The sequence below is a fragment of the Saccostrea echinata genome, unplaced genomic scaffold (assembly GCF_033153115.1).
Source record: "Saccostrea echinata isolate AGI-Se365-2 ecotype Australia unplaced genomic scaffold, CSIRO_AGI_Sech_v1 ptg000015l, whole genome shotgun sequence".
NCBI classification, from domain to species: domain Eukaryota; kingdom Metazoa; phylum Mollusca; class Bivalvia; order Ostreida; family Ostreidae; genus Saccostrea; species Saccostrea echinata.
The window spans coordinates 573,443-717,621 of record NW_026889764.1 but is presented as its reverse complement, the minus strand read 5'-3'; the positions used below and the strand labels follow the sequence as shown (position 1 = coordinate 717,621).

General features: G+C 32.4%; 4 protein-coding genes and 1 long non-coding RNA gene across 5 annotated transcripts; 1 reads left to right on the top strand and 4 right to left on the bottom strand.

Moving 5' to 3' along the window:
* The first annotated feature begins 8,477 nt into the window (after positions 1–8,477).
* LOC133187692 (uncharacterized) lies at positions 8,478–10,459 on the top strand. The gene is made up of 3 exons (XM_061323096.1): positions 8,478–8,719; positions 9,369–9,602; positions 10,171–10,459. Exons 1-3 carry the CDS (start codon positions 8,497–8,499, stop codon positions 10,413–10,415), a joined length of 702 nt encoding a protein of 233 aa, XP_061179080.1. The 5' UTR covers positions 8,478–8,496; the 3' UTR covers positions 10,416–10,459.
* Positions 10,460–33,285: 22,826 nt separating this feature from the next.
* Positions 33,286–34,460, bottom strand: LOC133187691 (glycoprotein 3-alpha-L-fucosyltransferase A-like). Its single transcript, XM_061323095.1, has one exon. The coding sequence runs from the start codon at positions 34,364–34,366 to the stop codon at positions 33,362–33,364; it is 1,005 nt and encodes a 334-aa protein (XP_061179079.1). The 5' UTR covers positions 34,367–34,460; the 3' UTR covers positions 33,286–33,361.
* A 7,108-nt stretch (positions 34,461–41,568) lies between these two features.
* Positions 41,569–133,503, bottom strand: LOC133187690 (uncharacterized). Its single transcript, XR_009721230.1, has 3 exons — positions 133,404–133,503; positions 129,703–129,844; positions 41,569–42,466 (listed from the first exon to the last, which is right to left on the bottom strand). It is a non-coding gene; the product is annotated as an uncharacterized LOC133187690 (long non-coding RNA).
* Positions 69,398–70,970, bottom strand: LOC133187676 (alpha-(1,3)-fucosyltransferase C-like). Its single transcript, XM_061323091.1, has 2 exons — positions 70,218–70,970; positions 69,398–69,863 (listed from the first exon to the last, which is right to left on the bottom strand). Exons 1-2 carry the CDS (start codon positions 70,578–70,580, stop codon positions 69,417–69,419), a joined length of 810 nt encoding a protein of 269 aa, XP_061179075.1. The 5' UTR covers positions 70,581–70,970; the 3' UTR covers positions 69,398–69,416.
* LOC133187689 (glycoprotein 3-alpha-L-fucosyltransferase A-like) lies at positions 90,900–92,297 on the bottom strand. Its single transcript, XM_061323094.1, has 2 exons — positions 92,251–92,297; positions 90,900–92,031 (listed from the first exon to the last, which is right to left on the bottom strand). The coding sequence occupies exon 2, from the start codon at positions 92,028–92,030 to the stop codon at positions 90,927–90,929; it is 1,104 nt and encodes a 367-aa protein (XP_061179078.1). The 5' UTR covers position 92,031; positions 92,251–92,297; the 3' UTR covers positions 90,900–90,926.
* Positions 133,504–144,179: the final 10,676 nt, after the last annotated feature.

The following is a 144,179-nucleotide window of genomic DNA, read 5'->3' as shown; positions in this document are numbered from 1 at the left end:
TGACCCCCACCACCGTCACTCGAAAAAGACTCTTGCTTCTTTCAAATCCATAGCCATATAACATTCAAATATGGCACAACCACAAAGCAAAGTCATTTTCAATTCTCATATCTTTATGGCTTCTATATTAACTGAATGCATTTTTCTATTTGAAAAATAACAAGTGAAGTGTCGTGATGTATTGAACTAATATCAAACCCTTACCTCATAAATAGGATTACTGGAAATGTTATTTATGAAAGAAATGGACGATAATATGTTTTAAAAATAGAAAACTCATAATAAGTAATGTTACTTAATGCAGTAACCACAAAAAAAAAAAAAAAATAAGTTAATTAAATCACAATACAATTATAGAGTATTTAATTAACACGGTGGCTCCAATTATTATTTTATTACACAGATGTACGTGATTGTTTTAAATATCCTGTCACAATCGGACACTAAAATTATTTGTCAAACAGATGAATTTGAGGCAAACCATTGAGGAAATCAATACAGCAGGATTTTGCTTTATTTTCCCTAAGTATTGTGTCAAAAATCTTGCCACAATTATTTAACTTTTATTGTTTTTCCTTAAAAATAATGTTTAAGAAATTTTCCTCATACAAAATAGAATTGAAGAAATTTTCTAAAAGACAAGGAAGTTAAAAAAGAAAGTTTTATTAACGCCGACATATTTCCCACAAGAAAGTTCAATTTCGCTAGAATGCTGTAAGCTTCATTATGAATGATTTTTAGTTTGTAAAGCGATCTAAAACATTTTCCACACTAAGGAACAGTATTATCATGTGAATTCTGCATTTTCTCCATCCAAAAAATTCAAAATTTACAGCACGATAGTAAAGTAAATAAATTTCTGAAAACTCCAAAAAGAAAAACAAAATATATCACCAGATCAAAACTTGTAATTTAACATTCGTTAAATGGGTACCAATTGCGCCTCATTATTAGCAGACTTATTTTTGTGTTCATATGAAGCAGATGTAATTCATAAACTTATACATGAGAAGAAAAAAAAACCCACTTGCTGTGGCCTTCAACTCGACATTTAGATTTATCGACGACGTAGTATCAATTGACAATAGCTACTTCCATTCAAATGTTGACTCGATATATCCCAGTGAGATTGAGGTAAAAGATGCCATAGAGTCTGACACAACTGTTTCATATTTTGATATTTTACTAGAAAGAGGACGTTAATAATAACATAGCAACCAAGCTTTATAATAAAGGTGATGATTTAAATTTTTGTGTCGTCAACCTTCCTTACTTATGTAGTAATATGCCCTTATAATTGCATATGGGGTTTATGTCTCTCAGTTGATTCGATTCGCAATGCTCTACATACGAACAATTTCTTAAACGAGGAAAGCTATTGACAAACAAGTCGATGAAACAATAATATCAATCTCGTTTGAAGTCATCATTTCGCAAGTTCTATGGTCGACACAATAACTTTGTCAGCAGATACAATCTATCATTAAGTTAAATGCTGACGGACGTTTTTCACACTAATTCTTAGGCCATTATTTACAGCTGAATTAACTACGGATTACCCGCTTTACCAGATCATGACTAGGAGCACACGGAAGGTGTGACCGGTCGGCTGGGGATACTCACTCTCCATGGCACCTGAACCCACCACTGATGTTTTAGAGGTCTGTGTTTGCTTTGCTCCGGATTGGTATGGTTCGAATGGACTTTTAAGCTTAAATACTGTTCGTTATCTCCATATTTCATGTATGAAAAGCAACAATCGTTATTTCATGCTTAGTATAAAATGAAACTGCAGTATTTGTAGATTGGTTTTGGAAAACTTTAGTCATTATTTCCATTTTAAATTGATATCCGTGTTACATTTAATGCCTGTATGAAAGGAATAAAGTCTCTTCAATGAATGTCACGATGATTCGGTTTTCTTCGCGTATTTTCCCATAAATCGTAAAAAATAATTATTAATTGCATTAAAGAAAAGGATTCTGCTTGTCCTGATAGCTAGATGTGGTCGATATCAAATAACTGGTACATAAATCTTCTATATAAGTGCATGTTCACAATGTAATGTCAAATCATATGTTTGTGTACCCAGTATTCCTTGTATCAAATTCGATTCACAGTCAAAATGACGTCATTATGAACTTGTATACAAACATACTTAGATATTTAAGGGTGCATCTTTTAAGTGTTGAATTGTTCAACGTTTACTATTGGCCAATAACGCAGACTCGTACGTCACAACTGAGAACACATATCATACATGTATATTGTTGGAGATTTATGATCATGGTGGATTTATGATGTTGATAACTCTCTATTGATATACTGATCTACGTTGGCCTTTTTTCTGTATTGATTCTGCACTTTAGTAATGTCGTAATTGTCAAATTTACTGGGAACTTTGTTATTACTCCGTTTCATCCTTTATCTTATGTTAAAGGTATGGAATTTACATCAATATTTGTCAGACGAGAGAAACGGAACCCTAATCCATCTTTTATTTACAACATTGCGAAGTCCACTGATGATATAGATCCGATTATGAGAGTGGGGACCTTTTTTACCACGAAATTCACATTTTACCTTTCAGGATTTTCATAAATGGTTATTGGAAATATATTATATCTTCCCCTCTGTTACACGTCAAGATAATTTAGTAACCTTAAAGCAGTCCTTATTTTCTTAAAATTTAAAATGAAGCCGCGGTGTATGATTCACTTTTAGTTAAATTAATGTATCTGGCATGAGAGCACCACCTATTGTTAAAAATATTCATTATATATAAACTTTGTTATAAATGAGCCACAGATGGAACATTACTCTTTTTTGTTATCGATGTATGTCCCTCATACAGCATTATGCTCAATCATAAATTAAAAACTAATCTGAATATTAAATTTACATATCAAGAAAGAATTCTTATCATTTATGGTAAAATCAATCAGTGTTTCTCAAAAATCATTCCATATCTTTATCATATACCAAGAAAATCCACAAGGAATTTCAATTCTGATATCTATTAGCATTAAATCGTTTATGCACGTTTTTTTTAATTGAATTCAGTAGGGTAGATAGATCTGTTGATGTAGTATAATGTACCGCATTAACAGGGCTTAAAGTTATTTTCCAACCAGCATTTGAATTTCTTTTCTGTTATTTTAAATTTCTTACATAAAAATATGTCTGGTTAGAAACAAATTAAGTCAGTGTCAAACATAAGTAAATATTGTGTTAAAAGGTTTGCGAAACGCTAACAAGCCATTAAAGGATAAAACTTAGATAAAAGTCAATTTCCAGCGGATGGTAATGTATCACTTTCAATAAATCCCCAATTTGGGTTTCTTGTCAATCAACAAGTTGATCTTAAGATTAAGATCTGTTGTATATAATTGGTATCTTTTGGTAGCATTCCCAGCAAGGCTACATAAACAGGTATATGAAAACGAGGATTTTCCCATGCAATACCACCGCTACCCGGGACTAGCCCAGAAACGCTACTAATAGAGATATGTACACGTGTGTTAAATAGACTAACGTAATTTTTAAACAAACTTTCTCATTTCACTGTGAATTAGATTTTTTATCGTAAGGGTAGATATGGTAAAGCGTAAAGTCCATTGATAACGTTCTTTGTATTACCTCAAAGCGTCTAGAAGATTACCGCGAACTAAGAATGTTTGTTTTATAGCATTTGATCCTTTTACTAAATACATGAACCTGAAGCTAAGAGTATTAGGCAACCAAAGGTATAGATGACATATAAAGCATGCACTTTAGAATTTGAAAACGTGAGACAACCGGATTTAGGATCTTGTAATGCATTATTTAAAGATAAAAACGGAAGAAATAAAGAAAAAAAGTCCTTATTACTCTGAACATGATTTTTTTCTCTGATGAAATATATTATGAGTCACAAGAGTGAAATATGATTCGATTAATCTCAAAAATCAAAATGATATTGTACCAATGTAAAAGAATTATGAAACCAGAAAACAAACTACATGTACTAGTATTGATTTGCCTCAGTAATCTATATTTTCTTGTTATGTCTAAAAAATTTAATAACAGCAATTATAATTGATTAAATTATTTTACGTCTTATAAAACACACGTATCATGTATTTCACTGAATTGCATGATACTTAATTTCCTTTTGCTTAAAAAACCAACATTGCATTCCATAAGTGAGATAGAAGTTATTTCTAGCTTTATAGTGCTTTACAATGAGTTAACAAAACACTGATCTCAACTCATTTAAATCTGCCTAATACAAAATTACACGACATTGTAAATCAAATTGAATGAATGTTCCGAACAAGAATCTTTTATACACTAAAAGATTGTAACAGTTAAAATATACACAAATATGAATACATTTATCAGTAGTTAAATATTGGATATCACTCTGTAAGCGCTATTTTAAAATTGAATATCGTATAGTGTAATTCCCGTGGATTTATGATCCTATTAAATGATCTTTATATCTTATTCATGTTAAGTCTAAAGTGCCCACCTCCACAATCAAACTTTTAACAAAAGAAATTAGGTTCATGTCTATCAGTGTCAACAATGAAAGTCAATTTATTGACACCTTGATCTATTTACAATTTTGTTAACTTCATACATTTAGTGTTGTTTATAAAAGGACTCGCTTGTTTGGAATATTGAAAAATTAAATCATGTGACTGACCAGGCTATAAACTCTAATGGTTGAACGATGATACTCCGATTTTTTTCACCATAATACACACAATTCTGTAAACATTATCTGCCTGTTTTATAAGTTTATTTTGATTTCATATTAAGTTCAGAAATATGAGGGACAGTTGAGTGAATGGTCAAATATTTGATATAAAGGTCAAGATACCCTAAAGAGTGGGAGGACTCAACAATATCGTCACGTTTCTAGATTTACCTAGATACATCCAATTTTCAAAATCGTCGGAAGTTTACAAGTCTCACTGTCCTAAGATAGGAGGCATCAAATGATGATCTCTTTCATGAAAGGTGTACTGATTTACAACCGTTAATTTACTGATAAGTCTGTCTACACTGAGGAATATTTCTGGCTGTAAATTAAAGGGTGTTTATATATTTGGGTGGAAGTCACGTGAACGTTTCTTCCTTTCAAGGTTAAGATATAGGATACAAGCGTGGCAATAAGTAGTCATCAATTAGATATTAAAGACTAAAACCATTTAATAGAATTCCGATATGTTTATAAACATGAAATGTACAATTAATTTCTTTCCTTATATATTTTATAGTTTGAAAAAAGACTAATATATTAGATATATTTTTTTGTACATTCAATTTTGTTTTTTGAAAAAGTTCACGCCTTGTGGCATTTCATATGAAAATGTAAATTTTTTTTGATGTTCTAAAATCTTAAGTTTAACCTATTGTCAAGTACATGTAAATCTTATACAGTAACAATTTTGATGCACCAGATGCGCATTTCGACAAATTATGTCCCTTCAGTGATGCTCATGCCGAAACGTTGGAAATCCGAAATATTTGAATTAAAAACAAAAACTTTGAAGAGCTGAAAAAAGAGGTACCAAAGACTGGAGCCAAATACGTCGAAGGATCAGAGCAATGCATGAGGAAGATAATCCTTCATTTTGAAATAAATTTTCAAAATTTTACCACAGCAATTAAATAAAGATCCATATTTTTTTTTATTATTACAATGTAATTACAATATCATTACATGTAATTATCTTCTTCTTCATCATCTTTTACTTTTGGAAGTTATGGTCGTAATTTTGAATTTTTTTTACCATATCCTGTTAGTACAATCGAATGTGGTTAAAGTTCATTAAAATATTACTTCTCTACGCAAATTATTACCGATTTTGACTTGTATGTTAAAATACTTTCATTACATGGGTATGTCTTTAAACAATACTTTCATTACATGGGTATGTCTTTAAACAAAATATTTTAAATATTAGCTAGAGAAAGACCTAAAATCTCATCATATGCATGTGACAAAGTTTTGATGAATATGTTAAAGTTGCTGGTTGACTTAGCTTGAACGTCCTGTGAAATATATTGTTATGTGAAACATATTGTTATATTGCATATCTTATTAATACATTTTTTGCTCAGTCTCACACATTGTGCTGCTTCCACCATTCGGAGTACCCTAGAGGTAGGGAGTTTGCTTCGTGGATGGGAGGCCCGGATTCGTCCACCTCGAAACATCAAACATAAGACATTAACGAAGGTAGTGACTGTTGCTGCGCCCGGTATTAGTTAAAGTTTGGGGTCTTTCGAATGAGACCTGTCCCAGTAAGCGTTAAAGAACCATCATTACTAACTGGCCCTGAATGCCTAATATAGGTCTTAATTTGAAGCCATTTATTAGTATATGGTGATGTCTCTATATGAGTGAAAAGAATTCTCCTTTTGGACGTAAAATATCATAAGTCATACCATGTAACGGGTATTTTCTGCGGTTGTCCAATTTTTGCGGAATTTTGTGGATAAGACAAATTCCGCAAAAATTACCACGCAAAATTTTTCTTCAATATTAATTCAGATGTTTTATTCATACTTGCAAGTCTGATAAGTAGTACGTATGTCAGTAATACTGATTTAATGCTATTTCATAGCTTCGTAGTCTATATCAAAAAATTATGTTTACAGATGTATGAAATAAAAAGGATTTGAAATTAATTTACGAAGCCTAAATAAAAGATAGTAAAGCTTAGTATCAGTTCTTATGGACATTTGATCAACATCTTAAATCAATTTATAAAAGGTGAGCATGACAGAATTAGGTGTTCATATCATGTAAATAAATTTTTGCAGCATAATGCAATCGCAGAGATTGAAAACGCAGAAATTAATTTGCTATCTTTTAGGAATCAAATCGCAAAATTTCCAACATTAGAAAATACCAGTTATTTGGTAAATTTTCTGCTTGCAATGATTGTTAAATTTTTTCTAAGTCTTCAAACTGAATTTTCTTTTACAATGCTATTTCTATTATCGCATGAGAGGTGAGATTTATTTTTCAGTATTAAGAATTATCAATAATTTGGTAAGAAAATAATGTTCATCTGTTTGCCATGTATTTACTTCCAAAAAAAAATATCCGTAGTTCGAGCCAAATAGAAAAGAAATTGTTTAAGAACATGTTAAAATTTAGACCCATTGAAACTTGAATTTGTATGTATTCTACAATTATAATGTTAACTGTTTTTGTGGAAAAATGATCTTTTTGTACTATTGGCCTCCCCTTTGAAAATATAAATTCCTAAACCTTTTGCACATCTGCAGGACACCACCATGACCAATGAGATCCTCCAAAATTAAAAGAAATCCTTCTTTGACTCTTTATTGGCTCCCTGGGTGAAAACGAAAATCTAAAACTTTTTAGCACATCTATAGAACATCAAGGATACAATTTCAGAATTTAGTACATCACTAAATATTCAAAATGTAAAAGTAGTTTTGGATAAAGAGGTGTTTTTCCGCATAAAATCTTATTTTCAACCCTCAATTGTCACTTTGGGTGAAAAGGAAAATTCTTGAACTAAAGAGCACATCAAACGGACACAACCTATTATATTTCAAAAGATGAACTGGTTGCTTTGTAAAATGTATTATATTACACGTTTAAGGAAAAAGTGTGATACACAGACAGACGAACGAACTGACAAACTAGGAACACAACAATATAATTTTCACTAGAAAGTTCAGACATAATAAATGAATCAAATACAGAACAATAATACGAATTAAAAAAAATAAATTGATAATAGGGATTAAAAAAAAAAATAAATTGATTTATAAACTTACAAAGAAAACATTGCAGCTAGCAATTAGAATTTCTGTTTTCTAGTTTAAATGTATCGTCTTTTGTTTAGGTTAACTTGCAAAATTGGCAAGTAAATTAGATTTAACAAATTCAAAAAAAAGTACCTTCAAACATGCATTTATTTTTTAAACTTTTTCAAAAATTGTTTCACACCTATTATTTACGTTCGGCGATTAAAATGTTCTTGAAAAGACTGTTCAGTACTGTTAATGATAAATATAGACAATCACTTCATGTCTATCGTAAATTTGAAAAAAATGTTTTGTTTATATTTGTTATGATTGTCGTTCACAAAAAACACATTTAGCAGACTTTGACCTCGGGTGGACCAGAAAGCGTAGGATGACAACAGAAATATCTGTCGGATAAATACCATTCTTTGCCAATTAAATCAGCAATTAACACATTCTTGATCCCGGTTTATCAGGATTTATAACCAAACAATGTACAGGTGTATTTGGGGCGACTAGTCGTGTCCGGAAGATCCTTGACGGTGTTCGACAAAGCCAAATAAAGGCGTATTCGTCACAAACATGCGCGGTAGCTAAAGTTGGGCGAACATTTAGTATAAATAGCGATGATTAGAAAAGGCAGGTATCAGTTCCTCTTTTCTTAACGTTGCAATACGACTTAGCAAAGCATACTCTTAAAATTCATTGACCACAATGTTGGTTTTTGCGGGCGTTTTGGTTTTGTGCTTTGCCTCAGTACATTCTGTAGGTATTTGTGATGGATTATTCGGGGTTCAATGGAAAATGGACCCTGTAGACTGTTCCAAGTTTTACTGGTGCATGAATGGACGGGAATATGAATTTAAATGTCCAGAAAACTCTGTTGTAGACCGTGAGAGTCGATCCTGTGTACCAAAAGGCTCCACCTACGATACCTGTAAGATTCCTTTTAAGCATACTTATATTTTTTGTAACTGATTTTTCAATTACCGTGTGATTTTTTAATGCTTGGACACATGCTTTTAACACATCAGAGTATTTATAAATCTTTATGATGTCCAAAATTTTGATTTTTTTGTTTGATTTGAAAAAAAGGAAATATGGAAAAAATCTGTAAATCCAAAACATAATCATTAGTCTCAGTATTATATTATCAGAAGTTTAATATATAGATATGCATTTATTTGCAAATTCATACATTTTTCAACTCAAATTTAAAGTGCCCTTTATTCAATTGAGTCAGTGAATATTTATATCCAGTCTCATTTTGTGAACCAACACCCTAAAAATAAAGTCAGACAATGATGCTCTGTTTTCAACTTTACTCACACTTTTTAAAAGCTTGTATCAGTTCTTTTTTATTGTCAATCAAATATAACTCCATTTGAAACATGAGAAATAAGTGATGAGCGGAATATATTTTTCTGTTTCAAGAAGAATGTCTAAATTAGGTACGCAATGCAAAATGTCAATTATGATACCCTACTTAGCATTTACAGAAAAAAAATATAATTTTATTATTCATATAATTAAAATTCATACCACTGTTTAAGTAGAGAATTTTAAAGGAGATATAATTTTTGCAGGTACAACACAGACACCACAAAGGGTACCCTCAATCTGTGAATTGCAAGCTGAAACCCGCATAGCTCACCCCGACAGCTGTGCTAAATACTACGATTGTACTAACAAAAAAGCCAGTGGTGCCGACCCAGAAGTCAAAGAGTGCAAGTATCCTTTCCTGTTTGACGAGGAGACGATGAGATGCGAGCATTTCAGCACCACAAAGTGTGGAAGACGATTCGAGCCCAAAAGCCAATGTAAGCAGAGAAACTGTGAAAAATTAGAGGACACGTTTTAAAATGATTTATATTGTTCAAGTACAATATCTTTTACCTTTGAAAAGAAATTATACTGATTATTCAACCACATTCTATAAGAAGCTGCCAAAGATATTTACAGATGTATGGTAACTTCTTGTCATGATATTTGAATATTACCACCAGTTAAAAAATAATATTGTGGTTAAACATTTCACCTAATAAATTCTTAGTAACCTGAATGATTAAATATAGCTTTATGATTGCAATAACAAATTCTAATTAAAAGCTAAACCTTAATCAAATTAAATAGGGAATCTATATTTAGTTAAGTATGATTGTCAATTATGTAGCTCCTTTTCATGTTTTGACCAAATACTAATAAAAGCATATTTCATTCCACCATCAACTTGAAAACAAATTAGATTTTAAAAGATAATTAGAAATTAGTCATGATTAAAGATGAAAAGATATAGTAAGATTAACAATATATATATGTCAACATATATGTGTTCATCATGTTGATATTAGCTACAACTGCTTTAATTTCAACATTTTCAAATTTCAGGTGGCTATGAGGCAAATAAATGTAGATCTGCCCACTGCATTCCCTGCCACATTCGTTTTCCAAGCTGCGAAGGTTACGAAGATGGCATGAATCCCTGGAAAGGTCGCGAGGGATCGCCTCACTATGTCGTTTGCCAAAGTGAGCGTGTTGTATATCAAGGAGAATGCCCACGATACGCCGACACCCAGCACATATTTCACCCAGTTAAAAAACTTTGTGTAGACTTCAAAGAAATGGACATGTAATAGCTTAGTTCATAATAATCATTATGTTTTGAAAAATTGTTGGTTCTATTCTCGTCATTTCATTGCTACACTCATTAAGTGATTGCAATATCTTTATTGAGGGTGGGGTGGGGTTTTTTTCTTGATACAGTAATATTTATATAAATATTTCTGTTAGATTTCTTTCCACTGAATGATGAAATATCAAATAGGATTGATACAAATTTTGCCTATTCTTGAAATACTTTAGATTTCGTTTAAAAAGTTATGCTAAAACAGTCTCTGAATATTTCTTTTCTATGTAAAACTATTTTATTAACATTTCTTTTCACATATTATTTTTTCAAAGCATTACACAGTGCCATATATCCCAGTACTAACCCTTGAAACTTTAATAACTTATTGATCTGATTTAATTTTAGTAGTTTTATATGCAAGCAAATATCAAATGTACAATGCATAGATTCAATGTCCCTTGATAAAACAATCCCCAAAACACATTTCCTTTCGCTGTCACTGTCTCTCATTGAAATCCTTTAACACCATCATTTTCATATGTGTTCGTTCTTGTTTCGCATTTTCTTACCTTTGTAAATTAAATTTTACCTATTTATTAAAGTTTGGAATGATTATGGGCTGAGTCCCAGTATTTTGTTATCAAATAAATGACAATCATATATTACATGTTATGCTTGTTTCTTCAATTTTAAATAGATTTATGTTGGTGCTTACGAGAGGTCAGACACTGATGTATATCTCACTCTTACCTACATGACAGTTCAAAAAGTAATGATAAGATTCGAATTTTAAAACTGAATTCAATTTCAGCTTTACTGAAGATAAAAAAATGCGGGAATGAGTATAAATACAGAAATTATCTAATTTTGACTGTGTAAACCAACAATTTCTGTCTCAAATAAGAGAAGTAATTCTTCATCTATAATCAACCAAGGTCCTTGGGAGTGATATGCATTATATGATTGTTCTGATATAAATAAAAAGCTGTTATTTGTAAAATCTAAAAATCCGATGCATCACATATTTCATTATTGAAAAAGGTTAAGATAAGAATGATAAATAAAATATGGAGATAACGAACAGTATTCAAACAATACAAATCAGGAGCGGAGCAAACACGGACCTCTAAAACGCAGAGGTGGGATCAGGTGCCATGGAGGAATGAGCATTCCTAGCCGTGTGCTCCTAGTCATGATCGGGATAAAAGAAAAAATCCGTCGACAATTTAGTATGTATTGCTCTATATCTGAATGTATAGTTGAAAGCCACTGCACGTGTTTCCTTCTTCGCATGTAGAAGTTTTTGAATAATTTCTGCTTCATAGGAATATAAAAACGGGTTGGCTTATAAAGAAGCACAATTAGTGTCCATCGAAATCCAATGGCTTATTGGAAGAACTGGTCTCGCATTTATTATTACCAATATTTTATGACGTAAAGACAAATTGCATAATTGGATTGGACATCAGGCATTGCCTATATTAGCCCTCTCCGAGAAGGTCAAGGTTAAAAGGTGTAATGTTTGACAATGATAGAGTATATATTAATTATAATGTAACTAGAAAAGAAAGGTCTCCGAAAACTGGTCTCATATGATTGCATAAATGTTGTCAATGAAGATTTTTTTCTGAAGCCAGGAAAATATGTTACTTTCTTTCTGTCAAAACTATGCTGACAATAACATGAGACAATTTGAAACTTTGCATAAACACATGGATTACAGTGAAATTGGCCAAGATAAAGAACCGATATCGATATCAAATCCTATAAACAATTTAAATCTGTGAGCAGGGCATAAAACACACCCAGAAATTTGCAGAAGTGGGGTCAGGTGCCTAGGAGGAGTAAGCATCCCCTGTAGACCGGTAACACCTCATGAGCCTTATGTATTGATCAGGTAGAAAGAATAATCCGAAGTCAAAGAGAAATTTGCAGTATATGTATATTTTTGTCCCCAAAAAAGGTCATTTTTTGAATATTTCTTTAAATGTGCTTAATTGTATATATTGTATGAGATATCTAAATTAACTAGAATTTATATAGTTTTGAAGAAGGTTATTGGCAATTTATGATTATATGACGTCACAAACTATTTGATTTTTGTGTTCTTTTTCAGAAAGAGAAAGAAATGTACAAAATATGCTCAATTTTTACTATAAAAGTTATAGAGCGCAGACTTGCTCCAGAACAAGATTCACATATTCTATTCATATTATAATTCTACATATTATATCAAAAAATTGGATTGGAGCAGACCTGCGAGACTTTTACTCAAAATATCGACGAATAATACTCCTTTTTCTGTATGAATTATGGAAATTCTTAATTTACGTCTTTTTACTCACATCATATCTACATGTAACATATGATATGATGAGAATATTCAATGCTTTGAAGTTCAAATATCCCCCTGTTTTAAAACTGAATTATACATTTCTCTGTCAAAGTTTGATTTTGGGGGCATTACCGAATGTAATTCATTCTTTTGTTCGAGTTTCTTATTGACAAGATCTATGTGGTTTTTTGGAGACCAGGTCTTCCAACAATCTATTGGAATTCCCATGGATACCAATTGCGCCCCGTTATAAGCAGACCTATTTTTGTATTTATATGAAGCAGAATTTGTTCAAAATCTTATATGTGAAAAGAAGAAAACGCTTGCTGTGGCCTTCAACTCGAGATTTAGATATATCGACGACATATTGTCAATTAATAATGATTATTTCCATTCTTATGTCGATGCAATATATCCCAGCGAGCTTGATTTAAAAGATACCACAGAGTCTGACACATCTTTCTCATATTTGGATATTTTACTAGAAAGAGACATTAATGGTAATCTAACAACCAAGTTTTATGATAAACGTGATGACTAACTTTTCAATCGTCAACTTCCCTTACTTATCCAGCAATATACCTTCATCATCTGCATACGGGGTTCATATCTCTCAGTTGATTCGATACACATTAAGTCGAATGATGACTGACGTTTTTCATACTAATTGTTAGGCCATTATCTACACACTGCATTGTCGACAGATTTTTCCATTATTACCAGATTATGACAAGGAGCACAAAGCGGATGTGACCGGTCGACAGGGGATGCTCACTCCTCCATGGCACCTGATTCAACCTCTGATGATTTAGAGGTCTGTGTTTGCTCTGCTCCATAATTTGTTCTGTTTAATGGACTTTTGAGTTTGAATACTGTTCATTATCTTCAAACATTTCATTAGAATAAAAACAAAGGCATAACAATTGGTATAAATTGGTATGTATAATCAAAGAAAGATCCAACGACAGAATATATTTTATAACAAGGTCATCATAGAATTTACAAAATGCTGACTTTAAATGAGGATGTTGAAATCGCTGTAACATCAATTTATTTGACATTAGCCCGTCTCAGAATAAAAAAAATGATTTCACTAAAGGTATGCTTTTGAGCATCGAATAAAGTGGAGACATAAACATCATATGCAGGTAATAGTGGAATAAAGCTACATATAATGGAATGTTGACGATGGAAAAGCTGAAGTCGTCTTGTTTGTCATATAATTTAGTTGTAAGTTAACCCTAATGTTCTATAGTCAGTAAACCAAATATGAAGTTTCTCCTAAGCAACAGTTAATATTTTTTGTGAAAAAGGTGCTTGGTAGAACAGTTGCTGTTCCCAGCTATGTATATTTGTTTATAAGGATTTTTATGAAGTTTAGGAATCCAATATAATCAGGATAGATCGAATTCAGCTGCGTTGACTAGAATGTTAAATGTTTTGAAGATTGAAATGTGACTTAAAAGAATTTCATTTTTAGAAAGTGAAGTTTGAGCTTAAGTTAGATTTCCAAATGTAGAAATAAACATTTTTTTTCTAATATTAAGAAGTAAATTAAAAAAAAAAACAAAACAGTTTTCTGATCAGTATTACTCTCGTTGGGTAATATAAAAGAATTGAAAAGAAAGAATGGACAGGCAAATTTAAAAGTTTATAAAAAATATTGATGGATATGAATATTTATTTCAAACCTTTACAGCGATATTCATTTATTCAGAGAAGCTTTTGTTTCTTTAATTCTATAGATGAACAAATTTAGCGGCACCTTATTTTCGCGAGAAAGGTATTAGGTATATATAAGAGAGACAAAATTTTCACGCATTCTGGTTATTGGTGAATATAATCAATACTAATAAAAATATACTCGAAAATGAAAATTTGACGAGCGGACTGTGTATATGATACATTGTTTGTGTCCCTGAGGAGAATCCGAGGGGCACCAACCGTTCTGTCAGAGCCTATTCCCCTTACAGATTGACACCATTCTATACTGGGAACCGTGCTAGCCAGTATAGAATCATTTTTGTTTTACGATATTTTAAGTGGAATATAAACCGAGTAACAAATATCCTCGGGGACAGAGTGCCCACCAGCAGAGATATATCTTGGTGGTTGAAATGGAAAAAAGAGGATGGCACAATGTGCAGGGACCCAGGATGCTACAAGCAAGGTGCTGCTTTCTTAACAGGTCGAAAAACGTCATTAGTCGGTTGTGGCAAAGATTTCATGTACCAGTATCTGTGTTTGAATTGCCTCAGGGTGAAAGACTAAACACCCCGGCAAGATTGTCAACAAGAATTGCAAGCAGAGCGAAACTTTTTCTACCTAGTCGTTGCACATTAGGTGAAGATTTCAAATCAAGCTTGGAGGAGTACGCTTCATGAAAGAGACTTGAAAGCACGACGACCTGCCATACGACTGTTTTGGCTGCAGATAACATAATGAGAAGACTAGAGTTTGCAAGTGATTATGCAAACTGGAAATTCAGACCACTGAAACCTATACTCTTTACTGATCGGTCAAGAATCGTGTGTCGATTAAGGGTATCGAGTATGGAAACAGAAGAGTAAGTGTATTAGTGACTGCTGTGTGGCTCAGTTTTGATGGGTTTGTGGAGAGTTCTGTAATGGTCTGGGAAGGGTTTTCTTTTCAAGGTCCATGGATACAAGGCCACTGAGGGCAAACATAAAAAAAACAGTGCCTGGACGCAGAAACTGTATGGGCCTTAGAAGTCACCACACCTTAATTCGATCGTATATTATTGTTCTACAGAGGGAAAGTGATCTTGCTCCAAATACAAACGAACTTAAAATTGCATCTGTAAGATGAATGGGATCTGTTTCGCAGAGTACCGGTCGTTCATTTGTCCTCAGTTTCCCAAGGTAATGCAGAGATGATATTCAGGCAAGGGGATGTTATGCAAAGTATTGACATTGGTAAGATTAGTTTACATTAAAATAAGTTAGAAATTATATATTCAATGCATTTTGAAATAACATTGATTAAGGGTTTAGTAAATTGTTCTTTTTTGTTACTCTGTATAAGTGAATACTAACCATGCATCAGTTTTGAATGTAATGAACTGTTACATACGCGAAAAAATCTTTGAGATTAATATTGCTCAGATGTAAATCATATAGGGTACCTTTGATGCACCAGATGCGCATTTCGACAAATTATGTCTCTTCAGTGATGCTCAAGCCGAAAGGTTGGAAATCCAAAATAAAAAAAGACTTGGAAGAGCTGAAAAAATGTGCAGATATAGTTTATCGAAATAAAATTATAATCAAAGAATTTCTTAGATCTAAACTTTTTTTATGAATTAAAATATCAAGTTTTTGAAATTGTAAAATCCAAGTTTTTGAAATGCATGTAATAAAATCCAATCTACCATTACACTATCACTATTGTCAAAGATATCTTGTCATTATACATAAAAGTATATGATTTTCCATAAAATACGTCAGTTACAGAGTAAAAAATATAATATTGGGGAGGGTTTTAAATAAAAAAATTGGAACATCGCTACACCTTACTCAAATTGGTTTGACTATTATTCTTTTTTTCAGAAAATATCACTTTTTGTAAAACTCTAAAGTTGCGCCAGGTATGGATTTGAATTTTAGAGAAAATATTTGGATCCACAGGATTTTGAATATGCCCAAACATATGACTAATTGAAAATACAGGCTGATGATACATCAATTAAAATATTTTTGCCATTTTTATGATGACTTTTTTAAATTAAAAAAAGTTCACTTTTCCATCATAATATCAAGTATATGATATATAATATAATATCAAGTATATGATATATATAATTTTGTTGTTAGTTGGAGTCTGCAACATCTTTCCAGTTAGTATGATCAATAGCAATAACATTAATAATAAGAGCATATTTAAGGAATCACTGTCTAATTTTTTGGATTCATGATATGATCAATCGAGTGGCTTGCGTGATAATTTGCATAAACGCCGAAGGCGTTTATGCATAAAATTATCACGCAAGCCAATCGATTGATCATCGTCATGAATCCAAAAAATCTGACAGTTATTCCTTATATTTACATGCTCCTGATTCTGAAAATTCCCGTGCTAATAGCCCCGCTTCTGTCTCTATTTGTCCCGCCTCGCACGTGATTTTTTTTTAACCGCGCCTATCGATGATTTATGTAGAAATAAAGTATTTTTACAATTTGTAATTTTATCTCGGACAAGGACATTGGAAATGTAAATATATATAAATCAAGAAAACTGTAACTGATGAGCATGATGAGATCTGGGTAAAACAATATTGAACCCTTTGATGCACATTTAAGTTTGAAATACTTCTTGTAAGAATAACTGATATATTCTCTACTCTCAGTCATGGCGCTGGAGAATAAACTATTCTACTGTTGAATAAAAATCTCCTTTCCAAGATAAAAACTGCATATTTTAAGCAGAAAATATCACAATGTAGAAAAAATCTGATATCTACTATACTCAAATGCATACCTGGAAATGTCAATCTTGGTACATGTCTGTTTATTTAGTATATAAATTTGTTTTTATAAAAGTATAAATTAAGTCAAGATAATGCATTAAGTCATGATAATCTGTCTAATTGGAGGGAAAGCGAAAAAAGGAAACACTTTTAGCATTTTGTGGTGTTGGAGCTGTTTTTTGGTTGTTTGTCTGTTTAACGTCCCTCTCGAGAATATTTCACTTATATGGAGACGCCACCACTTGCCGGTGGAGAGCTGCAAATTTTTGACCTAAAATCGGCACTCAGGGCCATTGAGCAGTGAGGGACCATTTTCTTGCCAGCACCTTCTGCGACACGGGGTATCGGTTTATACGTTCTCATCCGAAGGACCGATCCCACTTTTTTTGTTTGTAAAAATGTCTAATATCCTTGGTCTTCTGGTATTCTTTTGTTTTTTTAAAATAAATTTTACTGAAACTTCGAAACTGGGAAAAATCTTCATTGAAAGAATATAAGTACTTTATAAATACTAAAAATCTTCATTGAAAAAATATAAATTACCTTATAGTAACATCAATAACACGGGCATATCTAAACACTCAACCTCCACAAACGAAGAAATCTAAAAATGCAAACTGGAGTTATCCCTCGTTGCTTGTAATAAATGGTTTCAAAGGTAGCATCTTTCATTGCATGTACCTGTACTTCTACACCTATGGGATAATCCTTACCCCACTCCAATGTACATACTCGATTAAAAAACCCTTTATATGTACATAAAACATTTTAATCTAACTACTGTTAATAAAGATAAAGAAATTAAGGTAATAAAAAATAAATGTTTTGTTAAAATTAGATCCAATAAAGAGAAACTCTATTTTATAGAGAACGAACAATTTATTCTATCTCATTCGGATGACTAAGTTAAGATAACTCTTCCTTTTCAGCCCGTCTCTCCCCTTTTCTGCATATCTTTCTCATTTTTACAAGATATGTGCAAAAAAATAAGTATTGATTTCAAGAACAAAAGGAAAAGGAGTTTCTGGCAAAAGGATGAAGCTTTAATTTAGTTAATCAAGTAATATTAACATCCACTAAACATTTTCTCTTTTATTTCTTGTGAAAGCCGATTGACCTATCATTGCATTAACAATAAACCTGTAGGATCCGGTTATTGAAAGCCATCTGTTTGAAAAATTTCTATGTGCAATATGGAGATAGCAAACAGTAATCAACCTGAAAAATCCATTGAAACAATTACGGAGCAGAGCAAATACGGAACTCTAAAAAACATCAAAGGTACTGTAACCGAGCAGCAAGGCAGATTATGTTTTCATTATTTATTTAAGAAGAAATAAGGCATTGACCTACAATAACAAAGTATATAATAAAAAAGTCAATATTACAAAAAATTATTTAACAAATATGAAAATAGTATATCAAGTAATTTACCTACAGTAAACGTTTTAGAAAAAATGAACTCTGGGATTTGCGGGCTACTATCGCCGTTTTATTCGACATTTCTCACAGATTACGGAACCTTTACTAGAAATAGCTAAAACTAATATAAAACATCCAAAGACAAAGTTTGGTAATAAGTGGACTAAAAGTTGTCAAGATTCGTTTGGCCAGCTAAAGATACAGTTATCCAGTGCTCCTCTACTCGGATATGCTGACTTTACGTTACCATTTCTCGTTGAAACGGATGCAAGTGTACACGGACTGGGAGCAGTTCTATCTCAAGTTCAAAATGGACGTACTGTCGTTATTGCATATGCCAGCAGAACTCTTCGACCAAATGAACGTTCCGCAAAGACCATGAGTAGCCTGAAGCTCGAGCTTTTAGTACTTAAATGGAGTGTGACAGAGAAATTTAGAGATTACCTACTCGGAAACAAGTTTGTGGTACTGACAGACAACAACCCTTTGAAATACCTTTCGTCAGCTAAACTGTTGGCAGACTGTTAGCTTTGATGAAATAAAAGAAAAGATTGTCTTCAGCGTAAACATTTCATATAAAGCCTCCTTACAGCAGAAGAACGGTTAACATTTAATAAGACACATTAACTCAATCATATGGTTGGTCACTGGGTACATATAGTAACTTTGTGACATTTGCAATTTGGAAAAAAAAAGCAATGACTGCACGTATTCAAATCATAAACCATGCTAACAATGGTTAGGTATCATTTAGGTATATGCTGGAAAGAATTATCCATAAATGTGCCCTTTGCTAGCTAACCTGTTTTCATAGTCTTATAAAGTATAATTTATTTAAAGATATTCTACATGAACGCATATTCCTCTGCTTTTGCCTTTAATTCATCGAAGGTAAATATTTCAATGATTGATCAAATAACAATACTCATTTTCATTTATATCTTGATTTAAGACATCTATACCACTGACAGTGGAATAAAAGATACCAGAGACTCTATAAAATTTAGTTCTCATATTTGGATATTTGACTAGTAACAAACATTGGTGACAAACTAACAACAAAACTTTATGACAAGGGAGATGTCTTCAATTTTTCTATTTAACATTCAATAATATACCATTATCAGCTACAAATGCTGTTTTAACTGACCCCCCAGTTGATTGCATTCACAAGAATATATTCTCACTACATTTAATTTATTAACCGAGGTAGACTACTTTAAAAAATGACATTCCATCAAAACTGTGAAGTGGTGGCAAATTTAACCTGTCTTTTGGTCGATATGTTGTTTGGCATTTTTCTAAATAAATAATCTTTTTTTCATACTGATTTGTCTATGTTTTTCTCTGTTTACCTAGTAACAAGAAAGGGCTGTGACCGGTCAACAAGGATGCCTTCTCCTAAATGGCACCTATGCCTATGGTGTTTCCGATGGTCTGTGTTTTCCTGCTCTAAATTTTGTATTGTTTTATAAGATTTTGAATTTGATCACTGTTCATTGTCTTCCGAATTTGATTATAGGCGATATTTAAACATAGTGATGATATATTTAGAATGATTTATTTAGATATGAATTGATGTTTCAAAGAAATTTATATGTTTACTTTTATACATTAATTATTTTATATTTTGCTTTGTTTCATTTGGGATTGTCTCACATCCTCTCCGAAGTAACTACTGACCTGGTATTATTAACCAATTTGTCTTCATGACTTTCCGTAACTGATACTTGCAAATGATATATTACTGAGAAAATAGTGTTCATCTATGACATATTCTAAAACATAAACGATAATTTAATCTATTTAACTAAGCGTATATTTCTCTTAAATTTTATATTTGCAAAAAGTATTCTTAAAACCTGTAATATGAAAGATAACACTGCTGAAGATAACAAGCAGTGATCGATCTCAAAATAATCTACAAACAATACAAATATACGAACAGTGCATAAAACATGGACCCCTGGATATTCCAGAATAGAGTTCAGGTGTCTAGGAGGAGTAGGCATCTCCTGTCGATCAGTCTAACCTGCCGTGGGCCCTATGTATAGATCAGGTACACGGAATATTCCGTAGTCCAATTAAGTTTTTAATTAGATTGATTTAGGCCTGCTATTTTTAAAAACAAAAACTCAGCAATAAGTAGAAACATGTCAGTCAGTAAACGACACAATATAGGTTATTTTGCTAACATGATCATTATAACGACCATAGGATTTACAAAATGCTAACTTTAAATGAGTTTGTTGAAATTTCTGAAACATAAACTTATCTGTTAGTAGTCTGCCTCAGTTTAAAAATTGATAGTACTCAGAGCATGCTCTTGAGTGTTGAATAAGCTGGGAGACGTGAACACTATATACACGTGATAACGGAATATTACTACATGAATAAGGAAAGTTGACGATAGGAAATCTGAAATCATACAATTTAGTTGTTCGCTGGCCCTTATTATGTATAGCCAGTAAAACATCCAAATACGAAACAGATGTGGCAGACACATTAGATATCCTTTATTTCGAGTTCACTGGAATATATATAGATGACGTATGACGTATGAATGGAAGTAACTATTGTCTTTTGATAAACTGTCGTCACTATATCTGAATGTCTAGTTGAAGGCCACAGCAAGTGTTTTTTCTCCTTACTTAGAGGTTTTTGAGAAAAATTTGCTTCATAGGAATATAAAAAAAGGTCAGTTGATAAAGTGTCCATCGGAGTTCCAACATTTTGTTTGAATATCTAATCTCCGTAGACTACATACTGTCCCTGAAACGTTGTATTTCTTCGGAGAGACTCCAGCACAAACAGCGTTTACAGTTTTATAACATTCTAAAGCGAAATATTCAAGAAAAACAATAATGAAACAGGGAAATAATTGCAATTAAAAAAAAAAAACACCCCTCAAAGGAAAGATGGGAAACCACGCATTTAACTGACCAGAATACTAAAATCCTAGTTCATGTAGAGGGGAGGGGGGGGGGGTAAATTTATCGATGTTTCCATGGGTTGGACAATTTTTTTTCTTTTCTGAAAAAAGAAGATTCAGGGATCCTATAAAAATTACGAAAGGGGGAATTTTCAATAAAAAATTCCATACTAAATGAAAAGCCCAAAAATTGTGGAAGCTGCGTATCCAACCCCAACCCCAACTCTGCCCTAGTATTTCTTCAGAAATAAGCAGAACTTTAACTAATTTAAAAAAAAATCCTTGCACCATGTGCATTCTGTGAGTTCTCTTTTTATGAAATTGCAAATTGACAGTACACGTGCATTACTAAATGGCAATCTGAATGCATGAACTAAATTGTGAATCATAGCTAATCTTTTCTTGTATCTTTGTAATATATGTAGATACCTTTAATTTCAGGGATTTATTAGTACCTTTCAGATGTCGAAATTCGGCCCCATTCCCAATGGGAAAAAAGGTTCTATCTCTCCCAGTTTGTTGCGGGGCGGGAAAATTCCAAAAATAAAATAGTGAACATGTATAAAAATATACATACACATACATGTATATGTATTTTTAATTAAATAACGTGAAGTTCAAGAAAGGCAAAATAGTCGCCAAAACTTCTCCAGCTTGTCAAGAAATAGAGAAAAAGAATGTAGGTTTTGTCAACTTACGCCTATTTATTTACTATAACAAAATAATAGTTTTTTTCCATCTAAATTAATTAGACAAAAAGGTTCATCAAACTTAAGGTTTACAAATTTATCATGAATGTAATAAACCCAGAACACAGAAAGTCATTTGATATGCTGCTTTTAATTTTTTTCTAGGTAGATCTGAAATGGAAATTACAAAATATATTCAAATGGTTTTTAAAAGTAGTTTAGACAGTTCCTTATGCTTTCAGCAGTTTCTTCAGGGTTTCTCATCATCCACATGTTTATATACTAAGTATGCCTTGGTTGAAGCTGTCTTGTCCTTTTTCTCTTGTAATACAATCAAAGATCTTGTTAACAGCCAAATAATGTCCGGCCGTTTCAAGTTTTTCCTCTATTTGGAATCTAGTTATTGCTCAACAAGATTCCTTGTTCATAATACTGAGATCGACCTAGCTAAATGCGAAAGCTAACCCCTTTTCAGATTAGAAAACAATATCAGCTTTCGTTTCCCATGGAAACTTGTTGGTCCAGGGAAAGAAATGAGGAATTCTAAAGACCTCGAATAGTTAAAGTTGAACTTGGAGTCAGGTGTGACCACAGGGGCTTGTCACGAAGTATTTCCTTCTGTAATAAAGTGACCCCTTCCATAAACATACTGAAAGGATAACAATATACAGTTAATTCTCGATAAACCGCCGCCTTTTGTAATTTACACAAGCAAAAACTTATTTTTACAAATCATGCCAAAATCACATAAAAATCATATCAAACTCACAAATTCATGATTTTGAACTATGATTTAGACATGATCCATTAAACGGATCATACAGAAATCATAGATGACAATTAAGGAAGTATGATCCTGATGTGGTTTGTTTCTTGGCTATGAGTCTGCTATGATTTTCTTGCGATTCTGGCATGTGCCATTAACTTAGAAAACAAAGGAACATGAGTTTGAATTGGTTCGTTAACTTTAACTGCTAAATGTTTGTGATTTTGATATGATTTCTTAACTTTGTTTTTAAACTCCATACGAGTTACACACGATTTGTTAACTTCTCTGTTAAGAGAGTTTTATATGATTTGTTAACTTTGTCAGAATTGGTTGTATGATCCTGATATGGTTTGTTAACTTTGTCATCTATGATAGGTGAAAATGCAACCTTTAAATTCACTCCAGCTTGGAGAATCAAAAAACATGCATATATATCAATAATAGCCATATTTAAAATAGAACAGGAAAATTAAGTTTTAATAATTAAAATGCATACAGGTAGGTACAAAGTTCACTGAAGACAAAAAATATTTTAAAAAAGTCGAACGAAATAACAAATAAATAAATACAGTAATTTATACATAAATTAGCACACTGTTTAAATAACGCAGCCTGCTTTTTTAAAAATCTTTGTATTCATATAATATTTGTGATCCACTCCCAATTTAACTCTAAGGCATTAGATTAGGATTGGCTCACTGGTCAGTTTCAGAGTCATAGTAACCTTGTTATGCAATTCTCCTGCTGGGCAGCACGTTGTAATGTATAGTGGTTTGCAGCTTATCTACGCCAAAATTTGAATTCTGATAAAAAAGATGTGCGCGTTTTCTTGTTTCCGATTTAAAAGAAGACTTGGCATCATATATGCAACAAAAATAAGCGCTGGACTATTATTTTAATAGAACAGATCAACAACACAGTATTGGCAGTCTTTGTGATGGCCTTAATAATAATAATATATGTTGAAATCAGATTTGACAAACACTATATCAATCCACTAAATTATTGTATTATGTAATATGTTATTAAACTAAAATGCGTGATCCACATCGACTTTGGTTAGTTATGATGTAAGATCAACACTCAATAAATTGATCAATCAGTCAATATTTCAAACAATCAATACTTCAATCAAACAACACAACAATCAACATATGAATCAACGTTTTCAATCAATGAATGTTTCAATCAGTCAACATGACAATCAATCAGTGTATCAATGTTTTCAATCACTCAATGTATTCCATCAATGTGTCAATTAAAATATAAAGCCCAATTATCGGCCACGGACCTGGAAGAAAACAGAATCCGGGGCAGGCTTAAGCAAAATTCGGCCATATGTCTTCATGTATGATAAATAAAATACGATACATGAAGACATCCGCCACAAGCGGGCAAAATTTTGCCCCAATGCCATGACAGGGAGACTGTTTTACTCGGAGGAAGGTTGGGGGGTAAATTTTGGCATTTCTGCGTACAATGCAGAGTAATCCCTGGCGAATGGTGTTCAAAAATATAACCTGAGCTGTAATGGACAAATGTGTACCATCATGATATAATTTTGATGTACATTGCTGCAGATCTGGGTATTTTAAATATGCACCGTTACGTGGCACTATGAATGGTGCTAAGGATTTGTTCATTCTTATACGGGCTTTTTCAGCTGCAATATTTGAAAGCATGTGTCTATAGTAATTTCTTGGGAGTATTTGGGACCATATGAAGCATGTGTTTGGCAGCAGGACTTGCAAGTTAATTATAGTCAATTTCATATACTTTTGAAGTCTACGCAATGGCATAGTGCCTATACTATTGCCTCCACAGTGTATCAATACAAAATCAGGGTGTCCCTTTTGGTCAACAAGATGATTAACTGTGGGCTCTACATCCTCCCAAACCATGCCACTCTTACCGGACCAAAATACTGTAATACTGTGCTGTTGGAGATCTAGATGAGCGTTTCCAAATTGCTTGTTAGCATAAAGGGCAGCGTAATGGACTATGGATGATCCAATAATCAAAACAGTAGTATGATCTGCAATCTCAGTATTCAGTTAGAATACGATAACGTTGCAGGTATAATTATTACCATTAAAACCTAATGTAAGAGTTGAATACGTTAGATTTCCATCTACCTTTAGATTTAATGTCCTCATCGGAAACTCCTTGCAAGTACAAATGAGTAGCCCCACTTATTCTGAATGAGTGTGATTTGAATATGGATGTATCTAAACCAATAAATTTGACAGCTTTGTGTAGCAGTGATGTGAATTGATATTTGGTGAGAGGTTTAGCATCGAGATGGCAGAAAAGGGGACCCTTGTATTTGAGGTAGAATTGACAAAAAATTGTGCATGTGTTTGAATAAAGAAACTGTATGTGATTGGTAACGTGGTACCCCTATGAAATTGGTCAGTTTTTGAACCTTTGATAAACAAGGATATTTTTTTCTTTGTCGATGGTGACATCTTGTAAGGATAGTACTGGTGTAAAGTTACTGGTGAAAATAAATTCGCTAATGCGCAGCAGTGCAAAAAATGCTAATTGAAAGGCAGTTGAAAACGCTGTGACTTCGTACGTGTTTGAGCACACTGTGGGTAGGATTGATATCATTTGATGAAGCATTTGTAGAGAGATTGGGGATCGAAGGTCTTTTGCCGGATTTAGCCTACGGAATCCTTCTAACATTTTCCAAATAGTTAAGAACTATAAAGGCTTTAGTGTTGTCCATACCCCCTTCTAACTGGATTTTGTAACTAATACCGCTTAAGTAACATCTTGCTGTTCAATATGATATTTGATTTGCACGGAGATATGCAATGTAGTTAATGATCTAGAGGACTGGTGGAGGCCAAAACAAGTCAAAATTGTATTTAGAACGGTAGGTTTCAAAGGAATTGATGCCCTTTTGGTAAGTTGATGCTGTGTTTTTTGATACTGCTGCTTCAAGCAAACTTTCTACATGTGGTTTAAGAGAGACAATAATGCCGGAGGTATACTGGCTGGAATCTTGTCTGCTTGAGGAGCCAAGGTTCTGAATCTTTCCCACTGAAATCGAGAAATTGAATCTGCGGTTGCATTTTGATAACCTGGAATATGAATAGTTTTAATCTGAATGTTGTGCCTAATGCATAACAATATTAATGGCCTTATTAATGTCATGACCCTCTGAGACTTACTGGTCTGGGAATTTAAAATATGACTTAAAGTGATGTTGTCAGTATTTATCAATAATTTTTGGGGGGTAAAGTAATCGGCCCAAACCCAAATAGCTAAGAGAATAGGCACCAGTTCCAAAAAAAGTGATATCCCTACGAATATCTGGACCCTATGATGCTGGCCAGGAAATCACTGCCCAGTGATTCTGAAAAATTGCACCTCCACCGTAGGAACCACAACTATCGGTGAAAAGGTTAAGGGACTCGTTACTTGACCAAGATAGTTCAGGGAATGGCGAATGCTCATTGTAGTCTTTGAGAAATGTAAGCCAAACCCTAATCCTCTTTAACAGCTTGTGTAACTTAACCAAGAAGTAATATTTCTAAATGCCAATTGTTGTATTGTAAAACGGGCGATTGAATGCTCTGCTACCTGGGATGGCTTTAGCAAAAAAGTTTAGGGATCCACAAAGTGATTCCATTTCTTTGAGGGTTACTTTTTTGGAAGAGACGAGCGATGTAAGTTTATACTGAAGTTCTATAACCTTGTTGTCAGGAATAAAGATTACCTGTTCCACTGTGTAAATCCCTAAAACTAGAAAACTTAATCTTGTACAGGGGCCTTCAGTTTTTTGGTCATTTATTGGGACGCCTAACTCGCTACAGGTTAACTGAAATTTTGGCGAGTTCGGAACATTGTGAAGTATTTTGTCTCCTGGCGAACAAGAAATCATCTAGGTAATGAATGATATTTTGATTTTGGGCCTTTTGTGCTACTAGTCAGTGCAGGAAAGATGAGAATTTTTCAAATGTTGAACAAGCTATGGAGCAACCAAAAGGCATGCACATGTCGAAATAATATTTGTCTTGAATACGCATACCCAATAAAGGAAAATCTGTAGGGTGAAGTGGCAAAAGTCTAAATGCACTAGACAAATCCATTTTACAGAGTAATGCCCCTTTGCCATTTTTTTGAATCATGGAAAGTGCCTGGTTAAATGCACTGTAGGAGACTGAACATAAAATTGGGTCAATATGCTCATTGATGCTATTGCCAATTGGTGCTGACAGGTTTGAAATCAACCTCCGTCAACCGTCCTTTTTAGGTAACACACCAACTGGGTTACACCTAAGGTTGGGAAATGGTGGGCTACGAAAAGGACCTGCCATGCGACATAATTTCTTTAGTAATTATTGCCAATAATTCGCGCACATGTTCCCTAGAAGACTTCATGTTTTTTGGTTCTCGATATTGGAGGGTTGGGATTAGATCTTGAATATTGAATTAACGTTGATTGGTAGGACCAACAGTGTATCCGTGGATGGGACTTGTTGCAGAGCATGCATGCATGCTGGTAGAAACACTGGGGTTTGGAGCATGAGCCTTTGAGATTGTAATCGAAACATTTAAGAGATGCTTTTGGCTGTTGAGTAGTGTGATTAGGTTGCGCCTGCATGTATATTAACCACAACTCTGTGTCAACTGATCCGAAAGAAATGGACGAATTTTTGGACATTTTAAGACGGAACTGTCTGTCATATTCAAGCCAGTTAGCATTTGTGTTTCGGCTGTAGCCTAGGCGTACCGTGTGCATATATTTTAATATGCCCTGAATATCTGAAGGGTGCCTAGCAAGATATATGCTTGAAAATATCAAAAAGGCATCTACCCAACTTTGAATTGTAATGATTATGTTGGTTTTAGTTTTGGGTTCAATGACCAATTGACCTTCAACAATGGAAAATTCATGGAGGTCATAATTGTCTATTTCTGAATAAAGGACTTTGGCTAAATCAATATATTGTTTGGACCATATTTTTTCCTTGATGGCCTGGGGGACATGAACCTCAAGCTCATCGGAAATGCTAATTAATGGAGTTTCACCTGAGTTTGATGGCATGGTGATTGGTAAGGATTGCTCTGGTGTTGTGACGTCTAGGTTACTGTCCATGGTCTGCAGAGGTAGTGGAGGATGACTAGCAGCTTGTTGAACATGGATTTCAGGTCATGGAGAGGGGGTTGCCTTATAGCATGTTGGACTTGAGGTGCCTGATCCCCTGTGGAAGGAGGACTGAGAGTTTCAACTGATGGGTGAGGAGCCTGGTTAGCCGATTGCCGGACATTTGCTGGCTGTGAAGTCTGAATCACCGTCGGAGTAGTTATGGCCCTTTCAGCTGGAGTCCTGATTGGCCTGGCATAGAGGGACTTTGATTTGCGTTTACTACACCGCAACATTCCCTAAGAAGTTGTAAGACTAATTATATTCGCTGTTTTGACAACTGCATGATAGCATACTGGCTAGCTAAGCGGACCTGAACGGCCCGGACGAAACTCTACGTTACGTAATAAAAGTACTAAATACAGACTCAACAGTATTGTATTTAAAAATTATTTCTAATGCAAATTCCATTTTTAAAGTTATTAGTTCATATTCGTAAACATAGATACCTCGGATTTTGAGAAAGAAACCATGCAACAATAATGGCGGCATGATTCCGAAAGGTTGATGGTGGAGCTGAAATCGGTTATCAAAATAATACATGATAGCGAACAAATCAAAATAAATGGAAGTAAATACGTACCGTAGCTTCTATGATTATATACTTTACCCAAAATTATTGGATGGCGGGAATGGATGAAGATCACTGGATTATGGTGGAAAGGTCGTTGAATTTTTTGTTGAGATGAAATTCCAGAAAGAATTTGCGATTGGCGCGTAATATATATGTGCATTAACAATGGATGGTATCAAAACTTGATAATTATAAAGGGTAGTATCAAAGGTGAGTAATGATAATGTTGTAAGAGTTATGCTTCTTTGACTATGTTACAAGAATATGACTTAACTCATTTCCATAATATGACTTAACTCATATTGAGTTAAGTCTGATTAACTTTCGGTGAGTATAATTCCTTTATCATAGATCTCTTTAAAAAAAAAAATAGAAGACTTTTTTAGCTTCTACCAGTACATGATTGAATTTTTCATTGTATATGTGTAGAAGAGACAAAGTGTTACATGGACTTGAATTGAAAACTTAATTTAAGCATCAAATTTACCTCCTTTATTCAAGTATTCGTTGTATATGTGTAATGTTAATCATTATATAAAATGTTTATTAAAAATGAAATTCTTTTGCAGCTAATTGTCAGTTTCATCTACACGATCAACATATTTGAATTTCATTCAAATAGCCACATTCGAAAGACCCACCTTTGGTGAAGGCAAAATTCGAGTACGTTAATAATATTACATTTCAACAATATTATTCTCATGGTGATTAATCTAATTCTTTTCATTAATGAAACAGGGAAAGTAATTGAAAATTTCATATTTTCATCATCTAAAGATAATTATGATATGTAGATCGATGAATAAACACCATTTTCTCTACGTTTCTTTTCAGGTTGTGCTATACAAAAACAAGAGCTTATATCCGAGGACAAACTACTTGGGAGCCTTTTCAGTGTTTGTGATTCTAAATAATAGATCCACCACTCTGTTGATCCTATAGTGAACATATGTTGTAATTACATGCTTTTTGCAGAATCATAAATAAGCAGTGATATCATGCAATAAATGCCGGATTATTCTTTCAGAAGAAAGGATTTCTGTGATTCTATTCTTTTAAAATTCAGTGAATAGATTCGATAATGTTTTTTAATTTTTTTTTTTAAATCTGATTAATGAAGATCCATTGTTCGGATTATATTTGCATGATGATATAGTTCATATGACATATATGTATAATATTTTTTTGTCATTTTTGGTAACGAAAATTGTCTATCAAATATTAAAGGGATGTCTGTTGCAAATTTTAAAGTGTTCAGTTAAATTGTTTAAGAATATATAATTGCCCTATGAGTTGTTAGATCAACAGATCATACCAGGACCATGGTTTTAATACGAGTTGTTAGCTACAACAGATCATACCAGGACCATGGTTTTAATATGTGTTGTTAGCTACAACAGACCATACAAGGACCATGGTTTTAATACGAGTTGTTAGCTACAACAGATCATACCAGGACCATGGTTTTCTTGCAAGTTGTTTAGTTTAACAGATCATCCAAGAATCATGATCCATTAGCTCATTTGCATGTGAAATTTTCCTATACCGAAATTATATTCAAGGTATCACATCGGTAATTGTTTTCACTATGTAATTCTATATAGAATAAAAAAATCATTAAAAAAATGAGGTATTCGAATTCATTAAAAAAATATTTAGCAGGAAGTGTTAAACGTTACTAGTCACATCAGCTGACACCAAAAAAAAGGGTACCTACACGGCATTTTCTGATTTTCTCCATCCACAAACAGGAATACCCTTAAAACCACGTGTATTCAATGTGTTTATAAACATCCTGTGTGCACCCCAGGAAGTGGCCTCCTATGCCCCGAAAGAAATAGTTCCTGTCAAAAACCTTTAATATTTTACAAAGTACATAAAATATCCTAAGCACAGATACCAAAAATGTAAAAATAGAATAAGAGAAATTAAAAAAAAATTCTCACAATAAAAAGTATTTCTTTATTATGTATGGAACTACAATTGACTATTAAGTTCATTTTGATTGGTCAATTACCGGTGTGATACCTTGAAACCATGATTTACACAAGAGTCATTAGCATGATCCCATAGGCTGTTTTTTCTGCTTGGGATATATTTATAGAAATCATGGCGGTATTACGAATTTGGCAATGAATTGCATTTCCCATCTTTGGGGAAACAAAATATAGAGTTACCGTTCTTGGAAATACAACATTTAGCGTTTCTTTTCTTACTATTATATAAAAACATACTTCTAAATTTGAAAATGCTTCAATTATTTTTTTTATGCACAATCTCTTTTTAAAACAAATACACAATTATGAAATAAAGACATGTACATGTACATGCACGTAAATCTGCTCGTCTGATATTTAAAAAAAACAAGCTGTGTCGATCGTCGATATATATTGCTGATAGTATGTAAAATGAATTCCTGTAAATACATTTGTTTATGGCATCGATTTTGCTAAAGCTTTCGCAACTATTACTGTGTCATTATTTTTCAAGAAAATTTTGCATTGTTTAAAGTAGAAAAATTTGGTGATTTGATTTTTTATAAAAGTTCTAAGGAGTTTTTTTTTTTTTTTAGAATCCACATCTTATTTTCAACACTTCTAGAATATGCTGTAGTACATTACGTGTGAGGTTTTTCCTGTGCAGCAATTAATATTTTGTGAGGAATTAAGGTAGGGGCTTGGAAGAGCCTTTGTCTTATTATACATTTTTATTAATGAGCTAAGAGATTGAAGAAATTAGAATAGAAATTGAAATGGTAATTATGTAAATTTCTCTAGTTTCACTGCAGTTTATAGTTATAATTCACCATATCAAGCAAAAGCACAACACTTTAAACATTGTATGTATACTGTCAAAGGTCTAATTAGATAATTGTTTACATGATAATTAAAATAAGATTATATAGAAAATCACTAGGCAAAACGTTAAAACACAATTCCATGTGCTTGAACAGAAGGACAATGGCTTTGGAGTTTTTCTTTCGTGTTTTAGATGTATGAAAAAAAAAATGTCAAAATGATTCGAGATAATTTGTATGAAAAAAATATTCCATGTTTAAGTGACCGTGATCATAGTACATCCCATTGCAACAAGGGAATTGCTTTTTAAATGACACTTGATTGTAAATATAGCTTTTTAAAATATCGTTCATTTACATAACTTTTCAAAGAGTATATTTAAATGCTTATCTTTATCGGCTATAGCTAGATCAAAGTAATGTGAGTAATTATTGGATTTCAATACACATAATGGCTTCTATGGGTACTTTATTTACCTTCAACCAAGCAAAGTATACTAATATGCGCTAGTTCAAAATTTTGACTTATTCCGTAAATCGTTTGATCAAAAAGAACCTTCAATGCAGCAAGACTGTTATTGTTTAAAGAAATTCAATTACAGCAATTTGCTTACCTTACATAAAACAGTTTTATAACAATAATTCAATAGTGGATAAAAGGACAATCTGTTATTTTCTGTAGTTTAACCTCTTTGAATTACTGACCAGTCATTGTGTAGTTCTGAAACAATATGCTTAAAAAATTTGTTAAAATAAATTAAGATATTGCGAAGAAACAAAGGTGTTATAGATCACTGATAACTAAAAATATCCGTCTTGAATAAAACAATTAGCAAAGGTGTCATATGTCTAGCCATAAGTGGGGAGTACATATTTAAATATGAAGCTGTACACCAGCAATAAGTGGCTTCCTATCACGAGTGAGATATTCTCGAAAAACCCAAAATATTTTCATTTTCGGAGGAGTACCAAAAGCAAGTTTTATCGTGCTTTAACAGGGAACACGGTAGGAAATGAGGATAATACTCCATCTCTGCATTTTCAAAAAATATTTTTCTGCTGTGTCAGTTAAAACATTCTTAGTTCAATTTCACTCTCCACTGATTAAGATAATAGGTCCTTGTTCATCGATCGAGATATACAGTGAAAGAAGGATCTAATTAGCAGAACTTTATCAACCATGACAAAGAGACAGATAAATAAAATCAAGCTATTGCATCAAATTTTATGGGAGCAAAGTCAACCTATACATTTTTTTCTTGTGTTGTAGAATGCTCGAAAAGACGTATTAAAACAAAATGTGAACTTTGGTTAATATCCAGCTACCAAATATTCAACAAAATATAAAATTTTCCATGCCATGATTTTTCTAGTTTTATAACAAGAATTGTTTTTGCTTTTAAACTTGCTTATTGGGAATTCTTTCCTCTTAGAGTTAAAATCAAAATATCAAATAGGAAATTTAATATGGAGTCGAGAAGGCTTTCTGATTCTGGCCTGCACGAAAGTGTTTATCAATGCATGTATAGATTTTAAGTGTGACATGAAAATAACCAGAAAAACGATGGTTAATTTAAAGATCAATATATATATATATATATATATATATATATATATATATATATATATATATATATATATATATATATATATATATATATATATATATATATATTATCAAAAGGAAGAATATAACTAATCTCTCTCTAACATTTTCTCTCTCTCGTTACTGTTGTGAAATGTATTCTCACAACAAAAGAATGGCGTTTCTGTATTTAATGAAAAGCATCAGTATTTCGGAACTGTACAAAATACTTTCGGGTCCAAAATTTTAAACCATGAATTGCTTTTTCTTGTCTTTTTCCCTTTTTCTATATCCACTAGATATTTACATAAGGTACATTGCGTAATTGGCACTATTTCGGCAACTGTTTGGACCGTGTACTTGTCTTTTTCCGTCAAATAACGAATATACTCTGCTTCATTAGAACCAATCCTTTTTAATTCTTTTGCCAGTGAACTAGCATTAGCAAAATCTTGACTATTAATATACGTTCCTTTCGGGATATATCGAGATGCATCGTTTGGTCCATTTATGACAGGAATTAGTGTAGCGCTGTGGAGGAAAAGATTACGTAATTTTTCCGTTGTATACTGTTTACAGATTGAATTTTCGAACGAAAAATAATATTTGTAATTTGCTTCAAACAAGGATTGACACTTGGGAAGTCTATCATATTGACCACCACATTTCTTAGTACCACATCCGCCATAAGTATCAACTGATAGGTATTTACTAAGGTCTTTGACCAAGTTTTCTCTCCTTGAAGGTGTCACACAGTGGCTTGAGACCCAGACTGCGTCTTTTGTTTTATTGATTAATATACCACTGTAATTTCTCTTGAGAACTGTTTGCCGTTTTTTAAATTCTCCATACATTGACTCCTGGATATCTGAATCGTCCATATAAGACATTGACAGATCAAAACGGTCCATCCATTCTTTGTTTGGTCTATGTGTGTGATATGGACTTTCAGCGGAATAAAAAACCCAAATTTGTCCTTCTCTTTTATTCAAAGTACTTTTAGGAATGTGTTGGTGGCTGAACACAACAATATCTGCATTGGAAATATTATCCGTCAAGATGCAATTCGGGACGCTGCATCTAGAGTTATTATTAAGCTTCAGATAGTTGGCAATGTAAGGCTCCATTTTAATCCAGTATGTGCGATATTGTCTAAGAGGTGGCGATTCTTTGTTTACATTTTGGATCATTAATCTGTATAAGTTCATTTCTGGGGTTAGCTCTGAATACAGAATTACTAAACTTAATATAACACCGCAAATTATAATCGCCTTCAAATTCTTCTGTGATAGAAGGAAAATCTTCATTCTGAAACGGATTCGTATTACTTAGATAAATATGATTAATTGAAATTGGAACATGAAAGAAAGCAAGATTTTGTTTCTTATTTTGATTTCCTGTTTGTTAAGAAAAAGAAAACCCATATTGATAAATAAACCCTTAATACTAATATACATCTGAATGTTGTAATTCATTTTAATACAATTTGTATTTTTAAATTAAAATATAAGTGAAAAATGTCAATCATACCTGATGTAGATTTCACATAAAAAAAGAATTAAAACCCAATTGTAAAGGACATCGCACTTATGTAATGCTCGGGAATGTATCGTCATGTATGTCGGTAATTGGTATTTTTTCGTCAATGGTTATGAGGGTATAGGGTATAAGGTAGATGGAGCGTGAAATATTAATGCAGTAGGAATTTATGTACAGTGTATTTGAAACAACATTTATATTTTGTTGCTAGAGAAAATAACTTAATTAGGCTATGTAGCAAGAGGGAAGATTTTATCCTACACTACCATAACAGTTAATACTGATTGCCAATGTTAAAGAGTTATTCTTAAATGATCATCAAAATACATGGATGCGTGTTTAGCTGCTTGAAGGAATGCAAGTAAATTAACCTGAGGGAATGCAAAAAAAAAAAAAATGCACTGAAAGTGTTTCTATAACATGTTATGGATGTGCCACTGAGAAACAGAGAGGGAGATGATGATTGAGGGAAGCTTAGTCATAGCAACAAATTTTAAATAAAAAGAATTACTATACAAACTGTTGAGAATACTTAATATATGCTTATTCGGGTGGGTTAAAAACCCTGTGTTTTTCTACAAAAACCTGGTTCTCTACATGCCTCTTACATTAATTTTAAGCAGTAGTCCATTCATATTTTTGCATTTGATTGAGTGTGTCTTGAAGATGTGCATGAGGTTTGGGAATTTACATTTTCATCTTGGGGTGAGTGGTTGGTTTAAAAATACTTCGTTTTTCCTAAACACCTGGTTTATTGAGTTCCCTATTACACTTTTCAAAGTAGCCCATTTGTATATTTTTGCAGTAGCCAAATCACCTTTTGGATGGTGATTGGTGTTGTCCTGTAGATATGCAATACGTTTTAAGGACTTTGATTTTCACCAAGGAGCCAAATGGGGGTCGTTTTTTTTAAAATCTAAAATCTGGTTCTCTGAACTCCTCTTACTCCTCTTATATTTTTCACAGTAGCCCAATCATATTTTGGAATAAATCTAGGAGTGTCCTATAAAAGTGAATTTAGGTTACGAAATTTCGATTTTCACCTTGGGGACACAAGATGAACCTCACTACTGGACGAAAAATGTGCTGAGAATCCCGAATTTTACTGATAATGTTTGATAATTACTGATACAGTGCTGTTCTTGCTGATAAATACTGATATTTACTGTTATTATTACTGTCGTTGCTGATAATTTTAGTTGTTTCTGATAAAAACTGATAATTACTGTGGTCTTTACTGTGGAGTCTGATAAATACTGATAAATACTGTTGATGTGCTGTCGTTGCTGAGATTTACTAATAATTACTGTGGTCTTTGTTCTTAAGCTGGGAAGGGTTAAAGAAGAACTGAGGGCTGTGAAAACCTTTAATTATTTCTTTCTTTTAATTATAAATTATCATTACGACATTTTCATATTTCTTTAAATGTTCTGATTAGTGACAAAAATTACGCTGATCTCATTTACTACAATACGGTTGTGAAAATGTTGACAATAAATAAATGAAACCTTCTGCGTATATTAAGCAAAAGTTTTCTACCAATCTATGAAAATAGTATAATTTATCTGTAAGCAAGATAAATGGAATTTTATTAATGTACTGTAAATAAAAAGAAAATAAGGCTATCTTTTAAAAAGATTCATCGCCGCCCTCTCCCGACTCTAAGATATTTGGGTAGGGAGGTCGGTGATGTTTTTTCAATAATCAGAAATAGTTCTTAATGGGTGGAAAAAAAATTCGGGATAAAAAATATTTCCTGCAGGTTAGAAAAGTTTGATTCGCACGGTTTCACTCAGTCAACTGGTCAAGAGAGGACGACATTTTCTTTTTAAAGATGACCTTTCATATAGCTATTTTTGTTTTTTCTTTCTCAAAGACATTTATTTTTTTTTTTCATTTTTAAATGTTCTGTTTTCTGGTGTCTGTGAAGATATTTGAAAATTTGCTCGAAAATTAGAAATTTTATGTATTTTTAAATTTAATAAAGAGATGAAAACAGAGGTGAATATGTTCAATCTGGAGGCACAGATTATTTATTTATTTATTCATTCATTCATTCATTTATTTGAACGTAATATAGACATTTTAGATTCTTCCAGAATATCTCTTCTACATCTACATGTACACGATACATACATGTGCAACCGGCAGATTGGGGGCTGATCAAAAATTAGTGCATGGTCAGAATCCCCAGTGTCAGAGCGAAGGTACACATGTCATGTGTTTATGTTATTTTGATGTTGATCTCTTAAAATTTCATGACACGAAATATTTTTATTTAATAAGTTTTAAAATCTCATTAATTTAATTTTATGGAGAAATGAGACCTAATATAATATGTTTACTTAGTAAAGTACATGTATATGATCAAATTGATTGAATTCAATCTTGTGTGGTCAAAAATTGCATGGAATAAACTGATGTACATTGATCAAAAATCGAAGATCAGTCTCTGATTTGGCTGTATTGTGTACAAGTCTTCCGCCCCGCGGTAGAATGGGGTACAACTTGTATATTCCATGTAAATTATGGTGGTCAGCGTAACAATGGGCACTAATTACCTTTTGTTCCTCGTCTGCGGTCACCGGTGTACATAATAAACAACAACCTACACTGTACATGTACTTTCTTCTTTGAGCAGGAAAATCTTTACGGTCGCACGAAAAAAAAAAATTATCCTGTAATATTCAATTTGTTGACGAATCAAATTGAAAATTGAAATAAAAAACTGTTTAGCAAAATAGGACATTGTAGTACAAAGGAAAAAAAAAGAAAAGAAATGAAGTTATATACATATACATTGTACAGACTTAATATTCAATAATTATTTTAATTCACATACATCTATCTTTGCTCAGTATTTAATTTTATTTGTTAGTTTTATGCACATTTCCTGACATGCTTGAGATAAATTTAAAAGTAAATCCCGGGGAGGGGACTACATGTATTTTCAATTCTGAATCTCGGTTAACGATGGTTTGGGGCCGTGAAACGGAGATGAGAAATTGATACGGAACATTTGACTTCATCTTATAATTAAAACATTATGCAAAATGTACATATAAATTTAAAGAAAAATAGATGGTTTAGTGAAAGCAATTATTGAAATTATATTAGCATTAACTGTTCACAATTCAGAAACAGGGAATTAAACTCCACATCGCTCAGAATCCGTGAAAAAAAAATCTTTTATGAATTTTGAATGACAGTAACATGACGTTGTTTATTGCACTCATGAATAAATGTTATAGTTCTGAATTTAGAATCGTTCATTGATTCTCTAAAATAATTTTATTCATGTATATAAAAAATATGTAATAAGTAATTATAACATGTATGACTTATTAAACATAAAACTAAAGAATCAACCTTGCGCGTATCAGTTTTAAGTTAACAGTATTTCACCCCCACCCCCTTTTTGTGCTACACTAAAGCATAATGAAGTCGGTAAGCGCCCAGCCTGTACTGTTCGTTTATACAAAGGTCTCCGACAAGGAGAAAATGGAATAAAAAAAAAACATTATAATCTCTGTACAAAACTATTTCTAATTTTACAAAATTCATGTCGCACGATACACAGAATGTACTGATAAATGACCCGATTCTCAAAACGAAAGTAGAAATTTTACACGTGGTTGACATACATGTGTGTTCCAGAACAGCAATTTAGCTAGACGGCATTAATGGACGAAAGTAACTTCAAGTTTTGTTTTATTTTATTTTGATTTGTTTTTTTTAACTGACTGACCGCGTATAACATGTATAAGCAGTTATTTATTGATCTCCCTGATACTGGCGTATGTCCATAGACCTAACGCAGACAACAAAGAATTAAAGAAAGATGTGTATTTCATTGATTGAAAATCACACTGCACAAGATTTATAGTGTACTGATGGCTTAACAATTAAAATAATAATAATAATAATAATAAAAACAACGAAAGATAGAAAGCGTCCACTGGGTGAAAAAAGCAGTTTCCCGTCATGGGAAACTATATGGAAACCACATGGAAACCTCAAGATTACATCATGTTTCCTAGTGGTTTCCGCAGCGGATGCCAGGTTATTCCGTCAAGTTTCCCTGCCACGGAAACTACTACGCTCCGATTCCATTAGGTATCCCGAACCACGGAAACCTCAGGAAACCTGAAGTTTCCCAAGCCTCCATGTAGTTTTCCGTAATGGGAAACCAGAAGATTCCACTGGTTTCCATGTTTCCATAATTAGGAAACTATGGGATTTTTAACCTTTAAAAATAAAAACTTGTTTTAAAAAGTACTTGGGGAGAAAAACCACTGCAATAACAACACAATTATTATTTTCCGCAGATATTGAAAACTTTGTGAAAGGAGAAATATAAAGGTAAAGAAAAACACAAACATTTATGATCTAATTTTAACATTATGGTGTAAAAATGATTATAATAAAATTAAAACATGAAATATGAAAACAAATAAAATGTTTTTTTTCCCTAGAATATTTTTTTGTTAGAATACTGTAATGAATTTGTTGATGAAATACTTTCTTTAAAACAAATAATCATTTCTTAGGCTATTTTAGTTCCTTCCCAGATTAAAAACAATGACCACAGTAATTATCAGTAAATCTCAGCATCGACAGCACATCAACAGTATTTATCAGTATTTATCAGACTCCACAGTAAAGACGACAGTAATCATCAGTATTTATCAGAAACAACTAAAATTATCAGCAACGACAGTAATAATAACAGTAAATATCAGTATTTATCAGCAAGAACAGCACTGTATCAGTAATTATCAAACATTATCAGTAAATTTGGGATTCTCAGCACTTTTTTCGTCCAGTAGTGCCTGCAACATTCAGTCAACTGAAAGGTCACTGAAAGGTTTGGAAAGGTCACTGAATGACAGGGCTCTCCCCTTTTTTCTGTTTCATATTTGGATATTTTACACGAAAAAGACGTTCATGATAATCTAACAACCATGTTTTATGATAAACATGATGACTTTAACTATTCAATCGTCAACTTCCCTTACTTATGCAGCAATATACCTTCATCACCTGCAAACGGAGTTTATATCTCTTAGTTGATTCGATACGCAATAGCATGCTCTACGTATGAACAATTTATTGACAAACAACTTGATGAAACAAGAATTTCAGCAGTCTCGTTTAAAGTCGTCATTTCGTAAGTACTATGGTCGATGCAATGACCTTGTCAGCAAATACAATTTATCATTAAGTCAAGTAATGACTGACGTTTTTTCATACTAATTGTTTGCCCATTATTTACACACTTTATTTTCGACGGATTTATTTTTCCCTTATTTCCTGATCATGACAAGGAGCACACTGCGGGTGTGACCTGCCTGCAGGGGATGCTCACTCCTCCATGGCACCTGATCCCACCTCTGAAGTTTTAGTTGTCCGTATTTGCTCTGCTCCAAAATTTAAATTGTTTGATGGACTTTTAAGCTTGAATACTGTTCGTTATCTCCATATATTTCACAAACTAGAGGCAATCACTTACGTGTTGGTTTTATTGTTTTATGATAGCAACTTGTTATTATATATATTAATTATTTTTTGCTTGTCAGTTATTTTGCTTGCCAATTATATCGTCCCTTTAAACAGATGCTTTGACGGAATATCTCAAAGCTAGGCCATTATCTCTCTCTCCAAAAAATGCTCGCCTTACCGCGGTATCTAAAGCTTTGCAAATAAGATGAAGTTATAGACATGCTGTTGAGCTCATAGTAAAAGAAACTAAAAAGTAGTACATTGAAACCGGCTGGTATTTATGTATATCATTCCGTTACAAATGCGGCTGCAATTTAATGTTCAGAATACCAAAGTAATTGTATGGAAACCTTATAGAAGAGCAAAATTAATATATTTCATTCATCCGCGTCATATTCCGAGGGAAAACGTCTCGCATTGACGTCTAAACTTTAATTCACTTCTCTTGGGATTTTCCAGCCACTTCAGAAAAAAGATTAAATATTCATAATTATAAGAGACAATTGGTTTTAACTGATTTCTTTTTTATTTTTACATTTTTAACCGTATATTTTTGAATTTCACTGAATGTTTTAGAAAAATAAACATTTTAAATAAATTAATGATTAGTTTTGATAAATAATTGCTTATTTATTAATCCTCCCTGTGACATCCGCCAAAAGTTGTTTACCACTTTATCTCTATTTCTGAATAGATTACCAAAATCGAATGTAGGCTTTTAGTTCAAGTCACATTAACTTCTGATCAGGTAAATTTCTATTATAGTTAACAGACGTCATCTCAGAAATGATGCAAAATTAATAGTGCAAGAAACAACTCTGTTGCAAGCCTTTCAGAACATATTGGCAAAAAGTATTCATTTACATGTATAAGGATGTTTAAAGTAGTAGATACAAAGGTAGTTTCATAATAGTCAAAGACTTATGGAAATATAGATAATACTTTACTGGAGTTGGATTAAGCAGCAATTTTAAGTTTTCCTCCTTTTATCAATACAAAGACCATATTATATAAATTACAAATTCAAGTTCTTGTGGTATCTGAGGGACGACCGAAACAATAAATGAATAATTAAATAAATAATTTTGCAAATTATGCCTTTTTTGTAATTAGAAGCTTTTTAACACCTTCATATAGTGCAGTGGCACATGTAGACAGTGATACTATGCACACTGTAAGACAAAGGTATACGTGTGTTGGTTTCGCGATAGCGTTTTTTCCTTTTCGAGATTGTGGTTCACGAGCACTTGCTTTAGCTACGTTTGCAAAGGAAAACTTTTTTACATTTATGTTACTAAGTAAATTATTTATTATAGTGACATGTGTATTATACAGTTATACAGTGTATTTTACAACAATATACTTAGTTTTTTACACTCGGCCCAAAGGACCTATATGTCACTGTTTATATGTTAACAATATACATATATACAGGCACATAAATGAAGATAAATTATATTAGAATGTTCTTTTTGTGAAATTCTGACGAGTTTTAAAAGCATCGAATATAAAGTTTGCAGAATGTCTGGGAAATTTACATAAAATATCTGAAAAGAATGTATCATCTAAAGACAAATTTGATAAATTTTTAAAACCTATTTTACGAAAGAAGTCTATCCCTTTAATTTCATATAATTTACAGTGTAGTAAAAAATGTTTTTCATTTTCAATTTCGTTATTTTCGCAAAACTGGCAAATTCTGTCTTGGGGTGTCTCAGATTTATAACGTCCAGTTTCAATTCGAAGTGGTAATACACCGCAACGAAACATTGCCATAACTGATCGGACAGGTTTCGGTAAATCCATACTGACGTACTACTCCAGTTCATATTGATTTTTAAAAAGACGGTAAGTTCTTAGTTTGGAAATTTTTTGTAAATCTTCAATCCATTGTCTTTTAATTTTCTGACAGAGGAGTCTTTCGGCAAGTTCTATGCTGCATGTTGATAAGTTTTTGTACGTATACGGCATATTCAGAGAATCAAATAATACTTTAGTTTTTGAGGCCCAATTTGTTCTGTTATTTTGATTCCGATCCCAAAGGAAAATCTTCTTCGTCAGACGGTCGTTTTCTAGTGTCACCAGACGATTCCAGAATCGCAAGACGTTAATCTGATGTCGATAGTAGCATGGCATCCAACCACATTCTCCTTGGATTGCAATCAATGGGGTGAATCGGTGTACTCCTAAAAAATACCGCAAGGCGCGGGACTGCACCATCTCTGCACAATAATAATTTGTGGTTCCTCAAACTCCACTGCAGTAATCTAGAATAGAAGTAACACAGTTGAGATATAGCTTTTCAAATGTTTCAAATCCAACCATTTTAAGGGAGTGAATTTTAAATATCATAGATCCAAGAGCTCGTCCTCCAAATTTTCCTAAATTTTCCGCATTTCTTCTAAAATCAATATTCTCATCAAAGATTACACCTAAATAATTGTAGAAAGGTTCATAAGCTAAATTTTCTCCTCCTAGATAAAATGTATGAGTACTTCTTTTTTTGCGTTTTTTCCGAAAATGAACTATTTTGGATTTATTTGGATTGATTCGAAGACGCCATTTTTTACACCACGAGTCCATAGCATTGAGCATGTCCTGCATGTTCTTTACGTTCGGAGAAATGATTGCGATATCGTCCGCATACAATAGAATGCTTAAATTAAAATTTTCTTCAATCTGCACTCCTTTATTTAATGCTTTGATGGCCGCATCGAGATCATTGATGAAAAGCGCAAATAACGTGGGCGACAAATTATCTCCCTGTCGAACTCCTGAAGAACACTCGAACCACCCTGTGTAGCGGTCTCCTATCCTGATACAAGATTCAGTGTTAAGATAGAGAGATTTTATTGCATGATAGAAGTTTCCATCGATACCATGCTTCAGCAGACTAAATTGTAGTAATTCTCTGTCGACCGTATCAAACGCTTTTTTCAAGTCTATGAACGTAACAAATGTTGATTCATTATTTTCAATTACACTGTTTAGAGTAAATATATGGTCAATACAGGATCTATCTTTTCGATACCCATTTTGTTCATCCACCAAGATATCATTTTCCTCCAAATAAACTAGGAACCTGTTGTCATGTACGGAACTGAATATTTTGGCTACTACAGATAAGAGACTGATTCTACGATAATTCAAGGGAATTCTAGGATCCGACTTGTTATCTTTAATAATTGGGCATAGTATTGCTTTACGCCAAGTATGTGGTACAATTCCAGTGTCAAAGCATAACTGAAACATTTTATGCAATGTTTTGACAACGTTTTCATTTTTTAGAACTTCGTATGGCAGTTCATCTACTCCGACTGACTTGCCGTGTTTTACTTTGTAGACGACTTTTCGAATTTCGAGTTACTAAATAAACTTTGGACCAACATAGGCAACGTAGGATCTCCAGAATAGCGGACATTCAAAATTGAGGACCTAAAACCTTCTATTAATAATTTGATCTGATGAGTAAATAAAAAAAAAATAATTGGGTCGAATTGGCCTAATTCTGTCAGAGCTGTGATGAATCTAAGGGAGAAAATCTGTCAAGATGAAATATTCTTTGCGAATGCACAAGAACAGTTTGAAGAAATCTTGAATTCTTCTAAACGAAGAACTAATTTGTCTGAATGGATATCAAATTCGCACGATTGAATATCTATTTCGTCCAAACGATTATCTCATTCGTCCAAACGAACTTGTCCAAATAAATATTTATTTCTCCCAGTCTAGTGATTCTTGCAGGGATAGACATGAACAAATAATTATAATTACTAGCCACAGCTGTCAATTTCTAAAAAGAAACAACTAGAGGTTTGAATCTATTTTATTGATCTCCTAAAAGCAAAACTCCATCCAGATCCATAAATGTTGAATTATCAAATCAATTTTGTCTCATAACATTATACAGAGTAGTGTAGAAAGTTAATTATCATTTGAACAGATGAAATTAGTTTTGTAATTTCTTAGTCTTATTTTTAGTTTTTCTGCTGTGCACAAGATGAAACACTTCCTTTAAGTTTGGCTTAATGGTGGCTTATAGGTCCTTAATGATGGTTTACAGGTTGTCTTTAAGTCACTATTAAGCACCTTTAACCTAACTTTAAGTAATGAATACACCACCATTAAGTTACCATTAACTCATCTCAAAGTCTTTAATGGGTGCTTAAAGGTAGCTTAATTGTGGCTTAATGGTGGCTTATAGGTGCTTAATGATAGCTTCTAGACAATCTTTAAGTCACCATTAAGCCAGACTTATAGGTGCTTAATGTCCAAACTCCATTAAGCCACCATTAAACCACCTTTAAGCCACCATTAAGTCACCATTACGCAGTCGATAAAACTGCTTTTATGGGTTAAATATTATTTTTGTAATGGTTTCTTCACAAAAATTATAAATGTCGAGTTTATACATGTGTTAATTCGGGAAAAATAATGTAAAAGAAAGAAAATAATAAAAAAAGAAATGAAAAAAGCATCCCCAACAGAATTCGATACCACGACCTTTAGATTGGAGGGCAAACGCTTTAACCAATGAGCTATCGGGGCTGCTGAAATTGGAGAGAAATATAAAACCTTTATTTTTAACAAAACTTGTTTGGACTGTTACTTGTACATGTATTTTTTCCTAATTTTTATATTTATTGATCAATAATACGAATAATTATATTTATATATATTTTTAGAAAAGAATTTTTTTTCATTAAGTTTTATATTACGTTTATGTTACGTTAATATTTCTTAATCGTGGACCGGAGTTCGGTGTGATGGTGTGAAACAACTTTTTGATTTTAAGTAACTGAATTCCTCGTTCTGTTATTCGCAGATTTATAAGGATGAAAAGATTGTAATTCAACAGATATAACGAAATTTTGTTATTAAAATGAATATATCTTCGAAAGAGAACGATGGAAAAAAAAGATTATAGTTCATATAAATATACTGAGGATATTTACGATTTTTTTGCAATTTAATTGACAGTCTTTGCGTAACATTTAAGTTATAAATTATTTTTTTAACATATCATCTTCAGTTTTAATTCTTCTTATATCATTATGGGTATCAAAATAATTGTCTTTTTGTCTACAATCATAAATTCTAATTTGTTATATGCTTGTGTAAATTTTAAGTTTTGTAAAAGTGATAGATCATCAAAATCTGTCACTGTACGTTCCCGTGTATAGTTTCCTGTTAGCTGACCGGGGACTGGTGGGGACACCTAATTAAGGTCTATTGTTTAACCAGTCGATATACTGTACACTGTTTATTTTACCCCGCTTCCAAATGTGTATAAATCTGGTCGGATGCCCTGTTTAATCTGATCGGCTGTTCTTCTGAAAATTGATTTTGAAATAACAATTATTGAAGACCGACTATATTAAGATGAATTCTTACTTCTGCATTATTTTAAATAAATTCTTACTTCTGCATTATTTTAAATAAATTCTTGCTTCTGCATTATTTTAAGTAAATTCTTCTGCAGTATTTTAAAAGAAAGAAAAAAAAATAATGGCACTTAACCAAGATTGAATTCAAAATATTCATTAATTAATTCAATGATTGGCAATATAATCTATACCTATATATATTTTTGCATATCCTTAACATTTCTCTACCCAAAGAAAAATTAAGAGACTTGGAGATATTCCAGAAGAAAATGACTCTAATTACAATATTTCCTATGGATTCGGCAGCGGAAGGTGGCTCTCCAAACACGAAAGAAAAATACTTGATTTAAAAAAAAATATTATACATTATGTATTTATGGATAAAAATAATTTTAAAACAAGTATTCAAACAAACCGATTTTAGGTAGCGAAAATTTTAAGGCATTTGGTGAAGCTGTTCTCAGTTCCCGAGTTTATACGCATTGACAAAGATGTTAGAAATAGCGAGAAAAAATTATAAATTGAATAAGATTTTGCGTAAATGATATCGAAACAACCGTAAACTTAACAAGTTAGTTTAAAGACTTGATATTGGATGCGTTAAGGTGGTTTAATTAAATTTGGACAATAAGCGACCATTAAGCTGTAGCTTAAAGGTGGCGTAATGGTAGTTTAATGATGTTTGGACATTAAGCACCTAGAAGCTGCAGCTTAATGGTGGCTTAATGGTGGCTTAAAGGAATTAACTTCTATAAGCCACCATTAAGCCACCATTAAGCGATTGCTTAAAGATGGTCTTTCGTCCTGTGGTGTGTGCATTTGTTTTATACTGAGTGACTATCAAATCAATGGTGATAAGTTAAGTTGGGTATAGAAAGGGTAAAAAAATAAATCAGAATTCTAATGCAATTAATGACTTTTAAATTGGTGATGATTAAATAGAAACATTCTTGTGAAGCGCAGTGGAAATTATCTACGTTTTTAGTCTGGTTTAAGTAAGAGCTGAAAGGACATTTTTAAGATTTTGAATATCCAATTTTCACTGTTAAGTCAAAATGATATAATCTAGAATATGTTTTCTGACTAGACATCTAGATTGCAATTTCATGCTGGCAAATAGTCAATTTTTGTCCAATTTCATTATTTATTTCAGTACTTAAACCAGAAAATGTGTGGTTATCTTTTTGTAAAAGATCATTACATATTTAGTTTTTAGAAAAAGATACATCATTTCATTTCATCATCTACATCAGTTCTAAAATTCAAGATCAATGTTGACTATATAATTCATTGTGCGTAAATGACTTAAATTTTCATGTCGCACTTAAATTGCAATATTTTTTAAATATAGATGCTGATCAGATAAAAACTGTTGTTTTTATCAAATAAAACAATTTCTTGGATTATCAAGAAATTTGTGGTAAAATCTGTCAAGAAATGTTGTCATGCCAGTGATTTTACAAAATGTTGTTTTCAATGAAATATATAGAGAAAAATTAAATTATCTTCACTTTTGGCACACATCTGTACCTTACTGGTATATCATACTTTAATCGATCTGCTAAATTACCGTCCTACTAAAAAAAATCTTCTGCCAGTCTGTCAAGCAAAATTAATGGTCTTTATGTACTGTTTTATTATTGTGCCAAAAATAATGTCTCAACCGAAATATACATTCAATAAAAAGTAATCAATAAAATTTTAATATTCAATATAATAATAATAATACAATATCTATTTATACTGTTGCATAAAAATTAATAGCAATTCTCTGTAACCACTTAAACTTCTTTGCCACGCATGGTCACCGATTTTGATGAAACTTTGCCCATGATTACAACTTGACACCAGAAACATATATCAAATAAAATTTCGTTGCTATGTGTCTTGGTTGCCATGGTAACAGCCAGAAAGGTTGGAAAAATTAAGATTTTCAGCTACTTTGAATCTTTATTAAGCCTTAATAAAGACTAAGAAAAACAAGCAAACCATTCTCACAAAAACATGACACCTTGTTGCCACTTATGCTATAAAGAAACTATAAAGAATTTATCTCTAAGTAAGTGGTAACCATGGGTATATTTGGGATACATTATAAATACTGAGAAATGCTGAAAAACGCTTAATATTCACTATTGATAGGTGTTACATGATCAAACTCAATCAACAACGTAAGAAAAACAATAAAAATATTTTACCTTAAGTAATTGGGTATTGGCAATACTATTCTAAAAATAACTTTTATGGTTGCCATGGTAACACAGTGTTACCATGCAAAATCTGTTGGTAATATTGGGTTAGTGCTACTATCTTGAGGAAAAACAATAAAATTCATGACTGGCACATATACATCCTTAGGACCTTGCAACACCGACAACATAAGACAAGTTGGGATTAATTGTTACTTTGCAGTGTAACCATGGAAACAACGTACCAGTTGCTTAAAGTTATATTTTTTCGCTGCCTTAGGAATTTACTTACCTTTTAATGAAGAAACATATTATTTGACTCACCTTGAATAGTACTTATATGATAGAACTAAAGTTGAATATCATATATTGATAAAGTTTGTTGAAAAATACAATACTGTTGCTATGGTTACCGAGAAGGGAAAATGTTCAATTTTGTTAATTTTATATCAATATTAAACCCTATGTGCCAGCTTTTTGCATCCAGTTAGAGATTGGGTGGTAGTCAAACTTGAAAGTCAGGTTAGTTGTTCATAAACATCAATCATAAAAGTTTTGGGAATCTACATACAAGGGTACGTATCCAAGGAAACAGTATATTTTTTCAATTTTTTATGCATATTTGTTCGGCTAATTTCCATAGCAACGCTCTATTTAAAGAATTGAATTTGAATTTTATGAAATGTGAAATTTAGGGCCACACCAATGCCTTTAAAAATTGATCATCAGTTATATAGAAATATGCTTTTTTAAAAAGATAGGATAAAATTAAAACACTAAGAGAGTAAATTTAAAATCCCTTCGTAGTATTAAAACCATAGCAACCATTGCCAACCTAGTAGAAATATCATATTTCGTCCTTGGTATATGTTACAAGGATCTTTTGTCTATTATTTGCTCGCATTACAGCCTATAATTGTGTTTATTCTTAAGTATATGACTTTATAAAATTAAATGAGCAAAATTATTACTTTTGAATACTTTGTTTCCATAGTAACATATGTAATGGTTGATTTACCAAACATGTTTATAATGCATTTAAGACATCAGGCCTTCAATCTTCAGAAACAGTCATTGCCACTTGTTTGCTGTGCTGCAAACGTAAACTGTTGGACTCTGAACATGTTGAAAAAAGCTATTTTTCAAACTTTAGGACATGTTGATATGGTAACCACGACACATAGCAACCAATTTTTGCCTGATTTGAGTTTACTGCATCAAAGACTTTTATCTTAGAGAGTTTGGAGAAATTCTGAGACTATGCGTGCCACAGCTCCAATATAAAAGTTCAAGTCATTACAGAGAATGGCTCTTAAATTTAGAAATATATTGTACTAATATGAAATAACAAACAACGCTAAAAAACGTCTATCATCCCTTGATGAAGTGTTTACCGACGTCTTAATGATATTACTTTTTAAAAATTTGAAAGATATTATGCATATATAATACTGGTGATATTACTTTTGAAGCAATTCAATTTTCAAGCTTTTTTAAAGCCAAGATACGATTTTCTGAACAAATACAGAAAGCAATGTATGATGTTAGCAAGCAAGTATCTCAGAAATAATAATCCGTTGTCAAGACCCAGTAATAGGTTGAATTTACTAACAAGGTCTTTATTACGGTCATAGAATTTAGGAAAAACATTTTACAGGAGAATCTTGAAATAACTGTCACATAAACTTAGTTGTCAGTAACCTGTCTCCGTATAAAATTGATCGTATTCAGAGCATGCTCTAAAGGAGCAAAAAAGTTTGGAGTCGTAATTACCACATGCAGGTGATAGTGGAAGTATTACTACATAAATTAGGAAAGTGGACAATGGAATATCTTCTTTGAAGTTTTTGAGAATCCACATTTGATTTACACCACGTCTCAAATATGTTCAGTATAGATCGATTTCAGCTTTGGAGACTTGAATATTGAAGATTGAAATGTGAATTTAAAGAATTTGAAGAATTTAATCTTTAGAAAGTGAACTGCAATGTGAGCATAAGTTGAATTTCATAATGTAGAAATAAAAACGAGTTCTTCTAATATTCAGTTGTAATAATGATCCTTAAAACAAAGACACAGTTTCCTGACCAGTATTCTTCTCGTTGAGTACTTGAATAGAGGCTATTAGTCGGATTGTATATTTTTTCCAAAATTCTAACTCTCATTGAAAAGATAGAATGGTCAGGCAAATTGAAATGTTTTTAAAGATGTTGATGGACCCTAATGTTTATTTCGAACCTATGCCCGGATATTCTCTTGTTCAGTGAAGACTTTGTTTCTTGATATAAATCAGTCCGCATGGAGTATACATTGAATTTAATAGACAATGTTTGAAGTTTACTGAATCAAATTGTCCCAGTCTCAGTAAAAATACTTTGTACAGTAAAGATGCTATTAAAAGAATTGCTAGTAGTAAAATACCGCAAGTTTTACACATTGTAGTAAAACTTTTGAAAATGGAACACATGAATCCAAACAGAAATAGTCAAAAATATCTCTGATTGAAACCTTTTAATCTTTTATTTTCGTAAAGGTTTAGTTTGTTTCATACCAGAACTGGTTATCTGCTGACTGTGTATATAATAAATTGTTAATGTCCCTAAGGAGAATCCGAGGGGCACCAACCGTTCTGTTAGAACCTGTTCCCCTTTGCAGGTAGGTTAATGCTTCCCGAAGAAATATCACAGTGCACTCTGTGCCTTCATATCTCTGAACTACCAAAATATGACGTCATAATGGAAAATGACGTCAAGTCACTGCAAACCTGAGGTGTTATGTCAGGGAGAGTGTCATGAACTTTACACTTTATTTCAAACTACATGTAAAATGCTAGATAGCTATTGCAAAATTCACATGTCCTTGAAGGTTTTTTTTTTAGGTCTTATATGTCCGATTATTTTAAAAATACACCGCTTACCTACCCTTGATTGAAATTCAGCATGTTCAAAATGCTTATGGAAAATATACTTTTGAAATGTACTCTGTTTTATACCCGTGGTTGGAGGTAGAATTTATTTTCTATGTATGAAAGAGTCCGGTGCAGGTGATTAATGAGGATTAATCTGAGAAATTTTGTGGAAATCTGTAAGAAGAGGTTGTTCTTTAACTGAATCTTGCTTCGGAAAAATGTGTGTTGGCTTTGTTTTAATACAGATTACGATATTGTGTGGAAAATACCCTCAGATTTGTAGGTAAGTTGAAATTCTCACGAAATATTTTGTACCCAAGAAATATTATGACTTTTCCCAAGCACATTTCGGATACAGAAGGATACGATAAGTTTATTTATATAACAAAATGTCAATAATTATTGTGTTAATCAGCTGCGCCGAAGTGATTTATATGAAACACTTCTAAAAATTATAAATGACCGTCACGTTATTAACAAAGTCATGTGATATCATAACAAATATGTTAATATATACCCGAGGAATCCCTCTATATAAATTGGAAGTATTAAAGTTCAATACTTATAAATTAAAACCAAAACCGACCTCGCAATGACATATTATGTTTTGAGCACATTTTAAAGCTTCGGGAAGCGTTAACATAGCTGCGTTATAGACAGATTAACACCATTCTCTACTGGGCACCGTGTTAGCAAGTATAGAATCCACACATAAGGTGTAGAGTTCAAATCAAGCTTGCAGGAACATGCTTCATGAAAAAACTTAAAAGCCCGACGGCCTGTCATCCGACTGTTTTAACTGCAGATAACAGAGTGAGAAGACTTGAGTTTGCAAGTGATTATGCAAAATGGAAATTCAGTTCACTGAGACCTTTACTCTTTACTAATGAGTCAAACATTGTACGTCGATTAAGGGTATCTAGATTGAAAAGAGAAAAGTAGGCGTATTAGTGACTGCTGTGTTGCTCAACATGGTGCGTTAAATGTCGAGAGCTCTGTAATAGTCTGGGTAGGGTTTTCTATTCAAGGTCCATGGATACAAGGCCACTGAGGGCAAACATAATAAACCAGTGCCTTGATGCAGAAACTGTATGGGCCTTACTTTAATTAAACATGATTTGGATGTTCTACAGAGGGTATCTCCAAATATAAACAAAGTTGCATCTATAAGATGAATGAGATTCTGTTTCGCAAAGTTCCAGCCGTTCATTTATCCTCTATTTCCCTTGGTAATGCAGAGACAATATCTAGGCAAGGAGATGTTACACAAAGTACTGTAGATTCCTAAATATACGCGAAGAATTAATTATCGCGTAATTACGCGAGAAGCACCGCTCGCGAAATTAAATTACTCGCTTTTATTTTTATGGTGCTTTAATGTATGTAAAATCTCTAGACAAATCACCCCTTCGCAAATTATTGTTCTCGCGATTTGACGCCACTTTGGCCATTTCGCGATATTAAGTACTCGCGTAAAATAAGGAATGTACAGTATTGACATTGGTAAGATTAGCTAACACTAAAACAAGTTAAAAGTTATACAATCAATGCAATTTGAAATTAAATTTGATTAAGGGTTTACTATAAATTGTTACTTTTGTTCCTCTGTTAAAGTATATATCTACCATATTTTTTTGATGAAATGAGCCGTGACATAAGCGGCGAATCTTTGAGATTAATTATGCTCATATATATAATTGTAAAATTCTTAAGTTGCGCCAGGTATAGATTTGGATTTTACAGAAAATATTTGGAACCACGGGACTTTGAAAATGCCCGAACATATGACCACTTACAAACTCAGGCTGATTATATGCCAAGTGAAATAAATTCGAATTTTTTATAATGACTTTTTATATAAAAAAATAGGTTCACTTTTCTACAGAAGCCCATTTAGGACCTATCAAAAATATTTTTTGAATTTGATATAACGAATTGTCGAATTTGTTATAACGAATTTAATTCGCTCTAACAAATTCTAAAACTTGTTATCAGGAATTAAATTCGTTAAAACGAACTCTTTCACTTGTAATAACGAATTAAATTCGTTAAAACGAATTCGACAAATTGTTATATCGAATTCCTATATATTTTTGTATAGGCCCTGATAGTTGAATTTGATTTAACAAATTTTAATACGTTATAACAAATTTTATAATTTGATTAAACGAATTTTATTTGTTATAGCAAATTTTTGAAATTGTTTAAACGAATTCAACAAATGTATTATAACAGATTAAATTCTTTATAATGAATTCAAAGAAATTGTTTTAATGAATTAAATTCGTTATAACGAATTCGTCGATTCGTTATATCGAATTCAAAAATATTTTTGATAGTCCTAAATGGGCTTCCGTACTTTTCCAATATAATATCAAGTAGATGATATGTATAATTTTGCCTTTAGTTGGAGTCTGCTACATCTTTCAAGTTAGTAAGACCAATTGTAATAAGAACTAGAAACTCGTTGCTAGCAACGAGAGGTGTTCCGTCCGAATAACCATCCTAATATTATCAAAAAATTTAAAAAATAAAAAAAAAAAAATGAAAAATTAGCTTTTTTAAGTCACTTCCCGTAGCAACCAGAAGTACTGACGATGCACGAAAAGGTAATTCTGTTTATTTATAAATCATGTATTATACTCTTCAACAAGTCTCCAGTTCTTATCATTAGCCGTTCTTTAGATCCTTTGCAGGCAAATTTTCATTTTAAAATCCGGAAATTGTCCATAACTTGGCACTGGAAGCGAATTTTCAAATTTCCTCCCAGATGTATCAAGCTCCTATAGATGCGCATTATTCCTAAAAATTCTTTGGCAAGCTCGACTCTCTCCTTTTCCTCCAACCTGCTCGTTGGGGATTACGAAGAGAGCCGCCATTTTGAACAACCGCTTCAAATCTAAAAATGCGAACATATAAAATAATTGATGTTTTTACTTCCTTTATTCTTTATGCATTTTATTAAAAATTCTATTCAATTCCAGACAGACATGTCCGTGTAATCTATTTCTGCACTTCTATACTACTGCATCAGTCCTTTTGTCTACTTTGAAAGGCGGGACACGATACATTATTTTGCGCCAAATATCATAAGTAAATCTTAGCGCCTTTTCTTTGGCAAGCTCGGCTGCCTTCGTTAACTCCGACCTGCTCTTAGAAGTTTATGAAGACAGCCGCCATTTTGGACCACCGCTTCAAATTTAGAAATGCGAATATCTAGAGTATGGATTTATCAATTTTCAAACAAATTATATATTAGGCATTTTTCAGTGAGTATCCATTAACCCTCTAAATATTATAAAAAATATTGAAAAACAAAAAAGTTGAAAAATTCATTTTTTTAATTTCGCTTCCGGTAGCGACTGGAAGTACTAACAACGCACGAAAAGGCTATTCCGCTAATGTAGAAGTTGGGTTCTATGCTATCTAATAAGTCTTCAGTTCATATCATAAGCCATTTTTGAAAAAAAGGACAAAATTTCATTTTAAAACCAGAAAACTGCCAAGAACTTGGAATCGGAAGCGAGTTTTCCTAATTTTCCTTGTGATGAACAAAGTCCATTTAATGACACATAATTCCTGAAAGTTTCACTTAAGATACGAGAATAGTTTTTGAGACATCGCCTGCACAACATTTTGTGGAAAAATAATAATATTAATAATAACTAGAGCAAAGCTCGTTGCAAAGCAACAAGTAGGTCTTCCGTACGATTTTCAGTATCACTGCCTGTAAGATAGGTAAACGAAGGTAAGCCATTCATTATAAAGAAGGATACGACAAAAAATAATGTCGATCTGTCTTTCGTATACTTTAATAATTTAAATCTACACTGATATGCGTGATTTTAAGGTCAAGATCTAGTAAATAACTTTAGACTAACTGTTTGTGCTAGATCCATTATGACGTCATAATCAATTTCAACTTTCTTTTTCCCGTACTTTACGGCTCTAATATAATTATGTAGAAAATAAAGTATTTTCATGGAATTCAATTTGAAATCATATGAAAAGTAATCCCGATACCTATATTCAATTTAATATTATTTTAAGGAAGAGGCCAAGGACATACAAATTACCAATTTCTAAGAGACTGTAGGCAATCTGGATACATTTCCTTTGTCTGATATGGAAAAAAAAACTCCCGTGTTGATGACTGCTTTTCTTAATTTTTCATTGAAAATGACAGTTTAAAACTTGATTTTTCGTCCTGTTTATTTACAAATTATGTCCCGAAACACCTTATTTGACTTAGCTAAAGTTATAAAGCATCATTAAAGGAATTTATTTCTGAAATTTGAGAAATCTGTGGGCACCTTCCATTTACTAGATCTTGACCTAAAGCAATTTATGACTACTTCCGATTTGAACGGAAGTGACACTTATGGACAAAAAATGAGGTTGGAAGTCTTGGGTGATGTTACTCATTTAATTTTATGTAAATATCTCAAAAAATAAGTCGTTTCTGGCTACTTCCCGTTTAACCGGAATTGGTTGAAAATAACAGTACTTGATAGGAAATACAGTCGGACGCCCTCTGTGAGATTCATTATACTATTCCATGCCAATATCTTTAAAACTAAGCAATTTTGACTACTTCCTACTTGGCCGGAAGTGACGTCATTTGACGTCTTTTGACGGTGTCACTAGCTGTTACTGTCATTTTAGAGAACTTTCCTTCTTTGATATGTTACAAATTCTCAATACGTTTTTAGTTATTAAGAAAAAAAAAATCGATTCTTCAAGACCCCATATTTTAGGGGCCAGCCCTATTTTCATGATATCGTGTGAAAGACCTTAGAATTCTGCACTACTTTTGTTCTACATGTTTAAACAAAATATTTACAGTTAAAGAGATATTGTAGAAAAAGTATTAGAAATTTTGAAATTCTCGATATGCCTTTATTCGGGCCATAGGGAGCGTCGGCGTCCAGCAATTCCGGTGAGAATGAAATACGTTTGTCACATTTACATATATTGTTTTATCATCGCTGAAAATCTCAAGTTTCTATCTTAAGCCGTTTTTTTTAGAAAACTCGCGGACAAACACCCTCTAAAATTCATTAAAATGCGGAAATATCGTAACCGGAATTGACGTCATCAAAACAAAATAAATAAATAAATAAATAAATAAATAAATTTCTAGATTTTTTTATGTTCTATCAGACTTGAAAGTTTCGTTAAAATCGAGCAAGCCGTTTCCGTGAACTCGCGTGCACAAAATAGGTGAGAAAAAATAATAAAAACTGTGGAAAAGAAACCTAAGAATACAAGAAGATCTTCCGCTGAAGACGGAAGACTTTAATGATAATAAAAGAATATATATATAATGAAGAAAACTGCAACTGATGAACATGATGAGATCTGTGTTAAAAAAATACTGAAACCTTGATACACGTTTTAGTTTGAAATACTTCGTGTAAAAATAATTGATACATTTTCTGTTACAATCATGGTGCTGAAGAATAAACCATTCTACTGTTGAATAAAAATCTCGTTATCAAGATAAAAAATGCACATTTTAAACAGAAAATAATAGAATGTAGGGAAAAAAAATCTGATATTTTACATACTAAAGTTCATACGTGGAATGTCAACCTGAGTACATATTTGTTTATTTAGCATATAAATTTGTCTTTATAAAAGTATAAATTAAGTCAAGAGAATGCAGTAACGATAATCTGGAGGGAAGCCTAAAAAAGGAGACCCCGAGAAAAAGATAGAAAAATTAACTACATTGTGATGTTTGAGCAGTTTTTTCTTCTTTTTTTTTTTTGCCTGTAAGAACGTACTAATATCCTTGGTCTTCTGGTATTCTTTTGTTTTGAAATGCATTTTAATGAAACTTCGAAATTTGTAAGAATCTTTATTGAAAGAAGCAAAATACAAGGAGGAGTAGACCTTCATATTATTTTGTAGTTTACATCAGTGTATCAGAGGACAATGACAGAGAAAAAAAAATGCATAATTATAAAACATTATAAAAAGTTGTACGACCTTTCTTTCAACTAAGATAATGTGTAAAAGGAAATAACTGGGACTTATAATTAATGTTAGTTAAGTGTGATATGTATTCTTAGTTCACATATGTACATACAACAGCAACACCATTTTCTGAGCGAAATAAATACTAAGTACAGGTAGCAAGTTTGTGACAATGCGATTTGGAAAAAAAATCTTAAAGCATGTTAACAATGGTTGGGTACCATCTTGCTCCTCAGAATTATCCATAAATGTGCCCTTTGCTAGCTAACCTGTTTTCATAGTCTTATAATGTATAATTCTTTTAAAAATATTCTATATGAAAACATTATTTCTATTGATTTGGCCTTTAATTCATCGAAGGTATATATTGTCAATGTTCAATGAAATAACAATACTCATTTTCATTTATATATTTATACCACTTACCCTGAAATGAAAGATTCCAAATACTCTGGAAAAATTAATTCTCTTATTTGGATATTTTACTAGTAACAGACATTGGTGGCAAATTAAAAACAAAACTTTATGACAAAGGAGATTTCATCGACTTTTCTATTTAACATTCAATATTGATGCAAAGTATACCATTATCAGCTACAAATGCTGTTTTCTATGGCCCCAACCGTTCACGGTAGCTCAGTCGGTAGAGCGCTCGCTTTGTGATCGGAAGGTCGTGAGTTCGAATCTCGGCCGCGACTGACGTAAGTCGATAAAAAAAAAATAGGTAGCAACTGTTCCTTCGCCATGCGCTCTGCACTTTGAAGTGAAAGTTGCGGGTCCTTCGGATGAGACCTTAAAAGCCAAGACCTCGTGTCACGGCAGGCGTTGCCACGATAAAGATCCCTCACTGCTCAAGGGCCCTGAGTGCCGAGTAAAGGTCAAAATTTGGAGCCCTTCACCAGTATATGGTGACGTCTCTATATGAGTGAAAAATTCTCGAATGGGACGTAAAACAACATACAATCAATCAATCAATCAATCAATCAATCAATCAATTAATCAATCAATCTATGGCCCCTCATTGATTGCATTCACAAGAGTATATCCTGACTACATTTATTTTATAAGCCGAGGCAGACTACTTCAAAATTGATATTACATCATATCTTTGACCTGGCTGGCATTTCCTGAATAAAAAAAAATCCATTTTTTATACTAATTTGTCAATGTTTTTTCTCTGTTTACCTGATAGCAACAAAGGGGTGTGACCGGTCGACAGGGATTCCTTCTCCCTAATACAACCTCTGGTGTTTCCAATGGTATGTGTTTTCTTGCTCTTAATTTTGTATTTATTTATAAGATTCTGAACTTGATGTCTCTTCATTATCTTCCCTTATTCCTTATAGACGCTATTTCAACAAGGTAATGATATTATATAAATATTGCATGTAGTTTAGTGTAACATTGAAAATTTTCATCTCAAGAAAACCAAGCCGAGGTTGACAATGGTTTTCGAGGAGTGAAAATTTTCAATGTTACACTCAACTACATGCAATATTTATTATATTATACTAAATGTTTCATACAAATACATATAACAGTATATCTTACGCGCATAAATTCTGCGTAGTCAATATTTTTTGGAATATCATCCGTCGTCAAGCAATGTTGACCGTTGCTACATGTACGCTGGAGGGCGTGGCTTCATTATTCAGCGGGTAATAGTGTTTTTTAACAAATGTTTCTCGACGAATCAGATTCAACTAATTAACATGAGAGTAAAAAAATATTAAGAATGATATACTTGTATTTAGATATAACTTGATGTTTCAAAGAGCGTTATATGTTATTTTTTATACATTTTAAAATAAGTTGAATAACGAATTAGTTTTTATTCTGCTGATAAGTTTCTTTTTTCGATGTCTACATCCTCTCCGAGATAGTTTCTGACCTGCTATTATTTAGCGATTTGCTTATCTGACTTTCCATAACTGATACTTGCAAATGATATATCAATGAAAAAAATCATTGTTTTTCTATGCAATATTCTTACATATAAATGGCAATTTATGCAATTTAAATAAACGTATATTTCTCTTAAATTCTAAATTTGCTACAAAGTATTCTTAAAAACATGTAATATGAAAATGGTGAAGATAACAAACAGTGATCGATCTAAAAAAAAAAAGAAAAATTAAAAACAATACGAATCCGTGATCGATCTAAAAAAAAAAAAGAAAAATTAAAAACAATACGAATCCGTGAACAGTGTAAAAAACACGGACTCTTGGAATTCCAGGATATTGTTCAGATGTGTAGGAGGAGTTGGCATCACCTGTCGACCAGTGACACCCACCGTGAGCCCTATGTATTGATCAGTACACGGAATATTTCGTAGTCAAATGAAATATTTTAGTAAAGGACTGTATTCGGTAATAATCAATATTTGCCCCCAAAATCAAACTTTGACGGAGAGATATATAATTATGTTCTAAAATAGGGGAATATTTGCAGACTTCAAAGCACTGAATATTTTCATAAGCCATGACGCCATATGTTAGATTTGACGTCAGAAAGATGACGTAAATTCAAAATTTCCATGATTTATACAGAAAAAGTGTATATTACGTCGATAATTGGAGTAAAAATCACCGAGCGCAGGTCTGTTCAAACTCAATATTTTGATATAATGAGTAGAATGATAATATCAATGAAATATGTAAATATTGTTCTTGAGCAGTCCTGCGCTCTATAAATTTTATAGTAAAAATTGAACAAATTTTGTCCATTTTCTCCTTTTTCTGAAAAATAACACAATATCCGAATAGTTTGTGACGTCATAGAAACAAAAGTTGCCAATAATCTACTTCGAAACTATAATATTTTTTGTTAATTTAGATTTCTCACATAATATATACAATTCAGCATATTTCAAGAAATTTTCAAAATATGACTTTTGTGGGGGCAAAAATGTGCATATACCGCATTTACTTCTTTATTTAGATTTGTTATTTATAAAAACAAAGACCCAGCAATAAGTATGAAACACATCAGCCAAAAATAGACATTTATATGTTGTTTTTGATGACAAGATCATTATAACAACCATAGAATTTACAAAATGCTGACTTTCAATGAGGTTGTTGAAATCCCTTTAACATCAACTTATCTGTCATTAGTCTGCCCCAGTTTAAAAAGTGATCGTACTTAGAGCATGCTCTTGAGTATTGAATAAGCTGGGAGAGGTAAACACAATATACATAATCCTCCATCGTGTTCATGTTCTTCTTCACCGTATAACTATAGTCCTGCTGGACACGTTATTACTGGTGACGTAAATATAGTTAATAATGAGGACCTTAGATCGCTAATTTTAAAAGGTCCTAAATATAGGGAACCCCAATCCTTCAACTGGCGTCGGAATTTCATAAATATTATGGATTCTGTAGAGGATTACGCCAAGTGATGGGCCAGACATGAAAAAGAAGACCTAGACACTTTGTCAGAATGGATTAAATGTATCAGATGTATCTTAAAATCGCGCATTAAAAGATTGAGGGGCAATATGAGAACAATCCATTTTTCTGTATTCAATAATCCGGAAGTGAAAAAAATTAGATAGATTACATGATCAGTATGTACTGATCCCTGCTGACAAAGCAGGTAACAACATTGTCTTATGACCTATTATATTAAATGTATTTTAGAGGAACTTGGATTTAATTCTACAAGTGGTAATCCAACTTATACTCATAGTTCTCTTTCTAAGAAAGAAATTCTTCAAAACCATATGTCAGTTTTGAATATTTTTAATATTCCAAACAACCAAACTGAATTTGAATTATCATATCTATATTGGATTCCGAAACTTCATAAAAATCCTTACAAACAAAGATACATAGCGGGTTCCAGTAAATGTTCAACCAAGCCTCTTTCTTTACTCCTCACTAAGATATTAACAGTAGTGAAGGGGAAACTTCAAGAGTACTGTGGAACAATATATTCGAGAAGAGGTGTAAATCAGGATACTTAATAAGTTCCAAGGAACTTTTGGAAAATTTGAAATCACAAGATTTTACCAAAATCAACAGCTTAAAAACTTACGACTTTTCAACTTTATACACAACCATTCCTCACGATAAATTAAAATCCAGGCTTTTGATATCATTGACAGCTGCTTTCTCAATAAAAATGGAACTCGTAGATTAACGCAGTACAGTTAAGGCAACATTTTCTATCAAAAGGCACCAGAAACGAGACACTTAAAGTTCAACCGTTTTATTTTTTAGCATGAAACTCTATTTGAAATATCTTAATGGCATTTTGAAGAGTATGTTCATCGCTTTTCATATCGCTATTTTTTGTCATCATGTGACCCTCTACAGTCACGTGGGATCCGATTTTGGGTCAAAATATGAAATGTCAAATTTAACCAAAAAGTGCAAGGGCAAGGCAAGCAAAAAATAAACTGCAAAATGTTTCAGTGTGTCCCTTGATATCTATCCTATCTCAAAACTGATGCTCATTCAGTTAGATTTCTGATATATTTAAGTTAATCATTAAAAACAAACTCCAGTATTCAAAAAATAGGGTATTTTCATAATTTCATCGGAAATTATAAATTACCTAATGAATTACAAAGAAATGAGCATCACTTTTTAAAAACTATACAGTAAAATAAAGAATTTAAAATAAAAACCTACCTCTTGGGTTGTCGCCTTGCCCTTGCACTTTTTGATTAAAAATTGAAGTCTTGACACATTCATTCTAAATATAGTTTTCAAACGCATCATTGACCCAGCATGGGAGATAACTCTCTAGTACTTAATAGAGTTTCTGTACCTCGCAAAGTTTAAACAAATAATACCTACGTAGTGTGCTGGGCTTCTTTTCGCTAAATCAAAACGGTATGCATAAAAAAATCCTTGACTTTACTTTGTTTTGTATGTCTTCGTTCTTTTATACGCTACACAAGACGTCTTTGACACCCTCCGCATTTCCTCCATCCACAGGCCTCTGAATTTCTATCAATAATCCGTTATATGATTGATCGGAGTAATATATATATATTTATATTCCCTCTATTATATATAAATACATATATATGTATTTATATATAGAGGGGGTATATATATATATCACTCTGATCAATCATATAACGGCTTATTGATAGAAATTCAGAGGCCTGTGCTCCGTGATATAACGTTCACAATAGGCCTAAAATTTGCCGCAACATCCATCATGTATGCCCATGGTTAAAAATATTGAAAGATTCAATCATTTCTAATAAACAATAGACAACTCCTATCAATTAATTAAATATTTATACCCCCTCCCCCAGTACACACACAAATAAAAAAAAATCTCCAACAGAACTAAGTTGTTGTTGTTGTTGTTTTTTTGTTTTTTTTTACATACATTCTATGTGATTCTCGTAATAGCTATCAAACCTTCTACTGTTCAGGGATTCTAGACTAAGTTTTGTAGAACCAGGAGGAAGGGATTGGAGTGCTTACACATGCAATATTAATAACATGTTTTCCTTTCTATAGATCTACACCCACCCCCACCCCCCCCCCCCCCCCCCTACCAGTTTGCTTTTGGCTCCTTTGATACCAAGTACCGTACTTGCGTGTTAAAAATAAATTATTATACCGTGTTTACATCAGGTTTTACTTCCTTAGGTACTTTTAAATTAGCACAATTCAGGGGTTGGAGGGGGGGGGATTAATCTCCTTTTTTGAGTTTCTATCAATCCATGCACAAACAAGATAATCATAGGGAAAACTTTGTAATCAAGAAACAGAAACTCTGTTAAAAAAACAAGTGAACACAATATACACGAACTTTAGATCTTTTTGGTATCTCAAACAATTAAATACATGCAAGTTAAGATTTTCAAATCTTAACACCCTTCAAACTTTCACACCACTGTACAGTTAAAAAGTCAAAGTAGTATTTTTCTAGAAAATAAATTTAATAAACACAGCTCTTCAAATTCAAAGGCAGGCTGTGAAGGGAATTCTGAGCAGGTGCATATTTCCGTTCATGTTCCTTTTGATGAAATCAATTCTGAAAACAAAATGAAATACCATTATGGAAAGTTCATTGGTGTTGAGAAACATAGAAAGCATATATATGTATATATTTTAATTCTACTGTTTTTATTATCAAAACTTTTCAAAAATCTTGCCAGGAATATGTATAATGGTTTATACATGTAGCTAATATGGAGCAGGGCTGTAGGATCAATTACAGTTGGGGGGGGGCATACATTTTTAGTTGGGGGGGGGGGCACTATCAACTACCAACAATTCTTTGACATGAAAATTTTTTTTAAAAAAGGTCATGATCATAGTTTATTATTTAGGGTGAACAAGTAATATATACCAGCTATGCTTTTTGTCTGCAAAATTATCCCCCCCCCCAGGTTCCTACGGCCATGAGGAGCATACCCTTTTACTTGATTGGTGAATACATGTGCTGCCTGAATGAATGAATTGTTCGGGAGAAGTAATACATAATAAGTTACATAATATATGTAATTAGTGAAATACATTATGACTACTGTTGTAGAATGAAATGACATTGCATTTTGTGCAAAACAAACCATGCTATACTATATTTTCTGAAATTCATAAAATAAATGGAAACAAACTTTTAATACATAACTTTTCTGGGAAATTATAACCTATAACATTGGCAAGAGCAGATTGGTAGCTATAGTTAAAGTAAAAAAAAATCAAATCAATATACTAGAGGTAACATTTAAGTCTTTCACCTAAACAAAACTGAAAAAAAAATTACACTGGCATACTATAAAATGAATGTGAAATGCTTTTTTCTAATTATTTAGACGTAGTGATCATACCCAGTGGATAAATTGATGCATCTATTTTGATAATTCTGGGTGATGTTATGCCAGTTTTATTTATTCTTTCAGCCTACAACACCTAGCAGCTACAATGGTAAGAAATTGTACATATAAACAATTTATGAATACATGTATATACATATAAGACTGACTTAATTTACGTGTAGTCAAACGAATGAAAATTCAAATATTTTATCTTCATTAATAACATATATAAATTCTACAAATTTACAGCCTAGTGATACAGAAAGAAAAAAAGTTGAAAAAAAAAAATAAAATATGAAGCACTGGTAAAAAACTGAAATCTTAAAATTTCATTTATTTTTGATTGGTATTTTTGATTGTCAGAGGTATAAATTAAAGTTAAAAGGGTCTTGATATCTTTTTTTTTTACAGTGCACATACATTGTGCACTGTATAGTTTGACTTTACATATATATATGCACTACAAGTGTGACTGCATCTAAATTTATATTTGATATCAATTCATGTTATGCTGTGCATTTTTTTATTATGTACGTAACATGTTTGTATGACAAGAATTCTGTATATTCAGTGCAAATTAAATTGTTAAAAGTGTGCAATTTTTATAATGTGTGGTTGGTGGTGGTGGTGGTGGGGGGGGGGGGGCATACACACAAGGCACTGCATTACAGTTTGTGACGGACTGTAATAATGCATCGTATCGTACATATACACGGTTATTTTACATTGATGTAAACAATAGTATGTCTAGGCCTACATGTTGATATACATATGCGCATACACACCTATAAATGAACAGATAGGGACCTGGGGAGGTGGTGCAGATCGTCCCAGTTTTCCTTGATTTCCCGAAATAACGTCATCATCTTCTTATCAAAGAGATAAACAAGACTTAGGTGTCTTATTTTATCCATATCCTCTTTAAAGATTGCCTGCTTGTTGCATTTATCCACCGCATATCTCAGCTCCTGTCGCCACGTTTTAGATGTAAACAACATTCCGTGTCACCGAGTGCAAGCGCTTGGCTGAAGCCGAATGCAGCCAAACGACACCAAAAAAAGAGAATTATTTCGAAGACTTTGTGTTTTTATATAAAAGAAAATCACTAATTTTTATTTATTTAAACATGAAAATACAGACATTCATTACAAATTCTCGCAATCATCATTAAATGACTTTTTTGAGCTCTATTTCCTTATATAGATCTATCAGGGCGGAGCAACTGTCATGACGTCAAACCTCATTATGACCTCATTACCATATTATCTTCATGTGTAGCCTTAACTGTACTGCGAACTTACCTTGTCATTGGTCATTTGCAAAATTATTTTGTTAAAAAACATCCTGATTGTACACACAAGTACTCTGAAGTTGACATTAAAAAAGATGCTTGAGTTTCTGATTGACAATATCTATGAGGTTTTTGGAGACCAGGTCTTCCAACAATCTATTGGAATTCCCATGGGTACCAATTGTGCCCCGTTATTAGCAGACCTTTTTTTTCATATGAAGCAGATTTTGTCCAAAATTTTATACGTGAAAAGAAGAAAACACTTGCTGTGGCCTTCAACTCAACATTTAGATGTATCGACGACGAATTGTCAATTAACAATTGTTATTTCCATTCTTATGTCGATACGATATATCCAGGTGAGCTTGAGATAAAAGATACTACAAAGTCTGACACATCTGTTTCACTTTTGGATATTTTACTTGAAAAAGACGTTAATGGTAATCTAACAACCAAGCTTTATGATAAACGTGATGACTTTAACTTTTCAATTGTCAACTTCCCTTACTAATGCAGCAATATACCTTCATCACCTGCATACGTTGTTTATATCTCTCAGTTGATTCGATACGCAAGAGTATGTTCTACGTATTAATTCTAAAACGAGGTAAATTATTGACAAACAAGTTGATGGAACAAGAATATCAGCAGTCTCGTTTAAAGTCATTATTTCGTAAGTTATATGGTCGATACAATAACCTTGTCAGCAAATACAATTTATCATTGAGTCAAATGCTGACTGACCTTTTTCATACTAATTGTTAGGCCATTATTTACACAATGAATTGTCGACGGATTTTCCGTTATTTCCCGATCATGACAAGGAGCACACGGCGGGTGTGACCTGTCGGCAAAGGATGCTCACTCTTCCATGGCACCTGATCCCACCTGATGTTTTGAAGGGCCGTGTTTGCTCTGCACCTATTTTGTAATGTTAAATGGACTTTTGAGCTTGAATGCTGTTCGTTATCTCCATATATTTCATGCAAATGATAAAAGTATATTACAACATAAATAAAGTTGACGATGGAAAAGATGAAGTTACACAATTTAGTTGTTAGCTGGCACTTATCATATATAGTCAGTAAAAGATTTAAATACAAAACAGATGTGCAGACACATTGGATATCCTTTATTTTGAGTTCACTAAAATACATCGCTTTGACATATGAATGGAAGTAACTATTGTTATTAGATAAACCGTCAATATATCTGAATGTCGGGGCCACAGCAAGTGTTTTCTTCCTCTCATGTAGATGTTTTCGAAAATAATCTGCTTCATAGGAATATAAAAACAGATCAGCTAATAAAAGAGGACAATTAGTGCCCATCGGAATTCCAAAATTTTGTTTGAAGACCTGGTCTCCGATCTTGTCGATGAGGAACTCCAACATCCTATTAAAATATCAAGTTTAAAATGTCAACTTCAGAGTACTTGTATGTAAAACCAAAGTGACTTTTAACAAAGTAATTTTGTTGTTTACCAATCATTGAAGAAACAGTTGTTCATAACATCAAAAGCCTAGTTCTTAATTTATCGCAAGAAATAGATGTACAGGTGTATAAAAGTAGTACGTTTTAATGTCACTGACTTTTGAAAATTTTGGTGATTTTGAATTTACTAAAAGCAAATTTTTGGAGTTGTTGGAAATCCACATCATAATCACAACACTTCTAGAATATGTTGTAGTACTGAAGAGTGTACGTCGAAGAATTTTCCTTTGCAGCAATTGATATTTTTGTGAGGGGTAAAGATAGGGGCTTAGTAGAGCATCTGCCTTTTTATACATTTTTAATAATGAGCTAATGCATTGATGAAATTTTAATAGAAGTTTGTATGTTAATTATGTAAAATAAGCTGGTGTTTCACTACAGTTTTTAGTAATAATCACCAGACCAAAACAAAAAGAACAGTACTTTTAACTTTGAAAGTATACTATTAAAAGGTCTTTTTAGATAATTGTTTAAATGATAATTAAAATTATTTTAAATGGAAAACCACTAGGCACAATTTCATGAGCGTTTACAGAAGGACTATGAGGTTTGAGATTTTCCTTCATGTTTTAGATGTACGAAAAAAAGGTCAAAATGATTCGAGGTTATTTGTATTAAAAAGAATTTTCATGTTAAAGTGACCGTGATCATTGAACACTCCATTGCAGAGAGGGAATTGCTTTTTATTGGACATTTGATTGCAAATATGACTTTTTAAAAATAACGTTCATTTACATAACTTTTCAAAGTGTATATCTAAATGCGTATCTTTATAGGGCTAGATCAAAGTAATGTGAGTAATTATTGGTTTTTAATACACATAATGGCTTCTTTGGGTTCTTGATTTTATTTACTCTCATCCAAGCAAGTGTATCACTGTGTATAAGTTCAAAGTTTTGACTTATTCCGTAAATTCTTTGATGAAAGAGAACCTTCAATGGAACACGACTGTTTTTAACAAGAAATTTACTTAGAGCAGTTTACTTAGCTTATATAAAACAGGTTTCAAGAAAATAATTCAATAATGAATAATAAGACAATCAATCTAATACTACGCATTTGCTGTAGTTTAACCTCAGTCATTGAGTAGTTATGAAAAAATATGTCTAAAAAGACATTTGCTAGAATAAATTAAGATAGTGTGAAGAAACAAAGGTTTGAAAGGCCAATGTAAACTAAATCAAGTTCTTCTTGGGAGTTGAAACAATAAAAGTTTGATCATGCAAAGGCCAAAGACCAAAAAAGGGCCAGAGAAGGCAGTCACGATGAAAAATTTACACCAGTTTCACAAGAGCAAACCAAAGATGCAATGACCCTAAAATGCACGTTGAAAAGTGAAACGCATGAAAACAAAAACTTTTCAAAATTTAGATGATCTTAGCTTTGATATTTACCCATTGTAAAAGTCAACGGTCAGGAACCCTATTTCAGGTCGTCATCAGGAGTCAAATTGCAGGAAGTCCAACGTTTTGTTGTTTTCAATTTGAACCACGAAAGCAAAATACTAATGTGTAAGTAACTCTGATGAAGGGTGTTTGGTACTTTCTTGCTGGATTACTGTAGATTCCTAAATATACGCGAAGAATTAATTATCGCGTAATTACGCGAGAAGCACCGCTCGCGAAATTAAATTACTCGCTTTTATTTTTATGGTGCTTTAATGTATGTAAAATCTCTAGATAAATCACCCCTTCGCAAATTATTGTTCTCGCGATTTGACGCCCTTTGGCCATTTCGCGATATTAAGTACTCGCGTAAAATAAGGACTTCATCTTAATTATTCAAAAATATCGATGCATGTTCTGTGTTTCGTAATTCAACGAATTCAAATGGAAGCAAAAAATGTGCAAGCGACAAGAACTTTCTAATGGCAAAGTAAACAGACACAGAGTCACTTGCTGAGATATTTGGTGGAAATTGTATTATGGAAATAAATTAATCCAATGATTTTCAAGTCAAAGTATCACGGAAAAATTATAAGTAAATTTACTGTTCAACAAAAGCAATGAGTGGTCTTTATTTCTCATTCAAAAGAATCAAAATGGCTTTAAAATTTGAACAAATAGAAATGTTGAGAAATGGTCAAATGACCATGCCCTTTATCCTTAAAATTTCAATTTCAAGGATAAGGTTGCCGTTCTTAACATGCATAAAAGTCTTAGGGTTTAACAGAGAATGGAAAAATATTCAGAAAGAAAATAAGGGTTGCCTGTTCCTTTCACATGCAGTATATAGAAGAATCTTTTTGAATAACTAAAAGCAGAGGTTTCATATATCTAGCCATAAGTGGCGAGTACATATTAAAATTTGCAGCCTTACACTGAAATGAGTGTTTTCCCATCACGAGTGAGAGATTCTTGAAGGGACTTCAATCAAAAATTAAGCAGTTTTCGGATGAGTAACAATAACAAGTTTAATTGTGCTTTATCAGAGATAGCTGTTAGAAATCCTTGCGTTTTTTTTTAAATTCTTTTCCTGCTGTATCAGTTTATACATTCATTGTTCAATTTCACTCTCCACAGATTGAGATGATAGGTCCTTGTTCATCTATCTAGAACGGACAGTGAAAGAAGGATCCAATCTGACCGAACTTTATCAACCATGACAAAGAGACAGATAAATAAAATCAAGCTACCGAATCAAGATTTATGGGGGTAAAGTTAAATTTATTTTTTTCTTGTACTGTTGAATGCTGCAACAGGAAGACACATTAATGCAAAATATGAATTTTGGTGAACATCCAAGTACCAAATATTCAACAAAATATGAAATTCTCCAATCCAAGATTTTTCTAGTTTTATAAAAATAATTATTTTGCTTTAACACATGCTTATTGGGAATTCTTTCCTCTTTGGAGAATAAGAATTTTGATTTCAAGTATCACTTAGGAAAATTAATATGAAGGTGAGAAGCAAGGTTTTCTGGTTTGGCCAGCGAAAAAGTGTTTATCAGTGTAAGGATATACAGATTTTAAAAGTGAAAATAACCGAAGAAAGATGGTTAATTTAGAGATCCTTGCATATAATATTAGGTAAAAAGAATTTAGAATATCAATACAAAGGGTATAACTCTACCCTTATTCTCCCTCTCTCTCTCTCCTTAGTTTTAGAATGGATTCTTAGAACAAAAGAATGGTGTATATGTTCTTAATACTTTATGAAAAATTTTTAGTATTTTGGAACTGTACAAAATACTTTCGGGTCCAAAATTTTAAACCATGAATTGTTTTTTCTTGTCTTTTTCCCCTTTTCTATATCCACTAGATATTTACATAAGGTACATTGTGCACTAGGTACTATTTTGTCGACTGTTTGGCATGTGTACTTGTCTTTTTCCGTCAAATAACGAATATACTCTGCTTCATTTGAACCGATCCTTTTTAATTCTGTTGCTAGTGAACTAGCATTAGCAAAATCCTGACTATTAATATACGTTCCTTTCGGGATATATCGAGATGCATCGTTTGGTCCATTGATGACAGGAATTAGTGTAGCGCTGTAGCTGAAAAGATTACGTAATTTTTCCGTTGTATACTGTTTACAGATTGAATTTTCGAAAGAAAAATAGAATTTGTACCGTATATACTCGCCTATAAGTCGGTATTTTGGGAGTTGAATTTTTGTTCAAAACTCTATGTCCGACTTATAGGCGAGTCATCAAAAGTGAGTATTTTCCTGGACCGCGAAATGTAGTATTTCTCAAACGTTTTCAACGGTTACTAATAATTTGTTAAAAAATAAAGGTTAACTAACGATGCCATATCCAAAAATATTATTTGAACGCAGGTAAATATATTAGAATATTAATATGAAATTGATTTGCTAAGAAAAAAATTAAATATCAGCATCATTTCTCAAAATATTATTTGAAACACTGGCTAAACATTAGAGCATTAATTTGAAATTGTCAACCGATTCAGGCTAAAAATTCTACCGACTTATAAGCGGGTCAATGGCAAATCCCTAAAAAATAACCTGAAAAAATCTAACCGACTTATAGGCGGACCGACTTATAGGCGAGTATATACGGTAATGTGTTTCAAACAAGGATTGACACTTGGGTAGTCTATCATATTGACCACCACATTTCTTAGTACCACATCCGCCATAAGTATCAACTGTTAAGTATTTACTAAGGTCTTTGACCAAGTTTTCTCTCCTTGAAGGGGTAACACATTGGCTTGAGACCCAGACTGCGTCTTTTGTTTTATTGATTAATATACCACTGTAGTTTCTCTTCAGAATTTTTTGTCGTTTTTGAAATTTTCCATACATTGGCACATGGATATCTGAATCGTCCATATAAGACATTGACAAATCAAAACGGTCCATCCATTCTTTGGTCTGTGTGTGTGATATGGACTTTCAGCGGAATAAAAAATCCAAATTTGACCTTTTGTTTTATTTAAAGTACTTCTTGGAATGTGTCGGTGGCTGAACACAACAATATCTGCATTGGAAATATTATTCGCCAAGATGCAATTCGGGACGCTGCATCTAGAGCTATTATAGAGCTTCAAATTGTTGGTAATGTAAGGCTCCATATCAACCCAGTATGTGTGATATTTCCTTAGAGGTGGTGATTCTCTGTTCACAGTTTGGATCACTAATCTGTACAAGTTCATTTCAGGGGTTAGCTCTGAATACAGAATTACTACACTTAATATAACGCCGCAAATTACAATCGCATTCAAATGATTTTGTGATAGAGGAAAATCTTCATTCTGAAAGGGATTCGTATTACTTAGATAAATATGATGAATTGAAATTTGAACATGAAAGAAAGCAAGATTTTATTTCTTATTTTGACTTCCTTTGTTAAGAAAAAGAAACCCCATATTGCTTAAAAATCCCTTAATTCTAATATACATCTGAATGTTGTAATTCATTTTAATACGATTTGTATTTTTAAATTAAAATATAATATAAATATATATATATAATTAAAATACATCATACCTGATGTAGATTTCACATCAAAATAGAATTAAAACCCAATCGTAAAGGACAACGCACTTATGTAAAGCTCGGGAATGTATCGTCATGTATGTCGGTAATTGGTATTTTTTCGTCAATGGTTATGAGGGTATTGGGTATAAGGTAGATGGAGCGTGAAATATTAATGCAGCAGGTATTTATGTATAGTGTATTTGAAACAACATTTATATTTTTTGCTGGAGAAAACAATCTAATTAGGCTATGTAGGAGGAGGGAAGATTTTATCCTTCACTACCATAACAGTAAATACTGATTGCCTATGTTAAAGACTTATTTTTAAATGATCATCAAAATACATGGATGCGTGTTTAGCTGCTTGAAGGAATGCAGGTAAATTAACCTGAGGGAATGCAAAAAAAAAAAATGCACTGAAAGTGTTTCTATAACATGTTATGGATGTGCCACTGAGAAACAGAGAGGGAGATGATGATTGAGAGAAGCTTAGTCATAGCAACAAATTTTAAATAAAAAGAATTACTATAAAAACTGTTGAGAATACTTAATATATGCATATTCGGGTGGGTTAAAAACCCTGTGTTTTTCTACAAAAACCTGATTCTCTACATGCTTCTTACATTTTTAGCGGTAGTCCATTCATATTTTTGCATATGATTGAGTGTGTCTTGAAGATGTGCATAAGGTTTGGGAATTTAGATTTTCATCTTGGGGTGAGTGGGTGGTTTAAAAAAAAGTTGTTTTTCCTAAACACCTGGTTCATTGAGTTCCCTATTACACTTTTCAAAGTAGCCCATTTGTATATTTTTGCAGTAGCCAAATCATCTTTTGGATGGTGATTGTTGTTGTCCTGTAGATATGCAATACGTTTTAAGGACTTTGATTTTCACCAAGAAGCCAAATGGGGGTCATTTTTTTTAAAATCTAAAATCTGATTCTCTGAACTCCTCTTACTCCTCTTATATTTTTCACAGTAGCCCAATCATATTTTGGAATAAATCTAGGAGTGTATTGTAAAAGTGAATTTAGGTTACGAAATTTCGATTTTTACCTTGGGGACAAAAGATGAACCTGCACCATTCAGTCAATTGAAAGGTCATTGAAAGGTTTGGAAAGGGCACTGAATGACAGAGCTTTCCCTTTTTCTGTTTCATATTTGGATATTTTACACGAAAAAGACGTTCATGATAATCTAACAACCATGTTTTATGATAAACATGATGACTTTAACTTTTCAAACCTCAACTTCCCTTACTTATGCAGCAATATACCTTCATCACCTGCAAACGGAGTTTATATCTCTTAGTTGATTCGATACGCAATAGCATGCTCTACGTATGAACAATTTATTGACAAACAACTTGATGAAACAAGAATTTCAGCAGTCTCGTTTAAAATCGTCATTTCGTAAGTACTATGGTCGATACAATGACCTTGTCAGCAAATACAATTTATCATTAAGTCAAATGCTGCCTGACGTTTTTCATACTAATTGTTAGCCCTTTATTGTCGACGGATTTATTTTTCCCTTATTTCCCGATCATGACAAGGAGCACACGGCGGGTGTGACCAGTGTGCAGGGGATGCTCACTCCTCCATGGCACCTGATCCCACCTCTGATGTTTAAGTTGTCCGTGTTTGCTCTGCTCCAAAATTTGAATTGTTTGATGGACTTTTAAGCTTGAATACTGTTCGTTATCTCCATATATTTCACACACTAGAGTCAATCACTTACGTGTTGGTTTTATTGTTTTATGATAGCAACTAGTTACTATAGATATTAATTATTTTTTGCTTGTCAGTTATTTTGCTTGCCAGTTATATCGTCCCTTTAAACAGATGCTTTGACGGAATATCTGAAAGCTAGGCCATTATCTCTCTCTCCAAAAAATGCTCGCCTTACCGTGGTATCTAAAGCTTTCCAAATAAGATGAAGTTATAGACATGCTGTTGAGCTTATAGTAAAAGAAACTAAAAAGTAGTACATTGAAACCGGCTGGTATTTATGTATATCATTCCGTTAGAAATCCGGCTACAATTTAATGTTCGGAATACCAAAGTAATTGTATGGAAACGTTATAGAAGAGCAAAATTAATATATTTCATTCATCCGCGTCATATTCCGAGGGAAAACGTCTATCATGGACGTGTAAATTTTATTTCACTTTTCTTGGGATTTTCCAGCCACTTCAGAAAATGGATTAAATATTTATTATTATAAGAGAAAATTGATGTTAACTGATTTCTTTTTACATTTTTTAACCGTATATTTTTGCATTTCACTGAATGTTTTAGAAAAATAAACATTTTAAATAAATTAATGATTCGTTTCGATAAACAATTGCTTATTTATTTATCCTCCCTGTGACATCCGCCAAAACTTGATATCCACTTTATCTCTATTTCTGAATAGATTACCAAAATCGAATGTAGGCTTTTAGTTCAATTCACATTCACTTCTGATGAGGTAAATGTCTATCATAATTAACAAACGTCATCTCATAAGTGATGCAAAATTAAAGGTGCAAGCAACAACTCTGTTGCAAGCCTTTCAGAAATCACTATTTGCAAAAAGTATTCATTTACATGTATAAGGATGTTTTAAGTAGTATATATACAAAGGTACTTTCATAATATTCAAAGACTTATGCAGATATAGATAATACTTTACTGGAGTTGGATTAAGCAGCAATTTTTATTTTTCCTCTTGCTATCACTACAACAGACCATATTATATAAATTACAAATTCAAGTGCTTGTGGTATATGAGGAACGAACGAAACAATAAATGAATAATTAAATAAATAATTTTGCAATGAAATGTACGGAGATAACGAACAGTATTCAAGCTCAAAAGTCCATTAAACAATACAAAATAGGAGCAGAGCAAACACGGACCTCTAAAGATCAGAGGTGGGATCAGGTGTCATGGAGGAGTGACCATCCCCTGCCAACCGGTCACACCCGCCGTGTGCTCCCTGTCATGATCGGGAAATAACGGAAAAATCCGTCGACAATTCAGTGTGTAAATATTGGCCTGACAATTAGTATGACAAACGTCAGTCAGCATTTGACTCAATGATGAACTGTATTTGCTGACAGGGTCATTGTCATGGACAAGGTCAAATTATGCCTTTTTTATAATTAGATTCTTTTTAACATCTTCATATAGTGCAGTGGTACATGTAGACAGTGATGCTATGCACACTGTAAGACAAAGGTATGTGTGTGATGGTTTTGAGATAGCCTTTTTTCCTTTTCGAGACTGTGCTTCTCGAGCACTTGCTTTAGCTACGTTTGCAAAGGAAAACTTTATTACATTTATGTTACTAAATGAACTTTGGACCAACATGGGCAACGTAGGATCTCCAAAATAGCGGACATTCAAAATTGAGGACCTAAAACCTTCTATTAATAATTTGGTCTGATGAGTAAATAAAAAAAGATAATTGGGTCGAATTGGCTTAAGTCTGTCAGAGCTGTAATGATTCTAAGGGAGTAAATCTGTCAAGATGAAATATTCTTTGCGAATACACAAGAACAGTTTGAACAAATCTTGAATTCTTCTAAACGAAGAACTAATTTGTCTGAATGGATATCAAATTCGCACGACTGAATATCTATTTCGTCCAAACGATTATCTAATTCGTCCAAACGAACTTGTCCAAATAAATATTTATTTCTCCCAGTCTAGTGATTCTTTCAGGAATATACATGAGCAAATAATTACTAGCCACAGCGGTCAATTTCTAAAAAGAAACAACTAGAGGTTTGAATCTATTTTATTGATCTCCTAAACGCAAAACCCCATCCAGATCTATAAATGTTGAATTATCAAATCAATTTTGTCTCCATAACATTATACAGAGTAGTATAGAGAGTTAAATATCATTTGAACAGATGAAATTAGTTTTGTAATTTTTTTTTATTGATTCTTATTTTGGCTGTGTGTGAATTTGTTTTATATTGAGTGACTTTCATATCAATGGTGATAAGTTAAGTTGGGTATAGAAAGGGTAAAAAAATAAATCAGAATAATTATTATGTAATGCAATTGATGACTTTTAAATTAGTGATGATTGAATAGAAACATTCTTGTAAAGCGCAGTGGAAAGTATCTACGGTTTAAGTCTGGTTTAAGTAAGAGTTGAAAGGACATTTTTAAGATTTTGAATATCCAATTTTCACTCTTAAGTCAAAATGATATAATTTAGAACATGTTTACTGGCTAGACATCTAGATTGCAATTTCATGCTTTTTGTGAATGTCAACTGTTAAATAAAGGATGGAAATTTTTATTCAAGGGGACAATGCTTCATCTAATACTTCTAGTAGGAACTAACTATGAACAGACCATGGCGTCCAATTTTAAAAGTGTATAATTTAAAGAATTTAATTTTTTTTTTTGTACAAGAAGGAAAAAAAGTCGAATAACACAATATTCAGGTACAGATCTGTGCCAAAAGTGAAGATAATTTTATTTTTTCTCTATATATTTTACTGAAAACCAGGTATAGTTAAATCGCTGGCAAATGGTTAATTTTTGTCCAATTTCATTATTTATTTCAGTACTTAAACCAGAAAATGTGTAGCTATCTTTTTGTAAAAGATCATTAAATATTTAGTTTTTAGAAAAAGATACATCATTTCATTTTATCATTTCATTTCATCATCTACATCAGTTCTAAAATTCAAGATCAATGTTGACTATATAATCCATTGTGCGTAAATGACTTAAATTTTCATGTCTCACTTAAGTTGCAATATTTTTTTAAATATAGATGCTGATCAGATAAAAACTGTTGTTTTTATCAAATAAAACAATTTCTTGGATTATCAAGAAATTTGTGGTAAAATCTGTCAAGAAATGTTGTCATGCCAGTGATTTTACAAAATGTTGTTTTCAATGAAATATATAGAGAAAAATTAAATTATCTTCACTTTTGGCACACATCTGTACATTACTGGTATATTATACTTTAATCGATCTGCTAAATTACCGTCCTACTAAAAAAAAAATCTTCTGCCAGTCTGTCAAGCAAAGTTAATTGTCTTTATGTTCTGTTTTATTATTGTGCCAAAAATAATGTCTCAACCGAAATATACATTCAATAAAAAGAAATCAATAAAATTTTAATATTCAATATAATAATACAATATCTATTTATACTGTTGCATAAAAATTAAATTTAGATAAATATTGTACTAATATGAAATATCAAACAACGCTAAAAAACGTCTATCACCCCTTGATGAAGTGTTTACCGACGTCTTAATGATATTACTTTTTAAAAATTTGAAAGATATTATGCATATATAATACTGGTGATATTACTTTTGAAGCAATTCAATTTTCAAGCTTTTTTAAAGCCAAGATACGATTTTCTGAACAAATACAGAGAGCAATGTATGATGTAAGCAAGCAAGTATCTCAGAAAGAATAATCTTTTGTCAAGACTCAGTAATAGGTTGAACTTACTAACAAGGTCTTTATTACGATCATAGAATTTAGGAAAAACATTTTACAGGAGAATCTTGAAATAACTGTCACATAAACTTATTTGTCAGTAACCTGTCTCCGTATAAAATTGATCGTATTCAGAGCATGCTCTAAAGCAACAAATAAGTTGGGAGACGTAATTACCACATGCAGGTGATAGTGGAAGTATTACTACATAAATTAGGAAAGTGGACAATGGAATATCTTCTTTGAAGTTTTTGAGAATCCACATTTGATTTACACCACGTCTCAAATATGTTCAGTGTAGATCGATTTGAGCTTTGGTGACTTGAATATTGAAGATTGAAATGTGAATTTGAAGAATTGGAAGAATTTAATCTTTAGAAAGTGAACTGTAATGTGAGCATCAGTTGGATTTCATAATGTAGAAATATAAACGAGTTCTTCTAATATTCAGTTGTAATAATGATCCTTAAAACAAAGAAACAGTTTCCTGACCAGTATTCTTCTTGTTGAGTACTTGAATAGGGGCTATTAGTCGGATTGTATATTTTTCCAAAAATCTAACCCTCATTGAAAAGATAGAATGGTCAGGCAAATTGAAATGTTTTTAAAGATGTTGATGGACCCTAATATTTATTTCAAACCTATGCCCGGATATTCTCTTGTTCAGTGAAGCCTTTGTTTATGAGTATAAATCAGTCTGCATGGAGTATACATTGAATTCAATAGACAATGTTTGAAGTTTACTGAATCAAATTGTCCCAGTCTCAGTAAAAATACTTTGTACATGGACAGTAAAGTTCTTTTAAAAAAATTGCTAGTAGTAAAATACCGCTAGTTTTACACATTGTAGTAAAACGTTTGGAAATGGAACACATGGGGTCCAAACAGAAATAGTCAAAAATATCTCTGATTGAAACCTTTTAATCTTTTATTTTCGTAAAGGTTTGGTTTGTTTTATACCAAAACTGGTTATCAGCTGACTGTGTATATAATACATTGTTAATGTCCCTAAGGAGAATCCTTACTTATGTAGCAATATACCTTCATCACCTGAATACGGAGGGGCACAAACCGTTCTGTCAGAACCTGTTCCCCTTACAGACATTACTGATTAACACCATGGTCACTCAGTATAAAATCCTTCATGTTTTATAATATTTTTAGTGGAATACAAACCGAGCGACAAATATCCTCGGGGACAGATTCCCCACCAGCAGAGATTCATACTCGATGTGCAGGAACCCAGGATGCTACAACCAGGGGGAAGGTTTGTATACAGATCGAAAAGCGTCATTAGTCGGTTGTGGCAAAGATTTCATGTACCAGTATCTGTGTATGAAATGCTTCAGAATGAGAGACTATACAGCCCAGCTAGATCGTAAACTAGAATTGCAAGCAGACCAAAACTTATTCTACCTAGTCGTTGCTGAAACAGAGACTTCGTGACACACATCAGGTGAAGAGTTCAAATTAAGCTTGCAGGAATATGCTTCATGAAAGAAACTGACTGTTTCAACTGCAGATAACAGAGTGAGAAGACTTGAGTTTGCAAGTGATTATGCAAAATGGAAATTCAGTTCACTGAGACCTTTACTCTTTACTAATGAGTCAAAAATTGTAAGTCGATTAAGGGTATCGAGTATGGAAACAGAAAAGTAGGCGTATTAGTGACTGCTGTGTCGCTCAGCATGGTGCGTTAAATGTCGAGAGCTCTGTAATAGTCTGGGTAGTGTTTTCTATTTTCTAAATTGTTTTAATGAATTAAATTCGTTATAACGAATTCGTCGATTCGTTATATCGAATTCAAAAATATTTTTGATAGTCCTAAACGGGCTTCCGTACTTTTCCAATGTAATATACAGTAGATGATATATATAATTTTGCCTTAAGTTGGAGTCTGCTACATCTTTCAATTTAGTAAGACCAATGGTAATAAGAACTAGAAACTCGTTGCTAGCAACGAGAAGTAATCCGACCGAATAACCATCCTAATATTATCAAAAAAAAAAAAAAAAAAAAAGAAAAAAAAAAAAAATAGAGAAATAAATAAAAAAAAATAAAAAAAATAAAAAAGGTTGAAAAATTCAACTTTATTAATTCTCTTCCGGTAGCGACCAGAAGTACTGACAATGCACGAAAAGGTAATTCTGTTTATTTTTAAATCATGTATTATACTCTTCAGCAAGTCTCCAGTTCTTATCATTAGGCGTTCTTTAGATCCTTTACAGGCAAATTTTCATTTTAAAATCAGGAAATTGTCCATAACTTGGCACCGGAAGCGAATTTTCAAATTTCCTCCCAGATGTATCAAGTTCCTATAGATGTGCATTATTCCTAAAAACTCTTTGGCAAGCTCGACTGTCTCCTTTAACTCCAACCTGCTCGTTGGGGTTTACGAAGATAGCCGCCATTTTGGACCACCGCTTCAAATCTAGAAATGCGAATATCTAAAACTATTGATGTTTTTACTTCTTTTCTTCTTTATGCATTTTTTATAATTCTATTCAATCCCAGACAGACATGTCCGTGTAATCCATTTCTGCACTTCTATACTATTGCATCAGTCCTTTTGTCTACTTTGAAAGGCGGGGCACGATACATTATTTTGCGCCAAATATCATAAGTAAATCTTAGCGCCTTTTCTTTGGCAAGCTCGACTGTCTCTGTAAACTCCGATCTGCTCTTTGGAGTTTATGAAGACAGCCGCCATTTGGATCACCGCTTCAAATTTAGAAATGCGAATATCTAGAGTATGGATTTATCAATTTTCAAACAAATTATATATTAGGCATTTTTCAGAGAGTATGCATTAACCCTCTAAATATTATAAAAAATATTGAAAAACAAAAAAGTTGAAAAATTCAATTTTTTAATTTCGCTTCCGGTAGCGACCGGAAGTACTAAAGACGCACGAAAAGGCTATTCCGCTAATGTAGAAGTCGTGTTCTATGCTATCTAATTGAAAAAAAAGGACAAAATGTCATTTTAAAACCAGAAAAATGTCAATAACTTGGAACCGGAAGCGAGTTTTCCTAATTCTCCTTGTGATGAACAAAGTCCATTTGATGACGCATAATTTCTGAAAGTTGCACTTAAAACACCTGAATAGTTTTTGAGAAATGGCCTGCGCAAAAGTTTGTGGAAAAATAATAATATTGATAATAACTAGAACAAAGCTCGTTGCAAAGCAACAATTAGGTCTTCCGTCCGATTTTCAGTATCACTGCCTGTAAGATCGGTAAAGGAAGGTAAGCCATTCATTATAAAGAAGGATACGACAAAAAATAATGTCGATCTGTCTTTCGTATATTTTAATGATATAAATCTACACTGATATGCGTGATTTTAAGCAATTTATGACTACTTCCGGTTTGAACGGAAGTGACACTTATGGACAAAAATGAGATTGGAAGTCTTGGGTGATGTTACTCATTTAATTTTATGTAAATATATCAAAAATAAGTCGTTTCTTGCTACTTCCCGTTTAACCGGAAGTTGTTGAAAATTACAGTACTTGATAGGAAATACAGTCGGACTTCCTCTGTGAGATTCATTATTCTATTCCTTGCCAATATCTTTAAAAATAAGAAATTTTGACTACTTCCTATTTGGCCGGAAGTGACGTCATTTGATGTCTTTTGACGGTGTCACTAGCTGTTACTGTCATTTTAAACAACTTTGCTTCTTTGATTTGTTACAAATTCTCAATACGTTTTTAGTTATTAAGAAAAAAAAGTCGGTCCCTCAAGACCTCATATTTTAGGGGCCAGCCCTATTTCCATGATATCGTGTGAAAGACCTTAGAATTCTGCACTACTTTTGTTCTACATGTTTAAACAAAATATTTACAGGTAAAGAGATATTGTAGAAAAAGTATTAGAAATTTTGAAATTCTCGATATGCCTTTATTCGGGCCAAAGCGAACGTCGGCGTCCAGCAATTCCGGTGAGAATGAAATACGTTTGTCACATTTACATATATTGTTTTATCATCGCTGAAAATCTCAAGTTTCTATCTTAAGCCGTTTTTGAGAAAACTTGCACACAAAAATCCCCAAAAACTCATAAAAATGCAGAAATATCGGAACCGGAATTGACGTCATCAAAACAAAAAATTAATGTCTAGATTTTTTTATGTTCTATCAGACCTGAAAGTTTCGTTAGAATCGAGCAAGCCGTTTCCGAGAACTCGAGTGCACAAAATAGGTGAGAAAAAATAATAAAAACTGTGGAAAAGAAACCTAAGAATAACAAGAAGGTCTTCCGCTGAAGACGAAAGACCTTAATGGTAATAACAGAATATATATAAATGAAGAAAACTGCAACTGATGAACATGATGGGATCTGTGTAAAAAAAAATACTGAAACCGTGATACATATTTTAGTTTGAAATACTTCGTGTAAAAATAATTGATACATTTTCTGTTACAATCATGGTGCTGAAGAATAAACCATTCTACTGTTGAATAAAAATCTCGTTATCAGGATAAAAAATGCACATTTTAAACAGAAAATATCAGAATGTAGGGAAAAAATCTGACATTTTACATACTAAAGTTCATACGTGGAATGCCAACCTGAGTACATATTTGTTTATTTAGCATATAAATTTGTCTTTATAAAAGTATAAATTAAGTCAAGAGAATGCCCTAACGATAATCTGGAGGGAAGCCCAAAAAAGGAGACCCCCGAGAAAAAAAGAGAAAAAATAATGATGTTTGAGCAGCTTTTTCTTCTTTTTTTTGCTTGAAGAAACAAAGATAATAAATCAAGCGTAATAAAAAGTTTCCCTTTTAAAACTTAATTCATTATTTTTTCACTCTAGGTACGTTTGATCTAAAATGTCACCTTTTGCTACCTTTTGGGGTAGCTTGACTTATCAGACAGATGGAGAGACAATTACAGTTAGGCCAACAGAGTTGATTATAGAACATGTTAAAACATCAGAGATGGGATCAGGTGTCATGGAGGAGTAAGCATCCCCTGTCAACCGGTCTTACCCACCGTGTGCTCATTGTCATGATCGAGCAAACAAAAATATCCGTCGACAATTCAGTGTTGATATAATGGCCTAACAGTTAATATGAAAAACGTCAGTCAGAATTCGACTTAATGACAGATTGTATTTTCTGACAGGGTCATTGTATCAACCATAGAACTTGGGAAATGATGACTTTAAATGAGACTAGTCATATCCCTGTTTCATGAACTTGTTCATCAATAGCTTGTCTCGTTTTAGAAATTGTTCGCACGTGAAGCTGAAGCATTAGGCTATTCTAGTATTGTAATGTACGGAAAAATAAAATTATATTTAACTTGCTTTCATCCACTTTATACGAATAATTTATACAGATATACGAGATATACTCGTAAATAAAATGTCTTTGTTTATTTTTATGCAGGGATAACGTTGCAATCATCAAAAAAAAAAAGTTTTAACCCAATAATGCGGGTTATCTTTTTCTGCAACTACAAATAATGCATTTTATTGTTTAAAATTACATTAGTATTTGAACATTAGCGTGCCTTTTGCATATAAAAGATTGACATACAAGGCCTAAGACACATTTTTGTATTCTTTTATTGTTACATGTATAAAGAAGAAATATTTTGAATAGTTATTGCAAAATAAGCGACCAGCAGAATGGCTATCATGAGTGATCGGAATTTTGCGATGTGAGTTAACTTTCTGCTTTTTAAAATCATTTTAATTCAATGTTAGTTAAATCAATTTATTATGATCAATAAAGAGTCGGTGCAATTGTGCGTTTTGTCTCTTATTTAAAAGATCAACGTAACTGGTGGGGACAACATCTTCATTTAGTGTACATTACAAATATGTTCTTTTAAGTCTGCGAAAAACTGGTATAGAATTATTTTAAAATTATTAAACAGATCATTCGATTTAAATTTAAAACGTTTGACCTGAATTTAGTGATTTTACTCTTGATGGAACTGTTACCTTTATTGAAATAATAAGAAAATGTTGTCGGAGTAAACATCTAATATAAAACATGCTAATACGTGTAGCAGAAGAACTGTTAACATTTAATAAGACACATTAACTAAGCAATATGGTTGGTAATTAAGTACAGGTAGCAAGTTTGTGACGATGCGATTTGGAAAAAAAATCTTAAAACATGTTAACTATGGTTGGGTACCATCCTGCTCCTCAGAATTATCCATAAATGTGCCCTTTGCTAGCTAACCTGTTTTCATAGTCTTATAATGTATAATTCTTTTAAAAATATCCTACATGAACACATTATTTCTATTGTTTTGGCCTTCAATTCATCGAAGGTATATATTGTCAATGTTCAATCAAATAACAATAGGCATTTTCATTTATATATTTATAGCACTTACCCTGGAATAAAAGATTCCAGATACTATGGAAAAATTAGTTCTCTGATTTGGATACATGACTGAAAACAGACATTGGTGGCAAATTAAAAACAGAACTTTATGACAAAGGAGATATCATCAACTTTTCTATTTAACATTCAATATTGATGCAAAATATACCATTATCATCTACAAATGCTGTTTTCTATGGCCCCCATCGTTCACGGAAGCTCGCTTTGTGATAGGAAGGTCGTGAGTTCGAATCTCGGCCACGACTGAAGTAAGTCGATTAAAAAAATAGGTAGCAACTGTTCCTTCGCCATGCGCTCTGCATTTTGAAGTGAAAGATGCAGGTCCCTCGGATGAGACCTTTAAAACCAAGGCCTCGTGTCACGGCAATCGTTGGCACGATAAAGATCCCTCACTGCTCAAGGTCCCTGAGTGTCGAGTAAAGGTCAAAATTTGGAGCCCTTCACCGGTATATGGTGACGTCTCTATATGAGTGAAAAATTCTCGAATGGGACGTAAAACAACATTCAATCAATCAATCAATCAATCTATTGCCCCTAATTGATTGCATACACAAGAGTATATCCTGACTACATTTAATTTATAAGCCGAGGCAGACTGCTTAAAATTAATATTACATCGTAACTTTGACCTGGCTGGCATTTCCTGAATAAAAAATCCATTTTTTTCATACTAATTTGACAAGGTAATGATATTATATAAATATTGCATGTAGTTGAGTGTAACATTGAACATTTTCACCCAAGAAAACAAAGCCTAGGTTGATAATGGTTTTCAAGGAGTGAAAATTTTCAATGTTACACTCAACTACATGCAATATTTATGATATTTTACTGAATGTTTTATACAAATATATATAACAGTATATAGTCAGTCAATATTTTTTGGAATATTACCCGTCGTCAAGCAATGTTGACCGTTGCTACGCTGGAGGGCGTGGCTTCATTATTCAGCGGGTAATAGTGTTTTTTAACAAATGCTTCTCGACGTATCAGATTCAACTAATTAACATGAAAGTATAAAATATTAAGAATGATATACTTGTATTTAGATATAACTCGATGTTTCAAAGAGCGTTATATGTAACTTTTATACATTTTAAAATAAGTTTAATAACGCCTTAGTTTTTATTTTGCTGATAAGTTTCTGTTGTCGATGTCTACATCCTCTCCGAAGTAATTACTGACCTGCTATTATTAACCGATTTGTTTATCTGACTTTCCATAACTGATACTTGCAAATGATATATCAATGAATAAAAATCAGTGTTAATCTATGCCATATTCTTGTATATAAATGGCAATTTATGCAATTTAAATAAACGTATATTTCTCTTAAATTCTAAATTTGCTACAAAGTATTCTTAAAACATGTCATATGAAAATGGTGAAGATAACAAACAGTGATCGGTCTAAAAAAAATTACAAACAATACGAATCCGTGAACAGTGTAAAAAACACGGACCCTGGAAATTCCAGAATAGAGTTCAGATGTGTAGGAGGAGTTAGCATAACCTGTCGACCAGTCACACCCGCCGTGAGCCCTATGTATTGATCAGTACACGGAATATTTCGTAGTCAAATTAAGTATTTTAGTAAATTTATTTAGATTTTTTTTTTTATAAAAACAAAGACCCATCAATAAGTATGAAACACGTCAGCCAAAAATAGACATAATATATGTTGTTTTTGCTAACAAGATCATCATAACAAGCATAGAATTTACAAATTGCTGACTTTCAATGAGGTTGTTGAAATCCCTTTAACATCAACTTATCTGTCATTAGTCTGCCCCAGTTTAAAAAGTGATCGTACTTAGAGCATGCTCTTGAGTATTGAATACGCTGGGAGAGGTAAACACCATATACATAATCCTCTATCGTGTTCATGTTCTTCTTCACCCTATAGCTATAGTCCTGCTGGACACGTTATTACTGGTGACGTAAATATAGTTAATAATGAGGACCTTAGATCACTAATTTTAAAAGGTCCTAAATATAGGGAACTCCAATCCTTCAACTGGCGTCGGAATTTCATAAATATTATGGATTCTGTAGAGGATTACGCCAAGCGATGGGCCAGACATGAAAAAGAAGACCTAGACACTTTGTCAGAATGGATTAAATGTATCAGATGTATCTTAAAATCGAAAATTAAAAGATTGAGGGGCAATATTAGAACCATCTATCCTTCTGTATTCAATAATCCAGAAGTGAAAAAAAGAATTAGATAGATTATATGATCAGTACGTACTGGTCCCTGCTGACAAAGCAGGTAACAACATTGTCTTTGTTTTTAAGGCTCATTATATTAAATGTATTTTAGAGGAACTTGGATTTAATTCTACAAGTGGTAATCCAACTTATACTCATAGTTCTCTTTCTAAGAAAGAAATTCTTCGAAATCATATGTCAGTTTCGAATATTTTTAATATTCCAAACAACCAAAATGAATTTGAATTATCAATTCTATATTGGATTCCGAAACTTCATAAAAATAATTGCAAACAAAGATACATAGCGGGTTCCAGTAAATGTTCAACCAAGCCTCTTTCTTTACTCCTCACTAAGATATTAACAGTAGTGAAGGCGAAACTTCAAGAGTACTGTGCAACAATATATTCGAGAAGAGGTGTAAATCAGATGTGGATACTTAGAAATTCCAAGGAACTTCTGGAAAATTTGAAATCACAAGATTTTACCAAAATCAACAGCTTAAAAACTTATGACGTTTCAACTTTATCCACAAACATTCCCCACGATAAATTAAAATTCAGGCTTTTGATATCATTGACAGCTGCTTTTTCAATAAAAATGGAACTCATAGATTAACTTACCTTGTCATTGGTCATTTGCAAAATTATTTTGTTAAAAAACATTCTGATTGTACACACAAGTACTCTGAAGTTGACATTAAAAAAGATGCTTCAGTTTCTGATTGACAATATCTATGAGGTTTTTGGAGACCAGGTCTTCCAACAATCTATTGGAATTCCCATGGGTACCAATGCCCCGTTATTAGTAGACTTTTTTGTTTTCATATGAAGCAGATTTTGTCCAAAATTTTATACGTGAAAAGAAGAAAATACTTGCTGTGGCGTTCAACTCGACATTTAGATATATCGACGACGTATTGTCAATTAACAATGGTTATTTCCATTCTTATGTCAAATAATCAAATGCTGACTGACGTTTTTCATACTAATTGTTAGGCCATTATTTACACACTGAATTGTCGATGGATTTTCCGTTATTTCCCGATCATGACAAGGAGCACACGGCGGGTGTGACCAGTCGGCAGGGGATGCTCACTCCTCCATGACACCTGATCCCACTTCTGATGTTTTGGAGGTCCGTGTTTGCATTGCACGTATTTTGTATTGTTTAATGGACTTCTGAGCTTGAATACTGTTCGTTATCTCCATACATTTCATGCAAATGATAAAGGAATATTACAACATAAATAAAGTTGACGATGGAAAGGATGAAGTTATACAATTTAGTTGTTAGCTGGCCCTTATCATATGTAGTCAGTAACACATTCAAATACGAAACAGATGTGCAGACACATTGGATACCCTTTATTTTGAGTTCACTAAAATATATCGCTTTGACACATGAATGGAAGTAACTATTGCTATAAGATCAACCGTCAATATATCTGAATGTCTGGGCCACAGCAAGTGTTTTCTTCTTCTCATGTAGATGTTTTCGAAAATAATCTGCTTCATAAGAATATAAAAACCGATCAGCTAATAAAGGAGGACAATTAGTGCCCATCGGAATTCCAAAGTTTTGTTTGAAGACCTGGTCTCCGATCTTGTCGATGAGGAACTCCAGCATCCTATTAAAATATCAACTTTAAAATATCAACTTCTGAGTACTTGTGTCTGAAACCAAAGTGACTTTTAACAAAGTAATTTTGTTGATAACCAATCATTGAAGAAACAGTTCTTTATAATATCAAAAGCCTAGTTCTTAATTTATCGCAATAAATAGATGTAAAGGTGTAGAAAAGTAGTACGTTTTAATGTTACTGACTTTTGAAAATTTTGGTGATTTTGATTTTACTAAAAGCAAATGTTTGGAGTTGTTTGAAATCCAAATCATATTCACAACACTTTTAGAATATGTTGTAGTACTGAACAGTGTACGTCGAAGAATTTTCCTTTGCAACAATTGATATTTTTGTGAGGGGTAAAAATAGGGGATTAGTAGAACATCTGCCTTTTTATACATTTTTAATAATGAGCTAATGCATTGATGAAATCTTAATAGAAGTGGGTATGTTAATTACGTAAATTAAGCTGGTGTTTCACTACAGTTTATAGTTTATAGTTATAATCACCAGACCAAAACAAAAAGAACAGTACTTTTAACGTTGAAAGTATATTATTAAAAGGTCTTTTGGGTGAATTAAAAAAAAATGACCACCAAACTGATTTTTTTTGGCAAAATTCAACTACTTATAACATATTTTTCACTGATATCATCATATTGCAAATGCATTCTAGTTCAAAATCCTGAAGTGGCAATAGAATAGAGAATTGGATTAAAAAGTTTCAGAATTTTTATTAGTAAAATTTCTTTTGAAAAAAGAAAATATCATTACACCTTAAAAGACTTTCTAAAATATATAGTCACAAGAAATTATAGTTTTTTATGCTTCAAAATGGTAAAAGGGGTATAAATGATTAAATCTAGACCTTGAATGAGTATCTTCTCTTGTACATGTGGCAAAAAATTGGCTTTTTGATTGTTATTTTACATTATTTTTTCAATTCTGGTTTGAAAAGTTTTAATATGAAAAAAATATGAAGCAATAAAATTCCCCAAAATTCACTTTTTTGTCCGTTCAAGTCAGTTCTTTAAATCTAAGCCAAGAAAGAATTGTTATATACGAGTCTCTTACAAAAAATACTAGATTTTGAAGTGACCCTATGTTACATTATTGTGTTGCACTCCTGACATCTGATATGTATTTTATTTAACATTGTTTTAAAAATTATAACACACAATAACCCATTCTTACTTTGTAAATCAATTTGTTGTGTTGATATTTTTCATCGATTACAGCAGGTTTTTCATATTTTGAAGACCTTAAAACATGATTATTTGCAAAGTGTAATATACATAAATTGTATTTAAAATATATGTGAAATGATGAAAACTATTCCCCAAATTGACTGTAATATTTCTGTAATTTGTTGATAGACATAGTGTTTTGAACATCAAATAGTATCAAGCATTTTTTTTCAACTTATGTTTTAGTAAGATAGTTAAAAAGCATTGGTAATTATGAAGCAGTTTTGTTGCACTCCTGACTGTAGTAAAGTTTAAAATTAAAACCAGAGAACACGAAAATTCATAAAGTGTTGGAAACATCAAGTGGTAATGAAACTGTGCAATGTTTATAGTTCAATACTTCATAATTAAAACAGATGAAAGTATTTAAAATTCGCATTTTATCTGGAATTATACCCCATTTTATGCCAAAAAACTAGCTTAAGTGTATATTTAGAGGATAAAATATATTTTAAAGCATATTTTCCCTTAGAAGACAAACACAGTAACCCACCAGAAAAATTCTACCCATCATTTTTTCTTTATTTTTATTCTTATTGGATGATTTATAATTCTAACATATTTGTTGCACTCCTGACCAAAAGCATTGGGGCCTTTAAAGTAGAATTGTGAAGCGAAAATTACACAAGAACTTGTTCTGTTTTTTCAGTGAAGTTGAGGAGGAATTACTTGAATTTTATTACAATGTTTAAGTGTGTTTATTTTTAACATTCATTAAAAAAATCACAAAAAAGATAAAAACACATCTGAATTGATAAAATTGTAAAAGGAAGGATTTTAATAATAAAACTGTCAATGATTTAGCATTAAATTATACAAAAAGATCATTATTAATTAATGAATACTTCTAAGCATGAATAGAAATCTTTTCGTCACACAACTTGAATGTTTAAAAAAATGTGTTGCACTCCTGACCATAGAAATATGGATCTGAAGCACAGACAGATCCTGTAATTGATAAATCTATTTGGTAAAAATGTTCTTTGTGTCTTTATTTTCCAAAATAAAAATCAGAAAATCATATAATGATAATAGTTTTTTCATGCTTGGGAGCAAAACATCAAATGTTGCACTCCTGACATTTTTGAGTATGCACATATACTTGACTCTCATTAATGCTGCTTGTGATTTATATAACATTTTTAAGTTTTAAAATGTATATCAGTTATTTTTTTACACTTCGAAAATTCTTTTTTGTCTTAATTTTCTATCAGAATTTTACAATTGATGTTTTTTTGGCAACACTACATTTTTTCTGTTGCACTCCTGACATGGTATAACATTTTTTTAAACATCAGCCATGACCACAACTTGATTAAACAAAAGTTATGACAGTCCACATTTAAAGCTCAATACTTTGAATATTATCAGGAAAGTCTTTATTTTCAACATGAAGCATTATTTTTTATTTCACAGATCTCCAAAAAATATTGAAATTTCAAAATGTCACAAAAAAGTGTTGCACTCCTGACAATTTTAGCATCATTTTTGGGCATAACTTTTTTGTTAATTGAGATATCAACGAGATATTTGGCAGGTATTTAGACACTATCTAAAGACATATGCTGAGACATAGAAATCTATTTTCATTGCCTGTATTTTTAGTGTGGGTTGATAAATATGCATTTGGTCATTTTTTTGGAATTCACCCTTTTCAGATAATTGTTTAAATGATAATTAAAATTATTTTAAATGGAAAACCACTAGGCACAATTTCATGAGCGTTAACAGAAGGATTATGAGCTTTGAGATTTTCCTTCATGTTTTAGATGTACGAGAAAAAAATGTCAAAATGATTCGAGGTTATTTGTATCAAAAAGAATTTTTATGTTAAAGTGACCGTGATCATTGAACACTCCATTGCAGAGAGGGAATTGCTTTTTATTGGACATTCGATTGCAAATATGACTTTTTAAAAATATCGTTCATTTACATAACTTTTCAAAGTGTATATCTAAATGCTTATCTTTATAGGGCTAGATCAAAGTAATGTGAGTAATTATTGGATTTTAATACACATAATGGCTTCTTTGGGTTCTTGCTTTTATTTACTGTCATCCAAGCAAGTGTATCACTGTGTATAAGTTCAAAGTTTTGACTTATTCCGTAAATTCTTTGATGAAAGAGAACCTTCAATGGAACACGACTGTTTTTAACAAGAAATTTACTTAGAGCAGTTGACTTAGCTTATATTAAACAGTTTCAAGAAAATAATTCAATAGTGAATGACAAAGAGACAGATCAATAGAATCAAGCTACCGAATCAAGTTTCATGGGGGTAAAGTTAGAATTATTTTTTTTCTTGTACTGTTGAATGCTGCAACAGGAAGACACATTAATGCAAAATATGAATTTTGGTGAATATCCAAGTACCAAATATTCAACAAAATATGAAATTCTCCAATCCAAGATTTTTGTAGTTTTATAAAAAATAATTATTTTGCTTTTACACATGCTTATTGGGAATTCTTTCCTCTTTGGAGTATTAGAATTTTGTTTCAAAGTATCAATTAGGAAAATTAATATGAAGGTGAGAAGCAGGGTTTTCTGGTTTGGCCAGCGCAAAAGTGTTTATCAATGTAAGGATATACAGATTTTAAAAGTGAAAATAACCGAAGAAAAGATGGTTAATTTAGAGATCCGTGCATATAATATTAGGTAAAAAGAATTTAGAATATCAATACAAAGGGTATAACTCAAACCTGTCTCTCTTATTCTCCCTCTCTCACTCCTTAGTTCTTAAATGGATTCTCAGAACAAAAGAATGGCGTATATGTTCTTAATACTTTATGAAAAAAAAATTAGTATTTTGGAACTGTACAAAATAATTTCGGGTCCAAAATTTTAAACCATGAATTGTTTTTTCTTGTCTTTTTCCCCTTTCCTATATCCACTAGATGTTTACATAAGGTACATTGTGCACTAGGTACTATTTTGTCAACTGTTTGGCATGTATACTTGTCTTTTTCCGTCAAATAACGAATATACTCTGCTTCATTTGAACCGATCCTTTTTAATTCTTTTGCTAGTGAACTAGCATTAGCGAAATCCTGACTATTAATATACGTTCCTTTCGGGATATATCGAGATGCATCGTTTGGTCCATTTATGACAGGAATTAGTGTAGCGCTGTGGGTGAAAAGATTACGTAATTTTTCCGTTGTATACTGTTTACAGATTGAATTTTCGAAGGAAAAATAGAATTTGTAATGTGTTTCAAACAAGGATTGACACTTGGGTAGTCTATCATATTGACGACCACATTTCTTATTACCACATCCGCCATAAGTATCAACTGTTAAGTATTTACTAAGTTCTTTTACCAAGTTTTCTCTCCTCGAAGGGGTAACACAGTGGCTTGAAACCCAGACTGCGTCTTTTGTTTTATTGATTAATATACCACTGTAGTTTCTCTTCAGAATTTTTTGTCGTTTTTGAAATTTTCCATACATTGGCACATGGATATCTGAATCGTCCATATAAGACATTGACAAATCAAAACGGTCCATCCATTCTTTGTTTGGTCTATGTGTGTGATATGGACTTTCAGCGGAATAAAAAATCCAAATTTGACCTTTTCTTTTATTTAAAGTACTTTTTGGAATGTGTCGGTGGCTGAACACAACAATATCTGCATTGGAAATATTATTCGCCAAGATGCAATTCGGGACGCTGCATCTAGAGCTATTATAGAGCTTCAGATTGTTGGTAATGTAAGGCTCCATATCAACCCAGTATGTGCGATATTTCCTTAGAGGTGGTGATTCTCTGTCCACAGTTTGGATCACTAATCCGTGTAAGTTCATTTCGGGGGTTAGCTCTGAATACAGAATTACTAAACTTAATATAAGGCCGCAAATTACAATCGCCTTCAAATTCTTCTGTGATAGAAGGAAAATCTTCATTCTGAAAGGGATTCGTATTACTTAGATAAACATGATGAATTGAAATTTGAAGATGAAAGAAAGCAAGATTTTATTTCTTATTTTGATTACCTTTGTTAAGAAAAAGAAAACCCATATTGCTAAAAAACCCTTAATACTAACAGAGATCTGAATGTTGTAATTCATTTTAATACGATTTCTATTTTTAAATTAAAATATAATTGAAAAATGTCAATCATACCTGATGTAGATTTCACATCAAAAAAGAATTAAAACCCAATCGTAAAGGACATTGCACGTATGTAAATCTCGGGAATGTATCGTCATGTATGTCGGTAAATGGCATTTTTTCGTCAATGGTTATGAGGGTATAGGGTATAAGGTAGATGGAGCGTGAAATATTAATACAGTAGGAATTTATGTACAGTGTATTTGAAACAACATTTATATTTTGTTGCTGGAGAAAACAATTTAATTAGGCTATGTAGCAGGAGGGAAGATTTTATCCTACACTACCATAACAGTTAATACTGGTTGCCTATGTTAAAGAGTTATTTTTAAATGATCATCAAAATACATGGATGCGTGTTTAGCTGCTTGAAGGAATGCAGGTAAATTAACCTGAGGGAATGCAAAAAATGGACTGAAAGTGTATCTATAACATGTTATGGATGTGCCACTGGGAAACAGAGAGGGAGATGATGATTGAGGGAAGCTTAGTCATAGCAACAAATTTAAAATAAAAAAGAATTACTATTAAAACTGTTGAGAATACTTAATATATGCTTATTATGGTGGGTTAAAAACCCTGTGTTTTTCTACAAAAACCTGGTTCTCTACTTGTCTCTTACATTTTTAGCAGTAGTCCATTCATATTTTTGCATATGATTGAGTGTGTCTTGAAGATGTGCATAAGATTTAGGAATTTAGATTTTCATCTTCGGGTGTGTTGTTGGTTTAAAAAAAAACTTCGTTTTTCCTAAACACCTGGTTCATTGAGTTCCCTATTACACTTTTCAAAGTAGCCCATTTGTATATTTTTGCAGTAGCCAAATCATCTTTTGGATGGTGATTGGTGTTGTCCTGTAGATATGCAATACGTTTTAAGGACTTTGATTTTCACCAAGGATCCAAATGGGGGTCATTTTTTTTTTAAAAAAATCTAAAATCTGATTCTTTGAACTCCTCTTACTCCTCTTATATTTTTCACAGTAGCCCATTCATATTTTGGAATAATTCTGAGAGTGTCCTGTAAAAGTGAATTTAGGTTACGAAATTTCGATTTTCACCTTGGGGACACAAGATGAACCTGCACCATTCAGTCAATTGAAAGGTCACTGAAAGGTTGGGAAAGGTCACTGAATGACAGAGCTTTCCCTTTTTTTCTGTTTCATATTTGGATATTTTACTTGAAAAAGACGTTGATGGTAATCTAACAACCAAGTTTTATGATAAACATGATGACTTTAACTTTTAAATCGTCAACTCCCCTTACTTATGCAGCAATATACCCTCATCACCTGCATACAGAGTTTACATCTCTTAGTTGATTCGATACGCAATAGCATGCCCTACGTATGAACAATTTATTGACAAACAAGTTGATGAAACAAGAATTTCAGCAGTCTCGATTAAAGTCGTCATTTTGTAAGTACTATGGTCGATACAATGACCTTGTCAGCAAATACAATTTATCATTAAGTCAAGTAATGACTGACGTTTTTCATACTAATTGTAAGCCCATTATTTACACACTTTATTGTCGACGGATTTATTTTTCCCTTATTTCCCGATCATGACAAGGAGCACACGGCGGGTGTGACCGGCCGGCAGGGAATGCTCACTCCTCCATGGCACCTGATCCCACCTCTGATGTTTTAGTTGTCCGTGTTTGCTATGCTCTAAAATTTGAATTGTTTGGTGGACTTTTAAGCTTGAATACTGTTCGTTATCTCCATATATTTCATACACTAGAGGCAATCACTTACGTGTTGGTTTTATTGTTTTATGATAGCAACTAGTTATTATAGATATTAATTATTTTTTGCTTGTCAGTTATTTTGCTTGCCAATTATATCGTCCCTTTAAACAGATGCTTTGACGCAAAATCTGAAAGCTAGGCCATTATCTCTCTCTCCAAAACATGCTCGCCTTACTGCGGTGTCTAAAGCTTTGCAAATAAGATGAAGTTATAGACATGCTGTTGAACTCATAGTAAAAGAAACTAAAAAGTAGTATATTGAAACCGGCTGGTATTTATGTATATCATTCCGTTACAAATCCGGCTGCAATTTAGTGTTCAGAATACCAAAGTCATTGTATGGAAACCTTATAGAAGAGCAAAATTGATATATTTCATTCATCCGCGTCATATTCCGAGGGAAAACGTCTCGCGTTGACGTCTAAACTTTAATTCTCTTTTCTTGGGATTTTCCAGCCACTTCAGAAAAAAAAAGATTAAATATTCATAATTATAAAAGAAAATTGATTTTAAGGAGACTCATTACACCACTTTTTGATGACGTACTACACAGAAAAATAAACCTCCATTGTTTCGACCGTTTTTTCCTGGGGACGAATTGTACAGGTTCGCTTTGCTAATGATCTAAATCTTTAAAAGGCTCTAAAAATAGACTACATGCGATGTTGTAAACAATGAGAACAAGTTGACGGCTTTATTATAAATCACAAACGAAGAAGGGTTATTCCTAAGTACAGACCAAAGAGAATGACAGTCAAATCTTCGCTACCCAAGTAGTGTAAAATGTCATAGGGAAAGCAGCAAGTTCTACCACTGACAACATGTACGTATTGAGGAAATTCGAGTTGAAATCTATAATCTCGTTGAAATATATTATAATTGACTTACGCTTTTAGAGTACTGTACTCTTGTTGGTTTGTGTGCCTGTCTTTTATTTCTTTGAAAAATGTTTATTTATTATAGAATTTTTAGCTTATTCTGAATCTGATATGTTCAACCGTTCCTGAGTGTTTTGAGCCAGAGGGATTTAGGAAAGATAACTCTTGCAAGTGGACTTTTTATTCCAATTATTTTATAAATTGGAATTTTCATTTCCTTAAAACATTCTTCTTTCAATTTGTCACTTGTTATTCATTAATTTACATTCCTTGTCTATTTATAACTTATTTTCCAAATTATTCATGCAAGGATTAAGAAGAAAATCACATTAATTCTTTTTTGGGAGAAAATTATTTTTTCTAATAAAAATAATATTGAATATTATAAAGTGTTATTTTATTGCTTACATATTTTAAGAGACGTAATTACCACATGCAGGTGATAGTGGAAGTATTACTACATAAATTAGGAAAGTGGATAATGGAATATCTTATTTGAAGTTTTTGAGAATCCACATTTGATTTACACCACGTCTCAAATATGTTCAGTGTAGATCGATTTGAGCTTTGGTGACTTGAATATTGAAGATTGAAATGTGAATTTGAAGAATTGGAAGAATTTAATCTTTAGAAAGTGAACTGTAATGTGAGCATCAGTTGGATTTCATAATGTAGAAATATAAACGAGTTCTTCTAATATTCAGTTGTAATAATGATCCTTAAAACAAAGAAACAGTTTCCTGACCAGTATTCTTCTTGTTGAGTACTTGAATAGAGGCTATTAGTCGGATTGTATATTTTTGCAAAATTCTAACCCTCATTGAAAAGATAGAATGGTCAGGCAAATTGAAATGTTTTTAAAGATGTTGATGGACCCTAATATTTATTTATTTCGAACTTATGCTCTTCTCTTGTTCAGTGAAGCCTTTGTTTCTTAATAAAATTAGTCCGCATGGAGTATACATTGAATTTTTAGAATAGACAATGTTTGAAGTTTACTGAATCAAATTGTCCCAGTCTCAGTAAAAATACTTTGTACAGTAAAATTGCTATTGAAAGAATTGCTAGTAGTAAAATACCGCAAGTTTTACACATTGTAGTAAAACTTTTGGAAATGGAACACATGGGTTCCAAAAAATAGTCAAAAATATCTCTGATTGAAACATTTAAATCTTTTATTTTCGTAAAGGTTTGGTTTGTTTTATACCAAAACTGATTATCTGCTGACCGTGTATATAATAAATTGTTAATGTCCCTAAGGAGAATCCGAGAGGCACCAACCGTTCTGTCAGAACCTGTTCCCCTTTCAGACATTACAGATTAATAGCGATTCTCTGTAACCACTTAAACTTCTTTGCCACGCATGGTCACCGATTTTGATGAAACTTTGCCCATTATTACAACTTGACACCAGAAACATATATCAAATAAAATTTCGTTGCTATGTGTCTTGGTTGCCATGGTAACAGCCAGAAAAGTTGAAAAAATTGAGATTTTCAGCCACTTTAAATCTTTATTAAGCCTTAATAAAGACTAAGAAAAACAAACAAACAATTCTCCCAAAAACATGACACCTTGTTGCCACTTATGCTATAAATAAACTATTTAGAATTTATCTCTAAGTAAGTGGTAACCATGGGTACATTTGGAATACATTTTAGATGCTGAAAAATGCTGAAAAACGCTCTATAGCCACAAATGATAGATGTTACATGATCAAACTCAATCAACAACGTAAGAAAAACAATGAAAAATATTTGACCTCATGTAATTAGGTATTGGCAATATTATTCTAAAAATAACTTTCATGGTTGCCATGGTAACACAGTGTTACCATGCAAAATCTGTTGCTATGATTGGGTTAATGCTACTATCGTGAGGGAAAACAATAAAATTCATGACTGGCACATATGCATCCTTAGGACCTTGCAACACCGACAACATTAGAAAAATTGAGATTAATTGTTACTTTGCAGTGTAACCATGGAAACAACATACTAGTTGTTTAAAGTGATATTTTTTTGCTGCTTTAGGAATTTACCAACCTTTTAATCAAGAAAAATATCATTTGAATCACCTTGAATAGTACTTATCTCGTAGAACTAAAGTTGAATATCATATATTGATAAAGGTTGTTGAAAAATACAACACTGTTGCTATGGTTACCAAGAAGAGAAAATGTTCGATTTTGTTAATTTTTTGTTAATATTAGACCCTTTGTGCCAGCTTTTTGCATCCAGTTAGAGATTGGGTGATAGTCAAATTTGAAAGTCAGGTTAGTTGTTCACATATATCAATCATTTAAGTTTTGGGAATCTACATACAACGGTACGTATCCAAGGAAACAGAGTATTTTTCAGATTTTTATGCATGTTTTTTCGCCTTATTTCCATAGCAACGCACTATTTAAAGAATTAAAATTGAATTTTTTGAAATGTGAAAATTAGGGTCAAACCAAGGCCTTTAAAAATTGGTCATCAGTTATATAGAAATATGCTTTTTAAAAAGATAGCATAAGATTAAAACACTAAGAGAGTAAATTTAAAATCCCTTCGTGGTATTAAAACCATGGCAACCATTGCCAACCTATAAGAAATATCATATTTTGTCCTTGGTATATGTTACAAGGATCTCTTCTCTATTATTTGCTTGCATTTCAACCTATAATTGTTTTTATTCTTAAGTGTATGACTTTATAAAATTAAATGAACAAAATTATTACTTTTGAATACTTTGTTTCCATAGTAACGTATTTTATAGATGATTTACCAAACATGTTTATCATGCATTTAAGACACCAGGCCTTCAATTTTCAGAAACAGTCATTGCCACTTGTTTGCTTTGCTGCAAACGTTAACTGTGGGACTCTGAAGATATTGAAAAATGCCATTTTTCAAACTTTAGGACATGTTACTATGGTAACCATGACACGTAGCAACCAATTTCTGCCTGATTTGAGTGAACGGTATCAAAGACTTTTATCATAGAGAGTTTGGAGAAATTCTGAGACTACACGTGCCACAGCTCCTATATAAAAGTTCAAGTCATTACAGAGAATGGCTCTTTAAAAAACACCATTCTCTACTGGACACCATGTCACCCAGTAAAGAATCCTTTATGTTTTGCAATATTTTTGGTGGAATATAAACCGAGCGACAAATATCCTCGGGGACAGATTTCCCACCAGCAGAGATTCATACTCGATGTGCAGGAACCCAGGATGCTACAACCAAGGGGAAGGTTTCTAAACAGATCGAAAAGCGTCATTAGTCGGTTGTGGAAAAGATTTCATGAACTAGTATCTGTGTATGAAATTCTTCAGAGTGAAAGACTATACAGCCCAGCTAGATCGTAAGCTAGAATTGCAAGCAGACCAAAACTTATTCTACCTAGTCGTTGCTGAAACGGAGACTTCGTGACACACATCAGGTGAAGAGCTTGCAGGAATATGCTTCATGAAAAAAACTTAAAAGCCCGACGGCCTGTCATCCGACTGTTTCAACTGCAGATAACAGAGTGAGAAGACTTGAGGTTGCAAGTGATTATTCAAAATAGAAATTCAGTTCACTTAGACATTTACTCTTTACTTATGAGTCAAAAATTGTACGTCGATTAAGGGTATCGAGTATGGAAACAGAAAAGTAGGCGTATTAGTGACTGCTGTGTTGCTCAGCATGGTGCGTTAAATGTCGAGAGCACTGTAATAGTTTGGGTAGGGTTTTCTATTCAAAGTCCATGGATACAAGGCCACTGAGGGCAAACATAATAAACCAGTGCCTTGATGCAGAAACTGTATGGGCCTTAGAAGTCACCAGACCTTACTTTAATTAAACATGATTGGGATGTTCTACAAAGGGTATCTCCAAATATAAACAAAGTTGCATCTACAAGATGAATGGGATTCTGTTTTGCAAAGTCCCAGACGTTCATTTATCCTCTATTTCCCTTGGTAATGCAGAGACAGTATCTAGGCAAGGAGATGTTACACAAAGTATTGACATTGGTAAGATTAGATAACACTAAAACAAGTTAAAAGTTGTACAATCAATGCAATTTGAAATTAACGTTGATTAAGGGTTTAGTATAAATTGTTACTTTTGTTCCTCTGTTAAAATGTACCTGCCATAAGTTTTTGATGAAATGAGCTGTGACATAAGCGTCGAATCTTTGAGATTAATTATGCTCATATATATTTTATGAGATCCTGAGAATATAATATAGGCGAGGAGCATAATAAATTGAAATATCACTACGCCTTACACAAATTGGTTAAACTATTATTATTTATTTGGTCAGAAAATATCAATAATTGCAAAATTCTTAAGTTGCGTCAGGTATAGATTTGGATTTTACAGAAAAATTTGGAACCAAGGGACTTTGAAAATGCCCAAGCATATGTCCAGTTACAAAGGCTGATTATATTCCAAGTGAATTTCGAATTTTTATAATGACTTTTTATTAAAAAAAAAAATGAGTTCACTTTTCTACAGAAGCCCATTTAGGACCTATCAAATATATTTTTGAATTTGATATAACGAATTTAATTTGGTATATCAATTTCTTTGAATTTATTATAATGAATTTAATTTGTTAAAAAAAATTGTTTTATTTGTTATAACAAATTCAAATATTTGTTTTAACGAATTAAATTCGCTGTAACAAATTCTAAAACTTGTTATCAGGAATTAAATTCGTTAAAACGAACTCTTTCATTTGTTCTAACGAATTAAATTCGTTAAAACGAATTCGACAAATTGTAATACCGAATTCCTATATATTTTTGTATAGGCCCTGATAGTTGAATTTGATTTAACAAATTTTAATACGTTATAACAAATTTTATAATTTGATTAAACGAATTTAATTTGTTATAACAAATTTTTGAAATTGTTTAAACGAATTCAACAGATTTGTTATAACAGATTAAATTCTTTATAATGAATTCAAAGAAATTGTTTTAATGAATTAAATTCGTTATAACGAATTCGTCGATTCGTTATATCGAATTCAAAAATATTTTTGATAGTCCTAAATGGGCTTCCGTACTTTTCCAATATAATATCAATATGATATATATAATTTTGCCTTTAGTTGGAGTATGCTACATCTTTCAAGTTAGTAAGACCAATAGTAATAAAAACTAGAAACTCGTTGCTAGCAACGAGAGGTCTTCCGTCCGAATAACCATCCTAATATTACCTAAAAATTTAAAAAATAAAAAAAAGTTGAAAAATTCAACTTTTTTAATTCACTTCCGGTAGCGACCAGAAGTACTGACGATGCACGAAAAGGTAATTCTGTTTATTTATAAATCATGTACTATACTCTTCAACAAGTCTCCAGTTCTTATCATTAGCCGTTCTTTAGATCCTTTGCAGGTAAATTTTCATTTTAAATCAGGAAATTATCCATAACTTGGCACCGGAAGCGAATTTTCAAATTTCCTCCCAGATGTATCAAGTTCCTATAGATGCGCATTATTCCTAAAAATTCTTTGGCAAGCTCGACTGTCTCCTTTAACTCCAACCTGCTCGTTGGAGTTTATGAAGACAGCCGCCATTTTGGCCCACCGCTTCAAATCTAGAAATGCGAATATCTAAAACTATTGAAGTTTTTACTTCTTCTTATTTCTTTATGCAAGTTTTAAAATTCTATTCAATTCCAGACAGACATGCCCGTGTAATCCATTTCTTCACTTCTATACTACTGCATCAGTCCTTTTGTCTACTTTGAAAGGCTGGGCACGATATATTATTTTGCGCCAAATATCATAAGTAAATCTTAGCGCCTTTTCTTTGGCAACCTCGGCTGCCAGCGTAAACTCCGACCTGCTCTTTGGAGTTTATGAAGACAACCGCCATTTTGGATCACCGCTTCAAATTTAGAAATGCGAATATCTAGAGTATGGATTTATCAATTTTCAAACAAACTATGTATTAGGCATTTTTCAGGGAGTATCCATTAACCCTCTAAATATTATAAAAAATATTGAAAAACAAAAAAAGTTGAAAAATTCAATTTTTTAATTTCGCTTCCGGTAGCGACCGGAAGTACTAAAGACGCACGAAAAGGCTATTCCGCTAATGTAGAAGTCGTGTTCTATGCTATCTAATAAGTCTTCAGTTCATATCTTAAGCTATTTTTGAAAAAAGGGGACAAAATTTCATTTTAAAATCAGAAAACTGTCCAATAACTTGGAATCGGAAGCGAGTTTTCCTAATTTTCTTTGTGATGAACAAAGTCCATTTGATGACGCATAATTCCTGAAAGTTTCACTTAAAACACCTGAATGGTTTTTGAGAAATGGCCTGCACAAAATTTTGGGGAAAAATAATAATATTAATAATAACTAGAACAAAGCTCGTTGCAAAGCAACAAGTAGGTCTTTCGTCCGATTTTCAGTATCACTGCCTGTAAGATCGGTAAACGAAGGTAAGCCATTCATTATAAAGAAGGATACGACAAAAGATAATGTCGATCTGTCTTTCGTATATTTGAATAATTTAAATCTACACTGATATGCGTGATTTTAAGCAATTTATAACTACTTCCGGAAGTGACACCTATGGACAAAAAAATGAGATTGGAAGTCTTGGGTGATGTTACTCATTTAATTTTATGTAAATATCTAAAAAAAAAAAATAAGTCGTTTCTGGCTACTTCCCGTTTAACCGGAAGTGGTTGAAAATGACAGTACTCGATAGGAAATACAGCTGGACGTCCTCTGTGAGAATCATTATTCTATTCCATGCCAACATCTTAAAAAATAAGCAATTTTGACTTCTCCCTATTTGGCCGGAAGTGACGTCATTTGACGTCTTTTGACGGTATCACTAGCTGTTACTGTCATTTTAAAGAACTTTCCTTCTTTGATATGTTACAAATTCTCAATACGTTTTTAGTTATTAAAAAAAAAAATCTGTCCCTCAAGACCCCATATTTTAGGGGCCAGCCCTATTTCCATGATATCGTGTGAAAGATCTTGGAATTCTGCACTACGTTTGCTCTACATGTTTAAACAAAATATTTACAGGTAAAGAGATATTGTAGAAAAAGTATTAGAAATTTTGAAATTCTCGATATGCCTTTATTCGGGCCTTAGCGAGGTCGGCGTGCAGCAATTCCGGTGAGAATGAAATATGTTTGTCACATTTACATATATTGTTTTATCATCGCTGAAAATCTCAAGTTTCTATCTGAAGCTGTTTTTTGAGAAAACTCGCGGACAAACTAACCTTCTGAAACTCATAAAAATGCAGAAATATTGGAACCGGAATTGACGTCATCAAAACAAAAAATAAATGTCTAGATTGTTTTATGTTCTATCAGACCTGAAAGTTTCGTTAAAATCGAGCAAGCCGTTTCCGAGAACTCGCGTGCACAAAAAAGGCGAGAAAAAAGTAATAGAAACTGTGGAAAAGAAACCTAAGAATAACAAGAAGGTCTTCGGCTGAAGACGAAAGACCTTAATGATAATAAGAGAATATATATAAATGAAGAAAACTGCAACTGATGAACATAATGAGATCTGTGTAAAAAAAAATACTGAAACCTTGATACACATTTTAGTTTGAAATACTTCTTGTAAAAATAATTGATACATTTTCTGTTACAATCATGGTACTGAAGAATAAACCATTCTACTGTTGAATAAAAATCTCGTTATCAAGATAAAAAATGTACATTTTAAACAGAAAATATCAGAATGTAGGGAAAAAATCTGATATTTTATATACTAAAGGTCATACGTGGAATGTCAACCTGAGTACATATTTGTTTATTTAGCATATAAATTTGTCTTTATTAGAATATAAATTGAGTCAAGAGAATGCAGTAACGATAATCTGGAGGGAAGCCCAAAAAGGAGACCCCCGAAAAAAGAGAGAAAAATTAACTACATTGTGATGTTTGAGCAGTTTTTTCTTCTTTTTTATTTGGCTTGTAAGAACGAACTAATACCCTTGGTCTTCAGGTATTCTTTTGTTTTGAAACGCATTTTAATGGAGATTCGAAATTTGTAAGAATCTTTTTGAAAGAAGTAAAATACAAGGAGGAGTAGACATTCATATTATTTTGTAGTTTACATCACTGTATCAGAGGACAATGACAGAGAAAAAAAATGCATAATTATAAAACATAATAAAAAGTTGTACGACCTTTCTTTCAACTAAGATAATGTGTAAAAGGAAACAACTGGGACTTATAATTAAGGTTAGTTAACTGTGATATGTATTCTTGGTTCATATATGTACATACAACAGGCAACACTATTTACTGAGCGAAAAAATACTACCTTCTACTATTGCTTCAATTTTTACAGCTATTACATGTGCAAAAATGAAAATTGTCTACAACGTTATTGGATATTTTACAGTAATCAATCTTATATTACATCATTAACGCCGTTAATCCAAGATCAAAATCACTTACACGGCATATGTTAAACAGCGAAGAGATAAAATTAGAGTTATCTCTCCTTGCTTGTAATAAATGGTTTAAAAGGCAGCATTTCATTGCATAAGCCTGTGCTTTTACAATTATAAAAAATAATCCTCACTCCAATGTACATATTCGATAAAATTTCCTTTAAATGTACATAAACTTTTTAGTCTAAATATATTGACAAACTTGCGTAATAAAGTTTCCCCTTTAAAACGTAGATCATTATTTTTTCACTCTAGGTACGTTTGATCTAAAATGTCACTTTTTGCAACTTTTTGGTACAGGTGGAATTATTAGATAGATGGACAGACAAAGAGTCAGGCCAACAGAGTTGATTACAGAACATGTTAAAAACATCAGAGGTGGGATCAGGTGCCATGGAGGAGTAATCATCCCCTGTCTACCAGTCTTACCCGCTGTGTGTTCATTATCATGATCGAGCAAACGGAAAAATCCATAGATAATTCAGTGTTGAAATAATGGCCTACTAATTAATACGGAAAACGTCAGTCAGAATTCGACTTAATGACAGATTGTCTTTTCTGAGAAGGTCATTGTATCAACCATAGAATGATGACTTTAAATGAGACAAGTCATACCCCTGTTTCATTAACATGTTTGTCAATAGCTAGCCTCGTTTTTGAAATTGTTCACACGTGAAGCTGAAGCATTAGGCTTTTCCATTATGGTAATGTATTGAAAAAAAAAATGTACTTAACTTGCTTTATATAATTTAATAAATAATAATTTATACAGATATACGAGGGGTGGTCAAAAAATTCGAGAACTTATTGAATTACCTCAATAAAAGAAATAAAACTTTGTTTTAGTGTTGATTATTTTTAAAGTAGTCCCCTCTGATTTTAATGCACGTCTGCCACCGTCCTACCCATGTACGAATTACGTGTTTCAGTCGTTCACGTGACATGTTTCGTAGCATACTGTTCACAGAAGCTATAATATTTTTCCAAGTCTTATTTCTTACCATGCAGGTTATTTTTCATAACAAGAGTACTCCATTTGTCACATATGGCCAAATCTTGACAATAGGATAGGTGAATAAAGATATTTTTCCACGGTATGATTCTTGCTAAGCAAGTAAAAGGTACCGGGTTCAAATCCCGGATGATCCCCCCTTTTCTTGAGATGTGTGTGTGTGTGTGTTTATTTACTAAATGATAGTATTGAACATGTGAAATGAAAAAGTTATGACGTCTGGCGTGTACAAACTCATAAAATCATTATTACAGTGTGATAAATATTCTATATGAAAAGAATCTTCTATACACATATTACATGTAAAGAATAAGCAGTCAAATCTTTATATTCATATTGGCATTTTTTATTTGCTTCAGTATACGTGTACATATTTAATAATTCGACAAATCCATTGGGGGAGGCCCCCAAACTGCACATGCTCTTGTTTTTTCCCTCAGCGGGGGACACAAATTCTCTGAATTAGCTTGTTAAATTTATTTAGATCTGTTATTTATAAAAACAAAGACCCAGCAATAATCATGAAACACGTCAGCCCAAAATAGACATAATATGTGTTATTTTATAACAAGATCATTATAGGAACCACAGAATTTACAAAATGCTGACTTTAAATGAGGTTGTTGAAATCCCTCTAACATCAACTTACCTGTCATTATTCTAAACCAGTTTAAAAATTGATCGTACCTAGAGCATGCTCTTGAGTATTGAATAAGCTGGGAGACGTAAACACCATATGCAAATGATAAAGAAATAAGAAGTTTGACGATGGAAAAGATGAAGTTATACAGTTATACAATTTAGTTGTTAGCGGGCCCTTAATATATGTAGTCAGTAAAACATCCAAATACGGAACATATGTGACAGGCACATTGGATATCCTTTATTTTGAGTTCACTGGAATATATATCGTTGACACATGAATGGAAGTAACTACTGTCATTTGATAAACCGTCGTCAATATATCTAAATGACGAGTTGAAGGCCATAGCAAGTGTTTCCTTCTTCTCATGTAGATGTTTTTGAAAATAATCTGCTTTATATGAATATAAAAACAGATCAGCTAATAAAGGAGGACAATTAGTGCCCATCGGAATTCCAAAATTTTGTTTGAAGCCCTGGTCTATAATCTTGTCAATGAGGAACTCCAGCATCCTCTCAAATATCAACTTAAAATATCAACTTCAGTGTACTTGTGTTTAACAAAGTAATTTTGTTAATTACCAATCATTGAAGAAGCAGTTGATTATAAAATCAGAAAGCCCAGTTCTTAATTTATTGCGAGGAATGGTTGTAAAGGTGTAGAATAATCGTACGCTTTAATGTTACTGACTTTTGAAAAATTTGGTGATTTTGAATTTTCTAAAAGTAAAATTTTGGAGTTCTTGGAAATCCACATAATATTCATAACACATCTAGAATATGTTGTAATACTGAACAGTGTACGTCTAAGGATTTTCCTTTGCAGCAATTATTATTTTTGTGAGGAGTAAAGATAGAGGCTTAGTAGAGAATTTGCCTTTTTTATACATTTTAATAATGAGCTAATACATTGCAGAAATTATAATAGAAGTTGGCATTTTAATTACGTAGATTAAGTTGGTGTAAAGAAGTGTTTCACTACAGTTTATGGTTATATTTGTTTGTTTGTTTGTATGTTGTTTAACGTCCCTCTCGAGAATTTTTCACTCATATGGATACGCCACCACTTGCCGGTGGAGAGCTGCAAATTTTGTCCTATGCTCGGCACTAACGGCCATTGAGCAGTGAGAGATTTTTATCGTGCCAGCACCTACTGCGACACGGGACCTCGGTTTATACTTTCTCATCCGAAGGACCGGTCTCCACGTCCCACAGTGGGATTCGAACCCGCGACGTCAGGATCAACTCCTTACTTCGCGACTCTAGAGCAGACGCTCTAACCACTGCGCCACGCGGGCGACCAGTTTATAGTTATAATCTCCAGACCAAAACAAAAAGCACAGTACTTTTAACATTGGAAGTATACTAGCAAAGGTCTTTTTTAGATAATTGTTTAAATGATAATTAAAATTATTTTATATAGAAAACCACTAGACAAAGCGTTAAAGCACAATTTTTTTGCGTTAACAGGACTATGACCTTTGAGTTTTTCCTTCGTGTTTTAGATGTACGAGAAAAAAACGTCAAAATGATTTGAGGTTATTTGTGTCAAAAAGAATTTCCATGTTAAAGTGACCGTGATCATTGTACACTCCACTGCAAAAAGGGAATTGCTTTTTATTGGACATTTGATTGCAAATATGGCTTTTTAAAATATCGTTCATTTACATAATTTTTGAAAGTGTATATTTAAATGCTTAACTCTATAGGACTAGATCAAAGTAATACGAGTAATTATTGGTTTCTAATTTACATAATGGCTTCTTTGGGTTCTTGATTTTATTTACTCTTATCCAAGCAAGTGTATCAAAGAGTGTAAGTTTAAAGTTTGACTTATTCCGTAAATGTTTTGATGAAAGAGAGTCTTCAATGCAGCTTAAAGAAATTTACTTAAAGCAGTTTTGTAAGCTTATATAAAACAGTTTTATAAAAATAATTCAATAGTGAATAATAAGACAATCTATTACTATGCATTTTCTGTAGTTTAACCTCAGTCATTGAGTTGTTATGAAATAATATGGCTAAAAAGATATTTGCTAGAATAAATTAAGATAGTGTAAAGAAACAAAGACTTGAAAGGTCAATGTAAACTAAATCAAGTTCTTCTTGGAAGTTGAAACAATAAACGTTTTATCATGCAAAGGTCAAAGAGCAAATAAGCGGTCAGAGTAGGCAGTCACGATGAAAAATTTACACCAGTTTCACAAGACTATACCAAAGATGTAATGATCCTAAAATGCACGTTGAAAAGTGAAACGCATGAAAACAAGAACTTTTCAAAATTTAAATGATCTTCGCTTTGATATTTACCCATTGTAAAAGTCAACGGTCAGGAACCCTATTTCAATTTGTTCATCAGTAGTCAAACTGCAGGAAGTCCAATGTTTTGTTGTTTTCAATTTGAACCACGAAAGCGAAATACTAATGTGTAAGTAACTCTGATGAAGGGTATTTGGTACTTTCTTACTGGATTAATTAAACTTTATCTTAATTATTCAAAAATATCGATGCATGGTCTGTGTTTCTTAATTGAACGAATTCAAATGGAAGCAAAAAATGTGCAAGCGACAAGAACTTTCTAAGGGCAAAGTAAACAGACACAGGGTCAATTGCTGAGTGGAAATTGTATTATGGAAAATACTTAATCCAATGAATTGCAAGTCAAAGTATCAAAGAAAAATTATAAGTAAATTTGTTGTTCAACAAAATCAATGAGTGGTCTTTATTTCTCATTGAAAAGAATCAAAATGATTTAAAATTTAAACAAATAGAATGCTAAGAAATGGTCAAACGGCCATGCCTTTTATCCTTAACATTTCAATTTCAAGGATAAGGGTGCCGTTTTTCTACATGCATGAAAGTCTTAGGGCTTGACAGAGAATGGACAAATATTCAGAAAGAAAACAAGGGTTGCATGTTCCTTTCACATGCAATATTTAAAAAAATCTTTTGAATAACTAAAAGCAGAGGTTTCATATGTCTAGCCATAAGTGGCGAGTACACATTTAAATTTGCAGCCCTACACGGGTTGTCTTCCCATCACAAGCGATACATTCTTTAAGGGACTTCAATCAAAAAATCAAGCAGTTTTCGGATGAGTAGAAACAAGTTTTATCGAATATCGTGTTTTATCAGAGATAGATGTTAGAAATGACAAATCTCCATCCTTGCGGTTTTTAAAAATTCTTTTCCTGCTGCGTCAGTTTAAACACTCATTATTCAATTTCATTCTCCACAGATTGAGATGATAGGTCCTTGTTCATCGATCTATAACGGACAGTGAAAGAAGGATCTAATCTGACCGAACTTTATCAACCATGACAAAGAGACAGATAAATAAAATCAAGCTACCAAATCAAATTTTATGGGGGTAAAGTTAAATTTATTTTTTTTTCTTGTACTGTTGAATGCTGCAACAGGAAGACACATTAATGCAAAATATGAATTTTGGTGAGTATCCAAGTACCAAATATTCAACAAAATATGAAATTCTCCAATCCAAGATTTTTCTAGCTCTATAAAAATAATTATTTTGCTTTTACACATGCTTATTGGGAATTCTTTCCTCTTTGGAGAATAAGAATTTTAATTCAAAGGATCACTTAGGAAAATTAACATGAAGGTGAGAAGATAAGTTTTCTGGTTTGGCCAGCGCAAAAGTGTTTATCAATGTAAGGATATACAGATTTTAAAAGTGAAAATAACCGAAGAAAAGATGGTTAATTTAGAGATCCGTGCATGTAATATTAGAATTTAGAATATCAATACAAAGGGTACAACTCTTAGCTTTTAAATGGATTCTCAGAACAAAAGAATGGTGTACATGATCTTAATACTTTATGAAAAAAAAAAAAAAAACCATTAGTATTTTGGACCTGTACAAAATACTTTCGGGTCCTATATATTTAAAACCATGAATTTTTTTTCTGGTCTTTTTCCCCTTTCCTATATCCACTAGATATTTACATAAGGTACATTGTGCACTAGGTACTATTTTGTCAACTGTTTGGCATGTGTACTTGTCTTTTTCCGTCAAATAACGAATATACTCTGCTTCGTTTGAACCGATCCTTCTTAATTCTTTTGCTAGTGAACTAGCATTAGCGAAATCATGACTATTAATATACGTTCCTTTCGGGATATATCGAGATGCATCGTTTGGTGCATTTATGACAGGAATTAGTGAAGCGCTGTGGATGAAAAGATTACGTAATTTTTCCGTTGTATACTGTTTTCAGATTGAATTTTCGAAGGAAAAACAGAATTTGTAATGTGTTTCAAACAAGGATTGACACTTGGGTAGTCTATCATATTGACGACCACATTTCCTAGTACCACATCCGCCATAAGTATCAACTGTTAAGTATTTACTAAGGTTTTGATCAAGTTTTCTCTCCTCGAAGGGGTAACACAGTGGCTTGAGACCCAGACTGCGTCTTTTGTTTTATTGATTAATATACCACTGTAGTTTCTCTTCAGAATTTTTTGTCGTTTTTGAAATTTTCCATACATTGGCATATGGATATCTGAAACGTCCATATAAGACATTGACAAATAAAAACGGCCCATCCATTCTTTGTTTGGTCTATGTGTGTGATATGGACTTTCGGTGGAATAAAAAATCCAAATTTGACCTTTTGTTTTATTTAAAGTACTTTTTGGAATATGTCGGTGGCTAAGCACAACAATATCTGTATAAAAAAATATTATTCGCCAAGATGCAATTCGGGACGCTGCATCTAGAGCTACTATAGAGCTTCAGATTGTTGGTAATGTAAGGGTCCACATCAACTCAGTATGTGCAATATTTCCTTAGAGGTGGTGTTTCTCTGTCCACAGTTTGGATCACTAATCTGTATAAGTTCATTTCAGGGGTTAGCTCTGAATACAGAATTACTTAACTTAATATAACACCGCAAATTACAATTGCCATGAATTGCTTCTGTGCTAGATGGAAAATCTTCATTCCGAAAGGGATTCATAATATCTAGATATATTATGATGAATTGAAATTTGAAGATGAAAGAAAGCAAGATTTTATTTCTTATTTTAATCTCCTTTTTATGAAGAAAACGACCCTGTTGCGAAAATAACCCGAATGCTAACATGTCTGATCGTTGTATTTCATTTTAGTTTGATTTGTATTTTTAAATCAAAATATAACAAGAGGCCCAGGGGCCACATCGCTCACCTGAGCACTCTGGCTAGGAAAAGAAGAAAAATCAGTTTAGTATTGAAAAGTTTAAATTCATAAGTGGTCCCAACCTACCCCTAAAATGGAGTGGGGGTATGATTTGAACAAAATTAAATCTACACTAATTAAGGATGCTTACTAAGTACATGATTTTTTGACTAACTGTGACTTTTTTCTCTACAAGTTTGAACTTTCATTGTGGCCCCACCCTACCCCTGGAGGTCATGATTTGAACAAACTTGAATCTACACCACCTGAGGATGTTTCCATATAAATATGACCAATCATAGCTTTGCTGTTCTTGAGAAGAAGATTTTTGAAGAGTTTTCCTATATATTCCTATGTAAAACTTTGATCATCCATTGTGGCCCCACCCTACCTCCGGGGGTCATGATTGGAACAAACTTGAATCTACACCACCTGAGGGTGCTTCCAAACAAATATGACCAATCATAAGTTTGCTGTTCTCGAGAAGAAGATTTTTCCTATATACTCCTATGTTAAACTTTAGTCTTCCATTGTCGCCCCACCCTACCCCCGGGGGTCATGATTTGAACAAACTTGAACCCAGATCACTTGAGGATACTTCCATATAAATATTACAAATCATAGCTTTGCTGTTCTTAAGAAGAAGATTTTTGAAGATTTTTCCTATATACTCCTATGTTAAACTTTAATCTTCCATTGTGGCCCCACCCTACCCCCAGGGGTCATGATTTGAACAAACTTCGCAGCTATGTTAAGGCTTCCCGAAGCTTTAAAATGCGCTCAAATCATAATATGTCATTGCGAGGTCGGCTTTGGTTTTAATTTATAAGTATTGAACTTTAGTACTTCCAATTTATATAAAGGGTTTCCTCGGCTATATATTAACATATTTGTTACGATATCACATGACTTTGTTGATCACGTGACGGTCATTTATAATTTTTTGAAGTGTTTCATATAAATCGCTTCGGCGCAGCTGATTAACTCTGTAATTATTAACATTTTGTTATATAAATAAACTCATCGTACCCTTGTGTATCCGAAATGTGCTTGGGAAAAGTCATGGTATTACTTGGGTACAAAATATTTCCTGAGAAATTCAACATACCTACAAATTTGAGGGTATTTTCCACACAATGTCGTAATCTGTATAAAAACAAAGCCAACACACATTTTTCCCAAGCAAGATTCAGTTAGAGAACAACCTCTTCTTACAGATTTCCACAAAAATTCTCAGATTAATCCTCATTAATGACCTGCGCCAGACTCTTTTGTACACACAAAATTAATTTTACCTCCAACCACGGGTATAAGACAGAGTACATTTCAAAAGTATATTTTTCATAAGCATTTTGAACATGCTGAATTTCAATCAAGGGTAGGTAAGCGGTGTATTTTTAAAATATTCGGACATATAAGACTTAAAAAACCTTTAGCGACCCGTGAATTTTGCAATAGCTATTTAGCATTTTACATGCAGTTTGAAATAAAGTGTAGAGTTAATGACACTATCCCCATCATAACACCTCAAGTTTGCAGTGACTTGACGTCAGTTTCCATTATGACGTCATATTTTGGTAGTTCAGAGATGTGAAGGCACAGAGTGCACTGTAATATTCTACGGGAAGCCTTAACCTACCTGCGTTGAACACACATCACCTAAGGATGCTTCCATATAAATATGACCAATCATAGCGTTGCTGTTCTTGAGAAGAAGATTTTTGAAGACTTTTCCTATTATTCCTGTGTAAAACTTTGATCGTCCATTGTGGCCCCACCCTACCCCCCTGGGTCATGATTTGAACAACTTGAATTTACACTACCTGACAATAATTTCACATGAGTTTCATCTTTCCTGGCCCATTGGTTCTTGAGAAGAAGATTTTTCAATAATGCCATTAATTTTTTGCCATTTCGTAATTATCTCCCTTTGGAAGAGGGCGTTGCCCTTCATTGGAACAAACTTGAATCCCCTTCACCCAAGGATACTTTGTGCCAAGTTTGATTGAAATTGGCCCAGTAGTTCTGGAGAAGAAGATGAAAAGGTGAAAAGTTTACGACAACAACAACGACGACGCCAACGACGCCGACGACGACGATAGACAACGGACAATTTCAATCAGAAAAGCTCACTTGAGCCTTCGGCTCAGGTGAGTTAATAAAAACTAGAGCAAAGCTCGTTGCAAAGCAACGAGTGGGTCTTCCTTCTTAGTGATTAGCTTGTAAATTGACGAAATAAATGATTTAATTTTAGTTTAATTTCCCTCTAAAGGTCAAATGTTTCTGTTTACATTATCAACTTTTCTAACATTCTTTTCTCCTTTGACCTTTGAAACTTTGACCCAAATATTGACCTCCTTTCTGGAATTCTGAATCTGAAGTGATCTTGAGCCTATATAGTCCAACAGTAGTCTCTCGCGGGTGAGTTAAAGCTAGGTATAGGCATTTCTATGCAAATAATCTAATTAAGGAGGCTGGGGGGTCAACAAATTAACCACCAGATTTAACTTATTTTTTTAGATATGATATCTTAAGCTGTCAGCTATCATTTGGCAAAGAAAAATTTCAAAAATTTTAGTTTTAAAATTTGATCATTTTCTATATCTTCATATGGAGCTCTTCTTCTAAAGGAGATCGATATAGTCTAAAAATGGCCACAACCCCCCAGCCTCTTTAATATGCTTAAGGACTATATCTATTATACAGAGAAAGTAAAGACTTATTGTCTAATACACACCTGGTATCAACGACATGAGAAAGCCAGTATACATTATGACGTCATATTATGACATCATTGTACTTTACTACACAAGATTATAATGGAGATCAACAAAAATGCTTTGGCGCAAGGGCATGCTCTCTTTGATTTACCTAAACAAGGTATATTAAGAAGCAAAATATTCCAAAGTTTGCTGGTAATAATTTGCTGCACAAATATCAACAGCTCATTTGTATAATTTCTATTTGTAAAGTTTTAAGTTGAATAGGGGTAGAAATGTACAGTCCGGTATAAGTTTTCTCACATTCGGATCAAATGGAAAAATACCTAGGATTTGTTCAGCAGTTTTATTAATCTATAGAATATTCTTCTTAGCATTACACAATTTTTATGCTTGATAAATCATGTAGTAAAGCAGGGTATTCCCAACATTTGTCTACATATAGCAAAGTGGAATTTAAGACTGTTAGACCTCTGTAAAGGCAATAAATGAGGGATGGGAAGAAGATCATCGACGAAAACTTGATCTGGACTGTTAAGAACGCGATAGTGACCAATGTCACACAATATTTCAGAAATATCGACAGCTTTGGGGTTAAACAAAAAAGAAAATGCCCGGCGCGGATCCATGTTGGCGTTTTTTCGAGCATAACACATAATTTGATAAAAGTACGATGCTCTGTCAATTCACGAAACGCCATTTTTGCAGTTGTTTTCACAGAAATCGCATCGGAGAAAAATCACAATATTTCTGTTAATACTTCAATTATTACGTCAGAAATCTACATACAAAATTATAGAACAATAAAAGGATACCTTTGAGTAAATTGTCGAAGAATATCGCAAATTATATAAAATAAATGCGTAAAATTTTGGAATCCGCACGCCTGTTATTCAATTTTTTTTTTCCTTTTTTTTTTTTTGTCGTGCTCCGTGCATCTCTACCAGCGACAGCAAAACAGCAATAATTTTAGGAGAAATTTATAAAAATCCAAAACTTTTGCCAACAATTTATTGGAATGTTTAAGAAATGTGTTTCTATGAAATTTCATTACTATTAACGTCCGTAAGAGTAAACCATAGCAGAGTCCGCGTAATTTTTGAACGGCGCTCATAAATTTAACTGAAACTTATCGTTCAAATGAAATTGCTTTGACCAGTAATGTTCAAATTTCATGTACACAAGTTCATAAATAAAATCGTGATATTTGTTCATGCTAACACACTATTTGGTTAACAAAGTATTCTCTTTTACTTCAAAGTACTTGATATCCAACGGGATACTTTTGTGAAGGTGTGAAACGTTCGGGTAGCAAATCCATAGCATAAATCAAGTTTGTTCTTTTCCCCGAGATTTAATATTCAGATTAACAGTATGACTTGATTTGTATAAATGCACATAGTTTTATTTAATATTTAAAATATGTTATTTATCAAAGACATTTAAAAATTATTCAAAACACATAATGAAGACAATAAAATCATATATATATATATATATATATATATATATATATATATATATATATATATATATATATATATATATATATATATATATATATATATATATATATATATATATATATATATATCTGTGTGTGAGGGTGTGTGTGTGTGTGTGTGTGTGTGTGTGTGTGTGACTGCCGTCATGAGAAAAGGGCCCTTATCTTTTGACGTCATAATGCTCAGAAAACGACGTCAAAGTCGCGGAAGTAATTTTTGTCGACTGCGTTTCGTGAACAAGAAATAAAATTGGATTTCCAGGTGAAATAAAAAAAAATATTTGAAAATTGATGCTGAAATTTGTAATAAATAATATTATTACTATTTAGTACATGTATTTATTCATAATTCTGTTTATTAATAAGCATTTTTCTTGATATCGCCTAATTAATCTAATCGCGACATTGAACACATTGTTGGGTACAGCGATTTATAGCGATGTCTATATACTATGCATGACTAAAAATACTGTGTATTTGTTTTCTGAGCAAATTGCAAATACTTAAATTTGACTCATATGAATTAGACTTATTATTAAAAGGTATTCTACATTCACGTAAATAATTTTTTTTCAGAGAGAGAGAGAGAGAGAGAGAGAGAGAGAGAGAGAGAGAGAGAGAGAGAGAGAGATAGACAGAGATAAATGCACATATACGCGTACTTTATAAGTGCTTTATTTCAAAAATTCCTTCATTTTAAAATGGTTATTTAAATTTTAATCCATAGTTAATCATATTGATACGCAGAATTAGACCAGAGAAGGGTGAAGCGTTGATGTGTGTGTGTGTGGGGGGGGGGGGGGGGTCGGGAGATTATTGACAAACAAAAAAAAATATAAATAAATAAATCGACGAATAAAAAAGACAACCGGTAAAAGTTCAAACAAAAAAAAGAGAACATCTTGTTTTTGATATAGATACTTGTAACATGGGAGATTCGAACCTACATGTACTACAACAAATGAAAAGGGGGGATTGTATAAATGTTATGTAAATATTAACAGCAAAAGAATATGCTTAGGAAAAAATGGAGAAAAGGGTGCCACGAAAATTTTGCTACAAAATATAATTTTGAAAAAAAAAATAATGAAATGATCAAATAATGCATAAAAAATAGTACTCTCTGATACACAATTACTTTTGTATCAATTTTCTTTAATTGTTCCGATGAAAGCTGGCTTGAAATTAAATTGCGCTTGGTTTAGGAATTTTATTAAAATACATCTAATGTGGGCTTTTCCATAAGCATTATACTCAACGTTGAAGAAAATAACATTTATATCGAACTTGACATTATGCGTGAAAATATGCGTATGAAACAGAAGAAAAAAGCAGATTAAACGATAGATTAGACTGTATATAAAGAAATTACGAACTTCTGGTAAATGTTGATATAGCGACATCTTTTGAGAATAAATCACTGATAGAGGAAAAAAGTACTAGTAACAAGTGGTTAAATTATGAATGTCATATTATATTGTAATAAAAATGTTCTGATCATCAACGACATTAACACCAACTGTAAGACTACAATAAAAAAATCTACATTTTGAGAAAGATAGAAAATAAAAGCAATGGTGAGGTTTCGAGCGACAAAAAACAAAACAAAAACGGAGGCTCATGCAAAGTTTTGATGACCGTGAAATATGAAAGGAAGCATTTTTTTTTTACTAACTATTTAAATCATGTATGTAATAACTTAGTCACGTTTCGCGTTTAAATCTTGGACGTCGAGTCTCATCTCGATAACCCGGATATCTCGACATTTTCTGAAAGTTCCGTTGATGCCGGGATACTATTAGTTATCCAGGTCCAATCAAGGATGTACGGGGATTTACCCCGGGTTTTATTCCATACACCATGAGGCCGAAGTTTATGACTGTACCTGACTTTAAGGGAAGGATTAAACAAACACACATACCTTTCTGCTTTTAATAAAAACATATATTTCTCTTCCAGTCGAGTGGTGACAGGCAAAAATATGAGTCAAGTTCTTTAATCTCACCATTCCAAGAAAGTAGTATTCTTTGAAAAATGGATTGCCTATTTTACTTTTAGCTTCCACGTCACAAGCAGATACTAAGTCTCCTGTGAAGAGATTCAACTTAGAGCGGCAGAGTTTCAAACATTCAAGGGAATATTGCTTAAACGCATCATACAAAAAATATAACGTGTATTGGACGTAATATTTAATTATTGCTGAAGACTTCTGAAAACCTTTGATGTCAAGTTAGCTGATGTCACGGATTAAGATGAATAGATGACCTTAATTGCGTAAAAATATATTTAAGTCTTGAAAGATATTTCAATTTCAAATAGATTTCGTCAAAATTGTAACGCAACTATATTTTTTTTTTTGCTTAGAAAAATCCAGCTCCATTAAGTGTACATATATTAAAAAGAGTCAAGAGCAGTACAGCCCTCTCTTTGATCAAACTATACAATGTTATTTTTTACAGAACTTTCAGTAAATCTGATTTGGAAACCAGACAATCGTTTACACATGAATTGTAAGCGATTAATATCTGACGAGATTTTATCAATTCCAAAAATCCAAGGAGCGCAAATCCAGATCAAGCGCAATGTTACAAGTAATTAAATTTTTTCTAGAATTGAAATGTCGAGCATTGATAAGTTTAAAATATGACACGTGTCTGCAGGCTATCTTTGCATGTCCAGCAGGTGATACTGAGTAATTAGTATCTGGCAATATGATAGCGAATTGCCAAATCGTTTCGACATTGAATCATTTTTACAGAAACCAATTTTTATAAAGTTTTCTTTTTGAGATTACATTAGCGACCCTTATAAGAAATATTGAACGATTGTTGTGTCCAAGTGATACAGAAGTAGCGTCGAAACCACAGGTGCAAAGCACCCCCACCCCACCAAAAAAGTATAGAAGCATTTATAGCAGCTTTTTTTATTAAGCATGATTTACTTTTAAATTTTTAAAGAAGTTGACAAACAGTTTCAATTTTCACGTACGAATTAACCTTTCTTAAACGACAATCCTTTGACATCATTATGTGTCTCTTTTTTATGTTACTAAGACAGGAGAAGAAATTGAATTGTATGATGAACAATGAAAATTTATTAAACATTTGTTTTATCAACGTATTTTTAAAAAGTTTAATTAAAAAAAATCGCTCGGATGTACAGAACATATTTATTATTTATGATTTTTTATGAACAGAAGATGCTTTTTTTTTTTTTTTTTTTTTTTAATTTAAACATTATGGCGTCCATTAGAATTCTTTGGTGATACAGAAAATACATAAAGTGTTACATGTATTATTCCCCTCCTATAACAACGTGTGTGTGTCTGTGTGTCGAGAGGGGGGGGGGGCTGAGTGAATGCCTGCTTATATTAAACCAAAAGTATTTTTTTATATATATATCGGGATCGATGTGCTGATGTCCCGCGTTACGTGCGTTGCCCTTCCTTGGGTTGGATCTATCCTTTCTCTATTGGACGCCTGTGAAGTTTTTTTTTTATGTTTTTAATTTACAAGTGTTTTATATATTGTATAAATTTGGCTAGAGTATTAAATATGAAAAGAATATCTTGTGCTGAAATAGTGGAATTGTACAAATATGATTTTTTCAAATTAATATAAACCGTTCCTAGATCCTGTCATGGCCACCCCACCCCCCTCCTTTACGATATCACTGAATCTGTCTCTAAAATAGTATGAACTATAAAGGCAATTTTCTTAAGAATAATTACATACTAGAAGCTTGGAAGAAGAAATCATTTTTTTTTTCAAGTTTATTTGTGTCAAAACGATTAAAGTTATTTAAATGATTTTAAGAATGTTTGGAAACTGAATTTGACGCACGCTACGTCATTACATTTTCAGTGAGTAACGTCAACGTTATTTTGAGGCAATTTACTAAAATGCTCATAAAATATTGAAAAAGTGAGATATTTTTAAAAGTTATGTATTTTTGCATTCAGAAAGAATCAGGCTATCAAAATATACCAAAAAGTCAATTTGTGAAATTTTGACCTTAAGGGCCCTTTTCTCATGACGGCAGTCATATATATATATTGGAGACGTCCGATATGGAGACGTTCGATATATATATATTTTAGGAATGACTCTAATTCTTGGCCAAATTATTCGAGGATAACCTGGTTTGGGTCAGTTTACGCTTTATAATCCGCGAAGCGGATTATAAAACAGCGTAAACTGACCCAAACCAGGTTATCCTCGAATAATTTGGCCAAGAATTAGAGTCATTCCTTATAATTTAATTCTAAAATCATAAAACCACTCTGGGTGTAAAATTTCGTTGCTTTTTATTAGTTCAAATTTGCCGCTCAATAATACAACCCTAGTAACGGAAGTGATGGGAAGCAAGGGGAGGTAAAAACTGATACATAGTCCTAGCAGCCATGTTTTTTGTTTACATGTGGTAAGATCCGAGTTACCGTTTGAAGTTAAAGGTACATTTATTAAATCTGGAATTTTCCATGAATCCCGAGGACTGGAAGTGAGAGGATTGCATCGATACAGACGATTCAGCTGGTTGTCAGGGGGGTGTGTCCCCATACCAAACCAGGTTATACAGAAATAATTTGTGTTCCTTTTTGGATATTAACCAATCAGAGGCTAGAATACAAACAAAATTAAATTTTATATATATATATATATATATATATATATATATATATATATATATATATATATATATATATATATATATATATATATATATATATATATATATATATATATATGACTGTCGTCCTGAGAAAAGGGCCCTTAAGGTCAAAATTTCACAAATTTACTTTTTGATAAATTTTGATAGCCTGACTCTTTCTGAATACAAATATACATCAATTTTTAAAATATCTCACGTTTTTAGTATTTTATGAGCATTTTAGTGAGGCCGTTTCAAAACAACGTTGACGTTATTTACTTAATATGTAATGACGTCGCATGCGTCACACATTCTTTAAAACTACATTTTTTTAAATAACCTTTATCGTTTTGACACATATAAACTTGAGAATTTATTTTTTTCCAAGCAACTAGTATGTGATTATTCATGAGGGAAGTCGCATACTATTTTCATGCTATATTAGAGCAGATTTAGTAGTCTTGTAAAGGGAGGAGTGGGGGTCTAGACAGGATCTAGGAACGGTTTTTATTCAGTCGAAAAATTAATTCTTGTTGAATTCCCAACAGTGTATTCTTTTTATAATTAATACTCTAACTCATTTTATAAAAGATATAAAGTACTTGTAATATTAAAATATATATTTAAAAAATCTATGTAGTTTTCCCAGAGGGGCACCTCGTTCAATTAACAGATTAAAGCGGGGCGTCCCCTCGCAAAAGAGCACATCGATCCCGATATAAAAAAAAAAATATTTTCACAGAGGCACATAATGATGCCAAGGATTGTTTTAGGAACGTTTATTCAGTACATGAAAGTTTAAATTTTTTGTCAACTTCTTACTTTTTTAAGTAAATCACACTTAATCAAAAGCGGTTATAAATATTTCTATACTTTTGTTTTATTTTGAGGCAGTTGTGCCCTCGACGCTACTGCTTTATCACTTGAACACATCAATTATCGTTCATCATTTCTTAAAAAGGCCGTTAATTTAAAACAACACAACCAAACAAACATTATCGTTTACGTATATATTGTATAATTTGATTAAAGAGATGCTTGTACTGCTCAAATATATATTCATACTAAACAGACTTTTCTGAGCAAAATGAAATACGGTTGCATTACATTTTTTATGAAATCTATTAGAAATTGAAACCGAATATCTTGCGAGACTTAACAGGCACGTAGAATGAAGGGGGGGGGGCAGAGGGGGCCTGCCCCCATCTTTTCTGAGTATAGAAATTTTCCTTTTATAGGTGCCCCCCCCCCTCTCAAATTTTGATTTTTGTTGTAATGTGGAGCACTGGCAAATTCCATGATTTTTACAGATAAGGTTTTCCTTTTTTTCTGCTTGTCAGATTATTTTAAGAAGTCCCCCCCACCCCCCCAACACCACACTCTTGAGTCAGTGTTGGTATTTATTTTTTTTTTTTTTGCTTGTTATATTTTTGGAGGAAGCCCCCCCCCCCCCCCCCACTTTTGAAACTGTAGCTACGGTCCTGCTTGAATATATGTATTTTAACATAATTAAGGTCCTCTGATCATCTTCCTCTGTGGTATCAGCTAACCTGACACCTAAGCATTCATATACTTCGGTGCGATGAAATGTACATAAAATTATATTCTTAAACAAGAATTAAATATTACGTCCAACACACATGTTTATACTTTTTTGTATATGAGGCGATTCGGTTAAGCAATATCCCATTGAATGTTTGTAACTCTGCCACTCTAACTTGACCTTCATAGGCGACGTAGTATCTGATTTTGTCTTGAAATCTAAAGATAAATTATACAAACCATTTCTTCCTAGTTATTGTTTCAAAAAAATAACAATTTGTCAAAATCTCGAAATTAAAGAACATGACTCTTATTTTTGCCTGTAACCACACCACTGAAATAGCAATATTTTTTTTCTTTAAAATCAGAAAGATGTATGTGCTTGTTTAATCCTCTTCCTTCAGTATCCCGACATCAACGGAACTTTCAAAAAAATGTTGAGATATCCGGGGTATTGAGATATCAGAGCTGAGACTCGACGTCCATGATTTCCACACGAAATGTGACTAATTTATTACATACAAATGTACATGAATTCAGCAGTTTGCTCGAAACATCACCAGTGTTAATTTCTTTTTATCTTTCTCAAAATGAAGATTTTTTGATTGTTTTTGTTGTCTTACGACTTGTTGTTGATATTTTTGAACATTTTCTTAACATTTGAAAATGACACCCATAAACAATTGTTACTAATCTATAAGTGATTTATTCTCAAAAGATGTCGCCATTTCAACATTTATCAGACGTTTGTAATTTCTTGACAGCCTAAGCTATTGTTTAATCTGTTGTTTCTTCTGTTTCATAAATATTTTAATCCTAATATCACCGTCGATGTAATTGTTATTTTCTCAGCATTGATCATAATGCTTTTGGAAAAAGTCCACATTAGCTGCATTTATTTCTTAAACATATTGCAATAAATTTCAAGTCAGCTTTTATCGGAACAATTTAAGAAAATTCATACGATAGTATTTTGTACCAGACACTACTTTTTTAAAATGTATTTATATGATCATTTCAAAATGTTTTTTTTAATCACAATTTCTTTTTTGCAAAATTTCCGTGGCATCCCCCTCTTCCGTTTTTCCCTTTAGCATATCCTCTTGATGTTAATTTAGCAAAGAATTATATATATATATAATGGTCGTTTGACCCCCTCTCTCATTCGTTGTATTAATAGGAGGTTCGAATCTCCCATGATACCAGTATCTATACCCCCCCCCCCCCCCCCCAAAAAAAAGAGATTCTCTTTTTTAGACTGAACTTTTACCGATTCATGCTTTTTCATTCGCATTCATTTTTTTCTTTTTTTTTTTTTGCTTTTCAATGATCTCTGCCCCCCCCCCCCCCCTTCTCCCTCAAAACACATTTGGATATCGATGCTTCTCCCTGAGGTGGTCTAACTGCGCATATCGATATGATTAACTAGGAATCAAAATTAAAATGACTAAATACAAGGGCTGTTTGGAAATTATTGAGACATTGTGTATATTCTTCTTTGTAATGAACGTCTTTCAGTGAAAATTTGATATACGTTTAACAAACACAAAGAATTTATAAAAGCAAAAAATATTTAACAAATATTTTATTTCTTCTTTTAAATGGTACATGTATATTAATGTATCAATGGTAGGGGTGCCCGGCGCAGTCACGAAATGAGTTATTGAAAATATGTAACACCAACGTTCAAACTCCCGGTGGACCCACAGTAAGAGCAAAAATAATTCAATTTATGTATATAATTTTTCAATTTTATTTTGACTTCATTTTGTGCAAGTTTATTAGAATTTCGTTCAGAAATACGGAGATCATAAATAAATTCAAGCGCGACATAGAAATCTGAGAACGACGACAAAATGGATTTTGACGTCAAGGCCGCGCAGCGGACATGCTTAAAATTTTGTGTAGCGCTAATTCTTTTCCAGACTAAACGACCTGCTAAAACAATAACAATGAGAAAAAATAAACCATGTCTAAAGGTTTTATTTTTTCATTGGTATATATTTTTTTTCTTACAAATAATTCAACCAGAGTAAAAACAAAAGCTTCGGATGGCCATCAATTATTACGGACTAAATAACGTTGATCCGCGTTGCATAAATCGGTACTGCACGATGCACTAGTCAACCTGTATATAACACGTCATGTAATTTATGTTACACTGGAGTAGCAAGAGCACACATTTTATTTTATTTTTTTTTTTAAGAATCGTTTAAGAAAAGAGACATTTGACTTTTAGAATTTTATATGTGATAACAGAGAAAGAAGAGTAAACGCTTCCCGATCGTTTCACAAATGCGAAAACATCTCCGACTGACTCTACGTTAAAATGACGTAGCTCCAGATAGACATATGCATGCTTATAATTTCACGGGAACTTGTTTAATTATCCTATAAATTAGAAAATTTGCACATTTGTTTTATTCGTTCTTTATGAAATGTTGACGAATTTTCATGAATTTATCTCTGTCCTTTATGGAGTAAAAGTAAACGCCTCAATAATTTCGGAACAGCCCTCGTACATTTTACACGAAGGTATTTCTTTTTATGTATATGTACATTGATCCCTCTCTCTCTCTGTGAAAAAAATATACGTGTATGTAGAATACCATTATATTAAGACTTAGTCTACTGAATATGAGTCAAATTTAAACTTTTGCAAATTGCTCAGAAAACACATATACCGTATCTTTAGCCACGCATCATATATATACATCACCATAAATCGTTGTAATTAACAATGCGTTCAATGTCGCGTTTAGCTTAATTATGTGATATATGCTTAAACAGAATAATTAATAAATGCATGAACTAGTGTGTAATTATATTATTTATGAAAACTTTCCGCATCATATTTCATATGATTTAATGTTTTTCTTGTAACACCTGGAAATCCAGTTTTATTTCGTGTTCACAAAACGTAGTCGACAGAAACTACTTCCGTGTTTACACTACCGCGACTTTGACGTCGTTTTCTGTGCATTGTGACGTCAAAAGATAAGGGCCCTTTTCTCATGACGGCAGTCATATATATATATATATATATATATATATATATATATATATATATATATATATATATATATATATATATATAGTGAAATTATAGTAAAAGTCCACGGTATAGGTAGGTTATAAATTAAAATAAAATCCAAGATAAACAAACAAGTTCACATTTAATTATTACACTAAGCGCTTTCGCCGTGAGGCTCTTCAGAGTGTAACAAAGTTTATAAAAACAATACAACTTGGTTGTTATGACGTCGTTATTGTGACGTCATAAAGGCAGCATTATATATTGGCGCAGGTAAATGTCATTAGGGCGCCAAAAGTAGAGAATTGAACATATGTACATTGTGATGAAATAGACTGCTAATTTTAAGCTATAATGTTCAATTTACATTTAGTTTAGGTTTAAATAATTTAACAAAGTAATCTTCCTTGGCTCTCCGTAATTGTTCATTATTTTCTAGAACTTTATAAAAAGGAAATATTAAAAAGTTTCCATTCGCACATGAATCAAAATGTTCACTGCATGGCGTATTCCTGACAGAAGGGTCCCGTATTTGTTGTTTATGGACTCTTACGCGGTCAGCTAGTTTGTTACCGGTCTGTCCAATGTAGTTTTCCCCGCATGAAGTACAAGTCATACAGTATATTAAATTTTTAGATTTGCATGACATATTCGCATTTACGGTAAATGTTTTACCACATTTAAAAGTAAACGTCTCTCCTGTTTTTAAATAAGGACAGGTTCCACATAGGGGGTCCATACATTTGGCCACTGTGCGTATGTCTTCATTTGACGAAAATTTGGCTCTTGTAAGGAGTTTCTTCAGGTTTGGGGGTTGGCGCCGGCTATAGATTATGTTCTTCAGGTCAATTAATTCCTTTAGATTTTGGGATTGTTGTAGAATGGGGAAGCACTGCTTTACGGAGTTATACATATTAAGGTTCCGGGGGTTATGTGTAACGACAAGCGGGATTTCTTTATTGTTTTCCTGGGCCCCTGCTCTTGTAGAACTCCGGAGATCTGTAGTTGGTATTGACTTGGCCCTTTCAATAGCGACGTCTATTAGATCATTGGGATATTTTTGTCTAAGTAAAAAAGTTTTCAATTCCTGTAGACGGCTGTTTCTTCTGGTTTCATCTATGACAATGGTACAAACACGTCTTGCCATATTAAAAGGTATGTTACGTTTTACGTGTGAAGGATGGCAGGAATTAAATACAAGGTATTGGTGGGAATCCGTTTTCTTGTAGTATAAATCTGTTATGATTTTACGACCCTCCTTAATTATAAGGATATCTAAAAAAGGTAGTTCCAATCCGCTTTTTTCCACCGTAAATTTAATAGACGGGTGTAGATTGTTAAGAATTGAATGACATTCTTGTAAATCTTCATTAGATCTGTTCCAGAAAATGGAACAATCATCTAAATATCGCTTCCAATTAAAGCGTATATATTGGGCAAACTGATTTCCAAATCTTCTGTCTGTTTCACTGATCAATTTTTCTTCTAAAAACCCAAGTACTAGGGTGGCATAGGTTGGGGCAACTTTTGTGCCCATCGCTGTTCCTTTTATTTGTAGAAAATTTCTGCTGTCAAAAACAAAATGGTTATTTTCTAATACTATTTTTAATCCTTCTAGGATAAAGTCTTTGGAAAATCTTTCATTTATTTCACTGCGGTATTTATCGATCCAAAAAGCGATTGCTTCCAGTCCAAGTGTATGTGGTATGTTAGTATAGAGGCTCGTTACATCAAAACTAACCATCTCTGTATTTATTTCAACTGTATCTGGGATGTGGCCAAGAAAATCCATATCATCCCTTACATAACTTGGTACAAGTTGGCATAGAGGTTTTAGAAGTATATCCAACAAGTTACTAATTCTGTGCGTGGGGCATGCAGGGCCAGCTACAATTGGTCTAAGCTTTAAATCTGTTGGTCGAGGTAATTTTATATATAAAGCGTTTTTACCTTCGAGTCCGTCCTGTATTTCTTTGGATTTGTGGATCTTTGGTAAACCATAAAAATTACTAGATTTATTTTCGAAATTTGTTAAATAATCCACTTCTTTCACGGTTAAATTATCCGCAAATTTAGAAGTTAATTTCTTAATCTTGCATATGGTTTTACTGTCCTCATTAGAAACTAATTCTTTGTAAAAGTTGGTGTCCATAAGTTGGTCTAAAACCATTTCTCTGTAATGATCCATATCCATAATGACAATTGCTCCCCCTTTATCTGCTTCCTTTATAACATTTACCTGCGCCAATATATAATGCTGCCTTTATGACGTCACAATAACGACGTCATAACAACCAAGTTGTATTGTTTTTATAAACTTTGTTACACTCTGAAGAGCCTCACGGCGAAAGCGCTTAGTGTAATAATTAAATGTGAACTTGTTTGTTTATCTTGGATTTTATTTTAATTTATATATATATATATATATATATATATATATATATATATATATATATATATATATATATATATATATATATATATATATATATATATATATATCGGACATCTCCAATGACTTTAATCATTCAATTATCTGCCAATACCTACAAAAATAAGCCTTTTCTGACTACTTACGGTTTAACCGGAAGTGACATCGATCGGCCTAAAATGAGTTTGGACGCTTCCGATGACTCAAAACACACATGAACGTGTCCCAAACTTAAAAAATATGCATTTCTGACTACTTCCTGTTTTACCGGAAAGGACGTCATTTGACGACTTTTGATGATCCCACCAGCTGCACCTAGTTATTTTGAACAATTTTGCTTCAATATGTATGACAAATCTTCGCGCGTTTTTGATAAACTGAGAAAAAAAAAAACTTTCGGTCCTTTATTTTAGGGGACAGCCCCTTTTTGTTGATAGTGGATGAAAGGTCTTGTAGTTTTTTTTTTTTTTATTTTTTTTATTTTTTTTTTATACAAATTATGTTCTACACGTTTTAACAAATTAATTACAGGTGAAAAGCTATTGTAGAAAAAGCGTTGAAATTTTCGATATTCCTTTTTTCGGACCATAGCGAGCGCCGACGTGCGGCATTTCCGGTAAAAATGAAATACATTACGCATATCTGCAGACATAGGTATATCATACCTAAAAGTTTCATGATTCTATCTAGAACCATTCATAAGAAAATTTCAGGACAACCCGACCCTTCAAAATTCATTAAATCGACAATATCTCCGAACCGGAAGTGACATAATCAAAACAGAATATCAAAATGAATAAGGTTCAAATGATGATACATAAGTTCTGAAAGTTTCACGGAAATCCATCGACCCAATTTCGAGAAATCGCGCGCACAAAATCGGTAAGAAAAAAACAATAATACGTAGAGCAAAGCTCGTTGTAAAGCAACGAGTAGATTATCACAGAGTAAGTATCACTGCTTGTAAAAAAAAATAATGGAGGGTAAGCCATTCATCATAAAGAAGGCCACTAGACCAAAAATGATGTTGATCTGTTTATATATATATATATATATATATATATATATATATATATATATATATATATGTACTATTGCAATCTACGATGATATACGTCATATTAAGCAATTCATAACTACTTCTGGATTGATGAGAATGAAATATATGGAGATAACGAACAGTATTCAAGCTCAAAAGTCCATTATACAATACAAAATAGGAGCAGAGCAAACACGGACCTCCAAACATCAGAGGTGGGATCAGGTGCCATGGAGGAGTGAGCATCCCCTGCCGACCGGTCACACCCGCCGTGTGCTCCTTGTCATGATCGGGAAATAACGGAAAAATTCGTCGACAATTCAGTGTGTAAATAATGGCCTAACAATTAGTATGAAAAACGTCAGTCAGCATTTGACTCAATGATAAATTGTATTTGCTGACAAGGTCATTGTATCGACCAGAGAACTTACGAAATGATGACTTTAAACGAGACAGCTGATATCATCAACTTATTTGTCAATAATTTACCTCGTTTTAGAAATTGTACATACGTAGAGCATGCTCTTGCGTATCGAATCAACTGAGAGATATATACCCCGTATTCAGGTGATGAAGGTATATTGCTGCATAAGTAAGGGAAGTTGACGATTGAAAAGTTAAAGTCATCACGTTTATCATAAAGCTTGGTTGTTAGATTACCATTAATGTCTTTTTCAAGTAAAATATCCAAATATGAAACAGATGTGTCAGACTCTGTGGTATCTTTTATCTCAAGTTCACCAGGATATATCTTATCGACATAAATATGAAAATAGCCATTGTTAATTGACAATACGTGAGAAGTGACGCCAACCCACAGAAAATGAGGTTGATAGTCATGTTAGTCATTTAAGGTTTTCCATCCCTAATAGGACCTAATTCTCTATCCTTAAATATCCATCACGTATATAATACTCTGATATTATTTCACATTTTACAGTATTTTACAGTAGAAAAGGATTTACCAAGAGAAAGTTTCAAAATTGTAATTATCTAAGCAGTAATTAATTAACAGAAATTGCATTGAAGTCTATATGGAGACAAGCAATTTATTTTTAAAATAAAAAAATCAAATAATAAGAATATCGTAAAATACTGCGGAGGAAAGATGCATTAAATCGTTAAAAATAGAATGACAATTGAAAACATTTTTTTTTTACCGTATATTTTTTTTTTTAAATTGATTTTTATCATTTAAGAAAAAGAGGGAATAACTCGTCAAGAAAGGTCAAGGTCACAAATTAGGACACGTTCCATTCTTACATGCTGATAGTAATAAATGGGAATTTTGTCTAAATATACTGGATATTCCACCCTTACACATCTGTTATGTATTCAGATTCATTTAGTCTGAGGCTATTGGGGATGGAATACCTTAATTTTCTGTCAATATCTGCAAAAAAAAAGTAATATGAGTAAAAAATTCTCAAGAGGGGCATTAAACAATAAACAAACAAACACACTGAATTGTTTACAGATTTTTTCGTTTTCCCGATCCCGACCTGTCGGCAGGGGAAGCTCACTCCTTCATGGCACCTGATCACATCTTGATGTTTTAGAGGTCCGTGGTTGATCTGCTCCTTATTTGTATTGGTGTATTTGTTGAGTGGACTTTTGAGTTTGAAAACTCGGCTTAACCGGAAGTAAACGAAAGTGACGATACTTATTGGAAAATACGGGTGGACATCCTCTGTAATATTATTAATTCAATTCCATGCCAATATCTGTGAAAATAAGCATTTTTTGACTACTTCCTGTTTGGCTGGAAGTAACGTCATTCGACGTCTTTTGACGGCCCCACTAGCTGTTACTTGTCATTTTGAACAACATGCTTCTTTGATATATTACAAATTCTCAATACTTTTTGAGATATCAAGAAAAATATTTCGGCCCCTTTAGACCCCTTATTTTAGGGGCCAGCCCCTTTTCTATGATATCGATGGAAAGATCTTGTAATTTTGCACTAATTTTGTTCTATATGTTTTTACAAAACATTTACAGGTAAAGAGATACTGAAAAAAAAATGATAGAAATTCTGAAATTCTCGATATGACTTTTTTAGGTCCATAGCGAGTATCGGCGTTTCGTACTTCCGGTGCTAATGAAATACAAAATTCACTTCTACATACATGTATGTAGCTTTATCGTCACTGAAATTATGCTTCTGTATTTAGTGGTTTTTCGAGAAAAAGCTCGGACAAAGTGACCCTCCGAAAATCACTTAATCGCGGAAATGTCCAAACCGAAAGTGACGTCATCAAAATAAAAAAATATATATATCTAGATTTTCTGACGTTCTATCAGACCTGAAAGTTTCATGAAAATCGAGCAAGCCGTTTCCGAGAAATCGCGTGCACGAAATCGGTAAGAACAAAAAACAATAATAATAAATATAGTGGAAGAGAAACCTAAGAATAATAAAAAGGTCTTCCGCTGAAGACGGAAGATCTCAATAAAAATAAAAGTGAAAAAGAAACTTAAGAATAACAAGAACGTCTTCCATAGAAGACAGAAGACCTTAATTACCAGCTTGTTTTATAGCGAATTATCTGGTATATTTAAGAACCTGGCATATATGTAGTACACAGTATTAGGCGTAGCACGTATTGTTTTGATGACAATCACTTGTCTAGTATGAGAGCAGCTACGTACGTGTTTTCTTTCTAAGCATCTGTATTAAAATGTTGCTCTTTTCTTTGCATAACTTGCACAATCAGGAGAATATATCTGAGATTTCCTCTGATGGTAATTCTTCATGATCACCTGGACGTGACGTGTGCGTATTTGTATTTCACTAAAATATAAAGGGGGGTATATTGATCGTGAGAACATCGCCAAAAAGAGAATAAATTATTTCAAAATACATTGACTTGATAAATCTTTATTGCATATGAGAAATAAATGCATTTTTCTTTAAAATTGTGCAATACGCCTGACTGGCACAGCCATTTATGCACCACTGTTATTCAATTGAACACAAAGGTTTTCAGAATGGAAAATAACAAGCATAAAGAATGTTGATGATAAGGCTTCATTTTGCTTTGATGAATAATGTCACTTCATGTCATAATGTTTTCTCTCTTTTCTATTGTAATGAACATATACACTGGGTGGTCGGAAATGACCTTGCTGTCATCTTAAGAATCGTCACGGTATTTAGTGTCTTCCATTTCCAACAAAAGCCTTTAACTATTCTATTTTTCTTTTTCACTTTTATTATAAGGGACTTCCCTCTATTATTTGAATGATAATTACAATCTGAGCCGTACTACCCTTCTAAGAAACTTTTGGAATGTGCCTATTAAAGTTCCAATGTTAAATTGAAATAATGCGAGTCACATTTTCTCAAAATGATATAAAGTGATTCTTGTGGGATCTTACATGGAACATCTCGTTTTGGAGTTTTTATGTTATTTTTTATTATTATTATTATTTATTTATTTTATTTATTTTAAAATTTTGAAATATTAAAAAGAATACACAGCCAAATGTAACACGTTTACAGTATTTGGATCATAACGTTAGTACTGCCCAGACCTTATTAGGGCAAGAAAATGAAATTGATGTGATATGAAAATACATGCATTTTATTGTTATTATGAATAAAAATGGATTGAGAACAGATTTTTAAAATTTATAACACCTTTTCACTACAATTTTATTAAAAGTTTAGTTACAGTTAATTACATAATATGAAATATACTAAATAAATGTTTTCAGATCAATGCATTTTATACATAAATGTATTTTAAGTGTGTCATTAATAAATTTTAACATAAACGGCTAAATCTAACAGAATGATTGATACAATTTTGAACAATAGAGAAAATTCATCTGTTCTTTGCAACTCAATGATTCTAACCTCTATAATAAAGCATGTGTATCTAAAATAGCGCGCTTCTTAAAATATGCCTACGTGACAAGCCTGTGTGATTTATGCACCAATAATTCACACAAAACTTTAAAAAAAATTCCTTAAATATACCTGAATACGACTCGTTCCATAATTTTTCCAACACACCTTAACAATGAAATTGGTCTATACACCCCTAAACATGTGTTCGGAACCTTTTTATTTTTCGATGTTCTGCAAATTATAATACCCGAGGAGTTCACAGAAGCTCTGGCGAGATTTCGTGAGACTACAGCAAGACTGTTAATGAATAAGGTAAATTATTCACGGAAGTATAGCTAAGAAGTGACTAGCACATTTAAACATCTTAAGCAGAAAAGTTATGTTACGTTTCAGTATTTGCATAATCTCAATGGAAATGCACTTCAATATGTCTAAAATTCATTCAACTTCATTAATAAGTATTCCTTTTGGCATTTTTTTCTGCAGTTATGTATTAAAATTTCTCTTTTGACAAACATGCTTTCATGGGAACTATATTTTCTGGCGGCAGACTACATTTTCATGCTAAATGAGGTATCAACGTGACTTAAAACCGACAAATCAGCTGGATGAATTGAATTGCATAACGGGTTACTATGAATACTGCAGGAATTTTACCTTGGAAAAGACCAAATCCATAGCAATCAAAAAAAAAAAAAAAAAAGAACCATGACCGTTTGTTCATGCATTTCATAGATGAAATACAGTATGTCTATCATTATCTATTATTTCCATGTTCATATTTACAAACAATTGTTAAATTAACTTTCTCAAAGCTATACTGCGATTTGCGTCTGCCTTTCGGTGAATACAAATGTCAGGTGGATTCCCTATCCAAAGACAAAACACACGTTTCCCGCGTATTGTAATGTAAAAAAATCCTTTATTGGCCATTTAAATGCCAAAGAGATACTGCTCGTTCTCCGTATCGATAAAGCGCTGGTGTTCTTTAAATAAATTAGAAAATATTCTGAACTTGACACAGACTACCTTTTATTATGTATATTGTATATCTTTGAATTTCCAGTCAACAATTAGTGACAACAAATTACATACACCAATATCAAGTTATTAGGTGAAAGTCATGTCCTTCATTTTCCTATCTTTCTTATTTAGAGCACGACCGGGGACATGTTTCATAATTTCTAATCCTTGCATTAAAAAAAATCAACAACAACCAAAACACACACACACACACACACACACACACACACAACAACAACAACAACAACAACAACAACAACAACAAAAAGCAACAACAAAACAAAAACAAATGTTTTCTTTTTTTTTTCCAGTCAATTAAATATCGCATCGTAGATTGACCTGAACCACCTTTTAGAAGTACAATGTAAACATGTAGCAGGCCAACATACTCCTCTATTCAGTCACTAATTGGACAATTGTTCGTGGTAAGCTCGGCCGTGCACAATGATAACAATAGCCATATAAGGTAAACAAATGTTTGTGTACACATTTTTTTCTACCAGCCTGTTATCAAGATGAAACAGAAGTAAAATAGGTATTAAGGACAGATGATACAAACAAAAAATGGATACCTGGATTGGTATATATTTTTGGACCTATCTTGGTGCATATAATAAATTTCTAAAATATTAAGAAAACTTTCCATGATGTTCAAAATTCAACCTTTCTGCAACCACCCTAATCAATCTAAACACATTTTCGTCACCTTCAATCCAGTTATTGTAAAACTTTGAATCAAAAATGAAAATCTACTCGGTTAAAGTTATTTGTTTTACTCCTTTGAACATGACTTAAGTTTTTATTTTCAATATTTTTGACAAAATGGTCTTTGCATAATCTGTCCTTAAGTATTTACATCAGTTTCTGATGTATATTGTAATATGATTTATCAGAGGCAACTTTGGTTTTGAAAACATAATTTCAAATAAAGTTGAAACATATCTGTGAGGTGTGTTGTAATTTTCGCCTTTTTTATTATACTGTTGAAATTGTTTCTAATGTGTTTAAAATTTGCAAAGTCGGAACCTTTTTTGGCTTTAAGGACTCTCTGTAGACTAATGAATTTTTTTTTCGGAGTGGGATCTATCACTTTCAACATATGAAAACTGTCATTTACTCTCAGAAAAAAAAATCCAAAGATAACAGTACTGATTAACAGAAATGGGGAAAATACGGGCAAATAAAATAATTATTTTTTTTTTTTGGCATTACTTTTTGATTCTTCACTCATCATTTGTTTCTTACTGTGGTTTTCAAAACAATCTAATTAAAACATTATGACAGCAGGCTCTTGTTTGCAGAAATGTCTGATGTCTCCTTTTAGGAATTTGCTAAGACTTGATTTCCAGTTAAAATCGTTTACTGATTTTAAAAGCAAGTAATTGATTGCATGCTGATGATAATTTTAGAAAAAATGATTATCCACAATATGTATTTTGTTTAAATTAAGAATTATGGAAGAATTTTCACATACCTCTAACACCAGCAAAAAACATCCATTATGTGATATGATAAAATTTCTTTTAGATCCAATATAAGCTTGCATCCATGAACCTTAAAACTTTGATGGTTAGTAACTTTCCATTACTTCTGTTTCACGCCTCATAACGTTGATTTTGCGTATCCCTATCGAGTAGAAAGTTTAAATACTTTAAAAGTACAATATTTAAATATTTTTGGTTCAATAATCGCAGAATGATTTTTCCTAAATAACATACACAAAGAATCAGCGATGAAGAAGAGAACGAGATAGCAAAATTTAAAACACGGGGTTATTTTCGCCCTTTGTTATTTACCCTCTGTAACACTTAAAACGATTTCGCCCCGTTTAAATTTCACCGAGGTACTTGTTTTAAAAGGGACATAGCTAACTATACTATAACTTTGTTGAATAACCCACTTTTCAATTCGGTCACTGACTATTAGGAACAAGAAGGCGAAAATAATACAGGGGCAAAATTGTTTATATAAAGAGTAACGTTTTCTTTGCTCTGAAGCTGCTACTGTTTTGAGGTAAATATTACTGATAGACTGCAAGAGATATCCTTCATTGCTGAAAGCAAATTACTTTTTTTCTTTCTTTTTTTTTACATATATTTCGAAAATGTAGATTTTGCGACTGTATTGTTTACGATAACATACATGCAGTAACTTAATTCAAAACTTTCACTTTTCAGTATCCTATAACATCATATTTTGTCATATAACTAATCAGGGATTCTACCTTATCACCCCTACAAATGTTATTATGATATAAAATCAGGACACGTGGTCTTGGTTTACCCATTCAAAGGTTGTAGGTTAAAATCTGTTTCTTGAATATGTAAGTCTTTCAACTATTTTTTTTTCAATTTGCACCTATGGTAAAAAAAATCATCAATAGATTTACAGGTACATAATTTTTTTAATATATGGTACCAACATCAGGCTTAGGGTAATGTTAAATGTAGCGTTAATGCATTGCAATGCATTACTTGAACTCGAAGTAATGCTAGTAATGTGTAATGCCAAATAATTTACATTCCATGTAATGGTAATGAAATGCAATACTTTCTCAAACTCATAGTATTGCTGGCATTACATAGCATTACAAAGCATTATTTTGTATATACCTCTTTTAAAAAAAATGTTAATTATTTTTTTAATATTTTTTTTTAAATAATAGCAATGGATGAAAAAAGTTAACTTATTTAAATATACTCTCAGTATCTATTTAAATATACTTTTTATTCTGTTGAAAGTGCAATTACCACACATTTAAATTTTCATATTTATTTCAGATCCGATTTAATTTCAAAGAATATTTTAAAGATTTTTTGTGTCAAATATCCTTTAAAAATTATTTCCGGTATGAGGTTACACTAATTACTGTACACTGTAACGTGAAAATTGCCACCTTTTGAATAGAGTGTCATCAAAACACACAATGCCTCTAAGGTTATGTAACAATTAAACAATGCATTGTTTTGAGAAGTACTCTCTCTCTCTCTCTCTTCTGACTGTGTTTATGAAACATAATTTGAGATAGTCTAGCATGAACTGACCATAACAAATCCATTGTACCAAAAGTGATAGGAATAGAAGACAGGCAACATACTTTTAACAGAGCAAAATGTACATATTGTCCAACTTTATTTTACAAGTTTGTCAATGCATTTGATTTTTTGTCATAATTTAAGGTACCAGATGTACATAATCTTTAAATGTCCTATGAAGTTTAGTTTCAGTTTTGGGGAGGGAGTAAATTGCCCCGAAAGTTAATTGTTTTAGCATGATATCAATAGTTACACAAAATGTGCATATATATCTTATTGGCAATTGAAAAGTTTGAACTTCCTATGAATAATAAAAAGATATGTACATTATTTACAATGTAATAAATACAAGTTCTTAGAGTCTTCTTCTTACTTCACGACTCTACAGCAAACGCTCTAACCACTGCGCCACGCGGGCGACGAATGGAGTATGAAAACGTGGATAAATGCGAACAGTTTGTTGTTCTGTAACATTGCTCCTATGTCGCCTGCGTGGCGCAGTGGTTAGAGTGCCATGGAATAGGGAGTTGATCCTTACGTCAGAAGTTTGAATCCCACTGTGAAACGTGGAATCCTGTTCTTCGGATGAGACCGTATAAACTGTAGTCCCGTGTCGCAGTAGGTGCCGGCCTAATGGGTATTCAGAAAACATGATACAATTGTTAACAATATACAACTCTACAGTAGCCTTCACTCAAGGTATGAAACCAGTCATCTCGTAAGTTTGCACAATTTTTGCTTTTTGCTATTGTTTTCATCTCTCACAATGATTAAGAATTGAAAGTTTACCGATTGCTGGCATTGATCTGAGATTGTCCAGTTCAGAGGAGATCTGTTAGATGTTCAACATTTCATATTCGTTTGGTCCTAATAACTTCCTCCACTTTACTGGAATATTGGTCATCATTGTCTAAGGTGGCATATCAGACAAAATCATTTTTTGTTTGGACAAGGACATGGTGTTTCCAAGATTTGTAGATATGCACTGTGCAAATATAGTGTTCCACTTGGCAGCCAGAATTTATGTGCATTTAAGTAACCATCCCTAAAAACCCCTTTTTTTCAAAAGAGGTCAACTTCCAAATAACCCCAGGAGTGATTATATTTGAGACACAGGCATGGTATGCATTTTGCGTTACATTATTTCTTAAAAATATCTGGTTTAAAAGTAAAACAACTCTTAAACAAAAATAATATGGATAGGCTCAAAAAAGTTTTTAAGTTAGGTCCTTCATCATCCTAGATGGAAACTCGACTGGGGCTTTACAACTTTTAACTTATGAGGTATTAACTTTTCAGTTCACCTACAACAAATTACAAATTTTAAATTATGGCATACAAATTCCAAAAATAAAAAGCATGCTACAACATTGGAAATGAAGAATTCTAACACCAATTGGTCAAGTAAAATCTTTAAATATTCCAAAAATTAATCATTTGTTCATATCACTCATTATTCTAAAAGGGAAGATAATCTCATCATTATGCAAAGATATTTTAGAATTTATTTGGAATGCAAAATGTGATAATATTAAACGTACAGTTCTAATTCAGGATTATCAGCATGGGGGAATAAAAATGGTGGAAATTAGCAATTTTATTATGTCTTTGAAATGTGCTTGGCTGAAAAGGTATTTATCTCTGAATGTGTAATCCCCCAAAACTATTTTGGGCAAGATGTTTTAAGTCTATCCTTCATGTTATTAAATCATTTGATAGTAAGTTCAACATGGAACATCCATGTATGGTATAATACAAATATCAGAGTTGGTACAAAAACACCGTTTATAAGAAGCTGCTTTGACAAGGGTGTGGATCTTATTGAAGATTTTTCAGATGAGGAAGGAAATTGTATATCGCATGTCATTATTCAGCAGAAATTCGGTATTCAAATATCCATCATATAATATGAAAGTCTAATGAGTGCAATATCAAAATATATGAAATCTTTTGTAAACAAAGGTTTATTCAAAAGATCTTCTACTCCATATATTCTATTGCATTAGATATCTTTTCGTTTGAAAATAGATGTACTAAAACTATATACAAACAGTTAAATGCAAATATTATTATTCCTACTTCTGTACAGAAATGAAATTAAGAGTTCGGCCATTATGGTATAGAGATATGTGTTAAGGATGTTTTTTTACTGTTTGCTATAAGACTACCAAAAGATTCTTCAATCCAATGGCTACAATATAGAATTATCAATAGAATTTTACCTGTTAAAAAAATCAATGCTGTTTCCTATAATATCTTTTCTTTCTGTAAACATCCAGTTGAGACAATTCAACATATTTCTATTAATTGTGAAAAGGTATCCCCACTATGGAGTGATCTTAGCATGCATATTTATCAAACGACTTTTAAAAACAATTGGTTTTAATGTAATTAACATTTTATTAGGTGAACTTCCGTTGACTAAAGGTAATAGAGTTATAAATTTTCTGATCATGTATACAAAACAATATATTTTTTTCTTGTCTAAAAAAAAGGCAAAATTCCATACCTTCTAAAACTTCTCTTTCACTTTTACAATACATATAGGGTTGAAAAATATATTAAAAGCCAGAATTCGGAAATGCACAAGTTAAGTAATACCCGGCAAAACTGGAAATGTTTATTTTACAATGTTATTGTAAGTTATAATCTGTTACAAGATGTGAAGCTTTTCTTTTTTAATGTATTTATATTGACGTATTTTTTTCTATCTTTCTGATAATATATAAGAACAAGTATGCTTCCATATACCAAAATGAATAAGAGTGAGTGAGAAAATGTGAGCGTATGGTATGTAAAAAAGAAAAAAAAAAGTTTTCTACGTCATATATATATATATATATATATATATATATATATATATATATATATATATATATATATATATATATATATATATATATATTTACTTAACTTGTGCATTTCCGAATTCTGGCTTTTAATATATTTTTCAACCCTATATGTATTGTAAAAGTGAAAGAGAAGTTTTAGAAGGTATGGAATTTTGCCTTTTTTTTTTAGACAAGAAAAAAATATATTGTTTTGTATACATGATCAGAAAATTTATAACTCTATTACCTTTAGTCAACGGAAGTTCACCTAATAAAATGTTAATTACATTAAAACCAATTGTTTTTAAAGTCGTTTGATAAATATGCATGCTAAGATCACTCCATAGTGGGGATACCTTTTCACTATTAATAGAAATATGTTGAATTGTCTCAACTGGATGTTTACAGAAAGAAAAGATATTATAGGAAACAGCATTGATTTTTTTAACAGGTAAAATTCTATTGATAATTCTATATTGTAGCCATTGGATTGAAGAATCTTTTGGTAGTCTTATAGCAAACAGTAAAAAAACATCCTTAACACATATCTCTATACCATAATGGCCGAACTCTTAATTTCATTTCTGTACAGAAGTAGGAATAATAATATTTGCATTTAACTGTTTGTATATAGTTTTAGTACATCTATTTTCAAACGAAAAGATATCTAATGCAATAGAATATATGGAGTAGAAGATCTTTTGAATAAACCTTTGTTTACAAAAAATTTCATATATTTTGATATTGCACTCATTAGACTTTCATATTATATGATGGATATTTGAATACCGAATTTCTGCTGAATAATGACATGCGATATACAATTTCCTTCCTCATCTGAAAAATCTTCAATAAGATCCACACCCTTGTCAAAGCAGCTTCTTATAAACGGTGTTTTTGTACCAACTCTGATATTTGTATTATACCATACATGGATGTTCCATGTTGAACTTACTATCAAATGATTTAATAACATGAAGGATAGACTTAAAACATCTTGCCCAAAATAGTTTTGGGGGATTACACATTCAGAGATAAATACCTTTTCAGCCAAGCACATTTCAAAGACATAATAAAATTGCTAATTTCCACCATTTTTATTCCCCCATGCTGATAATCCTGAATTAGAACTGTACGTTTAATATTATCACATTTTGCATTCCAAATAAATTCTAAAATATCTTTGCATAATGATGAGATTATCTTCCCTTTTAGAATAATGAGTGATATGAACAAATGATTAATTTTTGGAATATTTAAAGATTTTACTTGACCAATTGGTGTTAGAATTCTTCATTTCCAATGTTGTAGCATGCTTTTTATTTTTGGAATTTGTATGCCATAATTTAAAATTTGTAATTTGTTGTAGGTGAACTGAAAAGTTAATACCTCATAAGTTAAAAGTTGTAAAGCCCCAGTCGAGTTTCCATCTAGGATGATGAAGGACCTAACTTAAAAACTTTTTTGAGCCTATCCATATTATTTTTGTTTAAGAGTTGTTTTACTTTTAAACCAGATATTTTTAAGAAATAATGTAACGCAAAATGCATACCATGCCTGTGTCTCAAATATAATCACTCCTGGGGTTATTTGGAAGTTGACCTCTTTTGAAAAAAAGGGGGTTTTAGGGATGGTTACTTAAATGCACATAAATTCTGGCTGCCAAGTGGAACACTATATTTGCACAGTGCATATCTACAAATCTTGGAAACACCATGTCCTTGTCCAAACAAAAAATGATTTTGTCTGATATGCCACCTTAGACAATGATGACCAATATTCCAGTAAAGTGGAGGAAGTTATTAGGACCAAACGAATATGAAATGTTGAACATCTAACAGATCTCCTCTGAACTGGACAATCACAGATCAATGCCAGCAATCGGTAAACTTTCAATTCTTAATCATTGTGAGAGATGAAAACAATAGCAAAAAGCAAAAATTGTGCAAACTTACGAGATGACTGGTTTCATACCTTGAGTGAAGGCTACTGTAGAGTTGTATATTGTTAACAATTGTATCATGTTTTCTGAATACCCATTAGGCCGGCACCTACTGCGACACGGGACTACAGTTTATACGGTCTCATCCGAAGAACAGGATTCCACGTTTCACAGTGGGATTCAAACTTCTGACGTAAGGATCAACTCCCTATTCCATGGCACTCTAACCACTGCGCCACGCAGGCGACATAGGAGCAATGTTACAGAACAACAAACTGTTCGCATTTATCCACGTTTTCATACTCCATTCGTCGCCTGCGTGGCGCAGTGGTTAGAGCGTTTGCTGTAGAGTCGTGAAGTAAGAAGAAGACTCTAAGAACTTGTATTTATTACATTGTAAATAATGTACATATCTTTTTATTATTCATAGGAAGTTCAAACTTTTCAATTGCCAATAAGATATATATGCACATTTTGTGTAACTATTGATATCATGCTAAAACAATTAACTTTCGGGGCAATTTACTCCCTCCCCAAAACTGAAACTAAACTTCATAGGACATTTAAAGATTATGTACATCTGGTACCTTAAATTATGACAAAAAATCAAATGCATTGACAAACTTGTAAAATAAAGTTGGACAATATGTACATTTTGCTCTGTTAAAAGTATGTTGCCTGTCTTCTATTCCTATCACTTTTGGTACAATGGATTTGTTATGGTCAGTTCATGCTAGACTATCTCAAATTATGTTTCATAAACAACCCTATATGTATTGTAAAAGTGAAAGAGAAGTTTTAGAAGGTATGGAATTTTGCCTTTTTTTTTTAGACAAGAAAAAAATATATTGTTTTGTATACATGATCAGAAAATTTATAACTCTATTACCTTTAGTCAACGGAAGTTCACCTAATAAAATGTTAATTACATTAAAACCAATTGTTTTTAAAGTCGTTTGATAAATATGCATGCTAAGATCACTCCATAGTGGGGATACCTTTTCACTATTAATAGAAATATGTTGAATTGTCTCAACTGGATGTTTACAGAAAGAAAAGATATTATAGGAAACAGCATTGATTTTTTTAACAGGTAAAATTCTATTGATAATTCTATATTGTAGCCATTGGATTGAAGAATCTTTTGGTAGTCTTATAGCAAACAGTAAAAAAACATCCTTAACACATATCTCTATACCATAATGGCCGAACTCTTAATTTCATTTCTGTACAGAAGTAGGAATAATAATATTTGCATTTAACTGTTTGTATATAGTTTTAGTACATCTATTTTCAAACGAAAAGATATCTAATGCAATAGAATATATGGAGTAGAAGATCTTTTGAATAAACCTTTGTTTACAAAAAATTTCATATATTTTGATATTGCACTCATTAGACTTTCATATTATATGATGGATATTTGAATACCGAATTTCTGCTGAATAATGACATGCGATATACAATTTCCTTCCTCATCTGAAAAATCTTCAATAAGATCCACACCCTTGTCAAAGCAGCTTCTTATAAACGGTGTTTTTGTACCAACTCTGATATTTGTATTATACCATACATGAATGTTCCATGTTGAACTTACTATCAAATGATTTAATAACATGAAGGATAGACTTAAAACATCTTGCCCAAAATAGTTTTGGGGGATTACACATTCAGAGATAAATACCTTTTCAGCCAAGCACATTTCAAAGACATAATAAAATTGCTAATTTCCACCATTTTTATTCCCCCATGCTGATAATCCTGAATTAGAACTGTACGTTTAATATTATCACATTTTGCATTCCAAATAAATTCTAAAATATCTTTGCATAATGATGAGATTATCTTCCCTTTTAGAATAATGAGTGATATGAACAAATGATTAATTTTTGGAATATTTAAAGATTTTACTTGACCAATTGGTGTTAGAATTCTTCATTTCCAATGTTGTAGCATGCTTTTTATTTTTGGAATTTGTATGCCATAATTTAAAATTTGTAATTTGTTGTAGGTGAACTGAAAAGTTAATACCTCATAAGTTAAAAGTTGTAAAGCCCCAGTCGAGTTTCCATCTAGGATGATGAAGGACCTAACTTAAAAACTTTTTTGAGCCTATCCATATTATTTTTGTTTAAGAGTTGTTTTACTTTTAAACCAGATATTTTTAAGAAATAATGTAACGCAAAATGCATACCATGCCTGTGTCTCAAATATAATCACTCCTGGGGTTATTTGGAAGTTGACCTCTTTTGAAAAAAAGGGGGTTTTAGGGATGGTTACTTAAATGCACATAAATTCTGGCTGCCAAGTGGAACACTATATTTGCACAGTGCATATCTACAAATCTTGGAAACACCATGTCCTTGTCCAAACAAAAAATGATTTTGTCTGATATGCCACCTTAGACAATGATGACCAATATTCCAGTAAAGTGGAGGAAGTTATTAGGACCAAACGAATATGAAATGTTGAACATCTAACAGATCTCCTCTGAACTGGACAATCACAGATCAATGCCAGCAATCGGTAAACTTTCAATTCTTAATCATTGTGAGAGATGAAAACAATAGCAAAAAGCAAAAATTGTGCAAACTTACGAGATGACTGGTTTCATACCTTGAGTGAAGGCTACTGTAGAGTTGTATATTGTTAACAATTGTATCATGTTTTCTGAATACCCATTAGGCCGGCACCTACTGCGACACGGGACTACAGTTTATACGGTCTCATCCGAAGAACAGGATTCCACGTTTCACAGTGGGATTCAAACTTCTGACGTAAGGATCAACTCCCTATTCCATGGCACTCTAACCACTGCGCCACGCAGGCGACATAGGAGCAATGTTACAGAACAACAAACTGTTCGCATTTATCCACGTTTTCATACTCCATTCGTCGCCTGCGTGGCGCAGTGGTTAGAGCGTTTGCTGTAGAGTCGTGAAGTAAGAAGAAGACTCTAAGAACTTGTATTTATTACATTGTAAATAATGTACATATCTTTTTATTATTCATAGGAAGTTCAAACTTTTCAATTGCCAATAAGATATATATGCACATTTTGTGTAACTATTGATATCATGCTAAAACAATTAACTTTCGGGGCAATTTACTCCCTCCCCAAAACTGAAACTAAACTTCATAGGACATTTAAAGATTATGTACATCTGGTACCTTAAATTATGACAAAAAATCAAATGCATTGACAAACTTGTAAAATAAAGTTGGACAATATGTACATTTTGCTCTGTTAAAAGTATGTTGCCTGTCTTCTATTCCTATCACTTTTGGTACAATGGATTTGTTATGGTCAGTTCAATGCTAGACTATCTCAAATTATGTTTCATAAACACAGTCAGAAGAGAGAGAGAGAGAGAGAGAGAGAGAGAGTACTTCTCAAAACAATGCATTGTTTAATTGTTACATAACCTTAGAGGCATTGTGTGTTTTGATGACACTCTATTCAAAAGGTGGCAATTTTCACGTTACAGTGTACAGTAATTAGTGTAACCTCATACCGGAAATAATTTTTAAAGGATATTTGACACAAAAAATCTTTAAAATATTCTTTGAAATTAAATCGGATCTGAAATAAATATGAAAATTTAAATGTGTGGTAATTGCACTTTCATCAGAATAAAAAGTATATTTAAATAGATACTGAGAGTTTATTTAAATAAGTTAACTTTTTTCATCCATTGCTATTATTTAAAAAAAAAATATTAAAAAAATAATTAACATTTTTTTTAAAAGAGGTATATACAAAATAATGCTTTGTAATGCTATGTAATGCCAGCAATACTATGAGTTTGAGAAAGTATTGCATTTCATTACCATTACATGGAATGTAAATTATTTGGCATTACACATTACTAGCATTACTTCGAGTTCAAGTAATGCATTGCAATGCATTAACGCTACATTTAACATTACCCTAAGCCTGATGTTGGTACCATATATTAAAAAAATTATGTACCTGTAAATCTATTGATGATTTTTTTTACCATAGGTGCAAATTGAAAAAAAAATAGTTGAAAGACTTACATATTCAAGAAACAGATTTTAACCTACAACCTTTGAATGGGTAAACCAAGACCACGTGTCCTGATTTTATATCATAATAACATTTGTAGTGGTGATAAGGTAGAATCCCTGATTAGTTATATGACAAAATATGATGTTATAGGATACTGAAAAGTGAAAGTTTTGAATTAAGTTACTGCATGTATGTTATCGTAAACAATACAGTCGCAAAATCTACATTTTCGAAATATATGTAAAAAAAAAGAAAGAAAAAAAGTAATTTGCTTTCAGCAATGAAGGATATCTCTTGCAGTCTATCAGTAATATTTACCTCAAAACAGTAGCAGCTTCAGAGCAAAGAAAACGTTACTCTTTATATAAACAATTTGCCCCTGTATTATTTTCGCCTTCTTGTTCCTAAT

Excerpts from the sequence above, each read along its gene's own strand:
- LOC133187692 (XM_061323096.1), top strand. The coding sequence starts at position 8,497 with ATGTTGGTTTTTGCGGGCGTTTTGGTTTTGTGCTTTGCCTCAGTACAT. Across the intron at positions 8,720-9,368 it reads AGGCTCCACCTACGATACCT|GTACAACACAGACACCACAA; the intron begins GTAAGATTCCTT and ends TAATTTTTGCAG. Across the intron at positions 9,603-10,170 it reads ATTCGAGCCCAAAAGCCAAT|GTGGCTATGAGGCAAATAAA; the intron begins GTAAGCAGAGAA and ends TTCAAATTTCAG.
- LOC133187691 (XM_061323095.1), bottom strand. The coding sequence starts at position 34,366 with ATGAACTTATACAGATTAATGATCCAAAATGTAAACAAAGAATCGCCA.
- LOC133187676 (XM_061323091.1), bottom strand. The coding sequence starts at position 70,580 with ATGGACCGTTTTGATTTGTCAATGTCTTATATGGACGATTCAGATATC. Across the intron at positions 69,864-70,217 it reads TTAGATTTTTTCAGGTTATT|CAACTCCCAAAATACCGACT; the intron begins TTTTAGGGATTT and ends TGAACAAAAATT.
- LOC133187689 (XM_061323094.1), bottom strand. The coding sequence starts at position 92,030 with ATGAAGATTTTCCTTCTATCACAGAAGAATTTGAAGGCGATTGTAATT.